The 144,179-nt window shown below is 37.3% G+C and overlaps 1 protein-coding gene and 1 pseudogene across 5 annotated transcripts; both read right to left on the bottom strand.

Moving 5' to 3' along the window:
• Window positions 1-38,127: 38,127 nt before the first annotated feature.
• Window positions 38,128-38,920, bottom strand: LOC126082195 (60S ribosomal protein L7-like; annotated as a pseudogene).
• A 2,580-nt stretch (window positions 38,921-41,500) lies between these two features.
• FAM83B (family with sequence similarity 83 member B) lies at window positions 41,501-136,264 on the bottom strand. 5 transcript variants are annotated; one of them, XM_049894504.1, is made up of 6 exons: window positions 136,023-136,095; window positions 134,080-134,109; window positions 115,004-115,507; window positions 61,387-61,551; window positions 60,377-60,501; window positions 41,501-49,069 (listed from the first exon to the last, which is right to left on the bottom strand). In XM_049894504.1, exons 3-6 carry the CDS (start codon window positions 115,457-115,459, stop codon window positions 46,774-46,776), a joined length of 3,042 nt encoding a protein of 1,013 aa, XP_049750461.1. In that variant the 5' UTR covers window positions 115,460-115,507; window positions 134,080-134,109; window positions 136,023-136,095; the 3' UTR covers window positions 41,501-46,773. The 5 variants fall into 5 exon arrangements, with proteins under 5 accessions (XP_049750461.1, XP_049750451.1, XP_049750433.1 ...); XM_049894494.1 differs by lacking the exons at window positions 134,080-134,109; window positions 136,023-136,095 and adding an exon at window positions 136,131-136,264; XM_049894476.1 differs by lacking the exon at window positions 134,080-134,109 and having other exon boundaries at window positions 136,026-136,120.
• Between the last annotated feature and the right edge of the window lie 7,915 nt (window positions 136,265-144,179).

The following is a 144,179-nucleotide window of genomic DNA, read 5'->3' as shown; positions in this document are numbered from 1 at the left end:
TGTCTCTCCCACTATACTGTAAGCTTCATGAAAACAAGGATTATGTCTGTTTTTACACACCATTTTTCTCCAGCACATAGAACATGGATTGGTACAAAGTCAGTGTTCAGTGAATTGTGAGTGAGCAAATGAAATTTACAAAAATACATTTGTTCCATTATTAGCTGAGTACAAAGGCATGATTAAGAAAGTTATGTCTGTATTGTATTTATATATGAAATTTCACTTTGTGTAAGATTTAGGCATATGCCAATTTATGATATGCAAAATATCACTACTCACATTTCTCTTTCAGACTCAGCCTCCTACCAGATCATTCTACTTATTTCTCACCATCACAAAGCATTCCTAAAACTAACTTAACACTTGCCATTTTTGTCACTGATGTGACCATTTATCAGCACCTGGATGGTGGGGGGAGAGACAAGATAAAGAGCGGGCTAGTACAGCTGAAACAATGAGCAATCTGAACATCAGGAGTGAGCACACATCAGATATTATACTTTAACATATTAATAATCTAATGATCACAACATTTATTAATCCCTTCCTGTCTCAGGCATGACACCGAATGATTTATGTATATAATTTTTTTAATTAACCTATAAAAAGCACTGCAATTTGGAATTGAAGGAAGATTAAGAAATTGTTCAAGGTTAGACAGCCAGCAAATTGCCACCTACATACATACATACATGCATACATGTTTGACTCCAACACTGTTGCTTTTAACACCTTTTTGTAGGCACCTATTAGAAAAACACATGTGATTTGAGAAATCATCAGACTTCTATTCTGAGACAAGGCTCTAAATTATTCAGATTTTTAAAAATGCTTTATGACATTACTTCACCAATACAACCAAGAGTTTCTTACTCCCTGGATCAAATCTGATCTCAGTCTAGATTAAGTCTACCCTTACCTTACCTGCTACCAATACCCTCTCCTTGCTCCAGTCATGCTCCTCCTCTCTTGACCTCCTTGCTCCTCTCTTGACCTCCTTGCTCCTCTCTTGACCTCTTTGCTCCTCTCCTGACCTCCTTGCTCCTCTCCAAATATGAGCTTGCAATGTGAATCTGTTGTGTAAATTGCTCTTCCCATCCAAAGACAAAGCCCAGGCTTCTTCAGGTTAAAATGTGACTCACTTCACTCAGGAAAAACAACTATCTGAGTAATGCTGCTCCACCATCATCTTCCCCTTCCCTTGCTTTTATTTCTCACAGTATTTCCGAAGATAATCTGTATCTCACTCTCAAGCAGGTCATTCCTTTTTATTTATTTATTTATTTATTCATTTTATGCATGCACGCACACACCCAGGCACACGCACGTGCGCACACATACATACTCATACGCTTTGGGGATGAAAAACAAGAGTTCCTATTTAACCATAATAGGTTTACGTGCCTATTAGATACCAACGTAGAGACTGAAGTAGACGGTAGAATATGTGACCTTAGAATTCAAGACAGCAGTCAAGACTAGTGATATACACTTCAGGGACATCAGTAATTGACAACATGGTACCTGACGTTAGGAAGGAATGATCCTAGTAGTGGGTCCATAAAGTAAAATCTCAATTTTCCCTTCTTTAACATTTATACTTTCAGCTAATTCCCATTACTTCAAATTCCTATGTGTGATATAGAGTGGTGCTTAATTTTGTTTCATGCATGAATATCTACTCCTCAACTACTCCATGAGTTTTTCAAGGAAAATAACTTGTACTTAATTGAACTTTTTTTTTTTTTTTTGGTATTGTCTGCTGAGCCTGGGTTTAATGAACACCTGAACTGAAGTGAATTAAAGTGAACTAAAATGAGGAGTCAATAGAATCAGAGAATTTTTGTGAGTCATTCAGTGAGAGCACTTTTCTCCTTTATTTTTAAACACAATTGAAAATAATTGGTTTTACATTACTAAGATGTCACTGCTTCTGCTCAGTATAAAATAAAACATTCCCTTGTTTTGAATAATTCTCATTTTTGTACAAGGACGTTTGCATAAAGAGTTCTATAATAAAAATCCTTTCCCGATACTGCATTTTCTTATGTGATATTATTAGGCCCACAGATATTTGGGATGAGGAAGCACGGGGGCCTGTTAGTTTGAGTTCCCCAAGAAGTAGTTTATTTGGGAGGTAGTCTCATAAAATATAGGGAAGTGAGGATGTGAGATAGGAAAGGAGAAGAGGATATTAAATGGTCTTTTATCAAGCAAATTACCATTGTGGGCAGCTAGAACTTGATTTTCTGGGAAGTTTAGGAAGCAAGTGTACAATATAGAGCCCAGGACTAAGGAAGCTGGGGAATTCCTGGGTGGTGTAAATGGTTAAGTCACTTGGCTGCTAACTGAAAGGCGGCTTGGAAGAAAGGTCTGGCATTTCTACTTTCAAAAAAATAGCCATCGAAAACCGTATGGAGCACAGTTCTACTCTGACGCTTATGGGGCCTGCATAAGTCAGGGTTGATCTGAAAGCAACTGATAAGGGAGCTGGGGTCTTAATCCACTTTTGGCAGCCATTGTTTGCTGGTTGCATCCAGAGCCATTAAGTTCACAGCACTTCACTCAGTAGTGGGCTCAGGCTAAGTGGGCTTCTGGCTTACCAGCGAAAAACATCAGATTCTAAAAGTTGGAATTTGGGCTGTCTTGGCATGAAATGGTCAGTGCGAGGGATATGTATGAGGCACTGACCACATTTGCTACAATGATATAGCATAAGGGATGACAACAATCCGGTTTAAAAAATTCTAAAGAGCCAGTTGGTTTCAGCAATGTTGGAGTTTCCTTCACAACTTTGTTTGCAAAGAGCTTCAGCCTGAGGGAGTTTTCCTTTAAAAAGAAATTGTAATGGGTTCCCATAAGTCAGGTTCTTAAATTTCTTTAAACAATTGAGAACGAGAGAAAGGAAGAGAGAGAGAATATACTGATGGTTATGGAATTTTAAGCTAAGATTTGCTTTTAAAATAAAAAAAGAAAGCAAGGCATTTTACCAACCATTTCTTCATTTCAAGATTTAGGAATGTCAGGAGGCTCATGCATAAGAAAAGGAAGACATTGAAGAAAAAGATGTAGAGGAAGGCAGAAAAATTATAGATGATTTCCATTTATTCATAAATGGGAGGGGGAAAAAAGTCCTACTCCAAGTAAATGCAAAATAAATAAATAACTCTTCCTCTCTATTCTTTCTGCCCACAATGGCCTTTTCTTCAATTTTTGGCATTCAATGGTAAAGAATAGTTAGGATAATGTGTTTTTTCTTGAGAAGGAAAGACAAAATAAATGAGATAGCATGTGCGTAAGAGTTATGCTAAGTGTTAGAATGGGCTCATCAATACTGTAAATAAGCTCTTTTCCCTTTGGGAGTCATATGTAGGAGATAGTCACTTGATGATAACTAAACAGAGTTAATTTTCTGGCCCTCCTGGAATAACATGGATCTGCCCATCTAACGGCCCATACAAAATAGCCCCTGCAAAGACCCCAGGATCATGATATATAGCCAACTGCCCCATTTATTTTAGACGTCTTGTTTAAAAAAAAAAAAAATTTTTTTTTTTTTTTTGTTTAAAATGTCTTGATGATTTTTTGAACCCTGGGTATTAGAAATCAGAAGGAATTATGTGGAAAGAACACACAATATATGTTATTTAATAGAATTTTTGTGATAATCACTTAAATATATATGTACACTGAATCGCCATGGTAGAGACATGTAGTTTTAATAACTCATTAATTCTTCCTCAGTAAAGGGCCTGCAAGCTCTTTCTTCACAGGTGTCTAGAGACAAAATCTTAGTCCTAGTGCTGGTGTATTTTTTTCTGTATCCCATTGTTTCCCTTCCTTGGGTTTCTTACAGGTTCTTGTCCACCTGATATTTTGGGCTTCTAGATTTCAGCTGTATTCTTCTTGGTCTCAGAGTTTTATACTCTTAAGAGTTGCATTTACCAAAAAATGATCTGTTACTACTGACAATACACAGCTTTCATTGCACATTATTTGTGAACTCTTTTAGGTTGCATTATCCTATGTGGATCTCAGCATTTAACGTCCTTAATTGTTTACTCTTTGCACCTGGTCCTCTGGTCCAATAATATCAATGGTCACATTTCTTTTTATTCCACAAGACCTTATTGAACCCATCTTCTATGTATTTATTTTGTTATGTTGACCAATTCAGGTACTGTGGATACAAAAATATTCCGTGCCACACCCTGATTGCTCCAGACTCATAGGATTGATTTTATCCTTTCTGTTCCAACTGACATTATTGCTACATTTATCAACAGAGAGCCACCAGCTACATTTCAATGATAAACACCCAATTTGTTCTGCTCTGCAAATCATTGGTGCTGTTGCCTTTGCAATCAAGAGACATCTATTTTTATTGCCCCTGATTTTTTTGATAGGTAGGCACAAATTTCAAGCAGCCTGGCCCTGGAAATAATAATACTCTTTTCTCCCTGAAACTTTTTTCCTTCTTTCCTCAAACTTTTGCCATATTTGCCTGACAGATTAGTTATGAGCCTTTGCAGACATACACAAAGTTTGGTCCTTTTGGGGAGAGAGGGATGGAGGGAAAAACTAACAAAAGTTTCGTTTTTAATTCTCCAACTCAGCCTTTTCACTTATCACCACACATAGGTATATTTTATTTGTTACGTTAGAATTAAAATACCTACCTCTTGACCAAAAACAGGTTTCAGGAAGAATAATATAAATGTAAGAAAAAAAAAAAGCAAGTGTTTGTAGTGCAACTGATCATGCATTTTAGTTTTACAAGTGAGTAGCCTGAAAGTTTCTTGCATGAAACTATCATCACATTATAGATTTGAATAAGCACTAACTGTACTGTAGTGTATTTGTGCCGAAGCTCTGTTTGAAGGGATTTCTTTGAACCTCTTGCTCTACTTTCTCAGTGTGAAGGAAGCCCTTAAGAAAAAGGTTAACACATAAATTAATTTTTCTTGATATATGTTATACAGCTAATAGAGGTTAAGAATTGGAATGCAGACAACTGGTAAATGATATTAATAAATATTTTAGTGCATCTTCAGTCAAAAAAAATGCATAGATAGCTTCCAAACTTTAGATTCAGAAGGCAAGTTTTTGTTTCTTTTACCTGAAGCTAAAAATAAATGCAGTGTATATGTTTGTGAAGATCTCAATTTGAAAAAGTGTAAAATATAAATGATTATGCAATCTGAGCATATATTGCTTTGAAAGTAAGCTTTTCTCTTTATACAAAAGAAATCTCTTAAAATTAAGGAAAGAAAACTATATGGTAGATCAAAAATCATCTAGGATTCTAACTTTAAACTGGCATTTAACCAATGAAGGTAATAATTCACATACACACACAACAAATTAGTTACTAAGAATTTTGAGACAACTTAGATATCTAGTGAGGACCATTTCTTAATCTTTTTTTTAGCTTAGCATTTGCTTTTGAAATTATATATAAAAAAAAAGTTCAGTCTACCTAGCCATTCTCCCAACATGTCCCAACTTTCAATGCCATTCTGCACTATCTGTCAACACTCTCCATCATCATGATACTTATTCCACTTTCTGCCCTCACAGCCTTTTAACAATTGGTTAAAAAGGATCAGAATATCTAGCAATTAATGATGCCAAATAATGGCCGCCCATGGCTCTGTGATTTTTTAAACAGAAGTTAGTAAATAAATAGTGATCTAAAGCTAGCATTTGTAATATCCCTTATATTAATTAGTCTCCAAATCTTGAATACTATTCTTTAATAGTATTGATAGCATTTTTTATTTCCACCAGCTCTGTTGTTGTTTTTGTTGTGCTGTTGAGGAGTTCCTTTAGAGTCCCATGTATTGCAGAGTTGAATTGGATGTAAGCTTCATGCAAACAGATTGTCAGGCCAGTTTCTTACAAGGAGCCGCTGGGTGAGTTCGAGCCACCAACCTTACGGTTACCAGCCAAGTGCAAATCATTTTCACTACCTAGGAAATTTAATAACATTTTTTTTTAATTTTGATTTTTTACCCCACCTTAAATCAGTGCTTGTGTATCTCTCTCTTGGATTGCTTCAACAAAAACCTAATTGATTTTCCTGGCTCGGTTATTCTTCCTTCCAATGTAGTCCATAAATCAGATCAATAAATCCTTCTAAATTTAATCTTGATATCCAGTGACATTCTTATTTGAGATTAAAGCACAATCAAGTGCTCTAAATTGATGTACACTGTGTGTCCATTAGCCCTTTATCCTTCTCCTTTCAGTGGTAATCTCAGATTCTATTAGGTTAATTTCTCATAATTTTTTTTAATATACCAGATTTATTTCTTATTCCAAATTTTTGCTTATACTGTTATCCTCCAACTTGAAATTCTCTCTCTCTTTCCCATCATATCAAACTTTATCATTCCTCACAGTTCATTAAAATGCTTTATTTTGCCACAGGTTTTGTCCAGCCACTCTAGACCTTATATATTTTCCCCATCCTGTAACTGTTTAATTGTATACTGTTAAGTTGTGTTATGCAATAATTAACTTGTACATTTTCCACTTCTACCTGAATGGATTGGTACTGAGTTCTGGGATTTGTTTTTATATGTCTAGCAACTTTCTTCGCAAAGTAAATATTTACTAAGAACACTGTGAATAAATAAAACAAAATGAAAAATAATAAAATTAATGCAAATTGATTTGTATCATGAAAACACAGCCACATTTTGTTTTCAGTTTACATTATCAATTCTGTTCATTAATTAATGAAATTGTGTACCAACTAGGGTTGGAAAGAAGAACTAATTTTGTAATGAGACACTAATACAAAGTTTAGAACTGCTAAAAGTAGAATTAATCAGTGTTAAAATCCACTAAGTTTGGATTCATACTGATTGGTATTTCAATCTTTGCTTCCTTACTTCCTGACTTATGATTGAAAGCAAATAGGTTCAGAACATTTTTATCTAAAACACAGAAAAATATGTATGTCTTTGGGTTGTTTTGAGGTGAAAATAAAATCATACATTCAAAACACACAGCACTATGCTAAGCACAGAAGGTATGTCCAATAAGTCGTTGCTATTCTCATTGCTGGAGCCCTGGTGGTACAATGGTTAAGAGTTCAGGTGTTAACCAATTGTCAGTTCAAATTCACCAACTGCTCCTTGGAAATCATATGGGACATTTTTACTCTGTCCTATTGGGTCGCTATGAGTCAGAATTGACTCAGCAGCAATGGGTTTGTTTGTTCTTTGATTCTCATTGTTGGTGGTAGTTTTTTTGGTGGTGTTATCTCCACTTTAGCTCAAAGACTATATTATTTAGGGCACAACAAACAAACTGTGGCAAATAGACCCCACAGTTCATGGTTCAAACAACATAGGCTCTCAAGTATGCAAGTTCAAAAGTAGTCAAAAGAAGGTAAATAGTTCTGCTCCATTAGGCCATTCAGGGACTCAGGTGCCTTCTAACATGTTGCTCCATCATCTTCAAGGTTGATGAAATGTATACTCAAATCTGTCTCAGTTTCACATCTACATCCCAGTTTAAGAGAAGGAAATAACTGTAGAGGGCAGACATCTACATTTTTTAAGCATTTAAAGCAGAAGTTGCACACATCACATCTATTCATATCCTATTGCCTAATCATTTAGTCACATGGCTATATTTAGTTGCAAGGGAAGCCGAGAATTGCAATGTATAGTTGAGCTACAATATGCCCAGCCCATGGGGTGGAGCAAGAAGAGCTCTATTTTAATTCTGCAGGAGAGAAAGGAATCTGGGAGATCATAGAGTTGACTTTAGGTATAAACTTCAAACAATCCTCTTTGTTGTTTGATTCTTTTCACAGATTAGGGCTCTCGGTAAACACCTATAAAATGAGGCTGCATTTTATGAGGGTGCTTCTTTTCCTGGATGCAACTGTCAAATTGCTCCTGGTTTTGAAATTTATTTACATGGATATATCTTTATACATTCATTATTTTTCACTTTACTCTCCAAGAACAACTTGTAAATTTCAGTTTATGAATCCTCATAAACAGTGGTGGTAGATGGGGATGAGGATGACTGTGAATTCAACAGTAAAACCTAAAACAGTGGCACCAAAGCCTGTGTTGGCCACAGCCACAGTAAACAAAATATTTAATTGTGACCCAAAGTATACTTACATTTATACTACGTACAAAGTAGAATTAGTTTTCCTTTCTAAAAAATAATGGTCACAGCCTTTAATATCAAGACCCATACTTTAAAAAAGGTTGACTTAATCTGTACAGGTAGAGAGATACACAGCATGGACCACTAAACTTGGGTTTGAATTCTCTTTCTTCCAATTTCTAGCAAATTGTTTAACTTATCTTTGCCTTACTTCTCATCACAAAATGATAATAATAATACCTATTTTCTGATATTTTTCTAAAAATTAAACTGTTTGAAAGGGCTTATACTGACCCAGTAAGGATTAGTAAATTTAATCCATTCAGCTGTCATATATTAAATGTCAAATATGCAGTGATCACATTTTAGGCACTAGGAATACAGCAGTTAACCAAACAGAAAAATAAAAACAAGATACAACCTTTGTAGAACTTATATTTTAATACCATCTCATTCCAACTCTAAGAGTTAGATTTCATTGTCCTCACTTTGGAAATGAGGAAACTGAGTCCAGGTTTGAGATATGATGTATCTAAGTAGCTAATCAAGTAGCCAATGATTTTGCCCATTACTGTTGAGCCAATTTTGACTCATAGTGACCATACAGAACAGGGAAGAACTGCCCCATAGGGTTTGCAAGGCTGTAATCTTTATGGAAGCAGACTGCCACATGTTTTTCCTTCTTTCTCCCACGGAGAAGCTGGTGGGTTCAAACTGCTGACCTTTCGTTTAGTCGAGGGCACTTTAACAACTGCACCACCGGGGCTCCTTTGCCAATGATTAGCAGATCAAAACCTACACACGGGTCAGTCTATCTCTGAAAATGCTAGCCAGTAACTATCATGCTATATGTACAGCAAACATTTGTTGAGTTTCTACTGTGCACCAGGCATAACGTAGGCCAAGGGCCCTGCACACACAGCCAGAGAAAGGCAAGGAATTTTCAGGCTTTGATGAGATAATTCCAGATACCTCGACTATAACCATTCTCTGACCTACCCTGTTACCATGTAAACATAGCCTCAGATCTCCACTCCTCCCTGCTCCTGACTGTGCTTCTCATTATGATGAGTATATTCGTGGCAGGGAAGAAATTAATTGAGAGGTAAATCACTTCTATCTGAAATTATTTGAATGAAGAAAAAATAATTTGCATCATAAATTGTGAAAGGAGAAAACTTTCCTCATTCATTGAAATTCAAGGGCAGAATCAATATTCTTGGTAGAATAGATTATTTCTTTTACTGTGGTATTGTGTCTAAATATAACTCTCGTTTTAATGGTTTCTTTCTACACAAGGTAACAGTGCAAGTCAGTGATTACATGGAAGAATTTTTTTTTTCTAGCTTCACTGTTTTACTACAACTCAGATACTTCTGTTTGTACATTATTTTCCTCACTTGCAAAATGACTTTAGAACTTACGTAGTATATGAAAAGATTTTCTGTGAGAATCTTTAATTTTAAGGAAAAAAGGTATTAAATATGAGAGAAAAATCCAGACTATTTAGGGAGCAGATGACCTATTTGGTGGAATATTCTGAAATATTGATAAACGTCATAAATACCATGCACAGAATAATTTGAAAAAAGATAAGTATAATAAAAATATATTTAATATTTATATATGATGAGTATAATTAAATCTTTGATAATTTAAAAGGAAATTCAGAATTGTTTAGTAACACTATAGATCATCATTACTATATCTTTTTTCATTGTACAGTCTTATATATATAATATCTAACAGATCTCCATGAATAAATAAACCCTAGAATTGTACTAAAAAGAACAGATTCTTAGTACTAACCCATCTGAAACTATTTTATTTCTTTCTCATTAGAACAAACAAAAGTAGTTGTAAAAGCATTCTGTAACTTTAGTTCTAGATAAATGGGTGTTTAATATATAATTATGAAGTGCTATTTAAAGAATAAAATAATCATAACTCAAATCCTAATAAACATAATTCATTTACTTTTATTTAAGAAATCTCTATAAATACAATTTACTCTATACAATTAGTGTAGAGCCTATAGTATGTAAACATTTTTCATAAAGGGCTTTTTAAGCTTTTGTTGTAGTATGTCACGTTATGTAAATTTTCTTTTTGTAAAACAGTGATGGCTTGCAGCATATGTATAAGAAAGCAAACCACCAGACCACCAATAATAAAAATCAACTTATACCTTGACTGTAGCCTCGTGATATCCTAAGTAAAGATCCAGCTAAGCCATGCCTGGATTCCTGACCCAAGGAAACTGTGTGATAATAAACATATGTTGTTTTAAGCTTGCTAAATCTGGGATAATTTGTTACAAAGCAATAGAAAATTAATGCACTCAATTAAGTCTTTGCAGTTCATGATATAAAACTCAGATGAATGTGCCTTAAATTATTGAAACATTTTCTACATGAACCTCAGTCCAAACTTATGATTCTTTTCTTGGTATAAATTTAAAGAAGTCTGTCTAGAGAGTGCAATGCACACGTGTAATTTTTTGCTTTCCTAAATCCGTGGCAGCTTATTTTAGTAATAGCAACTCAGTTGTCCATTGCTTACTGTCTTAGTGGAACTGTCATCCTAGGTATCCATCCCTTGCCTAACCAGAGGAGAGTCACATAACCTGGCAAGATCAATCAGATTCTGTGGGATTTGAATCTCAAGAAGAGTGACACACGAACTGAAAATCAATGGACCTGAGTCATGCTTATGGTGGCATCCTCATGAAACCCTCTGTGTTTCCCCTCTACCTACATCTCCAGGTGCTCTCATTCATATCCTTTCTTAGGCCTCCTTCTACTTTTTCTTTGATTTAGTAAGCTAACACATATTCTTCTAACAAACCTTTTTCAAAAATGTATTAATCAGTCAGTTTCTGTTGCTTACAACCATAGGAGTCCTTGGGAGGTGCGAATGGTAACGCTCTTGACTGCTAGCCAAAAAGTTGGTAGATCCAACCCACCCAAAGGTGCCTCAAAAGAAAGGCCTGGCAATACGCTTCTGAAAGGTCAAAGCCTTGAAAACCTTATCTAGGAGTTCTATTCAACACACATGGGGTCACCATGAGTTAGAATTGATTCAGTGGCAACTAACAACAACTATAGAATCCAATCAATGTACTGGATCAAGACTAAACTTTTAATCACTGAAAATAGTTTGCCAATCAGAAAGCTTATACCAACTTTCCTCAGTATATGAGGCTTCTCATTTTCCTACATCCTGAAACTTTCTAAATCTTTCCAAAAACAAAAAAAAACTTTTTTATTTACTTTGATTTAAGTTTGTCGTCAAGCAAAATTTACCTTCTTTCACTTCTTTTATGTACAGTTCTCTTTCTTTGTTGAAGTATGAGGCACTATCAATGTTTTTGAATATTCCCTGTGTTTTTTTCACATAATAATTTTTGCCGATATTTAAACTGTACTAACTTCTGTGATCTGGTTTGATTCAATATTGCTAATAGTTACTTCTTTCAGTTACATTTCTTGTTTACCATAACTTCCATTCAGATTCATTAGTGTGGTAATAAAATGCATTCCATAGAGCATTTCCTTAGTTAGGGTTTTTTGGGGTAAACATCTGAGTCCTAGCATGATTGAAAATGTTTTATTTTGGCCTCACACTTGAATAATAGTTTTGATGAGTCTAGAAAAATCCTAAGTTTGGGATCTTTTCTTTATTGGAACAAGGGGGGTGCTGACCCATTGCATGCAGAGTTGCCAGTGAGAATTCTGATACCAATGTGATTCTTAATCCTTTAGTGTCATCTACTTCTTTCCTCTTGAAGCTCATGGTACTTTTCACTTTATCCTAGGTATTCTGAAATTTTACAACAGTATGGCCAGGTATGAGATTTTGTTCTTTTTTTTTTTTCAATTTTGCTCATCACCCAGTTCAATAAATAAATAAAATAAAGCCATTGCTGTCGAGTTGATTCCTACTCATAGTGACCCTATTAAAAAAAAAAAAAAAACTAGTGCCATCGAGTGCCATCGACTATAGGACAGATTAAAACTGCCCTATAGCGTTTCCAAGGTTATAAATCTTTATGGAAGCAGACTGCCATACCTTTCTCCCATGGAGTAGCTGTTGGGTTTGAATCACAGGGCTTCGAAAAGAGAGCACTAAACATTGTATCACCAGGGCTCCTTAGCACCCAGTTAACTAGCTTAATTTATGTCTTATTAAAGTTCTTCTAGTATTTCTTATTTTCTTCTTCCTACTTTGAATATTCTATTTGTGCTGAATTGTATTTAGGCAGATGTTGGAATTTCTGTATTTATCCTCTTTCCTAACTTCTCTTTTCATAAATTTCATTTCTCTGTGCTTTTTGGTTGACTTTGGAAGAATTCCTTCTTTGGTTATATTTCATTAATTCACTCTTCATCTGAGTCCCTTCCAATATTTATTCTATCTCTTCAATTTTATTTGTTTTTTAACAAATTTTACTCTTTCAAAGTTTCTGCTTAGTTCTTTTCTTTGTGAATTAAATTCCCTTTTCATCATTTTGAGGATGATAATGATATCTATTCTAAAGTTGTATTCATTGTACTCTATTCATAGTCTTCTCTTAGGTGTTAGTTCTTCTATTCCTTGAGATTCATGTCTCTTTTTCATGGGTTGCTTTCTGCATATGACTGAAGATTTTTCCTTGTATGATCTTTTTTGCAAAGCACATTGGTGAGAGGCAGCGTGCTGTAGGGAGGAGTTTACCAGGAACTATTTTTCTGGTTACAGAGTTTTCCATTTCCTCCCGGGTGCTAGGCCATTCCTGTTTCTCTCTGGCCACATGTCCAGCCACATTGCTCTGGCCTGACCACAGAGAGTTCTACTTGGCCTAAGAAAGGAAAAAGGAGGGAATGATGCTGTGCCTTCTTGGGTAGCCACACCAAAACTCTGTCAACTTACCAGCCATTCCTTCTCCTTTAATACAAGTATCACATCCAAGCATAGAACACACCCTCACCACCACTACCAATCTTTTTTTTCAGGAGTTTTCTTGTATATAGCTTTTGAGCCATGATTTGCTCCTTTAACCTGATTCCAACACCTGCCGTCTTCCAGTGATGATCATTTCTAGTCCACTGAGGGAATGGCTTTTCTATTTTTAATTCTATTATGGGGTTTTAAAAATATACCTTTCAGCATTTGGTAAGAGAGGAGGGTTATTGAAAGCGTCTATTCAAATAGGTATCTTAAGAAAATCTTGAAATAACTTTCTAAGCTTAAAACTATCTGAGGAAATTGCAAATGAAATCATCTTTAGTTTTGGCTATATTAAAAATATAAAGCTGATCTATGTAAAAAAAATAAATAATTGAATAAAATGAAAAGAAGCACTACAGGGGATACATTTGAACATGATTAATACTCATACAAATCTATAAGAAAAACATTACAGTTCCAAGAGATAAATAGAAAAGGTTCATTAACTGGAAATTTAAATGTTGAAAATAAACATAAAAATGCAACCTCAATAGTAAATAAAATATAAATTTAAAAATTGAGAAAATATTTTACATTTGCCAAATATACATAAAAATGATCAATTTTAATAACATTCAATACTAGGCAGTTTGTTGTAAAATAAACATTCTTATACGTTGCTAGTGAGTATTGAAGCTGAATAATTTGAAAACAATTTGCCAGTGCATTTCAAATACCTTAAAATTTTCACCCATTTGACCCAAATATGTGACTAGATCCGAAAATATATTTAAATGAGGATGTTGTTTTATATATATTTATAATGAAGAAGAAAAAAACCAGTGTCTAATGAAAAAAAAGACAGCAAAGTTCCCTTTAGTTCAGTCACATTATTGAATATTATGCAGGCATTAAAACATGGTTATGAAGACTTATTTTGTGGGGAAATGTTTATAATAAGCTGTTTTAAAAGTGCAGCATAATTGTATATAGGGAGTTTCAACTTTTGAAACTTTTAAAAGCTTTCAACTTAAAAAAAAGGTACATGTAAAAAAATCACTAAAAGGAAAACATCAAGAAACATTTTCACTAGTTGATAAACTTATTTTTAATTAAAAATCTTTTTTTCTGTATTTTCTAAAGCATCTGCTATGAGGTAGTAAGTACCCTGATGAAAAATGAGAGAAGCTATTTTAAACATTAATTAATCACTGCAGAAAGTTTTACTTTATTTCTTAGCCTTTTTTTTTTTTTCTCTTTTATTTCATGTCTGGTAATTTTATCCCGTTTGCCAAATGATGATGCCCTACTTATCTCTGCCTTCAAACAGACTGTCTCTGAACCCTGAACATCTCTCTGTGCTGTTGTTGAGTGTCAATGAGTTAATTCTGGCACACGGTGACCCCATGTGACAGAGTAGAGCTGGCCCATTGGCTTTTCTTGGCTATGATCTTTGCGAGAGCAGATCACCATGTCTTTCTCCCAAAACGTTGCTGGGTGGGTTTGAACCACCAACCTTTTATCAGCAACCAAGCACTTAACTGTTACACCAGTGAGGCTCCTTGAACATCTCTCTTAAGACTTCAATTGTCAAAATGTGCCAGACTGATATGCCATCACTAAGCAATTTCTTCTCAGTTAGTTGGAAATTTCCATATAGGAAAGGACTTGATTTAGGATGGTGGTGATGCCTAGTAATGACTTCTGGGGTCAGGCAATAGTGACAGAAGGGGAGAGATCTTTCAGCACATCTCCAATCAGATCATATAGGGGAAGTGACAAACTTCTTCATCTAACACCGGAGAAGCAGAACCAAGCAGCTGTCACCACCCTGGCTCACTGGAGGCAACTAAGGAAGAAATAGTTCAGGACTATAGAAAACCAGCAGAAATATCATGTTGGATATACGTGCCTTGTGACCCTTTAAACTGCTTCTTTAATTTAATACTGTGGTATTTTACTTAGAGAAAGCTCTCACTCTCTTTGGAAGCAGTAGTAACAGTTTCAAAGCAGAAAATAACAGCTTGAAGCTAGAGCTAGTTTCCTTGCTTTCTTTTCAAAGTCTTTGTTCAAAACATAAGGAAGGATAATAAATATGGTAATTTGGGTGGCTTTGGCTATTCTCCATAAGATGCATTGAATAAGGTATCAATTAAGTCCTCAGGAGATACTAAGCATTACTTATTCACTGAATTGGTTATAGATTGACTAGTGGAAGTAAATCTTCTTTATTTAATTTTTAAGACAGTAAGTAGGAAATCTGGAAGCAATGAACTATTAATCATTTTTTGTCCCCCAAAACCTCTATTCTTTCAGCAGTCCAAAAAAAAACTCCTGTTCTTGTACGCACTGTGAATTATATTCAGAGACTTTTGATTTTAAAGCTACTTTAGATTCAGTGTCAGCATAGATTGTTTATATCTATACATTAAATTGCATAACAATTCCTTCTAGTTTATTCCCACATTTAAAATATACATGCTGCGTGGTGTTCCACATACAGGCAGACCTGCAGAAACTAATTCCAGAGGCAACCTTCTTGCAGTTTCAGCCCTAACTCATTACCTCAGCATGACTTTGTGAAACCATTTTAGGGACAGTGATTTTTTTTTGGCCTCATCCATTCAGGCTCACTACAGGAGAATGACTGACTTTGACATAGTAGAGATTTTTCAAAGCAAATTCCAAATTGCAGTCGTGTGTCCTATCTGTGCAAATATTACTACTCTTCCAAGTAGAGTGTCTATGTTTGAAATACCCGGTAACCTAATCTAAGGACTGTTATTGTATATTCAAATCCAGATTGTATCAGAACATCATTTTTTGTTGTCATTCTGCATAAAATGGAAGTTTATATTAGAAAAATCTAAGTGCAACTCAAACAAAATGGGCATCTCAAATAGTCTCTGAAATTCATATACAGACATCTGTTAAGGCTGTAAGGTCATCATTAGTGCTGTGCTACTCTCCCAAGATATTGTTTTGCTTTTCTTTTTCTTCTCTACTCCATATAGGCTTAGACTTTATGATACTTAATTCAGAGAAATATGGTGAAATTCCAGATAGATGACTTATATGCCTGGGTTCATCATGGTGTTAGAATTGTTTCTTAGCAAACCAGCCAGGCATCTGATGTTCTACAGGTCTAACTTCCTCCAAGATTATTTTTCTGGTAATTTTTATCCTACATTGACCATTCTCCTAGCTTGACTTTCTCAGCACTTGATTGTTGTTGGGGTAAATAAGAGCGCAGAACCCAGTAAAAAAAAAAAATAATAATAATGATAAGAGCGCAGAGTTTCATTTATTTTTATCCAAGAGAAAAACCATTTCAAAATTGTTGGCAATTTGGTAAAGTTATCAAGCCCTAGGTTTTGGAAGGGTCATGAATTGAATTATGTCCCCCCAAAAATGTGTGTATCAATTTGGCTGGGGTATGATTTCTAGTATTGTGTGGTTGTCCTCCATTTTGTGATTGTAATTTTACGTTAAAGAGGATTAGGGTAGGAATGTAACACTCTTGCTCAGGCCACATCCCTGATAGTAAAGGCAGTTTCCCTGGGGTGTGGTCTGCATCACCTTTTATCTTATAAGAGATAAAAAGAAAGGGAAGCAGGCAGAGCTGGGGACCTCATACCACCAAGAAAGCAGTGCCAGGAGCAGAGTGCATTCTTTGGACACGGGGTTCCTATGCAGAGAAGCTCCTAGTCCAGGGGAAGATTGACGAGAAAGACCTTCCTCCAGAGCTGACAGAGAGGGAAAGCTTTTCCCTGGAGATGACAGCCCGAAATAGGACTTCTAGCCTACTAGACTGTGAGAAAATAAATTTTCCTTCGTTAAAACCATCCACTTGTGGTATTTCTGTTATAGCAGTGCTAGATGACTAAGGCAGAAAGTTTCATCAGAATTCACTGGGTTGGGGGGGATGTGGCGGTATGTTTCATCTTGGAAAAGACCTTAGGCTTACTGGGTGATGGTATATTATTAATGAAGTGCTTCACCCACTGTACCTCTTTGAATCTTGAGATTTGTGTGGGGATCAAGGAGAAATCCAATAGGATCAGAAACGAAACATACATTCCTTCCCTTTGAAATTTGAAATCTTAGAACAGGTTTGTTGGACTGGAGGTTGCCCCCAAGAAATGTGTGGGGTAAAGAATTTAACTTTACCCAAAGTCAAGTGGTCTTTGTTCTTGGTTCCTGAGACATAACCTCCAAAACCTTGGAATTTCCTAGAGTGATTGCAATGTCTTTGATGAAGGCTCCAGACCTTACATATCTAATAGGTTATGCTAATGAGGCAATATAGATGGGGGATGACCATGTCAGAAAGACCTCCTGCATGATTATCAACTGACCTCCAGGGGTGGGGACGCATGACTCAATCAGTCGTGACTACGTAATGAAGCCCAAATACAGGCTATGGACCCAGAAGCTCCAAAGGCTTCCTGGTTGGTGATGGACATCTATGCACGTTGGAGGGTAGGGTGTCCCTTTTAGGAGCTCTCCCAGACCTTGCCGTATGCAGTACAGTTAATGTGTTGGGCAGGTATCCAAAAGGTTGGAGTTTTGAGTTTAGCCAGAGAAGCCTCAGAAGAAAGGCTTGCAGATCTACTTCTGAAAAAGAAACCTTTGAATACCCCATAGAACATAGTTCTTCTCTGACACATAGGGGGTCACCATGAGTCAGTATTTTAACACTAAAAAACAAATCAACTTGATGACTACTGGAACTGGTACAGGTGCTAGTTGCTATAATAAAGCTGTAATCATAAGTATAGCATGTTCCTCAGTTCTGTAAGTGGTTCTAGAAAATTACCACACCCAAGAGAGTAGTGGAACCTAGCAGGGTAGAAGTGAGAGGACCTTGGGCACCCCAAACTTACAGCTATTATCTGAAGTCTTGGACATACTTGGCAGTCTTAAGGACTGTGCCCTTTCGCTTGAGATCTGACCTAGCTCTGGTGGTTAGGGTCAGAGAAGGAACTCCTGCATATGCAGATGAATTGCAGCTGAATTTGCATAAATTTGAAATAAAATTGTCAATTTAGTTGGTGTCAGAGAAGTGGAGTAAATAGATTGTGTTAAGTTTATTTGATCTTTTCAAAATGAGACCAGGGTTACTGAAGAGGGAATTGCCTTGAGAGGGGAATCTGTCCAGTAGCCCAGTATTACCAGTGAGGAGGCTTAGTTCTGTGCACTGTGTGATTGTTGTCAAAGCCCCTCCTGCAGAGTCATGTATGTAGCATTGATGTTCCTTGGGATATGAGCTGTTCTGTATGTACTGGGCCTAACTTTGGAGCAAGCAGTATTTCTTCTTGGAGCTCTTGTCATTTGAATACAAAAATAATTTGTTTTCTGTCCCAATGGATAAATAAGTCTCATATTGCCCCTTTCAAGAGACAGGTGGCATATAAGGCAAGGGGTGGAATTATGTATTTGTATAGTCCCTGGAGAAGGACATCATGCTTGGCAAAGTAAAGGGTCAGTGAAAAAGAGGAAGACCCTCAACGAGACGGATTGACACAGTGACTGCAACAATGGACTGACCCAAACATAACAACGATCCTGAGGATGGTATAGGAATAGGCAGGGTTTCATTCTGTTGTACACAGGATCACTATGAGTCAGAACTGAGTCAATGAGGCCTAACAAAAACAACATAATTCCACTCTTATAATCCCCCTCTGTTTTAAAAAATCGTTTATGCTTCCTTAGTTATATTTTTATTAGAAACTAGAGAGCAACTTGCACTTCAGTGATATAAGTTAAGAGATTTATGATTGAAAGTTGCCAAAGATCTAAAAAATATGTCCAGATGAAGGGAATGGAAGAAGTCGGGATACATTTGTACTTTGGAAAGAGATTCCATTGGCCTGCTGGTCTCAACTTGCAGCCCACCGGCACAATGTCCAGTCACTCCGCTGTGTTCTCACCTCCAATTACTATGAGAACATCAAGACCCTAGGGCCCAGAATTGGCTGGACAAGTAACAAATCCCAATTCAGGGTGAAGCTGGAAGCAGTACTGGTGATAGATTCATATTGCTTAACATCATATTTAATAGGTACATTAGTTTCCTAAGGCTGCCATAACAAATGACCACAAATTGGGTGGCTTATGAGAACAGAAACTTACTGCCTCAAAGTTCCGGAGGCTAGTAGTCTGAATTCAGAGTGTTGGCAGGCTCATGTTCTGCAAAGATTCAAGAAGAGCCTCTCTTGCCTCTCAGTGTCTGGTGACCCTGGACGTTCGTTGGCCCTGCAGCATAACTCCATCACCAAATGGCTATTCTCTCCTCTGCCACTCTATGTCTCTTTGCCTCTTTTGTGACACTGCTCAGATTGGATTAGGACCCACCCTACTTTGGTATAACTTCATATTAACTGATGACGTCTTCAAAGCTTCTATTTTCAAACAAGGACTTATCGACAGCTACCGCGTGTTAGGACTACATAAATTTCGGGTGGATACAATTCAATCCATAATATTATGGAATTAAAGGACAGGATATCCATTTTGGCCAGGGTCGTGGATTGAATTATGTCCTCCCAAAGATGTGTGTATCAACTTTGTTAGACCATGATTACCTGTATCCTGTGGTTGTCCTCCTTTTCGTGATTGTAATTTTATATTAAAAGGATTAGGGTGGGATCGTAACACCACCCTTTCCCAGGTCACATCCCTGATCCAATGTAAAGGGAGTTTCCCTGGGATGTGGCCTGTACCACCTTTTATGTCTCCAGAGATAAAAAGGAAAGGGAAACAAGCAGAGAGTTAGGGACCTCATACCACCAAGAAAGCAGCACTGGGAGCAAAGCGCATCCTTTGGACTTGGACTCCCTGTGCCTGAGAAGCTCCTTGACCAGGGGAAGATTGATGACAAGGAATCTTCCTCCAGAGCCTACAGAGAGAGAAAGCCTTCCCCTGGAGCTGACACCATGAATTTTGACTTGTAACCTACTAGACTGTGAGAGAATAAATTTCTCTTTGTTAAAGCCATCCGCTTGTGGTATTTCTGTTATGGTAACACTAGATAACTAAGACAGCCAGTATAGATCTCAAATTTTCCTGAAATTGTCACCTGTTTATGCTCTTAAAGAATCAAAGAAAATTCTAGCTCAGAGAAGAAAATCATGCTTAATTTTGACAGATCCTGAAAGAGGGTTGATGTTCTGATTTGCACCAAGGGTTCTATAATCTCTGAATTATATTAAATGTCATCACTCTGTTCTTCTTTCCCTTTCCATCTTCTCTAATTCCTATGGCATTTTCCAAGACTAGATAAGAATAGTCTATACGCTCCTTAAAGAGCCCTTTGGATAAAAAGTTCTTTACACGGAAAATAAATCTTTAAGATTTTTTTCTTTTCTGATTGATTGGTAGTAATTTGCTATAAAATTAGTTAATTTGCTATAGCCATTAGTTAAGAAGTGTCGCTATGAGTCGGAATCAACTCGACGGTACTGGGTATGAGGCTATGGTAGGCTAAGAAAGAGAGAGTTTTGAGACCAGTTTGTGGTTTTTTTTTATTGACTTCAGAGAAAGAGTGAAGATGAAAGGGCCATTTATTTGCCACAATCACTGTGATAGTCTTTACAAGGTGTTAATAGTCTGCATGTTTAACTCAGGTCAACATGGCTTAGGTTTGTGGAATCTCAGTAAGATAGAAAGGCTAAGGGCTTGACCAACTCTTTTATAAGACTGACAATTGATTTGTCTTGTTTTTAATCACCTGATTTCTATATAGGGGACAGAGCACAGTCCTTGGGCAGCATCAAGTATCAGTTACATCAGGTGGTTGAGTCTATCAGGGAAATGGGGCTGTGAAGTAGCACAGAGGGAATTGTGAAATAGAAGCTGAGGTTAAAAGAAAGTTACAGAAATTGGGAAAGCCTGGCCAGGCAGGATAGAAGAAGGCTAAAGTTTAGGTGAGATTAATGAATCCCAGTTACACGAAAGATTACGTGCCCCCAAGATCAGTCCAACACCCCTTTCTACCCCGTCTTCTGCCAGCCCTCTGCCTTCTGCCTCACACCAGCTTGCATGGTTGGGGATCCTGCCTTGAGCTCCAGAAGGTTGTTCTGAGCCCACTGAGAACAGTATGTTGGCATCATTGAGAAAAGACGTGCTTTCCTGAGCTGCCAATGGAATACAACCACCACAGACCTCAAATTGGAGTGTTTGTTTTGACGAGATCCTCACTTTCAACAATGGTAGAAAAAAAAGGTTTAAAGCCAATTTTTTTCTACATATTACATGCAGCTCAGTATATCTTTCATTCATATCAATGTTATTGGCAATTATACTTACCAAAATATACATATACATATATATATTTTTTATTATTCTTTTATAGGTGTGGTTCCCAAGGGTAGAGTTCATGAACAATAGATTCGATAAAAGAAATTACCAAGTATAGCTGAATGCATTTTTGTGTGAAAGAGGGCTTTAACACATTTGTTGAAATAATTTTCAGGAATATATTTCTTAGAAGATTGTATCTTCTTTGTAATTCTTTTCCAGTACTATTAGAACAATGTCAATAAAATAAGCAGCATAACATGAGCATTAATCTATGAAGGAAAATCAGATACACTTTGCTGTCAACTAAAATATGAGAAAAAAGAAGAAGTAATGGCGGGTAACTGTTGGCTCAAATATGGCGCTTAACATAGTACAAACGAGTCTCAAGATTTAGTTGTCTGAGCATCACCTGGCGATATCTCTCTTTTGAGTCATATCACAGTTGAAGAGTTGCCTATTTATTAAATTTAGAAAATAATTGCAGGCTGAATAGTTTCCCTGATTGATTTTTAGAGACCAAATCATGAATAGTAAATGTAAACTATGTACAGGGAGAAATTAGAAAACTATTCTAAATGCACTTTACAATTTTAAAAATTAGTCCATACTCCAAAGAACCGATTATCTCTGTCTCCGGAAATTGGATTGCTTTCTGTAAAAATGAATGTGAAAATGCCCATAAGTAGAATGTTTTCAATGTACTTCAGTACTAGGATACTTACGCTATTTTGTTTGTTTTCATATGTAGATTCAGCTTTGTCATTAAAACTGTGAACACTGTGACTCAATACCTTTTTTAAATCCTGAACAAAATGTGTGGTGAAAGGTGCCACTTTTAGAAAATAAATAACTTCTAAAAGAGATGGATTTGTTAATTTGATCTACTGAAATACGTTTTTAACTACCAGTATGTACAGAAAAAAAGCGTTCAGACAAATGATACCTACATCATCACTTGTACTAAGATACTTGTTTATTTTGTATTAATGCCAATGTGGGTGTTTTATTCGACCATGTGAAAAGAATATGCTTTTGTGTGTACCATTCGCTATGAATTCAGACATATATTTGTCAACAAGACAGAATGGAATGTGACTTCCTCTGCATACAGCGGGGAGTTGGGCTTGTTCTTTTGTATTTCAGGCCTGATTTTAACAAGAGGACGGAAGTTAGTCATAGGGCTGCCTCGAATTTATAAGATAGTCTTCTTCCCAGGAGCTCAAAATTACTTGCATTTATTCTTACAAGACTCTTGTCAGACTGCCGGTCTTATGCACTAAGGCGTGCCTGGCAGAACTGATATTGACGCTTTCTGCTTTCTAATCAAGGGAGCTGAGGAGAAACAAGTTGATCTATATGAGTTGTAAGCCTGGTTTACTTACAGGCGTACTAGACGTTATACATCTTTATATGGGGTTGTTTCTGTCAAAGTAGTCACCTTCTAGTTACCTAGAAGAATGATCACTCCATGAAGTTGCCACTGTATCAAATATATTTAGTCTCTCTTTGATAAACCAGGGAGCCCTGGTGCACAGTGGCTAAGAGCTCAGCTGCTAATCAAAAGATTGGAGGTTTGAATCTACCAGGTGCTATTTGTAAACCCTATGGGGCAGTTCTACTCTGTCCTACAGAGTCACTATGAGAATTGACTCGATGGCAATGGGTTTGGGTTTTTTTTTTGGGGGGGGAGGGGTTGTAGAATAGTGGCCTTGCTTCAGAGTCAATTGATGAACCACTTTGGAGCCCCATATCAGTCACTAAGCACATTACACTTCGATCAAACGCTCCAGCTTATTTTTATTTTTTCTGTTGTTTCCATCTATCAATTACCCCCATGCTGAAAATTGTCATCAATGTATACATCCAAAAGAATGAGACATCAAAACCAGTTCCTGCTGTTTATGACGTTAATAAATATACTGTTAGATAACATTTACTGAACACTTCCCGTAAGCCTGAAACTATTCTAAGCCCTTTATTTGTACAATTCCATTTAATATTCAACATAATCATGGAGTGGTAACTATTATTATCCCCATATGATAGATCTAAAAAATGAGATGTTGAAAGATCGTTTAACTTGCCATAGCTACTGAAGTGCTCCAAAGATACAAATTCGATATTGCTGATTTCCAAGTCATTTCTGAGCAAGGTAGGAAACATGGGCAAGAGACTCAGACACACCACTAGCAATCCACAAAGTGAGAAAGAAAGATTTTTTGTGGAAAAAAATTAACAAGCAAAGAGTTTGCAATACAGTAGACATGATCACCCAAGTTCTCAGTATTTCTAAGAGAAGCAGGCTTGAATTCGGCATGCCAGAAAAGGGACCCCATGTTTGTACCCAGGGATGATTCAGGTTTTGTGGCGCCTGAAGCATATTCAATTTGAGAATCCCCTTTTAAGAAAAAGATTATAAAATTATAAATATAAAATAAGGGAGGAAAATGCATATTTAGTTAGAATGAGGAAATAAATCCCAACAAATTTTTATAAATTAAAAAAAAAAAATACAGCAATTATCACAAAATGCAGAAAAATAATATATTAGCAATACCAATTAACAATCTGATACACATAATACTTTATGTCCTACAATTTTGGGTGCATACTCTTGGGTGGCCTCTTCCTATAACAACACTTTTGTAAACAATTTTCTAAAGAGAGAAAAGAAAAGAAATTTAGTCCCTCCTCTAGAATGGTGATGGAAATGTGTGTGTAGTTTTATTATTGGCTCAAAAGTTTCTTTCTGCATTATATTTACTTAGGGATAATACTGAATCTGCTCACACAGTACTTCCTGCTAGGAGGCGAGTCCTCATAAAACAGCAGCGACAGCAGCTGGTCCAGCATGTCCAGGTCCTCCCTGGACCATGCCACCTCTGAAACGTAATGAAAACTTGGGAAATCATGTCTACTGTGTTGCAAACAATTTATTTGTTAATTTTTCCACAATAAATATTCCTTTCATTTTGTGTGTTGCCAGTGGTATGTTTGTGTTACTTGTGCATACAAGCCCTGCCTTCATCACGTCAGCCCCTATCAGCCATTGGCACACAGGGCAAAAGGTGGTCATGATGCATAGTCGTAGTAACCTCTGAATAGGAAGCAATGGAGAAGCATCCTCCTTAGGTCAAAGATGAGGTCCAGATGAATGATGAGGCCTACCAGGCAGAAATTATGGATGAGTCCTGGGCCCATCGATAGACCTAGTATCCTGTTGACCTGTCCTCAGCTCCAGGTCCACCATCAGGGAATAGGGGGTGACCCCCAGTTGGGGCGGCATACCATGCTTCTAGAACCTCCTCATATCCATTATGGAGAAGATTCGAAGTCTTGATTCATTAGCTTCCTGATAAAGCTGCCTCTGTCTTACCAAAAACTTTAAGAGAAAGAGCCAATAGGGCCACTTAGAAGAAAAACTTTCTCTCTCCTCAGTGCTATAAAAGAGAATGGGCTTTGGGTCCGGATACAGCATGTCTGGCTCTGTCACTTAGTATTTCTATAAAGTGGGAATGATACATATTTTGAACTGTTGCATGGAGAATAAAGGAGATATTATATGTACATATGACAGTGCAGTGCTGGACCTATATATGTACAGTGTTAAATCCCTACTCTGTCTCCTGAAGCAATCCAGACCAAGATTCTCCACCAGTGGAATAGGTTTTACTGCTGCAAATTTGGCAGCAAGAATGCTTTGCTGAACACCAGAAGCTCATATATGCACTAAGTTACATCTCACCTCAGTCTCTACACTCCAGATCTGATGTTGAATTTCTGAGCTTTGTATGTCAGTTCCACACTGGTTGTATCTTCGCTGTAAACCTTTGCTCACTCGAGTAGTTCTGAATGCATTCATAAGGAGGTACACCATATCAGTGAATTACCGACTCTTGATGTGTCTCCTGCTTCCTTGCTCAACCCACTAAATTGGATTTCCTACAGTATGGTTGCTGGCCTGTCTGAAACCTTAAATTACCCAAGCCCTGTGGCACCGGGGGGACGGCTACGAGCCAAGTCACTTGGTCTCACCTAGTGCATTCATGTTGCGCTTTCCCTCCTCTGGCTTATACTGCCAAGTTCACAGCAAGTAGGAGGGCTAATGCAGCTCTTAAGCCACTTCCCAAAGAAGCACACAGAACAATTCCGATAACAACATGGATAAAATATATATATTGGGTTCTAGGATGACCAGTTTAAAAGAACCACATTATTTGAATGAAAATTGTAAGAGCTAAAGTAATGCTAAGAAATTCACCTGAATTATCTCTCTAACTCTTTACCAAAAACTCCCTAAGGGAGTTAGTATTATCATGCACATTTTATAGAACAGAGTTTGGCAAACTGTGGCCCACTGGTAGGGTCTGCCACCTGTTTTTGTACAGCCCATGAACTAAGAATAGTTTTTACCTTTTTAAATGGCTGAAAAAAAATCATAGAAAAAGTAATATTTTGTGACATGTGAAAATTATGCGGAATTCAAATTTCAGCATCTAGAAACTCAGTTTTACGGAGCACAGCCTCCATTTGTTTCCCTATTGTCTATGGGTGCATTTGCTCTATGAGGCAGAGCTGAGTAGTTGGAACTGAGACCTTATGGTTCTCAAAGCCTAAAATATTAATGAGCGACTCTTTATAGAAAGAGTTTGCTGACCTCGTTTACAGATGATGAAGCTAAAACTCAGAGAATTCAATAATTTACCCAAGAGTATGCTGAAAGCAAGTGGTGAAACTAAGGTAAAATCCAGATCTGATTGATCTGAGGGATCATACTGTTTACAACTGTGCACTCTTACTATAGTTACGGTTGCTATGAAATCAATGAATCTTACCAACGTAAAGTAAGTCACATTTTTGTGACTCTGTAATTATATTTCCTATTTCAACCATTGGAGTTAGGTTTGGTAGAAGGTGACTGCTATTTCTACAAAGTGGTGTGTTCTATAAAATGGTGTGCTGCTAAATTTATAAGGAGAGCATTTGCTTTGCTGACATGTGCATGGCAGAATGAAGTTTTGGTCCTATTTCAAGTGTAATGGTTGCCAATGCTCATATTGTAAACACTTCCACTTTTAACCTAACTTCAAAAGCGCAGCACATATGCTAGGCTTTTGGAATTGGATGAAAGGTATGGGGACTATGCCCAAGAAATAATTACAAATAATTATTCCAAATTATATACTTAGTTAATTGCCAGTAAAGAGAAAAAAAAAAATCTCTTTCTGGTTTCAGAAGCCAGAAATAGTGTCAATACATTCAATCTACTAAAATGAATGAAAAAAAAAAAATTACATCATCAGAATCATTCTCTCAGAGCAACATTTTAATGTCAAGTATTCATTTCAAAATCAACTTTTAAATAAATTTGTACTATTATATTAACTTAAAATCTGTTAAGATTTTAACCAGATATAATGGTTAAATGGTTTTTGTTCTTAATGCTAGTTTTTCAAAGATACTATTCTGTAGTATGTTAGAGGATACAAATAGAGCATGAAGGATTAAGGAACATCTATTTTTGAATGTTTGCAGCGATGCATAAACTGAGGCACAGAGGCAAACTAATATTTAGTATTATGATTATACATTGACTTATGGATTAACAGATTCATAACCTGATGGAGCATGCTAACCATATTGAAAATGATATTAGGATCCTTGGACTGAGACACTTAATCTTCGTTTGTTTCATGGCTGCCCACTCTGAGAGCCTTCATCCTCCAATTACTGCTATGCTGTATCTTAGGAAATAGATTTTGGTGACTTGACAATAAAGGTGAATGGCAGAAATTAGAAGAGCATTGCTTTTATTAGACTAGCATTTAACTTAAGTAGAAAAATAAAACATACTAAGTCTTTTTTTAAACTTTGCATAAAAAGAAGGGACATATTTATTAGAATTGCAAAGGTTAAATGTTTTGCTAAAAATTAAAATAAATCAGATGCTAAATAGTCTTCTCAGTTCTTTGACTCATATTCTGGACAAAGTTTGATTTAAAATTAAACTATTTTCATATAGTAAACAAAGCATGTGACTCTTTACCTGCGTGTGTTTTCTCCTTCTTCTGAATTCTCTTAGTATTTTGTGTGCATGCTTCTTTTTGCATTTTTGATCTTTCATTGTAGTTGTTTATTTACTTAAATCTTTCTGCCTGGTCCTCTATATTGTAAACTCTTTGAAGGCCAAGTGCTGAATCTTACCAAGGTATTTTCACTTCCTGTTGTAGAAGATTAATTAACAAACATTTACTGAATTGAATAAAATATTTAATTTGGGAATGTATAATACAAAAAAAAAGTGTGCTTTTTTTTTTTGACAGACACAGGGAAACTATATATGTGCCACACAGTTTCTTGTGTTAAACTAATGTAAACATGTCCACTTATAATGTCTGATTTACTTTGATCCTTTGCAAAAACAAAGAGAAAATAAATACACAGTGTAGAGGGGAGTGGGTCTGAGGAGAAAGTAGATAAAGAGAAGGGAAAATTCAGAGACGAGAATTGGACATGAAAAGAACTTGCGCTTCCCAAGGCAGTGAAGGTGCAAGGAGTAGGCTGAGGAGCATTGGAGAGTGGCAGTTTGAACACAGCATTACCTTCCTTTCAGATCCCCTCACGGCACTCAAGCACGATCCTCTCTTTTTTTCTGTCTCTAATTAGTATTTATCAAGCATTGTTTATGTAGAGCATTGTGATTGGGATTGTATCTATATTTTATGTTCTAAATAACTCAAATTAATTTTAGTGAACTAAATAGACAAATACAATTCTCTATTGTAATTTGTGATAATACATCTACTCTGAAGAGACTTCATAGTTAAGACACCAGTAGGCACATAATGTGTTTGGAAACCATAGTCAATTAATCCAATAAAAGATGAGCCAGTTCTAAAACATGGTATGTTAGGCTTTGAAATCTAGTTGTTCAAATTCTGATTCTACAATTTACAAGCTCCTTGTAATGGAAACATTAACGAAGCTCTGTAAACTTCAGTTTACTGAAGGAGAAAATGGGAATGATAATTGGGCCTAGCCAATAAAATTACTGTGAGGAATAATTGAGATAATGCATTATAATACCTAGTACATAGTAAGCACCCAATAAATGTTAGTTATTAATATGATTATAATCAGCATTGACTTATTGTGCAGCTGCCTCTATTATGGATTTTATGCCCCATGAGGCAGACATTTTTGAATGAATGATTAATTCTGGTAAAATTTAAATTTATTCATTGGACTTTTTAATAAGCTACAGCTTATCCATGCAGACTGTTTTATGAAAAGTAAACTCTTTCAAGCTCATGAGTCCTGGAATTTTCTCTCTACTTAACAAAGCATCAAATCACCTATTCTGAGTATATTTCAAATTTTATTTTAATTATTGATGTAGCCTGAAATAGTAAGATGTATTCAAGAATATTTTATGATATAATAGTTATTTAACTTAATCTGAATAGAATATAGAAACTAGAATCTAGTTCTAGTCTGTTAACTCTTAAAAATAGTGCCAACACAATTAGTCAACATTCTTTAAATGTGATTACATGACGTTCACTGAAGAAGTGGGGGGAAAAGCTAATTTAACTGGATAAAATACTTATTGGCTCCTATTGAAACTTATTAAATTGTCAGTACTAATAAGTTTGTTAATACTGATAAAGTTAATTTATAATTAAACTTATTAAATTATTTTTGAGGTTAGGTATCTCTCATAAAGTTCAGAATTTACACGTGAAGTTCAGGGTATTTGATAATGTCTCTCTTTGTATAAGGTAGCCAGATCAAAATAATTACAGAGTTCTGGAACAATAGCAAATCAGCTACTTGTCATTGACTATAGTACACATTTAGAGAAAAAAAGATTCTCCAAGGGCAAACTAAATTTTATTTTAATAATGTAAAGTATACTTTTTAATTCAATTTTAAATATTATTTATTAAAGATAAATATACATTAGCATATAACCAAATGTACAATAGCACAAAAGCAAGTAACATGTTTCACAATAAGACAGACCAATGAAAATACCATCCCTCTCTACCTCTGATATATACATGATTACATGACCGAGTAATCAAATCCACAAATTTGGATTAGGCAGATAAATTAACTTATTTTGCACAAGTTGAGTAGGAAACTGATAAGCGGCAAACTATTTCTAAACTTGATGATGGAAGAAGCACAGACTTTTTTAATATAATCAAACTTAATCATATAGCGCTCCTAGAAAGTGTGTGTATTAGAATGTATGTATGCGAGTGTTTAAACATTTTGTAGGAGTTAGTGAAGGAGGCAAATTATTCCTAAAGAAACATGTTTTAATATTTATTTATTATAGTTAAATGTTATAATTTTACCATTACATTCTGGCAGTGCAAACTTTCCTGGAATTATTGTCTTAATTTTATTTATTTATTTATTTTAGTATCTCTCAGAAAACAAAAATCCTCACAACTGGACCAATAAGCAACATCATAAAAAAGGCAGAAAATATTGACGTTGTCAATGATTTCATTTTACTTGGATCCGCAATCAACACCCATGGAAGCAGCACATATTATATTGGGCAAAAGGCCTATTTAAAATGTTAAAAATCAAATTTGTCCCTTGGAGGACTAAGATGTGCCTGACCCAAGCCGTGATATTTTCAATCGCCTCCTATGCATGCGAAAGCTGGATAATGAATAAGGAAGACAAAAGAGGAAATGATGCCTCTGAATTATGGTGTTGGTGAAGAATATTGAATATACCATGGACTGTCAGAAGAACAAACAAGTCTGTCTTGGAAAAAGTATGGCCAGAATGCTCTTTAGGAGCAAGTATGGCGAGACTTTATCTCACGTATTTTGGACATGTTATCAGGAAGGATCAATCCCTGGAGAAGTACATCATGCTTGGTAAAGCGGAGGGTCAATGAAAAAGAGGAAGACCCTCAATGAGATGGATTAACACAATGGCTGCAACAATGGACTCAAACATAGTAATGAATTGTGACGATGGTGCAGGCCTGGGCAGTGTTTAGTTTTGTGGTACATAGAGTCGCTATGAATCAGAACCAACTGGACAGCACCTAACCACAACAACAAGAACTTTAGCAGGAGTCCCTTGATGGCACAAAGGGTTAAATGCCTGACGACTAACCCAAAGTTTGGAGGTTCAAACCCACCCAGAGGTGCCTCAGAAGACTGGTCTGGTGATCTGCTTCCAAAAGATCACAGTCTTGAAAATTCCATGAAGCAGTTCTGCTCTGCACACACAGGGTCGCCAAGAGTCACAACCAACTCCATGGCAACTAACAACAAAGAAATTTAGCATTCACTGGCTCTCAGATTGTGATCCCAAGCTAGTGGGCAGAGGATTATTGGTGAATTTACTGGAAATGAAAATTTTCAGGCCCTACCCCAGCCATACAAAAGCAGAAATTCTGAAGGTGAGATCCAGAAATCTGCTTTTAATGCCCTGTACAAGTCATCAGAATGCATCTTGAAGTTTGAGCTAAGAAATCCAGGAACAAACACAAGAAATCATAATTTAAGTAAGAGGTTTGTCACTGATGCCTTTTCCAGATATTTTTAGATGCTGCCTAGATACCTTACTCTACTGACTAAATTAGAGAACAATTTATACAGCATCATGCCTGTTCCACTTTTTCACTTCAATAAGCTCAAGCTTAATCTCATTTTGGTCTTTAATACCAATTTCTATCATGGCCAAGGATAATTCAAGTAACTCTAGGTAAGCAATTTGGGTCCCAGGACTATGACACTCATTAGCAATCTAAATAATCATACTGGTTAGTTCTATTTAGTCTAGTTAATCAAACTAAATGCCTGTTTCTGAGAAAGAGTAAAACATTTATGCCCCTCTCCTCATAAGGGTGCTCTGCTGCTAACCTAAAGGCCAGTGATTTGAACCCACCAGCCGCTCTGCTGGGGAAAGATATGTTAGTTCACTTCTGTAAGGATTTACAGCCTTGGAAACCCTAGGGACAGTTCTACTCTGTCCTGGAGGGTCTCTATGAGTCAGAATCCACTGACAGCAGCATATTGGTCAATCTTCACAATTCCACCTCTTAACTCAAAGGATAAAATGTCCATCTAAGAGCATGCCTCCAACCACCCTCTTATTTATTAGCTACTTTTCAATATTAAGCAGGTTAGTCTGAGACCGAATCATTGAATAGGCCACTTTTTACCAGTTTGCAGTAGCATGTATGTGTCTATGTGTGTCTGTGTGGAAAGAGAGAGAAATATTATGAGTCAGAGGGAGGAGTGCAGTAGGAAACATCCAACAGCCTCCCAGAGCTAAGCTCTGTCACTTCTTCTTAGCTGAGCTTTGGAGGTAGTAGGGTTTGTTTGCCAGTATATGGGGTGCTTCCTCATCAGAGGACTCCAGAAGGCAAAAAGAGTAAAGAGCAGAATTCGAAAGCTAGAAATCCACTCCCCTAAATCCTAACATCTTGATCCGGTCATTGGACCTCTCTTTTGTTTTCTGAATCCAGATTTTTGCCTAGATGCCTGCTAAACATCTCCAGTCTTAGAGGAACTGAATTGCTGTAATAAGTTCCAATGTCGACTGGAATGTGTACCTGAAACCCTGTGTCTTAATTATCTAGTGCTGCTATGACAGAAATACAACAAGCGGATGGCTTTAACAAAGAGATATTTATTTTCTTACGGTCTAGTAGGCTGTAAGTCCAAAATCAGGGTGTCAGTTCCAGGGAAGACTTTCTCTCTGTTGGCGCTGGAGAAAGGTCTTCCTTTCTGTGCAGGAACCCTGGGTCTAAAGGATGCACTCTGCTCCCAGTGCTTCTTTCTTGGTGATATGAAGTCCCCAGCCCTTTTCTTGCTTCCCTTTTCTTTTTTTCTCTTGAGAGATAAAAAGTGGTGCAGGCCACACCCCAGGGAAACTCCCTTTACGTTGGCTTAGGGATGTGACTTGGGTCAGGGTGGTGTTACGATCCCATGCTAATCCTTTTTGAACTTAAAATTACAATCACAAAATGGAAGACAACCGCACAATGCTGGAAATCATGGCCCAGCCAAATTGATACCCGCATTTTTTGTGGGGACATAATTCAATCCATGACACCCTGTCAGGAGCAGGTTCCTGTGCCCAGCCTTAACTCTTTGCCAACTGTTTTCCTGTCTATCCTCAGATAATCAAGCAGTTAATAAGCTCTAATTATCAATGTTTGAGGATCTCATCTTAGCCTTTGTTGGTACCTCCAAATGTTGAATTATTTTGGATCATCTCTTATGGTCTTTTAGTATAATTCCAATATATAAGTTCTGCCTTCCTTTCATCACCCCAATCTGAATAACTATACCTTTCCTATGGCCATCATTGTTTGCTCCATTAGAAGTGTGTCTCACTCTGGGTCTTTGATTTTTCTTTCCAAATTTGCCCATGCCTGGTCGTATTGTGAATTATGATAACTTTACTTCGCAAGTGATGTCAGGCTAGAAGAGATGATCTCTGAAAATACTGTACCTTTGAGTTTGTGTTTCCACTATGAAAGACCATGTGGTTACCTCATACTTAAGAGCCTTCAAAGATTCCTCACTGTCTTCAATGTCAAGTCTAAACTTTAGCCTGGCATGTAAGATCCTTCACAATTTGTCTCTAAAATCACTTTTCTGCCGTTTACTGTTTCTCTTTTGCACCCCCATAAACCCTAAAATCAAGCCGCACAAAACTCTCAATTGCTTAAGAAAAATACAATACATTTAATGCCTGCCATGGTGGCTCAGTGGTTAAAGCAATCGACTGCTAACTGAGAGGTAGGTAGTTTGAAACCATGAGCGACTCCATGGGAGAAAGATGTGGCAGTCTGCTTCCATGGAGATTTACAGCCTTGGAAACTCTATGGGGTTGCTGTGAGTGGAAATCGACCTGACTGCAGTGGATTTCCCTTTGCCTTGGCTACCTTCTCCACTATCTTTCTGGAGTATGGTATTTCCACTGTGACTTCTCATCTGTCATATTAATTGTTTATTTGTGACTCTTTACTTATTTGACTGTGCTGCTAGAGGGAAGGGATCATTAGTACTTCATACATATCTAGAAAATAGTAGACAACCAATTTCAGTAGATGAATAAATGAATGAATCAAAGGCAACATGTATAGTAATTATACCTATAAACACAGATCTTAGTGATGTTAAGATAAGGTTGATATAATCAGTGAGTAAAATTATTTGAGATATACATCTAAGGAAGGACTGAAAATCTGGAAAAATACCAGTGCTTCCTCTCACTCGCAGAATGAGGGAAAAGTTGATTCGTTTTTTAAAATAGCCCAGATAATTCTACTTTACATCTTCTGCCAAAAACTAATTCAGAAATTTTGTCAGAAATTCCCCACATCCAGTATCAGCTCAATTCCATATGAGTAATGTCAAGGCCATTGCTTCTTCTAAATGTATATGGTGAACATAAACCACACGAAGAAATACATTTTAGGATCCTTGATGATGCTGCGGATAATTAATAACGGTATTTTTGTGGTTACATCAGAAAATTATCCCTAAGTTTTTTTTTTTTTTTAAAGAGGAATAGTGAAACCCAGATGAAAATATGTAGCATTTGAGATTTGCTTCAAAATAATATGAAATGGTGGAGTAGATATGGATGGTGCAAGTCTATCCATGGTACAGGTTCTTATTCCATGCATTGGTTGTCTTCTTATTTAGGACAGGTGATGGATAATGGCATTTATTAAAATATTCTGTGCACCATTTTATATATTTAAAATTCTCTACAATAAAGTTAAAATAAGAACATAATTTCCATCAGGACTAATGCCTACACAATTGTGAGCTATTAGTGACATCAATACTTGTTCTTACCCTATGTGGTACACTCTGATATTTTCTCTTCTCTTCTTTCATTTTATTAAAAAAAAAAAAAAAATTGTCACTCATGAACCACTACATTGATTTCAGTTTTCAGTAAAGGGTAATGACAACCATTGTTATACATAATAGAATTATCCTTCATGTATTGTCGTCTTTCATTTGTCCAAAGCCCACTCCTTCAGAGTTGTCTGAAATCTTTTATCAATTATTTGTACCATCACAAGATTTCCAGACCTTTAAACATCTCCCTGATGCCGCTCTAAATTTGCCACGTGACTCTTGTCAGGAAATCTGCTGTAGAACAGTTTTCTAGGATTGGTCTAAACAGACGAAGATTAAGGTGGAACACAGACAAAGGTAAGGCAACCTAGGAAGGCAATAAAGGACATCATAAAAGCATCTTCCTAATTCTACATATTTGAACACAAACAATACTTTGAATAAAACGATGTAGTCCTAGGTGATTAAATTGTATCCTTTATTTAAACTTGACCCTGGTATAAGAAGAATATTTCTGAAAGTAGACACTTCCATATGTTCCATTCTTTGTACACATATCTGTACTGTCCTTGCTTTACTGGTGTTAAAAATTTCTAGTGTTACATTCTAATTACTCTTTAGCTTGTCAATCACTGAGAAAAACTTCCAGCTTTATAGATCCCCCAGGCATCCCAGGTCACTCCTAAATTTATATTTGTACAGCCTATTTTCCTGTTTTTTTTTTTTCTGTTGAATTTCATTCTCAGTTTTAAATACTTTTCTATTTACCAAGGTCATTTTCAATCTTATTTTCTATAGTTCAAGCGATGACTCCTGGGATGGTGCCATCTACAAACAGTAAACACTGTTTATAGTATAGCATTCAGCTTAGTGATAAAGTTCAGTTTTATCCAGTCCCACTCAACTGTCATGTTCAGTGTAATGCCCACATATAACTTGATTTCCAGCCTGAAAGGCACTTTAAAGGGTCAAATAAATGTACTGAGTAATGAACAATTGAGCACCACTAAGTTCCTGATGTGACCAAACTATGTAGGTATTTAAAAAGTGACAAACGCAATGATTTTTGAGTAATTTAGTAATCATCCACACTACTACATTTAAGAATTCAAAGGCTTGATAAAGATGAATGTATAAAGGTATTCATTTTGTTAGAGTCTCTCGCCTTTTGTAATTGTTCTTATGTTCTTATGTATTTTAAGATTCTTGAGGCCTTGTACTTGAGAATGAAGAAGACAGTGTTTGGTGTATGCTAGGCAATTCAATATTACGCATATTGAACTAAATACCCAACTCACCTTGTATCTTCAATTTATTATTTTCCATTGGGAGATACAGAGACAAAATAAGTGTCAAATATAGAAAAGAATTGGTCGAGCACTTGATAGAAAAAAAAGGACCTATAGTAGTCATTGATGATTTTATGTTGAGTAATAATATTTTGGGGGAAAAAGCTTGCACAAATTTGGATGAGTCAATATGGAGCCCGACATAAAAAAGTTTGTAACTAATCTAAAATCTATCATACATTATTGTTAGGAGCTACCCTTTGCACAACAGAAAGAAACACTGCCTGGTATTGCACCATCCTCACGATCCTTGTTATGCCTCAGCCCATTGTTGCAGCCACTGTGTCAGTCTATTTCCTTGAGGGTCTTCCTCTTTTTCGCTGACCCTGTACTTCACCAAGCATGATGTCCTTCTCCAGGGACTGACCCCTCCTGATAACTTGTCCAAAGTATGTGAGACAGCCTCGCCATCCTTACTTCTAAGGAGCATTCTGGTTATACTTCTTCTAAGACAGATTTGTTCGTTCTTTGGCTGTCGTCCATGGTATAGTCAGTGTTCTTCACTAGCACCACAATTCAAAGGTGTCAATTCCTCTTCGGTCTTCCTTATTCATTGTCTAGCTTTTGCATGCATATAGGGCAATTGAAAACACCAGAGCTCGGGTTAAGTGCACCCTAGTCCTAGTCCTGGGTCAGGGTGCACCTGACCCAAGCCCTCAAGGTGACAGCTTTGCTTTTCAACACTTTAAAGAGGTTTTTTTTTGTAGTAGATTTGCCCAGTGCAATGCGTCTTTTGATTTCTTGACTGCTGCTTCCATTGGTGTCTGCATGGGTGGCTTCCATGGGTGTTGATTGTGGATCCAATTAAAATTAAATCCTTGCCAACATCAGTCTTTTCTCTGTTTATCATGATGTTACTTATTGGTCCAGTTATGAGGATTTTTGTTTTCTTTATGTTGAGGTGTAATCCATACTGAAGGCTGTGGTCTTTGATCTTCATCAGTAAGTGCTTCACCTCCTCTTGTAACACTAAAAAACAAAAAAAACCAAACCCCTTCCCATGGAGTGGATTGCAACTCATAGCAACCTGTAACCCTAGGGGGATGATAATCTTACTACGCTAATGCTTACCTTGTGCCCTTCTTTCAAGAGGGTGGGGCTCAATTCACAAGGGAGATGTTTTTAATGTTTACATACTCCTATGAAGTATGGAGTCACTATGAGTCAGAATCGACTGGACGGCATCGGGTTTGGTTTCTATGAAGCAGAAAATATTATCATTTTTATTTAATATGAAGGAAACTAAGCACAAAGGAGTTCGGTGTGAAAAAACTGTCAGAAGATAGAAGTAGCATTCAGCATTTCACCTGAGCTGAGCTCTGTGCTCTTCTTTCTAGTCTTATTTTGTTTTATTTTAAAACAATGTCTTTTCTCATGACTAGAATGCAAAAATCTTTCAAAAATTTTCCTTTGGAAATCAAATGAGACCAGCATTTGTTCAGTCCCTTTTCTGTGTCAAGCTCTGTTAAAGCGCTTGATATAACGGTAAAAAAAAAAAAAAAAAAAAAAAATTGCTGTGCAGTTGATTCCAACTCGTAGTGACACTATAGGACAAAGTAGAACTGCCCCATAGAGTTTCTGAGGAGCACCTCGTGGATTCAAACTGCTGACCTTTTGGTTAGCAGACATAGCTGTTAACCACTAAGCCACAGGTTTTCCCTTGGTGTATCAGTGCTGTTTAATTTTGAATCACATGAAATATATTTCAAAAGATGCTCTTCAAAGCTAAATAAAATTTTTTTTCATATATATACAAAATATATAACAGGATCACCTCCTGTGTTTAAAAGAGCAACATTATATTCTGCTTGAGGGAGAAAAATGAGGCATCAAACTTCAAGTATTTGAGAATCTCCGTTTATGGAAACACATCCAGGTACCTTGTAGCTGAGCTGCATGGTAGATCCTTATAAACAAAAGGGTTATAAAATTTAGCAAATATTGTCATTTATTTTTAAGCAGTTATTAAAGTAAATTTTTGTAAAAAATAAAAATAAGCAAACATAAAGGTTGTCAATATCTTTATTCCTACAGCTAGGAAAAAAAAAAAAATTAAAGGCAAAATATCTCTATGTGCCCTGAGAGTTGTTTTCTAAAATAAATTCCTCAAGGCAGACATTTTTTCTACTATTTAAGCTAAACTACTGTTGAGTTTTTAAGACTTCAGGGGATATCTTTGGTTTAAGATTTGAAGATTATCTCAGAGCAGTAGTTTCAGGAGTTTATCCAGGCTCCATGGCTCCAGAAAGTCTGGAGTCAATGAGAATTTGAATTTTTGTTCTGAATTTTCTCCTTTTTGATCAGGATTCTTCTATAGAATCTTTGATCAAAACGTTCAGTAATAGTAGCTGGGCACCATCAGTTCTTCCGCTCTCATGGCCAAGGAGGCAGCTGTTCATGGAGAGAGTTAGACACACGTTCCATATTCCTCTGTTGCTCCAGGCAAATAGACACCAGTTGTCCTGCTTTTGATAGCCACTCTGCCTTGAGCATTAGGTTTTTTTTTTTTTTTTTTTCTATTTGAAAGTTACGGTTTTATTCACTGACCAGATTACAAAAATAATCACGGTAGACACCTTAGTTCATCCTTCTAATAAGCCTGTTGATCTGGTCTTCCCTGTTGCCAGCATCTCCACCTTCTACAAAATGGGTGGTCTTTTTCTTCATTCCACCTCGTGGAGAAGATAATTTGAAGGGCCACAGGAAGTTGTTTGCTTCTTTGAAGCGTTTCCCAACACTATAGATCTCATGAATCAGATCCTCCATGCAGATGATGCCATATTTACCAAGAGATCGTGCAATCAAAGTGCTATCTGTCAGGGCAATTTGCTTCTTATTGATCTTGCCATAACCACGCTTATAGATCAGTTCATTCACTGACTTCAGGTTTGGGTATCCCCACACAATATATGGTTCCACAATTCTCAGCATGTTAATTGAAGGCTTGTTGAGCTTAACAAAAGTGCTATTGAAGATCTGGCGAAGGCGAAGAAGCTGCAACACCTTTTGAACCTTTCGGCTCACACCATTGATACCTCTGATCCTGATAACAAATGCCAACTTGGGCTCTGCAGGTACATAGAAGTTGCCAGCTTTTCTTGCCATCCTAGCCATTCAAATTTCAGTCCTGTACATCTGCCTATATTCCTTGCGATAGTGCTTAGCCTTTTCATAGATAAGCTTCCTCCTTGCCTTTCAAAGCGTCTTTTGGGCAAACTTCTTTCTCAGGTGCTTGATCTTTAGTTCTGTGAAATTCCTTCTCTTTTTCTTAAGGGTTTCTGGCACATCAGGAACCTTCTTTTTCTTCTCTTCGGCACCGTCCATGGTTCCAACCAGAAAAAGAGGCATTAGGCTTTTTTCAGAACTATCTATGTGGAATCAAAGTGACAACTTGAAAGATTAGATAGGAACTTTAGGGGGCAGTGAGTTTATGTTAATGGGGGAGGAACAACTCAGAAAAGGAGGATGAGAATGGTCGCACAACCCTAAGAATGTAATCAGTGTCACTGAATTGTACATGTAGAAATTGTTGAATTGGTATATGTTTTGCTGTGTATATTCTCAACAGTAGCAACAACAAAATGTTTTTGCATTTTCATTTACCTCTTTCTAATGAAAGGGAAATAAAACCAAACCCATCGCTGTTGAGTCAATTCCAACTCATAGCAACCCTATAGGACAGAGCAGAACTTCCCTTAAGGTTCCCAAGAACAGTTGGTGGATTCGAACTGCCAACCTTTTGGTTAGGAGCTGAATGCTTAACCACTGAATGGACCACCAGGGCTCCCAATGAAAGGGAAATAGTGGAGACAATTCTGTGAAATTCACATTTTGGTGTGTTTTGTGTGTATGTTACACGTGGGACTTGCATTCTCTAGGCCATTCTAACTTGGTAAGAATAAAGGAATAATAAGTTCCCATCTATGTCAGTTCTATTGGAATTTAAGCATTCCCTTAATTCCCTACCAAATATTTTCTAAGAGTTTCCAGGGGGACTTACCCTCTCGGCTACCCCGTAGCAGCTGTTCTTTCCTGCCCTAACCCACTGTGGTAATGCTGTAAACATACTGCCAACACCCAAAGTGGCAGCCAATGTGCCTAACTGATGCCCAGCAGAGTCTGTGGTTGTTGCAGAAACATAAGCAGAGGCTGCTGCTGAAACGTGAGGCTGAGTGTCCAGATCCATCGTGAGGATGCCCATCTCTGCTGCTGGAGCTTTTAACACCTCACCTTCTCCCTGCACCATGGAGATTTTAGAGGAGCTCTTTTGCTGCAGACCTACTTTGGTTGATAATCTAAATAAGTCACACAAAATCACCGCTCCCTTCCCTCATGTGCTTATTGCTTTGACTTGAACTTGCGCAGCTCTACTTCAGGATGAATTCTTCATCAGGGGTTTCCTTTCCTTTAGACAAATATATCCTAGGAAGACCAGCCCCGCTAATCCTTTAGTGATGCTCAGGTCCCAGGGTAAACATGGCCGAAGTTTAACGTAGTCCCCCTAAAGAATTATACTACGCCTTTTACTACAAATGGTTATTGAGATATTTAAAAAGGGCATATTTTTAGTGTATGGATATTAACAGACTGCCGTATTCTAACTACAGCTAAGAAAAATGACTGTCTTCTTGCATCAAATATTTATCAGGTATTTCTTACGTGCACCCTTTGCTAGGAGCTAGGGGCATATCAAGACACAAGTTCAGAAAGACAGCCCTTAAGCAACATACAGATTTTTGCTGTCAATTTGGGTTATTCTTAAAACAGCCAAGAAAACTGGCTGGCAGCTTCTAATTAACCAGACATTCTCCTTTTCTCTTACATCAAAAGTCAATTGTAATCTACATGCTTGGGACAAATCAGGTACCCAGTATGAGTATTAAAAAAAAATGAATAAAAGAACCATATTGTTGAGAATAGATTATTATTAAGGGAGAAATGTCCAACTTAACACGTTACCATCTGTCTTTGTCAACTCAGAGGTAGTTTTCTATTTATATCTTGCTTGTTTCTCACTGCTTTTAGCTAATTCTACCTCATGTGATTTGTTTCCCCAGACAAGACACATACAGGTCCTCTTTAAGGCCCTTCCGTCCTTCTCTAGCCCAGTTACCTCAGGATGGCCTTTGACTCCTTAAATCAACTGAACCTACTATAAATTTCATTTGGGATGGCCATAAAAGTGAAGCCTTACCTATTTCCCTTACTATCCTCATTGAGCTAGATTTTTCTTAAGCCTCAGTATTTATGGTAAGTCAAAAAAAAAAAGTTCAAAATGTTTTATTATCATGCTTAACTACTTATAAATCACATTAGCTTTCTAAAGGACACTATTTTTAATCTCCAAAACAGTTTTTCAGCTATATCATAGCCTGTGGAATAATCTGTGATATAAGAAAATTTTTTTTTTCTTTAAGGAAAATGCATTTTGAGTTTTCAACAAGACTTTACTTAATTTAATGTCACTAATTGATCTAGTACAGATGTGCCCTTAGAATTTTTACTCAAACCAAAAGCTAGAAAGGTATATAAAAGTCAGTTACCACTTTTTTTTAAAGCAATAGATTTCTGTATTTTTGAAGTCAGTTTTTTAAAATTACTATATTCCAGTAGAAATAGAAATAGTGTATAAATTATTATAGAAAACATAATTGTTAATGTATAAATCTACATACACTAAATCTGTATACATTATTATATAAAATATAACTGCTAGTGAAAAGAGAACTGAATGTGTTTTAGAGATGATTTCAAAATTCATGGAAAAATATTTTAGAATATGTAAATGTCTATATTTCTGATTATAATAACTAGGTGAGAGAGTGAGCTTAAATGGAGAAACATAGGTTATGAAGATAAAAAATAAACAACTTACAACATATTGATGTTTGTACAAAATTATTTAATATTTTTTGTTGATCTAAAAACAAATGTTAATTTGGAAGATTATTTCTTTGCTAACATTACATGTATACAAAAAGTTGCCCCTTTGGTTTTATTATTTTATCCCTTTGCTTTAAATGTTCAAGAAACCAAATGATTTTGTGATAAAGATTTTTGCTTTTTTAACATGGTACACAGGTCACATGCAGTTACTGTGAGGCAATGATTTTACTTTATATTCCTTAGTCAAAGGCACGTTAAGAATCAACAGATAGTCTCAGAAGACTGAAGTCTGTAGAATAGTAGTTAAATAACCGCATAGATTGTCAGTAAGCCGAACGCAGCTAGAGTTCAACATTTTTCATTGCTTATCTGTATCACTCTAGACATCATCTCCATTAAACAAGATACTTGCTTCGCAAGTGAGACTCCCAACATATACCCACATCTCAACACACCACATCAGAGCTGTGCCTAACCCTGATCAGTACAATAGAGGAGCAGCATCAGTATGTTCAGGATACAGTCATTTAAACTTTTCTAAGGCCATCTGCCAAGAAATATTTGAAAAATTGTAAACATTTTCTTGAGTTTCTGCTTACACTACTTAAGAGTAAAAATTGCATTACCAAACGTTAATATGAAAGTACATCCAAGTGACATTGTATTTTCACCAATATTAACATGGGGAGAAAACCACGGAAAGTATATTGCCTAAAACTCTTACACTCAAGAAGTTTCGTAGTGTTAATTAAAAACTTCAAAACCTCTGAGTAGATTTTTTAAAAATCATGTACTTTTTCAGTCTTAACCCTGAGGAGTTTCCTGAGTCTAGGAACTTTGGGAAGTTATTATAAACAGATTTTGAGATACAGGTATTTTGGGAGGAATAAGAAATAGAAGGAAAACAATCAAAGAAAAAAAAAGCAGAGAATAAATCTGCTACGCTAAAGCATAACCTACCTATCAGATGCTGCTATACAAAAAGACAACAGGGTATTGCTTGTAATTAAACATGATTAAACCTCTGATCTTTATGAAATTTCAACTTTAAAGTTACATTGCTTTAAATTGCAGAGCTACCTAATGACAATTAGTCCATTATCCCCTCAACTATGGAAGATGTCTCATTTATTACTAACAAAGAATGGGCAATGGAAAAGTCAATCTAGTTTGGTTAACTGTGGGTTCAGAACTTTGGTAAGTAGGTACAGACTTATGGTGCAGAATTACAGAAATGAGTTTTGCTCAGAACAAAATGAATGATTTCTTCCATGCACTAATCCCCAATTCTAACACTTTTTAATCAACCGATAAAAAAAAAAAGACACTAAACTATAAATAGAGGGCAGTGGTGCTTCCGTATTAGAGTTCTCACCTTCCACGTGGGAAACCTGGTTCAATACCCAATCAATGCACCTCAAATGGAGCCACCACCTGTCTGTCAGTGAAGGCATGCGTGTTGCTATGATACCGAACAGGTTTTGGCAGAGCTTCCATTTTGACAGACTAGGAAGAAAAGCCTGGTGAACTACATCCAAAAAAATCAACCAATGAAAATCCTTTGGTTCACAATGGTCCAATCCCATTGTACACGGGTTGCCATAAGTCAGAGGCCAACTTGACAGCAACTAACAACCTATGAAGAACTTAACACTGCTAGTTCTAAAAACCAAAACAAGAAAAACTACTGCCATCAAGTCAATTCCGACTCATGGTGGTCCCCTGCATTAGAGTAGACCTGTTCCATAGGGTTTTCTTGGCTGTAATGTTTACAAAGGCAGACTGCCAGGCCTTTTTTCCACTGTGCAGCGGGGTGTGTTAGAACTGCAAATCTTTAGGTTAATAATTGAGCAGAAACTATTCCCACCACCCAGGAACCCTTCTAAAAAGTAATCCACTGACAATTAGAAAATTTTATCTTATTGAACTGAATTCCTTGTCTGATTATAAGAAAAGCATATTCCAAAGGTTACTTTTTAAGAAAACAAGTTTTCTATAAACATACTTGAGGGTCAATGAAAAAGAGGAAGACTGTTGATGAAATGGATTGACACAGTGACTGTACCAATGGGCTCAGACATAACAATGACTGTGAGGATGGCACAGGAACGGGCAGTGCTTTGTTCTGTTTTACATAGGGTCTCTGTAACTCGGAACCGACTTGACGGCACCTAATAACAACGATAATATAAATATACTTGGCTACCTTACCTGGGATGAATGGCTGCTCTCAGAGCTTTATTTTCAATGCTATTAATTTATTAGGAAGTATGCAAAATTTCCCGTCTATTTCACTCAACTTTCCAAGACAATAAAATTTCATGCCGCAGTACTTGGGATGTTCATTTGTTATAAACATCCCAAGTCTTAAAACCCACTTTTACGAATGATATAAAACTGAGTATTATATTCCAAATTAGTGTTTATAAAATGCTGATCCTATATTCACCAAACACAAACAAAATCCACTGCTGTCAAGTTGATTCTGGCTCATAATGACACTACAGGACAGAGTAGAACTGCCCCACAGAGTTTCTAAGGCTGTAAATACTTACAGAAGCAGACTGCCACATCTTTCTCCAGTGGAATGGTTGGTGGGTTCAAACCACCAACCTTTTTTTGGTTGGTAGCAGAGCACTTTAACCACTGCACCGCCAGTTACTGGTTATATATACAGTTACTGGTATATTTCTCCAAGTTTTAAAGAGAGAATGAGTGAAAGAGACAAGTACTTTCAAGATTTCTCAAAGAATAGTGGAGTAGAAGCCAGCAAGGTATGGTGTGGTTGCTGTTGTTAGGTGCCATCGAGTCTTTTCCAACTCATAGCAACCCCATGTAACAGAGCAGGACTGCACCACAGGATTTTCTTGGCTGTAATCTTTATGGAAGCAGATTGCCAGGTCTTTCTCCCAAGGGGCTGCTGAGTGGGTATAGTATAAACAAATATATAGGCGTTAGTGGTCAAACCCCAGTTCTGCCAATTCAGAGCTGTGTAACTCTTGGAAAATCACTTAACTACTCTGAGACTCAGTTTTCCCGTTTGCAGAGAGTAGGTGCTTACCTCACAGAGTTACTGTGAATATTCAATGGCATAATATACTTAACGATGAGGTCATTTTCCCTCTACCTAGTTTCCTGACCTAACAGACTCCTTTCTCTGTCACACAAGCCCAGAAAGCAGATTACAACTCAATTCTGTTTCTCTTTCCCTTCCTCTCATTGTAACAGGTCAACAGCAAGGAGGTCAAAATGGCTGCCTAGCGATTAAAACTAACTCTCCTAGTTACATTCTGAAATTAATTTCACTTTAATTCCCTAATCTCATCTACTAAAATTAATGTAAGCCTTTGTGCCTCCTTATTGTCTGGTGAAATTCAACTAAATCTTTTTTGTCTAATTGCTGTTGAGTCAGGAAACAAACATTTTCTCGCTTAATCCTCACCAGATTGGGTGAGGCAGGCATTGAACCCATTTGGGAGGTAAGGTGATGAGACAGAATATTACATACACTTTCGAATCAATACTTATTTGTTATGTGATCTGGGATATTACCTCTCTGAGTATCACTTATCAACTCAATTACTACCTACAGAGAGGACAATGATACAAAATAGTGTGGGTATATTTTTTAGCTCACTACCTGGTCTACCATAAATGTTCAATAAATGCCAGGTTTGCTTTTCCCTACTGTCATGTTTTCTCCTGTCATGTTTCTTCTTATATACTGTGGAAAACTATCTTAATGACATAGATATCATTTTAATGCTATTATTTTAATGACATAGATATTAATATTTGACTGAATCATGACTTTTTAAAAGAATAATGTTCTGCCCTATATAGCAGCTTTGTTATTGTTGCTGTCCAGTCAATTTTGGTTCACAGTAACCCCATGTGACAGGGTAGAACTGTTCCACAGGGTGTTCTTGGTTGTAATCTTTACAGGAGCAGTTTGCTAGGTCTTTCTCCTGCAGAGCCACTGGGTGGATTCAGTCAACCTTCCAGTTAGTAGCCAACCACTTAACTACTGCACCACCAGACTTAGAAAGTGTTAAAAAATATATTTAAAGTATTGTAGAAATCACATTTCTCAAATGATACATTGTTTCTTAAATTCTGTTCTTTGTGAATGAAGCAAATCCAAGTTAAAATCTTTGTAATGGATATGGAAATTTTATTTTATTACTCTAAGAAAGGCAAAAGGTATCTTACAGTCTGAATATAATCAGCAAATTAAGATGCCCTTTGCTGTTTTTAGAAGGATTTAAATCCTTCTACCTGGATCCACAGTAATGGAGGAACTAGGCCAGGTACCACTTCTCATTTTCAGTCCTGTACTCTTATGAAAACACAGTGCAGTCATAACCATATTTGGCACAGCTTGGAAAAGAACAAAGAACTTTGCAAGCAAAACACCTAAGCACTGCCATGTTAATCTAAGACAAACATTTATGCAGGAATTTATATTTCCAAATATATCTACGTTAGAGATAAAACATGTTATATATCAGGTTTTCCAAATTCCTGCTGACTTGCTATACATTTGGAGCAAGGAAATACTGTAAAAGTTTGGCAGCCGACAGGTAAGTGGAGTACAGGCTAGCTGGGTTTAGAGTGGAAAGAATCATGTCCAGGATGATTTTAAAAGGAATCAGGTAAATAAATTCCAGTGATGTACTACCTGAGGCTGATACTTTGCAAACACTTTAGGCAAAAAAAAAAGTGCTGAGCTATGTAATTTAAATTGCACCTCTGGTACCAAACCAGTTGCATGTGCTCCATGGGAATATTCATATGTTAATGATACATAACAAGTTTTCCAGTAGAATTTAATTAAAAACAAAAAAGACTTCTTCCCACTTTCTTGTACTTTCGAAGATATTAAAAACACCATAAAGACATAAAAGGCCACTGATACTGTTATGGATCCTTTTTTAAAAGAAAAGAACTTGGGAATGAATGGTTAAAACCCATATCCTCTCCACTAAAATTCCTTTTTAAGACTTAAAAAGGTCTTCAGTTTGAAGAAAACATTACTTTCTTTTTTTTTACTGTTACCATTTAAAAATCATGTTACTTTGAGAGAAGCTCCATTTGTAGTGTAATTACATACCACTAACTTATCACACAGTACTGTACATTAATACACTCCTGAACATATACATCATATCTAATTTCTGCCATTACAGAAACCTATTGGCACATTACAAAAACTGTCCAGAGTGCTCTTTGGATAAATATTTACAACATATTCATTTTGTATTTTAATAATCATTTAAAATTATGGTTTTTCATTTATTTTTGTGTATGAAGTTTCCAAACTTTTGCATAAATCCTCGAAACTTCTTTTCATTTGGCTGATATGAGCGATAAACGCCACTGTTGTAATTAAGCAATGGGCTGGACCTGCCATAATTGTTGCTCATAGTAGAGGATTTTATTTCTGGGCAGTGTATATTGGTATTTGACAAGTTGCGTGTTGGCTGAATAGAGCTCTCAATCTTACAAAAAGGCTCAAAACGACTGTAAACTCGCCGATCCATTGAATGAGTTCTTAGAAGCTCACTGGGATTCGACCTTGGGAAAGATGATCTTTCAGGAGCAGCAGCTGCGTTAATCTCCCTTGAGTCTCGGTATTGGATCTGTTCAGTGTTAAATCTTGGGGCAGAGGCATCCCCTGCCCTTTCCAAGAACTTGCTTTCAGCTGGAGCTGGAGAATGTATTATTTTATTACTTTCATCTGATGGAGAATTTATCCCCTGAGATGAGCTAATTGTTACATCTTCCTTACTCTTGTTGAGGCTCCCTTGAGAGTTTGATGAGGAAGAATGTTTCCTTCTAGGAGATGAATCAACTTTTGTCTCTGATTTTTTGGGTTTTTGATTCTCTTCACCTTCAGAAACTAAAGTATCAGAACTACTACACATTCTATAAAAGGCAGGTGCTTTATTTTTGGATAGATTTTCCTTCTTTTCTGGGGTAAGGCTAAGTAATGACCTTAACTTCTGAGATCCCTTTTTCAAAAAATTTGGAGAACCCTTAACCTCCTTCTTTGAAGTGAGTTCTTTGTTGGACTCCTCTTTATTCACATCAAGCAAAGCAGCAACGGAAACTGACTTGGGAGTAGTGCTACTCGGAGGGTCTCTCTTGACAACTTCATCATCATCCTCCATGTTACGGGTCACATTGTGCATGCTTTTACAACTTATCAGTAAATCCTCCTTGGGTTTTTCTGGTTGTCTAACTTGATTCCTTGTAAGTGTACTATATACATAGTGCTTACTATTTCCATGATCCAAATTGCCTTTTGTGTGGTCAAAGAATGGGAAACTTCGCCTTTTAAGCAGATTCTCATTTTGTTGGTTCTTCAGATTTTCTGTTTGCTTATTTGCACCCAAGGTTGTATATATATAGTTGTCGGACTCTGAATGACCATTTGTAGTATGGTTTAAGACTGGTGAGTGGTTTTCGGGAACTTGTAAGGTATGCATTTTTGGTACCTCTGAGTGCAATGGGAGCATGGGGACTGAGTCTGACACGGCTTTGTCTGCCAAATGCTCTACAATTGTGGGGGTGTCTGGGACCTCGTTAGATGCATTACTTCCCTGAGAACCAATGATTGTTGAATTTGAGGATTCAGTTGTACAACTGTTAACTTCTTGCTGCTCAGGTAAAGTTGGTTTAAACACAAATGATGAACGAAGCCGAGAATGAGTATAAAGGGCATTGGCTTTCAAATTCTCAGAACCATCATAGCCCTCAAAATGGTCACCCAGAGCTGACCCATTTGAATCAGGTGCAGCCTCTGAATGATCATTTAAGTAGGATTCAATTCTCCAGTTACGCAGGAATGACTTTGTGGTATGTTCAAGGGTTGGCATTCGTTGTTGCAAAAAGCGAACATGATTATCTGTTCCATTAAAAGACCTCCGCACATTGGAATTTCTTTCTGCAAGATTTGTTGTTTTTCTCTGGGCAAGCCGATCAGCAAAACTCTGGGCAGGTGTGTTACGGTGGCTTGTGTAGCCTCCCCGTGATGATGATGCCACACTGAGACTATCTGAAGGCCTTTTCCAATTACTGGGTGGATTATTGGTTCGATTCAGAGCCCTGTTAAGCAACAGGTATGGCACTGTTTCTGGTTGTTCCCCAGCATAACTATGTCTTTTCCAGTTTTCATTTAACTGACTGGGTTGATGCTGACGCATTGTATTTGGACCGTTAAAATTTGGAACAAAATGAGGTTTGTATCTAAGATTCCTTATGTTATACTTGTCATGGTCATTTAGAGTATATATCCCTCTGTTTTTGAAGTAACTGGAATCTAGTTTGTGAATATTGTCTTGTCTACCAAAAAGATTTCTTTGGCTGGAAACGGAAGCTAGTGAAGACACTGCATGCTGGTAAATGCCATTCTCCCAGAGGGCTTTGCCATGTTTCACCCTTACAGATTCTTCCTGAGCAAATGAACTGGGCACACAGGATCTGGCATAGAGGGTTCTAAATTCTTCATCAAAGGATTCAACGAGTTGTCCTGTGATAATCTGAACCATGCTGAGGTGAGCTTTTTCAAATGACCACATGTAGCTGAAGAAAAAAAAAAAAAGGAAAATTTTAATATTGCTAAGTTAAAAGGTAGATGATGATACATAATTTGCCTTAAAAAAGTCTCATTTAATGTCAACAAGAGAGTACATTTGTTTTCTCTGGCTAATACAATTTAGAACCACTTCAATCATTTGGTTACATGTGTCTCTTCACCTCAATATTCATATTTTAAATACATATCCATATTTCAAATAACAAAACAACTATATTCGAGCTTGAATCCACCCATACTTTCTTATATTCCAAAGAACCCCTAAGAAAAGCTTGATGTGCCTTTTGCGTTTCTGCCTACCATGTTTTTATGGAATACAAAATGATACTATATTTCACAGATGGCATCCTGGAGGGGTGTAGAAAAGCCAGTATCGGAGGAAAAGTGGAAAGACCTGGCTTCTGCTGAGCTACGCGGCCACATGAGCTCAGGCTTCAGTTTCCTCTTTTCCAGAATGAGGACACGGACAGCAAAATAGCTACAATTACTTCTAATTCTAACATGATATAATGCTAAATACGTCTCTGCTATTTCATGCATTTTAAGAATGCTGACGCCTTCAAAATGTTATCTCTGTGGCTTAATAAACGTAATTTAGGGTGCCAGGAGCTATAAACAGAGAGATGACTTGTGGGCACCAGCCTCAGGCACTAAAGGGCAGAGTTCACTCTATTCAGTGTACACAGGATTGTAAATTTAGTCCCCACAAACTACACCAGTCATAATGCCAATCACAGTCTTTTAATATAATAACACAATGTCTAGAAAATTAAAGTTTGTAATTACCATACAGTACTTTATGTAACTTCCAGTCCCTTTCCTAGAAGTTAGAGTTCATTGCTATTTTGAAATATCATATCAAATTTAAATCTAAGCTTTGAAAACCTAGTATAATGTAATACACAAAGTCACTGAGCTGTAAAGAAATGAATTTGTAGTATGCTATATGTCAAGTAATATAATGGCACAAAAGAAAAGATGGGAGACATTCTCTACAATGAAGAACCTTACTGTTTATACAGAGATGACAATAATGCAGGCAGATAAAATTTAAAGAGTTTAAAGAGTAATAATTTATAATTCATAAAATACCATAAGCAACAGTGTGCATTTTAAAAATCTTGTTATTCTTACATGCTTAATTTTATCTAGTATGCCTACTGAATGCATGGTATGAGAAGAATATTTACTAGATGTTCTTTATGTGCACATGTGTGGGCCAGCAGGCTGTTATCAAAATAAATGGTAAAAAAGTGATCACTAAAGGAATTTTCAGTTCAACTGAAGATAGGTCTCTAATGTATATAAATACAAAATATGTGGGAAACATTAGGAAAAGGAATGAATAGTTACCAAGTATGAGAAAATCCCTAGGAGTTTAGCTGTGTTCTGAAAGAGACTAAATGCCCAGAAGTTTGGAAAAGAAAGGTGTAGGAGGGTCAATTTGTACTGAAGAAGAAACATATGGAATAGGCAAAGAAGTAATAATGGCTGTTTTGTCTGAATATAGAAAACGGATTATATGTGGTTGGAGTAAAGAAGCTATAAAAAAAAGACTGATGAATTAGTGGGAAAAATCTTGCAAGCAAAGCTGAGAGTTTGTGTAGGATTTGTTTCCAAATTTAATGAATTATAATGAAAACAGGAGCCCCTGGGTGGCAAAAACAGTTAAGCGCTTGACTACTAGTCAAAAGGTTGGCAGTTTGAACCCACCCAGAGGCACCTCTGAAGACAGGCCTGGCAGTGTGCTTCCAAAAGGTCTCAACCCTGAAAACCCTATTGAGTAGTTCTACTCTGCACACATGGGGTCAACATGAGTTGTAATCAACTTGATGGCAACTAATAACAACAACATAATGAAAAGACATGTTTAAGGAATTTATTTATTTTTCTAGTAAATAAATAAATTTATTACAAATAGCTACATAAGGAGTCCTGGTGGCACAGTAGTTAAGTGTTTGGCTGCTAACCAAAGTGCTTGGCCGCTAACCAAAAAGTTAGCAAATCAAACCCACCTGCACCTCCATGGAAGAACGACACAATAGTCTGCTTCTGTAAACTTTGTTGTCGGTAGGTGCCATCCAGTTGATTCCAACTCAGAGTGACCCTACGTTCATTACTGCGTCATCCTCACAATCATTTTTATGCTTGAGTCCATTATTACAGCCACTGTGTCAATCCAACTCATTCAGGGTCTTTCTTCTTTTTCGCTGACCCTCTACTTTACACCACGCATGATGTCCTTCTCCATGGACTGATCCCTCCTGATAACGTGGCCAAAGTATGTGCATTCTTGCTTCTAAGGGGCATTTTGGCTATCCTTCTTCCAAGACAGATTTGTTCGTTCTTTTGGCAGTTCATGGTATATTCAATATTCTTCGCTAACACCAAAATGCAAAGGCATCAATTCTTCTTCAGTCTTCCTTATTCATTGTCCAGCTTTCCCATGCACATGAGCAGACTGAAAACACCATGGCCTAAGTCAGGCCCACCTTAGTCTTCGAGGTGACATCTCTGTCTTTTAACACTTTAAAGCAGTCTTTTGCAGCAGATGTGCCCAGAGAAACGCATCGTTTGACTTCTTGACGGCTGCTTGCATGGGTGTTGATTGTTGATCCAAGTAAAATGAAATTCTTGACAACTTCAATCTTTTCTCCGTTTATCATGATGTTGCTTATTGGTCCATTTGTGAGGATTTTTGTTTTCTTTACGTTGAGGTGTAATCCATACTGAAGGCTGTAGTCTTTGATCATCATCAGTAAGTGCTTCAAGTTCTCTTCACTTTCAGCAAGCAAGGTCATGTCATCTTTGCAATGCAGGTTGTTAATGAGTCTTCCTCCAATCTTGATGCCTTGCTCTTCTTCATAGAGTACAGCTTCTCTGATTCTTTGCTCAGCATACAGACTGAATAAGGATGGTGAAAGGATACAACCCTGACACACACCTTTCCTGACTTTAAACCATGCAGTATTTCCTTGTTCTGTTTGAATGAATGACTATCGCTTAATCTATGTACAGGTTCCTCATGAGCACAATTAAGTGTTCTGGAATTCCCATTCTTCACAATGTTATCCATGGTTCGTTATGATCCACACAGTCAAATTCCTTCCCATAGTCAATAAAACACAGATAAACGTCTTTCTGGTATTCTCTGCTTTCAGCCAGGATCCATCTGACATCAGCAATGATATCCCCTGTTTCATGTCCTCTTCTGAATCCGGCTTGAATTTCTGGCAGTTCCCTGTAAATATACTGCTGCAGCCACTTTTGAATGATCTTTAGCAAAATTTTACTTGGGTGTGATATTAATGATACTGTTCAGTAATTTCTGTATTCGATTGGCTCACCCTTCTTTGGAATAGGCATAAATATGGATCTCTTCCAGTCGGTTGGTCAGGAAGCTGTCTTCTAATTTCTTGGCATAGACAAATGAGCACTTTCAGCCCTGCATATGTTTGTTGAAATATCGCAATTGGTATTACATCAGTTCCCAGAGCCTGGTTTTTTTGTCAATGCCTTCAGTGCAGCTTCCAGCTCTTCCTTCAGTACTATCAGGTCCTGATCATACGCTACCTCCTGAAATGGTTGAACGTTGACCAATTCTTTTTGGTATAATGACTCTGTGTATTTCTTCCACTTTCTTTTGATGCTTCCTGCGTCATTTAATATTTTCCCCGTAGAATCCTTAAATATTGCAATTTGAGGGTTGAATTTTTCTTCAGTTCTTTCAGCTTGAGAAATGTCGAGTGTGTTCTTCCCTTTTGGTTCCCTAACTCCAGGTCTTTGCACATGTTATTATAATACTTTACTTTATCTTCTGGAGCTGCCCTTTGGTATTTTCTGTTCAGCTCTTTTACTTCATCATTTCTTCCATTTGCTTTTGCTGCTCAGCATTCAAGAGCAAGTTTCAGAGTCTCTTCTGACATCCATTTTGGTCTTTTCTTATTTTCCTGTCTTTTTAATGACCTCTTGCTTTCTTCATGTATGATGCCCTTTAAGTTATTCCACAACTTGTCTGGTCTTCAGTCATTAGTGTTCAAGTGTCAAATCTATTCTTGAGATGGTCTCTAAATTCAGGTGGGATGCACTCAAGGTCGTACTTTGGCTCTCGTGGACTTGTAATTTTCTTCAGCTTCAACTTGAACTTGCATATGAGCAACTGATGGTCTGTTCCGCAGCCGACCCCTGGCCTTGTTCTGACTGATGATATTGATTTTTTCCATCATCTCTTTCCACAGATGTAGTCGATTTCATTTCTGCATATTCCATCTGTGAGGTTACCGTTTACAGTATATAATCACCGTTTATGTTGGTGAAAAAAGGTATTCATAATGAAGAAATCAATGGTTTTGCAAAATTCTATCATGCGATCTCCGGCATCGTTTCTACTACCAAGGCCACATTTTCCAACTACTGCTCCTCCTTCTTTGTTTCCAACTTTCGCATTCCAATCACCAGTAATTATGAATGCAACCTGATTACGTGTTCTATCAATTTCAGATGGCAGAAGTTGGTAAAAATATTCTATTTCTTCATCTTTGGCCTTAGTGGTTGGTGCATAAATTTGAATAACAGTCGTATTAACTGGTCTTCCTTGTAGGCATATGGATATTATCCTGTCACTGACAGCATTGTACTTCAGGATCTGTCAAACAGACAGATCTATCTGTAAACATTATAGCCTTGGAAACCCTATGGGATAGTTCTACTCTGTCCTATAGAGTTGCTATGAGTCAGAATTGACTTGATGGCAATGGGTTTGTTTGTAATATACTCTTGAAAGATGAGAGATTAAATTTACTATGAAGAGTAATGTGACTGGAATAAAGTGCTAAGAGCCCAAACCAGAATTGAAATTGGATAATAAGGAAAAATGTTGAGCCAAACAAGAAGAAAGAATCTCATAATTGACGGCTATACCAAGAAAAAGCAAACCCTCTGCCATTGAGTCGATTTCGACTTATAGCGACCCTATAGGATAAAGAGTGTAATGGCTGCATATGATTTCCAAGGAGTGCCTGCCTGGTGGATTCGAACCGCTGGCCTTTTGGTTAGCAGCCACAGCTCTTAATGACTACGCTGCCAGGGTTTTCAAATGATATCTATAACAACCAAACTCATTGCCACTGAGTTGATTCCGACTCATAGTGACCATACAGGCCCTACAGGACAGAGCAGAACTGCCCCATAGGGTTTCGAAAGAGTGCCTCGTGGATTCAAACTGCTGACCTTTTGGTTAGTAGCCATAGCTCTTAACCACTATGCCACCAGTGTTTCCAATGATGTCTATTGGTACGAAATAAAAATAAACCCCAAGTATTGAGCTTAAGAAACTGAAAAGATAAGGATATGTTATGTGTGAATGTGTGGCAGTTGGAAAAGGTACCTTGCTTTAGTCAGTCAGAAAATAATATTATTGTGGTATAATTTCAGGTAACAAGAAGACAGCTGATTGGATATTTTCAATAAGTAAATCTGAGAAACTGGACATATGCTTCAGGGTTTGGGGATGAATACTCATGTTTCTCTGTCTCCCTAGCTGATCTATATCATCTATATGCTGGAAACGCTAGCGGTGCAGTGGTTAAGTGCTACAGCTGCTAACCCAAAGGCTGGCAGTTCAAATCCACCAGGTGCTCCTTGGAAACTCCATGGAGCAGTTCTACTCTGTCCTATAGGGTCGCTATGAGTCAGAACTGACTCTACAGCAACGGGTTTGGTTTTTTTGGTCTTATATGCTGGTAACCTCTAAATCTGTATTTACAGTGCTGATCACTTCCTTATCTCTAAAATCAATGCCCAATCTCTACTTGCAATTTTAACGGGCATTTCAAACCTATTATGATCAGTTCCTAAGCCTTCATCCACTGCTCCCTCTTCCCCATCCTGTTTTTCCCACTCTTACTTAGTCGTAGCTCCACCACCTTCCCAACTGATGAAGACAAAAAACAAGGAGTTGTCTTTGAATGTTCTCTTTCCCAGGACTAATTGGAGTCAATAGGTCCTGTTGACTCTAATTCTAAAACCTACCACAAATCTCTACTGTCCTGCAATCATCCTAGTCTGAAGCACAATCATTTAAAAGGGTTTCTGGCTTCCTCATTTGTCCATTTTTCAATTGATGCAGCAGCGGAGTGATCTTTTCAAAATATAAATTGGACCATATCATACTCTTAACAAAGAATTCTCCATTTTGTTTAAAATAAAATTCAAACTCCTTACTTGGCCTAAAAGAATAACTTCCTGTGTACTTTTAAGTTCCACCCAGGCTAACTCTCCCCTTGCCCAGTGTGCCAAACTGGACTTCCCTCAGTCTCTCAGATACTGTCTTAAGGCCTTTGCGCTAGCTGTTCCCTCTGCAATGCTTTTCTTTCCTCTGATAGTTCCTGGCTAGCTTCCTTTTGCCAGTCAGGTTTCAATATAGTTGCTACCTCCTTAGAGAGGATGTTTGTGACCACTCAACTCCAAATGTGTACCTAATCATGCCTTATCATATTTCCCTGCTCTAATTCCTTCAGTCTCACTTATTACTATCTGATATTCTCTTCTTTCTGTATTGATTCCTTTGTTAATCATTGGTATCCACTGCCCACTAAAGCTCCCTTGGCTCAAGGCTCTTGTCTTCTTTGTTTGGGCTGTATCTCCAGGGAGCTGGAACAGTGCTTGGCATATTTTGGCACTTAAAAATATTTGCTGTGATTAAAGAAATGAGCATATAAATGAACTTTTACTATGAAAGACAAAGAAGAATAAAAGGCAGAGATGTTTATGTTGGTTATTATTATACCTGCTGCTATTGAGTCGATTGAGACTCATAGGAGAGGGTAGAATTGCCTCATAGGGCTTTCAAGGAGCAGGTGGTGGATTTGAACTGCCAACCTTTTGGTTAGCAGCCGTAGCTATTAACCACTGTGCCACCAGGGCTCCAAATGACTTATAAAAACCAAAAACAAAACCTGTTGCCATCGAGTCGATTCTGACTCATAGTGAGCCTATAGGAAAGAGTAGAACTCCCTCATAGAGTTTCCAAGGAGCACTTGGTGGATTCCAACTGCCGACCCTTTGGTCAGCAGCTGTAGCGCTTAACTACTACACCACCAGGGTTTCCAAATGGCTTATGAGAATAGAAATTTATGTTGGTAGAAAGTATAAAAGATTTTCATTAAATCTGGATTACCATGCATTTTCTTCCCTATACCCCACTAAAAAGATAGAAAGGGACAATAAAGGCAGCAGCGTAGGACATATTTCTCCTCAACTACCATACGTCTAAGAGATAATGTCTAAAATTGACATGGCAGTATAATCATATTATTTAGCAGAGTGGAGTAAATACCGAAAGAACTAGTTAAGAGAATTTGATTAATTGTACCTGGAGGCTAGGAACTAGGGGTGGATAAAGATGGATAACAAGAACTACTATTCTGTATGGCATATCTTTCAGTCATTTTTAGAAATATATGCAGATATTTATGTGGATTTAAAAAAAAAAAAACTTATTCCTCCTAAACCAAACCAAATACACACACTACACAGTCACATATTAGACATGGAATTGGGAGTGTGGCTATAAATTCTCATATAAAGAGACAGGCCAAATACTCTGAATTCCCAGCTGGGGGTTACAAAAGTGAAGCGCATAAAGTGAAAGTGGTAATGGAGATGCGGAAGGGCCAGCATACTGGCTGCAGCATGGATCTCTAAATGTGATGATCCTCTAGTTCTACCTTAGAGCCACTAGGTTTACTGAAATCCATCTTTTGAAGGTAACCTTCATGGAGCTCATAAACTACCCCCCCCCAAAAAAAGTATATAAAATGCTGTCAATCAAATTTGTGAAAAATGCTTTACTAAATATCTCAGATTTGCATGGGGCAATGTCAAATGAGGGTATCGAATTATTTGTATACACACTGATTAAAAGTATGTAAATGGCAATGGTTTTTTTTTTTTTTTCTAAACAGTGTTTTATCTTATCACTGTTAGTATTATGTGATGGCAAAACTCCTGTTATATTCTCCTGGTGAGACTGTCACCATATGGGTGAGCTGTCACACAATGTCACTGTGGCAGGTACAGATTCCAGGCCTTTCCATAAACACTGGGAGGTTATAACACAATTAATCCTATAGCAAAGAATTTTGAATGAAAAAAGAGGGCAATTTGAATTTGCCTTTGAGGGGGAAAAAAAAAAGGCAATACTAGAATGTGAGGGACTTAGGTGGTTTTTAACCCAAAGGAAGTAAAATTTTAACTACTTTTGATGGAAATTCGTTCATAATTGTTCCACTAGATCCTGTTAGAATTTTGTTAGCAATAGGAGAGGTCTATCACCATTAATCAGGAAAAACACATGACAACAGTTGACAACCATTAATTTCCTAAAGAAGTATTTTAAATGAACTTAAATTAATAAAGAAGATAGAGTTGTTAGGTAAGAGTTTTGATAGATTTTTATAAGTTGTGGTCCTAGCATTCCATAAAGACTTCCATAAGCAGTCACTTAAATCCTGTGGCTTGTGAGTGAGTGAGTGAGTGAGTGAGTGAGTGAGTGAGTGGAGTGAGTGAGTGAGTGAGTGAGTGAGTGCGTGCGTGAGTGAGGAAGTAAGAAAGAAAGAAAGAAAGAGAAATTGTGTTGTTTGCTTGTTTTCCAAAGTAACTCAATTACGGTCATCTCAACACATAAACACAAAAAACAAACTTGTTGCTGTCCAGTTGATTCTGACTCATAGTGACCCTATGGGACACAGTAGAACTGCCCCATGGGGTTTCCAAGGCTGTAATCTTTACAGAAGCAACCTGCCCATCTTTCTCCCATAAAGCAGCTGGTGGGTTCCAACTGCTGACCGTCTGTTTAGCAGTCCGGTGCTTAACCACTGCACCCCTTGGGTGAGCCTAACTAAAGCACACTTCTCAACATATACCCCATTGCCATCGAGTCAATTCCGACTCATAGCGACCCTACAGAACAGAGCAGAACTGCCCCATAGGACTTCCAAGGAGCGCCTAGTGGATCTGAACAGCTGATCATTTGGTTAGCAGCCGTAGCTCTTAACCACTACGCCACCAGGGTTCCCTCTCAACATACAGAACCTATAAATATCTAGTGGTAGCAAAACAAAGGTGAGGTAAATTTACTGGTGAAAATAATCTTAAAAGTAAAGAATAAGAATAGAAAATATTGGTAATGATGTCCTTAAATAATAAAACACCATTCTATAAGTCAAATGAAATCTCAATTTTAATTAAAATTTCAATTAAAGACTCTCTAAAACCAAGTAAGCCTGAACATATACAAATATAATAAGTCTTTAGACCAAAACCAAATCGCTGCCATTAAGTCAACTGCAACTGACAGCGACCCTATGGGACACAGTTCAACTGTCTCGTAGGGTTTCCAAGACTGTTATCTTTTAAGGAAGCAGACTTCCACATCTTCCGCCTGAGGAGTGGCTGGTGGGTTCGAACCACCGACCTTTGAGTCAGCAGCTGACTGCTTTAACCACTGTGCAACCCGGGGTTTGAGTCTTTAAGTGGACTCATTAATTTCAAGCACTAGCTATAATTTTCGCCCTTAACAACCTTATATTTGGAACACCAAAAGGCACTTTCATAAGAGGGTCCCTGAGCTTAAAGTTAGCAGATAGTAACAGTTAAAACAAGGCCTAAGATAATAGCTAACATTAGGGGCTTTGGATGCATTAACTCATTTAATCCTCACAACATGAGGTAGGTTCTATGACTATTCTTATTTTACAGTTGAGCAAAGTAAATTCAACCAAGTTAAGTACCTTGCCCAAGACCATTTATTTCAACACGGTCCCTCCTTCTCGTGGACTTTTTTCCTTACGAAGACAAGAGACAAGTGTCTTCCCTCATACACACCTCTCCTGGCTTGTTCACTCAGTCTTTAATAATGAGTCTACCCTGCCCACATGACCTAGCAGTTCCCATGTTTGTCTGGTGTTTTTATCTGCCTGTTAATGTATCCTCTGTGTGCATCCCATTCAGGGGTGATATGTGGGATTCATAGCGAGGATTACATCAGAGCCTGTATTCTGGAGACAGTCTGACCTGGACTGGAAAGCTGGCCCTTAGCTGTGAGGTTTTAGGCAAGTCCCTTAACCATCTGAACTTCAATTTTCTCCTTTATAATATGGGGGTAAAAACAACTGCCTTGGAGATAACTTGTAAGGACTAGGGAAGAAATATGTAAAAGAGCCAAGCCAAAAGAGTTAAACATTCCACCAGTGATAGCTGTGAAAGATGCCAGAGAACACAATCTGATGCTGAGTAAATTTATCTAGTGTCTGGGCACTTTTATCATCTTATGTGTTTTTTTCTTTCTTTGGTGGTATAGTGGTTAAATGCTATGGCTGCTAATCAAAAGGTTGGCTGTTCAAATCCACCAGCTGCTCCTTGGAAACTCTATGGGGTAGTTCTACTTTGTCTGATAGGGTCCCTGTGAGTCAGAGTTGACTCGACAGCAATTGGGCATTTTGGTTTGGTTTTTATAGTGAGGAGCTGTGATGGCGCAGTGGTTAAGTGTTCAGTTGCTAACTAAAAGGTTGGCTGTTCAAACTCACCAAACACTCTGTGGGAGAAAGATGTGGCGATCTGCTTCGGTAAAGATTATAGCCTTGGAAACTCTATGGGAGAAATCTTCTCTGTTTTACAGGGTTGCTATAAGTCGGAATTGACTCAACAGCAATAGTTTTTTTTTTTTTAAGAGTGACTACATGATAACTGGGGCCCTGATGGTGCAGCGGTTAAGAGCCTGGCTGGTAACCAAAAGGTCGACAGTTCGAATTTACTAGTCGCACCTTGGAGAAACCCTATGGGGCAGTTCTACTACGTCCTGTAGGGTCACTATGAGTCGGAATGGACTTGACGGCAACAGATTTTTTTTTTTTTTTAACATGATAATTATCAGATTCTTAATAATACTAAAATGAAGGAAAACCATTCCACTGGTTCTTCAAAGTGGTAAAAGAGCTATTTTTATGAACATTTATTATTAAATGCATACTATTTTTTATTTACTGTTTTCACAAGGAAAGTTTTACTATAGAGCTGTAGGGAACCTTAGATATTAATCAATCCCTTTATTTTTGAATGAAGAAACTGAAGCTCAAGAAATTTTTATGATTTGCCTAAGGTCTCATCATTCTTTAGAGGCAAAGCCAGAACTCAAACTCCGGTCTCAGAGCTTCTTAAGAAAGAATTAAACAGATTATATTAACATTTGATATTAAGACAAATTATTTAAATGACTGATAACAAAATGATCTTACCTGTAAGAACCATACATAACTTTCTGGCAGTCAACTAACAAAAATTTCTGCTGCAATTTTCCATGGAATTTTGCTCCCGTTTTTGAAAGATAATCTTGGCCTTTTACTGTCCGTACTCGAATATTCTAAAATTATATATAACAAGTAAAATTATGGCTAGAAAGGGGATATTTTTTAAGAAGTAAAATATACGTCAGTATAAAGCCTTAATACCAAAATATGTATAGTTGAAATAAATTTTGTAAATAACACAAAAAACATAGTGAAAAGAAAATTCTAAAACATCTCTCAAAAATAAAATATTCAAGGAAAACAGTCACTTAAAATAGATATTTTAACATAACTTAAATAGGAGATATTACTATACAGTTGCACAGAATGGTTTCATAAATCACTGAGGTTCCTTCTGCAAGAAATCCTTTAGGCAGTAGTAATGGTGGCACTACATAATGAACATAATCAGTGCCACTAAAATACATGCAAAAAATGCTAAAATGGCAAATGTCTTATTATATGTATTTTTACCATAATTAAGCAAAAACAGAAAGAAATCCTCAGAGTTATAGTAGCATGATGCTAACATAACTGAACAATAAAATCCATTCTCATTTTGAAAAGTCAAAAGTGAAAACACCATGTCAAATGATTTTGATAAGCAACACCTGCTGAATCAAACAATCATTTGAGTCAGTAACTTAAGGTTGTGCATGCAAACCTGAAGCATTAATTATAATTGGTACCAAAGTCTCAGAGGCTTAACTTGCCGCCATCAAGAAAAACACAATGGAAAACCCTCATGAAGTTGTGTTTTTTCAGTCATATTCTGAAAAATATGAGACCCTTCTGTAATCACTCATTATGCAACCTTAAATACTTTTTCCCCCGATTTTTACTTTTGCAGTAATATACCTTAACATACCTCACATTTGACTGAGATGACAAAGGTATACAGTAAACTTGTGAGAAAAAAAACAAAAACAGGCAAAAAAAAAAAAACATGGAATTCTTACCCTGAGACGTTGAACTTGACAACCCTGTTTTTCAGTCATATTTAGAAAATGATTAAAATTTGACTCATCGAGCAAAATGTATACAGATATCCCTCGAGCTGATGCTTCAACTATTTCCTTGAAAATGTCCACATCTGTAAATATATCCATTACTAAAGCAATGACCTGTTAAAGATAAGAATGAGAAACAATTTTAGATACCTAACAGAGAGTTGGAAACCCTGTTGGCGTAGTGGTTAAGTGCTACGGCTGCTAACCAAAGGGTTGGCAGTTCAAATCCGCCAAGCATTCCTTGGAAACTCTATGGGGCAGTGCTACCCTGTCCTATAGGGTCTCTACGAGTTGGCATCGACTCAACGGCACTGAGTTTGGTTTTGCTTTTGAACAGAGAGTTATAAATTGCTTTGCCTTTTTTTTTTTTACTAAAAGTTAGATAAAATAGAAAATAATTAAACACCTACAAATACATAAATATATACACAAATATTTGTGCAGTTTTCTAAAATAGAAGTGAAAAGATAACATATTTAATAAAACTATTAAAAATAAACATATGCCAATAAAATATATTTTTTTATAACACTAAGTAATTTTCACATAAGGTTTAAGTCAAAGTAAGTCTGCATTTCAACAGTATGTTGAGTAAAGGGTGAATCAGGGATTGCAAGGTTGCCTGTAGGGTAGTGTCATGGACTGAAGAGTATCCCCCAAAAATATGTGTTATCAATCTGGCTAGGCCATGATTCCCAGTATTGTGTGACAGTCCACCATTTTGTCATCTGATATGATTTTCCTATGTGTTGTAAATCCTACCTCTATGATGTTAATGAGGCAAACCTCAATCTACAAGACTGGTTTGTGTCTTGAGCCGAGAGAAGCGAGCAGAAAGACAGAGGGATCTTATGCTACCAAGAAAGCAGTACAGGGAGCACAGAGCGTCCTTTGGACACTGCTTGGAGAAGCTGAGTGGAGAAGCTCCTAGTCCAAGAGAAGACTGATGAGAAGGACCTTCCTCCAGAGCCAACAAAGAGAGAAAACCTTCCCCTGGAGCTGACAGCCTGAATTTGGACTTCTAGCCTACTAAACTGTGAGAAAATAAACTTCTCTTTGTTAAAGCCATCCATTTGTGGTATTTCTGTTATAGCAGCACTAGATGACTAAGAAAGGTAGACAGAATGGACACGGTAGAAACCAATGACGGAATTTTTCTTGGGGGACATTTCCAGGAAAAAGCAGGATTTCTGGAACTAGTGTTTAAAAATAAAGGTCACAGGGAACTGGGACTGCAAAAAAGTCTTCCAGAAATAGAGCTAAGAAAAGATGAAGAATGAGTATAAGAGGACCTCAAGACCAGAATATTAAATACATGTGCCTAGAATTAGCTTGGAAACCCTGGTGGCATAGTGGTTAAGTGCTACGGCTGCTAACCAAGAGGTGAGCAGTTCAAATCTGCCAGGCGCTCCTTGGAAACTCTATGGGGCAATTCTACTCTGTCCTCCTATAGGGTCGCTATGAGTCGGAATCGACTCGATGGCAGTGGGGACAGTGGGTAGAATTAGCTTAGCCTACGAAACAAGCAAAAGAAGAAAACGAAAAGAGAAGGGGGACCGAGAAAGTAACACGATTAAGAAGGTAAATGCAGAGGGACAAATGCTAAAACACAGGACCCTAAAACAGGGAGACTGTGCATTAACTGTTAGAAACAGAACCATTAACTCTGAAAATGAATGAAAGTAAAGTAATGCTGGAAGAAAGAAAAAAACGATTTACTCAAAAAGAAAAAAACATATGCCAGACAAAAAGACATTTCCTGCCCTGTGGAGCTTACATTCTAATGTGGGAAGACTGAATAAGAAATAAAAATAATAAATAAGTTACACAGTGAGTTATAAAATGATAAATTTATTGGGGGAAAAAATAAAGCAGAATAAGCAGGGATTATTAGTGCCTGGAGATTGAGAAGGAGAGGCTTAGGGAACTTCAGTGCAGGTATCTTAAAAAAAATTTTTTTCTTTTTTTTATCCACAAAGGTGCTCTTTGAGCAAAGGTTTGAAAGAAGTTAAAAATGTTATCAAAGTGGTTATCTTGAGTGAGAGTTTCTCAAGCAGGGGGAATCAACAGTGCAAAGACCCTAAGGCAGGTGGATATCTGATATTTTCAAGAGACAAGTGGAACACTATGGCTGGAATGAAAGGAAGGACATGATTACAATGCCTTGAAGGCATTATAAAGCCTTTGGTGTTTTCTCTGAATAAGGATTTAAGTATGTATCATACTTGAGGTAATGATATGTTCTGATTTATGCTTTAAAAGGATTATTCTGGCTGCAAACAAACCTTAAGGCTGGGGGCAAGGGTAGGAACACAGAGACCAGTTACAACTATTAGAGCAATTCAGGTGGGAGGTAATGGTGGCTAGGAAAGTAGCAGCAGCAATGGAGAGAAAGGTCAGACACTGAACATCTTTGAGCCAAATGGACTTCCAGATGGATTGAATGTGGAATGTGAGAGAAAAAACAGGAAAACAGGGCAAAACTCTAAAGTTTTCAGCCTCAACAAACTGAAGGACAGACCCATCCACTGAGATAGGGAAGGGTGAGGTACAGTAAATCTTAGGTCGAAGATGAAAAAAGGACAAATTAAATTGAGGTGCCTAGAGAGATCTGGACCAGGGATATAAATCTGGATCTTGATGGTATAGAAGTGGTATTTAAATCCAAGACATCAAGGGGAGAGGATAAATATAGAAGTCCAATTACTGTACCCAGGGATGCTCCAAAGTTAAGAGGTCTAATGGAAGAGTAGTACCAGCAAAGGAGAATGAAGAAACCAAAAGAAGGTGGCATCCTGGAAGCCAAGTAACAAAAGTGGTACCAAAAGAAGAGGGTAAGATTAACAGTGTCAAATCGTACGATTAGGCCAAGTAAAATGAGGACTAAGATTCACTGGATTTAGTAATATATAGGTTATTGATGACTTCCACAAGACTAATTTCACCTGAGTGGTGAAAGCAAAATTCTTCTTGGAAGGGGTGTGAGGTAGAACAGTGTTATGGACTGAATTGTGACCCCCCAAAAATACGTGTTGTAAATCCAAACACCTATACCTGTAGTTATAACCATTTGGGAATGGGTTTTCTTTGTTATGTTAATGATGCAGTATTAGTGTAGGGTGTGTCTCAGTCAATCTCTTAAGATATAAAAAGGGGAAACAGGCAGAGATTGGGGAAGATAGATGTCATACCACAAGAAGATCACCAAGGAACTGAGGAATAGAAACTGAAAAGGCACAAGGACCCCCTGCTCCAAGTGAACAGAGAGAGAGCTTCCCCCTAGAGCTGGCATCCTGAATTCAGACTTCTACCCTCCTCAATATGAGAAAAGAAATTTCTGTTTGTTAAAGGCACCCACTTGTGGTTATTTCTATTATAGTAGCACTAGACAACCAAGACAAACGTATACAGACATCAGGTGTAGGCAACTTTTATTGAATAATTTGGCTGCAATAGGAAGCAAAGAATTGGAGCAGTATCTATGGTTAAAACTGGGTCAAGGGAAGTTATATTTTTGTTTTCTGTCGTTTTAAGCTGGGAGAAATAAAAGCATAGTTGTATTCTGATCAGAATGATTCAGTAAAGAGTCAAACTTAATGATGCCAGAGATGTTGGGATGGGGAGGAGAAGGAAGAATTTCTGGAGCAATGTCTTTGAGTAGGCAATAAGAGATAGCATCTAGTAGAAAAGAAAGGGGATTAGAGCACAGGGAGTCAAGGATAGTAAAAGACAACCTTTAACATGCCAGAAGGCCAAATACAAGGGTTCAGATCCTGGAGGGAGGGTAGATGAGGTAGTGCCATTGTGGAAGTTGTCTTCTGACTGCTTCCATTTTCTCTGTGAAGTGAATGCAAGGTCTTCGAGTAAATGAGGATATATGAAGGTATGTTAAAGGTCTGAGGAAAGAAGGATACAAAATAATCATCTAGAAAGGTAGGAGAGGGAATAGACAATGAAGATAAGGTATGATTGCTGGGCAGCATTAAGGACCCACCAGTTATAAATTTAAAATGGGACCAGTCAACAAGGTTGTAAGTTTTTTCCAACCACGTTCAGCTGCAGGAGTGCTCCAGACACCCTTACAGCTCACTAATAAAGTCACTCCTGAGGCTCACCCTTCAGCCAATACTTAGACAGACCCATAAGACAAAACGAGACTATATGGACACACCGGCCCAGGGGCAAGGATAAGAAGAAAGAAGGGGCAGGAAAGCTGGTAATAAGGAACCCAAGGTCGAGAAGGGGGGAGTGTTGACATGTCATGGGGTTGGCAACCAATGTCACAAAACAATTCGTGTATTAATTGTTTAACGAGAAGCTAGTTTGCTCTGTAAACTTTCATCTAAAGTACAATAAAAAAATAGAAAAAAAAGTTATTAAAATTCCAAAAAAAAAAAAACATTATTATATAACATGGAGTTCATTAAGAAAGAAATTAATCAAGAGTGTTTAAAGAATTTATTTTTGATTTTCCTGATAGTCTCATGTAACAAATTAGATTTTGGAAATGAACAAAAACACCTTATGAGGATAAATAAGGGCTTTTGTTTGTAAAAAGTAATTTAAGTCACTCAGCTTTGTACAAGTCTAGCACAGCAAAGTTAGAACAAATGGCAATGTTTCTTGCATGACAGATAGTACACTGGAGCAGATTCCAAGAGACTAGATTACACATCTTTGACAAGCATATCTGATGGCAACAGAGTCAGGTAGCTCATCAGGGCTTCTGCTGCTCTGAACCTCACTTGGATGTGTTGGAAAATTAGATAAAGTCTGCAGAAAATCTCAGCTGTGCCAAAAAAGGCAAAATAAAACGTAACTCGTATTTAAGATGGGGAACAATAGTAAGAAATGACGTATGTCAAACCTGATCTGAAAATATTCCATTCTCAATTAGCTAACTCAATGGCACCGCTCTGTAGAAATGACCACAAATACGCAATTAGAAGATAGCTTTTTAAATGGTATGTCAGTTGATTATATTAGTCAAAACAGAAACCAGTTATATTAAGTGGTATTCAGTGAGCTACCACACGTTATATACTGCTTAAAATTTTTCTCCCCTTCATTACTTCTTGTTTTATTCTTGCTGTAAAAATTTAAGTCCCTGGGTGGTACAAACAGCGAAAATGCTTGGCTGCTAACAGAAAGGTTGGAATTTCAAGGCACCTTGAAAGAAAGACCTGGCAACTGACTTTCAGAAAATTAGCCACTGAAAACCCAAATGAGCACAGTTCTACGCTGACACACATGGGGTTACCGTGGGTCAGAATTGACACAACAGCTTTTCTTTTTTTTTTTTTTTTGGTGTAAATTAAAAAAAAAAAAATGTATTCATTGGGAACATAAGACTTAGAGAATTTTTAGAAAGATATACAGGGACATTTTTAAGATCTCAGGGAAATTTCAAATCTTTTAGTAATTTCAGAGAATCGAACTCAAGGACATTTGTTTTTGCTTATCTTTCCCACAGTAAATTTTCCTGAAGTGACCGAAACACTGAAGATCATGCTAAAGCAAAATAATATAGACACTATTGATGAATTTATAAGTTCATATGCATGACACAATTTAAAGCCTTTTAGGAAGGCACACAATCAGACATCAGGTAACATGCCGCACAGTGGTTCAGAGAAAGAAAAAAATCACGTTGTGTACGTGGATGTTAGGGGCAGGTACACACACAGACTAAGAGGCCTTCATGAATAAGCCTAACATAATACATAACGATTATTTTTAGCCTTCGAGGCTGGAAGACTGGCATTGCAAAGACACAGAGACAGAGAATAGAATAAAGATGATAGTAATATTTTAATAAATGCTTATTGAATTAACCTAAAGTTACACACAAAGATCAGTATGCTTAGGAGTGTGGAATACATTTAGTCAGACAGGATTTAAACGGATTATGAAGGATGATCGTGAAAGTCTGACACAGGTTTAGACTTGATCTGAAGAGCAATATAAATCCTAAAAAAAAGAACATCTGGTCAAAAGTGTGTTTTGGGAAATTTTGTCTGATAGTAATATTCATATTGAAGCCAAGGGGAAAATATCTAAGTGTTACTGAGCCATACTGACTGAAGAAGACTGTGTATTCTTCTTCATGATTTTTATTGCAGTGTTCATAAACACACTGAAATACCCACCCCCCCCCCCCAAAAGGTGTCGTAAAAGCCAGGGATAAGATGAAAAGATGTGAAAATCGATGACAGATTGAATTGAAAATGTTTATCACAATGTTAACATTGAATTCTTGCACTTACTTAAGAATACAGAAATATGCTTTACTATCTTCAGCATTTTATTTTGAACCTATATCTATTAGGATACAAAGGTATTAGCAATATACTTTTACATGGCCTAGATTTTTAATGACATGTAAGCATACCCTGGGTTAACGTTCTATAGTCACGGAACTGTCATTATCACCCTCAAACTGGGTAATATATCTTTTATGTGGTTACAGGTTGAAAGCTATGCTTCAAAACACTAAGCACCATTTGAACGGATTCAGACTTCATTGGTAATCACCTGAATAGAGACAGGAGAATTTCCTTTTTCCAATGGAAGAAAAACTAATGGAGAGTTCCAATTTAAAAAAATAATAATAATAATGGAGATCTATAATAATTATATTTATAATAAAATTCAACACAACTGTAAAATTTTAAAAATTAAGTAACAGAAAGAGAAATGACCACCTGGGGGGGTTTATAATTCTAAATCTGCAAAACGCCTCAAAAGCAATGTGCCTAATGGACTTTGGAGGAAAAAAAAAAAGGCTAATATTAAGAATAAGTATCTTTGACCCTAATCTTTCTGCAGCCTAAGTAGTACTGTCCATTTTGTATGAAATTTTAAATGTAATATATTGTACACACTACAGTATTGTTTAGTGTTACAGTTTTACATCATGAATACTTTAATAATTTTTGCAGATATTTAAGTACCTCTACTCATAGCTGTATCTATATACCAACTAGTTTGCTCTGTGATAAATTAAGTCATCTTGAGGAAGTCACTGAAACAACTTTGAGTCTCACTGACTTCTATTATATAATAAACAAATTAAGCCAGAGATAATCTTGGGTTTACCAAGTTTTAAAATTTTATGATTCAATAACCATTCATTCCCAAACACGATGGCCAAAAAATATAAATAGACATAGATTCAAGCTTTATCATAAAAAATGTGTTAGAGATTTTCTTTCCTATATCTTAAAACATGGGGACTGAGTCACCCTAGACATCTTGAGAACTTATTATGCAAAATCAATGTACGCATTAATAGATTACAGCCTAGAAAACCCTTTGGGGCAGTTCTGTTCTCTCACATGGGGTTGCTATCAGCTGGGATCAACCCGAGGGCGCCAAACAACAAAGAGTGCTGTGGAGAGTTATACAGTCTGAGAAGTTGGTAGGACAGGAAAAGCACCAAAGTCAATTTGATTCTGTTCCATCCAGCATTTTACAGCACCCCTACTTAGTGTGTAACCCCTACTTTAGGTGTGTCAGAGGGAAGCTCTCTAAAGAACAGAGCTGTGCTGCATCGTCACAGCATTAGAGATGCTAGCTTTTTCTGAATTGTTGCAATTGAAGAATCAGGGCTATGTTTAAGTCAAATTCTGGCAACACTTGGAAAAAGCAGAAGGAGAAAGTATATATATTAAATCAAAAATAACACTAGATTTTACTAAGAAACTGTAGCATTCTTAAGTATCAAAATGTAATATTTACGTAGGACTTTTTTTTACTTAATTCTTGACTTTTTATTATTAAAACTGTTACACATACAGAAAATACAATAAGTGCACAACCCATCATCAATATTTAAAATATGGTAACATTTTGTCACATTTGCTTTAATTTTAAATATACAAATGAAGAGATTTAGGATCAAAATTAATAGTAAAAATTGATGTAAATTTTGATCATGGTTATAATAATCAATCAGGATTGGGGCAAATACCTAAGGCAAGTTGTAAAAATAGAAGATTGTTTTAAGAGATCAAGAGACATTGGTTAACATTAATAGTGATTTCTCTACTTAATTTCTTAATAGCTTGTTATCAACTTCTCAATTTTGCACTAAAATTCTGTATGTAATTGGCTATTTTCACTGATGCTATTTAAAAAAAACTTATTATGGAGATAATGAGCTTATTATAATAATTTTTATTTTCAATTATTAATTTGAACCAAGCAAAACTACTCAAAATTCTGATCAAGGAGGTAAAAATATAGGAAAGGGTAGGTCAAGATTACATTTTTTATTTTCTCTAGAATTTTAATTTGCACTAATATTAAGTATACCTATTTTTTATGGTATGGTATTATAGGGTCGCGAGGAGTCAGAATTGACTTGACGGCACTGGGTGGGTTAATGGTATTAAAATGAGAAATCACTAAAAAATTAGATTAAATATAAGAAGAAGCCATCAGGAAAGAAATACATGGAAGTGGAAAATTTTTTTTAAAAATTAGTTTTGTGAAAACTTTAGTTTTTTTTTTAAAACTTTAGTTTTAATTAAATTTTCTGTATTAGACTAAAATATATTTGATTTTTCTGAATATGTGTTTTATATGCATTGGGTTAGTTAGATTTTTTCCATCATTAACTCCATGTAACTGGAATTCATCTACTTTTTTACACATCTTTTTTTATCTCCAGCTTCTAAGGTAGGTATATCTGACATACACCAGGTATTTAATAATTTTTTCTTAGGATGAAGTGGCTGCATGGTGCCTGTTTTCAAAGGATCACATGGTTTTGTGAGATATTCATGCATAAAACTAGCTATAAATCAGTGTGACACTTGTCTTAATGAAATTTTGATCAATCTACTGTAAGCCCTGGTGGTGTAGTGGTCAAGTGCTATGGCTGCTAACCACCAGGCGCTCCTTGGAAACTCTTTGGGGCAGTTCTACTCTGTCCTATAGGGTCGCTATGAGTCGGAATCGACTCGACGGCAGTGGGTTTTGTTTTTCTTGGTACTGTAAGCAAACAGTTGCTTCTGACTAAGAAGTACAGGTCATCAGTTTTCAGAGCCAACAGTGAGTGAGGTACCCCCTTAAAGCCCAAAACCCAAACTCATTGCCACCGTGTCGATTCTGACTCATAGCAACCTTATAGGACAGAGTAGAACCGCCCCATAGGGTTTCTGAGGAGCAGCTGGTGGATTTGAACTGCCAACCTTTTGGTTAGCAGCCATAGCTCCTAACCACAGTACCACCAGGGCTCCAGGCATTCATTTAAATCTTGTTAATAATGGAAATGAGAATGGCTTCTAAGAATTAAACTTGGATCAAAGCACTGGTACACAAAGTCCCTTAGTAGAGAGAGTAAGGTCTACAAGATGTCGCTATAACCAAATGAATGACATTAATATATACCAGGAGTCCTGGGTGGTACAAACTATTAACATGCTCAGCTGCTAAACAAAAGTTTGAAGATTCAAGTCTACCCAAAGGTACCTCAGAAGAAAAGCCTGGCAAGCTATTTCCAAAAAATTAGCCATAGAAAACCGTAAGAAGCATATTTCTACTCTGACACGCATGAGGTTGCCATGAGTTGGAATCAACTTGGCAGCAATTGGCTTTTTTTAAAATATATATACACAAAAGTAGATGTTTCAGTAGAAGAGCATGGCAGTTGGTTTGCAATCCATGGAAATAATGTAAAGTCACAGAGACAAACACTACCCCTGTTCATCTAATTTCTCTCCAGAAGGGAGGTGGGTGCCTAAAGGCATGAATTTAATTTTTCTGATCATTTTGGCCAAGCATGTTTAGTTGAGTAACGGCATAAAAGCTAAGTGTACTTTAAACGTCATCTAACGAGTCCCTCTGAAAACCCTGGTGGTGTAGTGGTTAAGAACTATGGCTGCTAACCAAAAGGTCAGCAGTTTGAATCCACCAGGTGCTCCTCGGAAACTCTATGCGGACAGTTCTACTCTGTCGTATAGGGTCGCTATGAGTTGGAATCCACTCGACAGGAACGGGTTTGGTTTGGTTTAATGAGTCCCGCTCGTTCTGATTTCATGGACTTAAATTATATTTGGGCTTACTATGTAAGTTGCTACAGGGAGAGAATAAGCCAGCTGGGTAACTTAAATCTTTTAGAACACTGAGCCCTTAAAACTGGCACTGTAAAATGACTTGCTGGTGTTAGAAATCAGTCTCCCAAGCTTTACCAATATAAATTTACCCTACAGAAACAGATCCACCAGTACCACAGGTAATAAATCAGATTTTTGATCCTTAAGTCTAAGGTCCAGAATCTGGTCCTTGGCAAGCTGGCTAAATTTTTTATTTCCCCCTGGGACCTCTTGGGAGGTGGTCTTTTCTGGGTAACATAAGTATCTGTGACCCTGGGACGACTATTATATACTATTATCTTATTTGAACATATGCAACATAAACAGTGTATCTACTGTGAAGAAAGGAGTGAAGGGCATTGCAGGCAAAAAGAAAAAGAGGGAGACAAAAAGTAAGAATCCAGGGATTAGGAAAATAATAGAATAGTGCATAAAGAGGAGGAGGGGGCTAGGTAAAAGCAGGAGTTGAAGCATCAGGAGGACTTACAGGCATGAGTTCACTGCAGCAGATATAGCTAGTGGATCAATTTTGCTGGGGTATCAAATTCTGTTGAAAAGTGGTGAGCAAGAAAGCTAGAAAGATTAGAACAATAAATTTGGACTAGATTATAGGGTGAAGTCCTTGGATGCAATGCTAAGACTCCATGAGACACAATGAAGAAATTTATAGCTTTTTGTCAAAGTACTGTGATTAAAACAATGCTTGTGAAGATCCATGTGTTACTACTATGTGGGATAGATTAGAAATGGTAACATCTACCAGCTGGTAAAGTAGGTAGGGGTTTTCAGTGCTAATCTAAGCATAAAAAGATAAGACATGAATGTGAATGGTGGTAGCAAGAATAAAGGAAAGGGATGGAGGTAAAATTATACAGGATGATTTGACATGACTCAATGGCTGACTACATGTAGAGGACAATAGAGAAGGGCAAGTCAAGGATCACTAGGGTTTAGAAACCCAAATTACAAGAAATATTGTACCATTATGAGAAAATTTAAAATTCAAAAGTAGTAATTCGTTTTTGTAAAAAAAGAAAGCTATCAGACTAGGTTAAATACAACATGACAAAACGTTGTGTTTTGTTCCATTCATCCATCTATGCTTTTTTATTTTTATTGATGGACACATAAACATGTTCTAGGCATATAGGAAAAGATGGTGGACACCAAAGAATAAAATGGGAAAAGGTGATACAGCTAATGGTGTAAGATCTCACTGGTATCAGAATGGGATTGGGTACCTCATTAAGAAAGAATTTGCCTTAGAAGTAGGTAAGATAGTATGCTAAGACTAAATGGATAAAGAGCATAGGTGAGTGGTGGTGAGTAGGGTATGGTGAGGAGAGAAGGGAAGCAGGTTAAGGGACTTCCAACTGACACCTTTAATACATGCTTCATGGCTGGATATAAATTTTCTCTCTGGGTGGTGAGGGTTCAGAGTACAGGCTTGTCTGGGAATGAAAAAGATTGAGAATAGCTGCTCTGAGGAATACTGTAAGAGGATAAAAGGAAATCAAGAAGAGTTCTGTAAAGTAACAGTGAGAGCCCAACTGAGGTTTAAAAAAGGAAATGAAGCTGACATTTAAAATTTTTTGAGACATTTTCTAGCAATGCTCAACAAGCCTGGAGTGGAAGGATAAGGAGCAGATGGTAGGGTCGACCTGGGATTAAAGATTCTTCAAGTTGATAGAGAGGTTGGTTCTGACATAAATGGCCAAGCAATCCTCAAAGAGACTAAGAGTTTGATTAAAGGAACATGAAGAGACCAGAAATCAGCATGAGGGCGAAAAATCAAGTTCATTCTGTTTGATGACAAGTGAGCTTTAGGGGTGAGATATTCAAATATGAATAAACAGGTTTAAAAAAAAAAATTTTTTTTTTTTTTTGTAGGTAATAGAACTTGGACTTTCTAATATGTAGAATAAATTTAAGGTTTCATTCTTTCCAGTGGCAATGTTATATGACACATAACTTATAAATAAATTCAAAATTTTACAGTATTTTGCTAACATTAACAGGAACACATCATTTGGTTTCTTCTGTTTTAAAAGACACCTAGAAAGCATGCAAGGAGAAATAAAATTCAGTTCGGTAGTTTTGCTGAAAGAAATAGTCAATGGGATAGGAATGAAAATCTTAGGTAATAATTTTTTTTTTTTTTAAGTTAAATAAAAATTTAAGTGCTTTCACTTTGGTAAAGGGTAAGACAGTATACAACACCAGAGAAGCCAGCACAACTTGCCTGAGGCAAGGTCATGGAAGCTCCACAGATACATCCAAACCCCCCAAGGGGCTGAATTACTGGGCTGAGGACTGTGGGGACCATGGTCTCAGGAACATCTAGCTCAATTGGCATAACATAGTTCATAATGAAAATCTTCTACACTCTACTTTGGTGAGTAGCATTTGAGGTCTTAAAAGGCTGTGAGCAGCCATCTAAGACACTACACTGGTCTCACCCACCTGGAGCAAGGGAGAATGAAGAAAACCAAAGACACAAGAGAAAGATTAGTAAGGACTAATGGACCACAAGTACCACAGCCTCCACCAGACTGAGTCCAGCACAACTTGACGGTGCCTGGCTACTCCACCATCGACTGCTCTGACAGGGATCACAATAGAGGGTCCCCGACAGAGCTAGAGAAAAAGGTAGAACAAAATTCTAACTTACAAAAAAAAAAAAAAAACCAGACTTACTGGTCTGACTAAGACTAGAGAAATCCTGAGACTATAGCCCCCAGACATCCTTTCAGCTCAGTAATGAAGTCACTCCTGAGGCTCACCTTTAGCCAAAGATTAGACAGACCCATAAAACAAAACGAGACTAAAGGGGCACACCAGCCCAGGGACAAGGACAAGAAGGCAGGAGAGGACAGGAAAGCTGTAATGGAAAACCCAAGATCGAGACATATCGTGGGGTTGGCAACCAATTTCACAAAACAATATGTGTTAATGAGAAGCTAGTTTGCTCTGCAAACCTTCATCTAAAGTAGAATTTAAAAAAATAAAAATAAATAAGTACTTTCATTACTTGAATTCAGAACACCTAGAAGGAAAACGGCCTTTGAAGACCGAAAACAGAGTGTGCTTAACCAAACTGCTCTTTTATAATTAAATATCCTTAAATATTTTAATTTAAACCCTGAATCAAATGGCCTCCTAGGAAATATAAATCAATACATGACCAAATTAAGTCTCCTTTTTTTTTTAATTAGTCAAATGACAACTTCATTATTTTTGGCTTTGCATCTCATATACAGTAGGTTCCCAAAAAATGTTTGTTGAAGAACACACTGTTTAGAACCATAGTGTTTTTGAAATCCTTTCACATACTTAACTCATATGCTCCTCACGATAACCTTGCAAAGGCAGACAAAGCAGGAAATAGCTCCCCTGTTTTATGCATGAGGAACAGCTCACAGATGCTGTGAACCTTGTCAAAGGCCAGAAAGTGAACTTCCCACTACAATCTCTAGTTCCCAAGGTCCAAAAACTTTCCATGTGGTAATTCTCTTATTTTCACTTTATATACTATAAGATGTTTTAGAAAACAGTTACTTCTCTTCATTGGCTTTGGGCTTAGCTTTCTAAAAAAAAATCATGATCTTAAGGAACCTCTTATTAAATTTATTTATTATCTTTTTTGACTGGATTCTGTTATGTGGGACCAGTTATTTTGCCTTCCTCCTGCTTCCGTGGGGTAGAACCTCAGTCCTTTCTAGCTCTCGTGAGTCTAGAAGAATAAACTGGGCATGTTCAGATCAGCCTCTTCCTCATCTTTTTGAGACCTGCCTTTCTTAGAAAGCATGTAGTTCCGCTCTGCTTCCCTACACCACCAAACCTACAGCCTTCTGATTCCTGTACGAGACTGATCTGCAGTTAGCCTACATAATTGTGTTCTCCCAACTATAGGGTGAGGTATTAGCAAGCCCATTTTGGCTGAAAGACCAGAGCCAGGAGGCATGACAGGAATAAAGGCGATACCTTGTTCTTCATCTGCCCACCTCCTGTGTCCATGTCTTAGGTGATTTTAAACTCTAGCTATCTAAAATATTTTTATGTTCCCTTAATTTGTATTTACCATAATTAAGGTTCAACCAGAATTAAAACTAAAACATGTCTTAGAAGGAAAAATTTATAAAAAGGGTTAGAATGAATGTGATAAAGTATAATTTCAAATGCAATTTTTATATACCACGAAATTAGTAGTCTCTACACTTTCAAAGAGCAAAGATAAATTCTTTAAGCATCATGTTACCTAATATATTAATCAACATGACAAAGAGTGCAAAAAGCAGATTTCTAAAATCAAAATCAGTCTTTTACATGGATGTAAAACATTTAGAATTCCATAGGGAGAAAAAAAATATTTTAAATTAAAAATAAATTCCATTATAGGGAGGTATCTTCTAAATTTCTGGGAAATTCATCAGCATTTCAAAGATATAATTAAAATTGATAACTACACTAAAATTTCCAAGAGGTCAAGGACCATACCACATTCATATCTGAATCCACTGCTCATCAATAAGTCTCGATAAATACATGGTGTATGAATGAATTGACTCCAGTGTTCATAACTCAAGTGAGTAGCAGATTAATGAAAGAACAATTTATCTCTGCTACATTACTCACTTCAGAATTCACTGAGCTACCTAATAAGTAGTCATGCCTAAATCTGATCAAATCTCTTAATCTAAATTCTAGTTTACAGGCACAAAAAAAAAAAAAAAAACAAGGAATCCAGAATATGAGAATTCTTCAGGACAAATAACTTGGCTTATTCCATAAATACATGTTCCTTCCCCACCCCTCTACCCCAACCCCCCAAAAAAGTAAAAATAAAAAAGAAGAGAGGGAACATTACATGTTAAAAGGCACTTAAGGGACCTCTCAACCAAATGCAATGTTTGCTTCTTGACTTCAACAAAGATATTTATGTAACAATCAAAGAAATTTCAATAGCAATTGGATTCTGAATGATGATAATGAATTATTTTTCTGTTTTTTAGGTTGGATAATTATATGTGGGCTATTTTTTTAAAGCCCTTATGTTTTAGAGAATCATACTGAAACAATTATAGATGGAATGATCTGATGCATGAGATTTGCTTTCACATAATTGAGCAGGGGTGGGAAACATGGAGAAAATAAGACTGACCACAAGTTTGTAATTGTTGAAACTGGGTGAGAAGCACATTGGGGTTCATTATACTATTCTCTCTTCTTTTATATATGTCTGAAAACTTCCATAAGAAAATTGGAAGTTTTCAATGATCTAAACTTTTATTCCATTCATCTTCTTCCTTTTCTTGTCCTCCTTCATATATCTTTATCTTTTTTCCTCATATATCATCATTGCTAAATTTTCACCCTTTATTTTCGTTCTCATTCTTCCTAAGCCATCTTTGGTGTTTTTTTTTTTTTTTTTTTCCTCATTTCCTCCACAAATGCCCTGTTTCTACCTATCTATTTGTATCTGAGATCTGCCACTTTGTAGCTGGGTGAGCTGAGAAAAGCAAAATAACCTCTTTGAGTCTCAATATCTTCATCTATAAAATCAAGTAAATAAGTCCTAGCCTGTAGGAATGTTGTAAAAATTAATTGAGATGATGTATGTCAAGTTATTAGTATAGCGTCTAGCACACACAAGGCAAGGCATTATTAAATAAGTGCTATTATTAATAAAAATATTGGTCCTATTACAGCTTGAAGAATAACTATTTTTGTTATACTTGAACAGAATTATACAGTCCCTTAAAAGATATGTGCAGTGTTTTATATTTCTCAAATCACTTGTTTTTAAATTTATAATGTTGGCCTTAACTGAATCTTCTCCTGACAGTTAAAACAACAAACAAAATAAAACTTTCTGCTTTAAGAGGCTGTATTCTTTACTTGGGCAATAATTGTTCCACTATATATGTCAACTATAAACAAGTTTTTATTTTCCATTTATTCTATGTTTCTTCAGCAATCACACACACAAAAAAGAATTTAGATGACTAATTAATCTAACATAAAAAATCTAACATACTACATACCAAAATTACTATAAGCATTAATTATTCACTACTAATTTCTATTTCAATAAGAAGCTTAAATGTAAAGAAGCTGCATGAAGGTCATCAATATTAAAGCAGCAGTCTATATTGAACACAAAGCATTCTTGTATCAGTACTCTATAGTTAAGTTATATGTATTTAACCTCCTGTTTATTTCACTCTACTTGGATAATTTTTACACTTTCAGCTTTTGTAAATTATGTATTATTTTTCACTTTGATGACTGAAACTTGACAGATGGCATAACTTTGGTGGTAGGGACCAGTCATTCTAAAAGCTAAGAGATATGGGAAATAGCTTTCAGGGGATTGTAAAGGTAAACTGAAAAACTTCAGCCACCGCACTTAGAATATTAACTGAGTATTCATCTACCCTTCTCCGCCACTTGGAGTGTCTTAAGTATTTTGAACCCCTAATGGTAGTCATTCTAGATGGATAAATAATACATACGCACAGTAAACACAGTAAATGCTTTTGAATTGGGCTGTAGTAATAAGAAGCAGAATTTATATTCTATTAGCTGCTATTCTATTTTTAAGTCTTCAATAAGATGATTAAAATCTTACAGTTGAAATCTTCATTTTTTTTCTGCTGGGCAAATTATGTCCTATAATGCATTTACTTTCCTGAAGCAGAGTCCTCAAAAGGAACTTGTCAGTGTGCTGTTGGAAGGCTGTTTCTGTTTATTAGACATTTTACATCTGGAAACTGAGGTTTTATCAAAAACTGAGGCTGCCTTTACCAAAAAGCTGAAATAACCATCGTTTATTCTGACTACTTCCATTAGATTAAATCAAATTGTTTTACCTTAAAATCAAGGAAGTTTCACATTCTTATGTATCACCCTTGATTGGTATTCCACATAAATGTTATTTGAAAAGTAAACTAATATATATATATATACATATATATATATATATATTCTGAAGGAGCCAATTAAACTTTAAATGTAGAGAAAATGGGAGCTAATGATTAAAGAAGAAACAGAAGGAGGAGGAGGAAGAGGAAAAAGAGGAATACATTAAATTTGGTTACTGTACCAAAAGATAAAATGATATTTTAAAACTTGTATAAACTCTAAGAATTTTCAAAGACCAAATTCTTCATCTGTCATATCACAAGGATACAAATAATATTATAAAGGTATTTTCATTTTTACATACAAAATTTTTGTTGGAATTTCAATCTGAGCAAGTAAAATACTTCTGAAACACTTTCAACATGGCTATAATTTAGGTTTCTTGAGACTTCATTTTTAGAAACAGATCAATCAAATGGAAAAAAAAAAAAAATTACACCAGATAGGTATTAAAGCAGTTGGATAATCAGAGCGGAGGAAAAGATTACCTAAATGACTAAAATATGACGCAGTTTAATAAGAAATCTACCCTTAAGCTTTAGTTGTTGAGTTGATCAAGTGCAACAATAAGCATGGCATCTGATAAGGAGTCCAAAATAATCTGTCCTCTGACAGGAGGGAAGAAAGAGTTATGAAAATGCTTGCATGAATTTAAATACTTCGAAGGATGTAACATTTGCAGTAATATATTTAGTTTTAAATTAAATTAAATTACAATTCATGAGCACCTAAAAAAAAGACTCCCAACTCCAGTCTTCAATAGGCTCATCACTAATTATATACAGTTAAAAGTTCATCTCACTCTTAGACTTAATGCTAGTTTGGCCTTTTGTACATGGAACTCAAGCTTCCTAATTAATATTTTGGGATATTTCTTTCAATTCTGCCATCTTGATTAAAAAGAAAACAAACAAACAAGAAAACTGACTGGCAATATTATGGTGACATGTAAAAATTTATCAAGCATTTTTCTATTTTTAAACAAACACACACACACACAGCTAGTGCCTTTCTCTCTCCTTCTCTTGTTCTCTCATCCCCTTTCTGTTTCTCCCTCCCTTCTCCCTCCCTTCCCTCCTAGAGGAAAAATTAAACAAATGCAGACAACAAAAGAAAACTAGCAATAATTTCACAACAAAGCATAATGGTATTTTCCTCTCATCTTGGTATCTGCAAATTTTTACAAAGCTGAAATCATCCTATTTATGTAATGTTGTATCCTGTATATTTATCATTATGGCATAAATATCTTCCTGTTATTATAAACTGTCATAACATCACATGTTTGAAAAAGATAGTTCTCCAAAGCATGTATTGTTCTTCTCCAAAGAATGTATTGTTGTTGTTAGGTGCATTCAAGTCCGTTTCGACTCATAGTGACCCTACGTACAACAGAAGGAAACACTGCTCAGTCCTGCACCTTCCTCATAATGGTTGCTATGTTTGAGCCCACTGCTGTAGCCACTGTGTCAATCCATCTCATTGGACCTTCCTCTTCTTCCCTGAGCCTCTACCTTACCAACCATGATGTCCTCCAAGAACATACTGGAGGGAGACAAGTCTGGACAAGGAAAGACTAGTTAGAAAGCTGCTGCATAAATCTAGAAACAAGTGCCTAACCTTACTGGCAAAGGGGATTATACCATGCAGGGTTCTGGCAGGAAACTGAATTTCCCTGAGTTTTCAACACTGCGCTATTTATGAATAGACTATATAAAGAAGTGTGGGTAGGGTTAAGGTGACCAGAAAAAGAGACAGAATCCTGTCACTTAAGCGGGAGGGAGTAAGAGAAAAAACAAACAAGGAAATAGAAAACGAACTTCTCTCCTGCCTATCTTCCGGTCTCCTGCTACAGCTTTCCATTGTGCAATCCCTTCTCCTCCCAGAAAGGCATCTGGCAAGGAAACCCAAGTGATGCAGTCTATGGCATCAGGCTCTGAAGGCCAAACAAGGACAGAGAAGAGAGCACAGATCTGGTGAGGGTGGGGACAGAGAATAACCTGCTTAGGGATACAGAACAGAGGACAGATTCAGAGATACTTAGGAACTACATAAAAGCCCCTGGGTGATTGTTATGGATTGAACTGTGTCCCCCAGAAATATGTGTTATAAATCTTCACCTCTATGCCGGTAGTTACAATCCCATTTGGGAATGAGGTGTCTTTGTCATGTTAATGGAACAGGATTAGTGTAGAGTGTATTTTGAGTCCATCTCTTTTGAGGTATAAAAGAGATTAAACCCAAACAAGCAAGCAGAGATGGGGAAGAAAGATGCCAAACCGCATAAAGATTGTTCAGGAGCAGAAACTCAGAGACAAAGACCTTCCCTCAGAGCTGACAGAGAGAGAACGCCTTCCCCTAGAGTTGGCACCCTGGTTTGACTTATAGCCTCCTAAAACTTTGAGAGGAAACCCCGGTGGCATAGTGGTTAAGAGCTACAGCTACTAACCAAAAGGTCGGCAGTTCGAATTGGCCAGGCGCTCCTTGGAAACCCTATGGGGCAGTTCTACTCTGTCCTACAGGGTCGCTATGAGTTGGAATCGACTTGATGGCAATGGACTGGGTAAACCGTGAGAAAATAAACTTGTTTGTTAAAGCCATCCACTGTCGTATTTCTCTTACAGCAGCACTAGATAACTAATACAGTACTGTAAAACGTTAAGTACTTGGCTACTAGTTTGGTTACTAACTGAAAGGTTGGTGGTTTAAGTCCACGCAGAGTACCTCTGAAGAAAGGCCTAGTATAATCTACTTTCAAAATATCAACCATAGAAAACACTATGGAACAGTTTTACTCTGACACACGCGAAGTCATCAAGAGTGGAGATCAACTTGACTGCAGGTTTTTTTTGTTTGTGTTTTTTTAGGAACTACATGGCAAAAATGAAACTTGACCATCAGCTGTATGACAGGGTACATGAGGAGGAAGAGTCAGGATAATCCACATTTTTGGATTGGGTGACTGAGTGACTGGTGTTGTCAATGACAAGCATAGGTAAATGAAGATTGGAAAGGATGATTCTGGCTTTGTACCTGTTGAGTTTCAGCTATCTAAGGTACAGTTAGCTGGTTATCAGGGTCTAGGACTCGGGAGAAAGCTCCTGGCCTCCAGTTTCTCAGCTTTCCAATCTATCTTTCAGACAAAATGTTTTAAAAAGCCATTTACAGAATAAAAGGTAAATTCTTTACAATGGCATTCAGTGTCCATGACAACCTGACTAACTTTCCTTCTTAGCTTCATATCCCAGTATACATTCCACGCACCCCATTCTGATGGCCCTGTCTTTTCACAATACCGTGCTTGTGTGGCTCCTTTAGTCTAAAATCCCTATCTTTGCTTTCCACATGAACATCTATCTTTAAAGGTTCAGCTACATGAAGATCCCTTCACAAAACCTTTGCCAATTCCCCAAGCCTAAATTAATTGCATCCTAATTTATGCTCCAGTTAGAGTTTATCTATACTTTTAGTGCAGCATTTATTTCATTTAGCCTCATTGTTGACTTACTACTCTCACTGAAGTCATTAGCTAAGGGTAGAGAAAGTAACTCAAGTCATTTCAGTTTTCCCATTCAACTTAGCAATATAACTCAATAAAATTTATTAAATTATTCATTGTTGTTTCTCCAAAGTGTTAAGTATAGTTCTTTTCAGATAGTATAAAAGCAAATATTTGTTTAATAAATGAGTATTTGCATTCCTCCTTTTGAATGCCTCAAAATTCTCGTGATTTTTCTACATATAGCACTGTCTCTGAAATCCTGTGTGGACGTGCTTTCACTGCTTTACTGTGGTAAAGATATATATAACACAACATTTGCCAATTCAACATTTTTTTTACATGTATGACTCTGTGACACTGATTATGGACATCCTGTTTTGCAACCATTACCTCCATCCATTTCTAAATTATTCTACCGCCATTAACAGAAACTCAGCGACCCCTAAGTAAAGGCTTTCCTTTTCCCTCTCCTCTCACTGAATTCTCACAGGAACTTTTCATTTGAAACCTACAGAGTTCTGGGACGGAGGCAAGTTGAAGCACACAGACTAGAATGAAGTTATTACTTTACCGGTCTTCTGGTTGTAAGCAATACTTTAAGCATGAAATAAAATATTTTATGGATGAAATGGAAACACTGATGGCATAGTGGTTAAGAGCTATGAGTGCTAACCAAAAGGTTCACAGTTCAAATCCACCAGGTGTTCCTTGGAAACTCTACAAGGCAGTTCTACTCTGTCCTATAGGGTCGCTATGAGTCAGAATTGACTCAATGGCAGTGGGTTTGGTTTTGGTTTTATGCATGAAATAGCTAGGAGATTCCGAAAGGTCATTTTCTTGCTATTCAAATTAAGTACAGCCTGAAATAGATTCTAAATGCCATAGGTAATAAATGTAGAAAACAGAGGCCCTAGTAAGTTGGGAATAATGACACTTACATTGTAGGTGTTGTAAAAATCAAATTTCTCAAAACAGCCATGCGAGCTGGACAAGTATTATTATCTCTATTTATTAATAAAAAAAACAAACACAAAAATGGCATCAGCAACAAAAAACTAAAGATCATGAAAACTAAGATTTATATAAGATCACACAGCAAGTGATAAAGCTATGCCTAGACTTAGTTTTCTTCTAGATCAGCACTCTATACTGTATCCTGTAACCCCAGCCTCCTGCCTGAACCAGGAGAAAATGAGTGCACCTAAGAAGATTCTAGAACATTTTTGGCATCTCTTTTGGCAGGATCCAACTTGCTTCCAGATGTGTGGTTACTACATCATTTGTAATGGGAGACAAAGAACAATTCAAGCAGGGTTCCATTCCTGAAACATGCCTGGAGCCCTTATTCTGCATCTTGTCTCAAAGGTCTGCCAACCTCCATGATATGGTCATTGGGCTATAAACCAAAACCAAACATGTTGCCACTGAGTTGATTTTGACTCATTACGACCCTATAGGACAGAGCAGAACTGCTCCACAGGGTTTCCAAGGAGCAGCTGATGGATTCAAACTACTGACCTTTTGGTTAGCAGTCAAGCTCTCAACTACTGCGCTACCAGTATCACACCTTTATTCTTTTCTTCCTCTAAATTTTGACCATGGAGAGCCTTAAATAAGTAATGGTATTTTTTTAATTCTTTGGGTGAATTTCCTTTCCTAACAGGGTCCTATAGCATTCTTTTGGTAAAAATCATATGGCGGCTTACTCAAGCTGAATATGTTATCATAATATTTCTGACATCAGGTCTCTTATCAAGCTAGTATTAAAAATATATATATCAGCATGTAAAATCAAGGCTCCTTCAAATCTTAGTACATTCTCTGCAGTTTGGTCAACACTACAGCATTTAACTGGAACCCTGCTTGGAATAGAATAAATTTATATGCTGAGCAAAGACATAAATTAGATCAACTCTGACCTCTGAAGTGCCTCCAAAGTCTGATATTCTATGGTTCTGTTTTAAAAAAATCTTCATAAAACATTCCCTATGAAAATATTACCACGACCTCTCTTCCACTTCTTTAGCCTCATGCCGCCAGAAGGGTCCTTAAGTTGCAAGCTAATGAGATGTTAGGTATAGAAACTGAAAGTAAAGATCAAACGAAAACAAAGAGAATACGAAACTGAGAAGATACAGTGGTAGGCTTAATGGCTGCCATAATAACTGAAAAAAGTTAAGCATACTGAAATTTTCTGCTTTTCTATTTCAGCAAGATTTAACAATGCTTTGGCTTTGTCTGTTTTCCTTGAAAACATTCCCAAACCACTGACATGAGTAAATAATGCCATACTAAGAAAAATAACAAATTCATTAATGGCATTTGATTAAATAAAACAATGATAGAATCTTAAATTTAATTAAAAAAATAAAAATAATCCCCATAATGGTTTTATTATACTAAAAACAACAACAACAAAGGCTGAAATATATTTCTGACTTTACTTTTTAACAGTCTCATCAGTCATAAGCTGACATGCAAGAAAATGCACAGGCTAGGAAAATAGATGCATTAAAGAAACAACCAAACCCACTGCCATCAAGCTGATTCTGACTCATAGCCACCTTATAGGACAAAGTAGAACCGCCCCATAGACTTTCCAAGGAGTGCCTGGTGGATTTGAACTGCCGGTCTTTTGGTTAACAGCTGTAGCACTTAACCACTACACCACCAGGGTTTCCAATGGATGCATAGAACATATTAAAAAGTAGGCTTTCTCAGTATAATGGCAATGAGGCTTAAATTTGATGGTATTGTTTATCCTAAACACATTACAATAAGAATAAAACAGAAATGGGTACTTCATAAACTAGAATGAATTTTAATATAATCTGGGAAGAATGTCTAACCAAAAAGGTTAATATATATCGGATAAAAGAGATTGTATAAAATTTGCTGTGCCTGTGAATGGAAACATCAGTACGTTGTTATTTAGTCGTAATATTTTACCAGAATTTAAACATCATTGTTAGCAACATTCTCTATGTATCTGTGGGGTTTAAGATTAACTTTACCCAAAGAATTTGGTCTTTGTCCTTGGTTTCTGAGAGATAACCTCTAAAACCTTGGGATTTCTCCAGTGATTGAAGTGTCTTTGATGAGGGCTCCAGGCTACACTTCAGGGTTTATGCTAGTAATGTACCTTTTAAGTGGTGGGTAGGTCTAATAAAAAAATACATGCAGCCAAAAACCATGTAAGATGTTTAAGATCTCAGTGGCAGACAAAGAAATGCAAGTTAAAATCACTGAGTATCATGTTATTATCTATCATTTTGTCAAAAAATTTTCAGAGACTGATAACACTCAATGTTGGCAGGGAGTGAGAGAAAATACACTTTTGCATTAAATCTTACAGGTAGTGTAAACTCAGGGTGTTTTCCTGGATGGCAACATGGCAATGCTGTTTACAGTTAATAACTGACCACACTACACCCTTTGACCACACTAGTCCTGTTCTATGAACTTATCCTAAAAGAAAAGCATTTCTCAAATGTATAGAGCTATATGTATGTGCATGTTCAACACTGTTCTTTCTCTCTGAAATTACATACATTTATAAGCAACCGAAATGTCCAATAACAGGGCATTACAACTGTGGTATATCCATGTAGTAAAAGATGGGGGAAAATGAACCAGGTTCAAAACAGCACATAAAATACATACCAACTTATTAAAATATACACAAATATGTACACAGAAAAAAATCTATAACTATAATCACCAAAATTATATCAGGTTATTTTTATTATCTTCTCTCTATGTTTTTGTGCTGTCTGAATATTATTATAAGAAACAGGAGTAGTTCTATTTTTTTGTTTATCAAAATGTATTTACATAAAATATTTATGAAACGAATATATAAATTTCACTTTATGCGTTGGGGCTTTAGTTATTCTGATCAAGTCATTTTGTTTTATTCAGAAAGACTGAAGTTCAGGAACCCCTCAAGATTCTTGTGCACAGAAAGAAAATTCAGTAATCAGCACTCCTCAGAGAATTCTGTCTTAAAGGGACTTATTTCTACCTGAGTGAGCTATAGGTCACATTATATAAAATGTTGGTCATCACTAGTAGAATACTAGAAGTAAAATAAAACAATCTAAATTTTGTACAAAATAAGCGGAGTGTTTGCCTGGAATAGTCTGGTCATTTTATCTTAGGACAAACAAAACTATGAAAAAATGTCAGAAGCAAGATAACTATAACGATCAAAAAACCATACGCAGCCACCCCAATAACCAAGACAAAATGATTAGAATTCTCAGAAAGACTATGACACAACGTAGCTTAAGACTGAAATCATGACAGACCTGGACAATTCCCAATAATATAAACCCCAGATAAGAAGAAATGCTATGTAGTAGGTACTGAAACTAAGAAATTTTTACCTCTAGAAGTTGGTAGAGTCAAAACGATGCAAATTTGATACAGAATGATTACAATAAATTCATAATTTTTAGATTTGCAAATGCCTCTGAAATGGAATTGAAATGATTCTGGACCCAGCCTTACATTTTCAGACAACGTGGTGGAATGCAATTAATTTGTTATCTCACAACATACAGCTTGATGTCAAATGTCAGAAACAAAACACTGAGACATCAAGAACAATGATTCTACTCAATAAGGCAATTCCTTTGCCATGACTTAGGTGAAATAAGAAATAACTGTGCTGAAAGTGATCCAGGCAAATGGTAGCAAATTCACATATTGAGTGAAAATAAGGTCAACCTTATCATCCCTAAATGAGAAACAACCCAAGCTGGAAAGATAGCTGACCTCCAAAAGCTTGAAAAGGAAAGTCTCCTAAAAAGAAGTGTAGTCTGTCAAATTAGCTGCTTGTCATACAAATGACACACCTGTCACTAAACAACATCAACTTGTCAGAGCGAAAGTACTTAATTACCTTAAATTGCTTCTCTATAAGTCTGGTTAATGAAAAAGATCTGAATGTAAAGTACTGATTTCTCTTCAAGGTAATGCCAAGGCTAGAATTTGGTACCTCTACAGCATAACTTCAGTCAGCAACTGTTGTTTCCTTTATGCTTCAATATTAAAGGAATGAACGTTACTTTTAATAAGAACCTATCATATCATTACACAGATAACACGCACCTTCTACTTTTGTTTGCCAGCCGTGCTCGCCCCCATCGAGGTATTTCCGCAAGCACACTATGCTAATTTCTTTACAGCAACATGTAAAAAAAATTGGCATAGCGGCGCTTTAAGAAAATACCTTGTCAGGGGAGGGAGCAGTTGGCAAACATAGAAGGCACACGTTATTTGCATAAAAATACAGTATATCATAGCAAAGCTGTGTCAACAGAAGATTTTTTAAAGCTCTTCTTTCAGTTAAGAATAGGATGTGCTACTGTATTTTTACGAAAACGATGTGCACTTTCTGTATTTGCCAGCTGTGCCCTCCACCATCAAGGTATTTTCGTAAGTACGCTATGCCATTATTACTTTTTTTTACAGTAACATGTGGAAGGGGATTGGTATGGCAATGCTTGTAAGGGCGCCTTGCAGGGGGAGGGCGCGGCCAGCAAACTGCAAAAGGCTCACGCTATTTGTGAAAAATATGATACATAAGTTATTTTTATTAAACTAATATTTGTTCCTCAATACCACAGGAAATTCTTTAACATTGTGTTTTCAGGGGATAAGACTATCATCTCTTTTTGGATTATTATTTAACAGGTTTTACCACATTTGTTTCGAGAGGGTAACAATATTTAATTTTTAAAAACGGTAACATTTTTAAACCTGGTGGAATGTTACTGACATTTTATATTAAGCTAGGTGTTTAGTGAATTCCCCTATCCCACTGGTGTTTATAGTCTAGGAAAACGTGGCAGATGTATTAAGAGGAAGACAACAATACTCAAGGAAAACAGCCCGAAAAGTGGGATCAATATAAATTGTATTCTGAGACATTAGCCATCTGTAACCTTCAGGTTTTTTGTTTTTAGACTACTCAAATTCATGGCTTGACGAGATAGATTTCCCAGTTCTTTGTTCATGTATGTCAACAATAGCTTTTGCCATCAGTAAATCAGCAAAGTTGACCAGTGTCAAAAAGCAGTCATATCCTATTGAAAAAATTTAAATTTTGACTTATGTTTACCCTTTAATGTTTAAATACACAATCAGAGTTGCTTTGAATGTTGAGGCCAGATGTTACTTACTGGGACACATGTGGATATAATGCTTATGGTTCTACACCCACATTTCCCAGCCTGTTTTTTTTTGCTAAGTAGAATGGGGTGCTTTATCATGTTTATCAGTTTTGGCATTTTTATTTATTTTTTTCTTAATTTATTTGAGGCATGCCACCATTTGACTACAAGCTATACAGTCAATTTTGCTTCACAAGTCAATGACTGAATTTGCTGTGTGTATTTGGTGTGTGTAGGTTGACACTGACATACACTTATACCTATACCCGGCTTCCCTTTTTCTCCATCGGTCATAAACATTTACATGGTTAACAGCCTAGACAGCATCTGTAGCACCTAAATTATTTTTTTTATACAGGTTTCATTTTCACCGTTTAAGAATGTAAGTCATCTGATTATTGATAGTTTTGCAATATCAGATAGAAACCAGACCAACCAGATCTGAAAAATGACTACAGCACGCTGACTTCTCTCAGCACAGAGTACTCCACCTTTTTTTTTTTTTTTTTTTCCTTGCCTTAATACTCTTCAGGAATAGTACACCCTTATCAAGTAAATGGAGGCCTGGTGGGGCAGTGGTTAAGCGTGTGGCTGCTAACCAAAAGGTTAGCAGTTCAAATCCACTAGCCGCTCCTTGGAAACTCTATGGGGCAGTTCTACTCTGTCCTATAGGGTCACTATGGGTCGAAACCGACTCAATGGCAACAGGTTTTGGTATAAAGTAACAAGAGCCGTGATGGTGCAATGGTTAAGAGCTCTGCAGCTAACAAAAAGGTCAGCGGTCTGAATCCACCAGCTGGTACTTGGAAACCCTACAGCGCAGTTCTAGTCTGTCCGATAGGTTGCTACAAGTTGGAATCTACTCAAGGGCAAAGGGTATCAAGGAACAGCTATCATTCATTACCCATGGTGATTCCTACTGGAGATAGAGAGTAGGAAAAGGCCTCCCAGAGATTCTGTTATGCTAACATTGGGTGGGCTGAGGGTGGAAGTGCCCCTCTCTCTCCTGTCATCACCCCATGCCACTGAAAGGCAATGATCTAAAGATAGATAGGCTTTCTGTCCTTGCTTTCATATTATATTTCTTATTTACATAAAGGTACCAAAGGCTGGAAAGCCCCACGTTTAAAGCACTGGGCTAATAACCAAAAGGATGGTAGTTTGAACCTATCAGCTGATCTGAGGGAGAAAGATGTGGTAGGTAGTCTACTTCCATAAAGATTTCAGCCTTGGAAGCCCTAGGGGGCAGCTCTACTCTGTCATATAGGGTCACTGTGAGTTGGAATGGACTCAACAACAATGGATTTTTTATTTTGGGGGTTAAGCTATAATAATGTTTACATTAATAACTTTACATAATTATATTTTGCACATAAAATGTTGTACATGTTGACAGTATGCTAACAATTTAAACATGATATGTCTTTTGTAATCACCCATAAACTACATATAATGGGAGAAACTATTTTAACCTGTTTCAGATGTCATTTTTTGGTTTGTTTTAACGGGAATTTCTCATTGTGCTATGTGTCATTTCATCCTGGGAGCTCAACTTAATTTCAGTCACCAACATCTGAGAATGAACATTTGAACAGCACTCAGTTTGGCCATTTCCACTAGCTATTTAACAGAGCACTGACAGAACTAAGTTGAAGAGAGCACTGAAATTATTAGGTATGCCAAAAGAAAAAATGTGTATTTTGATTGAAGCACAGAGCTGAATCATAAAATCTCAATGCAAAATTACCCTTGCTTGTGATTTTTAAAATGCTTAAAAGAGAAATGCTTGGAAGAACCTTGAATCTATTCTCTCATTCACAAAAATGGTGTATGTGAATATCAGTTAAAAAAAATAATATAGCCTTCCTAACTTCTACTTCATCAATTTATATCATTAACTTTGGATTTCCCAATGAATAAAACCCACCTTTTCTATTTCTCATTCCTATTTAAGAAATATGCTGGGCATTTACTATCTGCTTGTTGGTGCTGTTGTTCAGTGCTCTCTAGTCAATTCTGACTCAGAGTGATCCCAAGCGACAGAGTAGAACTGCCTCATAGGGTTTCCTACGTGTCACCTTTAAGGAAGCAGAATTGCTAGATATTTCTGAGATGGAGACCCTGGTGGCATAGTGGTGAAATGCTACGGCTGCTAACCAAAGGGTCAGTAGTTCGAATCCCCCAGGTGCTCCTTGGAAACTCTATGGGGCAGTTCTACTCTATCCTATAGGATCGCTACGAGTGGGAATCGACTCGACGGCACTGGGTTTGGTTTTTTTGTTTGTTTGTTTTCTCTGAGGGAGAGAGAGAAGTTAAAAACATGACTTCAAGGTTACTAGTTTGAATACATACTTAAATGGTGACACCATTGGCCTAGTCAGAAAATATAAGTGGACTATCAGGTTTGGAAGTTGGGTAGAGATAAGAAGTTCAGCTGAGGAAGTACTGAGTATATGGGACACTCAGGTGGATCCAGAAGAAGACAGTAATTGTGAGTCAGTGATAAGAGCATTTTTTTTTTTTTTCTGGTAATAGTTTCCAATGTCAACAAGTAACAAACCAAACCAACTAGGTGTTGTCAAGTTGATTCCAACTAACGGCTACCCAGTATGTGTCAGAGTAGAACTGTGCTCCATACGGTTTTCAATGACTGCTTTTTTGGAAGTAGATTGCCAGGCCTTTCTTCTGATGTGCCCCTGGGTGTATCTGAACCTCCAACCTTTCAGTTAGTAGCCAAGCTTGTTAACCATCTGCACCACCCAGGGACTTCAAGTAACAAATGGATCTACAAAAACCAGCTAACTTCATTTCTGAGTCCTACAAGTGTTGAGAACACCCAACCCTGCTTCACACTTGAACAGAGCTACTGATGAGTCTCCCAAGGAATCTTCTTACTCCTACACAGCTGTTGAGCTGGCAGTGAGTTCTTTTCTGAGCTAAAAAGAGCTTGGGAGAAGAGCATCAGAAAGCAACAAGGGGCAGGTTCCAAGTAAGCCTGAAGCTCCTTGTCTACCTCAGGCATTAATTCCTAGAGGAAAAATAGAGAAGCCAATGCTGGATCTTAAGAAACCCTATTTAGGCCAGAATTTTAGGTTCATCACCCAAAAAGGGGAGGAGAAATACGACATTAGGGGCTCCAAGTAAGACCAACCTGAGTAGAGGAAGGAAAGAAGAAAAGTGTTAGATACATACAACCAAGGAGTAAGGTGATATGATTTTTTCAAATTTCTGATTATGCTAGGTAAAAATGCATAATAATTCACTTATTTTCTTCATTCATTTAGGTCTTCTCTTTGGCCCATGCAATTGATTGTTTTACTTGTTTATGCTGTAATCATACCTCAAACCAAAAACCAAAACCAAACCCGCTGTCGTCGAGTAGATTCCGACCCATAGCGACCGTATAGGACAGAGTAGAACTGCCCCATAGAGTTTCCAAGGAGCGCCTGGCAGATTCAAGCTGCCAACCTTTTGGTTAGCAGCCATAGCACTTAACCACTACGGGACCAGGGTTTCCAGTCATACCTCAGAACTCCTTAAATCTTACGGTTACTGATTAGGAAAATATCACAGGCACTATTTCTATTTTTTATTGTTGTTGTTAGTTGCTGTCCAGTCAATTCAGGCTCATGGTAACCTCACATGTGCAGAGTAGAACTGCTTCATGGGATTTCCAAGATTGTGACCTTTTGGACAGTTGCCAGGCCTGTTTTCCAAGGTGCCTCTAGGTGGGTTCAAATGCCAACATTTTGGCTTGTAGTTGAGTGCTTAACTATTCTGAGCCACCCAGGGACTCCTATTTCTATTTTATGCTTGTCTAAACTCGACGGCAGTGGGTTAATCCCAACCTGCCGGCCAAAAGCAATACTGCTGTGACCTGTTTAATTCTTCTTCTGTGAGATATCTCGGTGTTACTTACATCTCTTTTTTACTGTCACATTATCCTTCTGGTCCAGATGAAAAAAGAAAAAAAAAAAAAAAAACAGTGACTAAAAAATTCCAGAATATAAATCTGCCAAACAGAGGCTTAAAGACTTTGACCCGAATTTGACAGCTAACTTAATAGTCAGGTTTTTTGTGTTATTTTGCCTTTTTCCAGGCATCTGCAGAATTTTCCAGATGAAAATTATTATTAAGAATTCTGTCCAAAGTTGTAAGAAAATTTTCAGTGCCCTCTATTCCTATCTTCAGAGAATAAAACAATATACAAATATTTTCACAGAGTTTTAGCTTCATTTAATGGTTTTCCTATTTATAACATTCAACCTACTCAGAGTACATAACAATGCAATCAAGGCTTTTGTTATCAGCAATAAGATTATCAATATTGTTTCAGACTAATCATGGTACCCATGGCTGTTTCCCATCTGTGGTTTCCCTACCAACCAGATGGTATATGTATATTTTTTCTATTAGGTTACATTGTGGGTTACTGCCACACCAGTCTAGCAGCTTTAATAGCTGGCAACGATGTCCTCAGGGCTGTTAGAAGGTAGCACATAAGCCTAAAGCCTCAGAGAACATGGGAGGGAATGTAGCAATGTTGAATATGACAATAACAATGATAACAATAACAATAGTGAAGACTCTAGTAACTTAAATACAGAGGCAACTTTTAGCTAAATACTAACAGTCTGAATGGTTTCTCATGTTTTTCATACTATTTTGTATTCTCACTGTTTTTGGATTATCTTTAAGAGTCTAGAGTTGACTACAGTATTCAATTCTGTTTAATTTTTAGCAAACAATTTATTTTAATTAATGAAGATCCTTCCAAGGATTTTGGCTCACATATATAGACTCAAACCAGGTGTTTTCCTGAAGTTGTAGAATTGTGACCTTAAGTACTGAAGTATTTTTGTTGTTCTTAAACAGGAAATGCTCTTTCCTGCCTTCTCAAAGCATATTGAACATAATTTAAATCTGTTGTTATTTAAACGTGCTTCAACACAATGAGGACCTTCCAGGCTGTTGACAGTGTCAGTCACTGTATTTTAGGGCCCTCTGTTGCTGTGGTATGGTATTCTTTAGGATACCTTTTACAGTTTTTCTCTTGCTATCATGCTGTCAAGCTAATACTTCCTTCTCTTGTCAGTGTGACTGGCTTTTCCTGTGTTTTAATTTAATACTTGTAATCTGATCTAGGTTTGGAAAGATCAGGAACTTATTCTAATTGTGCGTAAAATAAGGGGAAATAGGTTTTGGGACAGGACATGCAGGCATATTCCACCAGTAAGTTTTATTTTATTTTATTTTTGGTCATATTTATTTTGGCCACAGCAGGGCTGATTTGTTTACCTCTCAGTTCTCTGTGTCATTCTAGATGGATGCTATAACCCAGGCACCCTAATCTAGAAAAGTAATATGTAATGATTATGCTTTTTGTTTAAACCACTGATAAAGTGTTTGGACCAATGATATTTCATCTATGCCGTGTTCTTAGTTTCAGAGCTCATTCTCCCGTAATTCAGTTGAAACCCCTCTCAACAGAAACAACCATTATACACAACATACAGAAAGTAAAAAATATAAACATGAACTTCGCATGTTTATTTTCAAAATATATGGTGCCAAGATATGTTAGTGTATGTTAAGACTCTCTAATGCAACAATGGTATGTGAACACATACTATTTTTGAAAGTAAAATCAGAACCACAAATTGGTACATGTACTCAAGGATATAAAGATAGCCACGTGTCATGAAAAAAATGTACAAGTCTCAAGGGAACATAAGGAAGTAACAGCAAAATTTTAGTTAAGGCTAACATGACGAAGCCTGAAGAAACCTTGAAGAGGTGTGGAATCTAACCCCCTACCTTCCCAAAAACATGGCTGTTCAAAAACTTTGCCTCTCCAGGCTCAATAGTGATAGTTACTTCAATATCTCTTTGCAAGTCTTTTTTTTTTGACCACTCAGACATGTTTAATAATTGTAAAAATCCAAAAGAACCTAAGCATCAAATCTAGAATTTGTGAACTGACGTCTGTGAGTTGGCTTAACTAAAAAAAAAAAAAATTTTTTTTTTTTTTTTTAAGCTGGGTGTAAAACAACCTTCCTCTCACCCACTTAGCTGCCTCACCAAGCGAAGGAACAGGGTTATGATAATTATGCTGACTTTTGTATTATCTTAATCATATGTGTTTAGTTTCAATAAAGCATTTGTACCAATGGCTATGGAGCTTGGAGAAAGACTAAAGGAATGTGTAGTGATTCTCGTAAGGCATAGGCCTATGCAGCAGAGCAATCCTTGTGGGAGAAAACAATAGTCGGTTCTTCGAGTATTGGGAGTGTCCTGGGCAGCAGTCTCGTTCTAGTGGGCCCCTAGGGCTAAGAAGCTGGACCCTGCCTTCTCCGTCTGTGAACTGTGACAGGGTCTTGCTCTCTCTGGGAGAGACAAGTAGTTTGTAGTCATGAATTTCCAGTGAATGAGCACCGTAACATGGTCATTTCTAATCCCTCCATCCAGCTATTATGAAAAAGATGACGCAAAAGAGATCACAGAGCAAGAAAATGCTTAATCTGGCAGACAAGAGGCTGGTCAGTCCTGCCCTTGTTTGTGCTACTCATTACAGTAATGTCCCACTTTTAAGCTCCATGATGCCACTTGTTTTCCTTCATTGAGTAGGTGTAGTTATAGGTCTAGAATCAGACAATTCTAAATCTCAGTCCCTGTGAAGCAGAGTTTTCAGGCTGCATCTGAGATATTTAGTCAGACCAACTACTATTAGAGATGTCACAAACGATGTAGCTTTGCAAGGACCAGTCTCCTTGCTTATTGGCAATCAGGGAGTTAATGCTCTAAAATTCCCGTTTTATGGAAGTTCTCTCTCCCCCCACATCCCTTCTGGGTTACAGAGTCTACAATAATATACTATTTTTAAAGGTCCTAGCAACATATGAGTAAAGAAAAACCCACACTTTGGAGTCACAGACTTAGGTTCCAGTACCTACATATTAGCTGCTGACCCTGGTCAAATTTTTTAACCTCTTGAGATCTCAGTTTCTTTTTCTGAAAAATGGGAATGATAATACCTACCCTACAATGTTTTTAAGGATCAAATGGAATACTCTTTGAGGTACTTTGCATCGTACCTAACTCATAGTAAAGCTAAGTGGTAGAGCTGAGATTCAAAACCAGGCCATCTCTATCCAGAGCTCATGCTCATAACCACTACTTAACACTATCTCATACATGTACCTTCTGCAGTTTCTTTCCTAAAGGTACAATACTATATGTGCCCCTGCTTCTTGCTAATAATCTTCTAACCAAACAAAGCCATTCTGAATTTGAATGCTAAACTGCAAGGGCCTGTTACCCTTTCCAATACGTCACCTACTGAACAGAAAACTTAAGGCGCAGGCTTTGTATTCTATTCCAATCCAAAACAAAAATATTGTATTAAACACCAGATGGCTGAAGACAAACCCCTGCAGAGTTGTTTCTCAGGTTCCCTAAGATGACACATATTCTTAGTTAAAATCTCTTCAAGTATATTCTCTCAATCGTAAGACACCTGTATAAACTAGATTGTATTTGTACATCTTGTTTGGCATGTTTGTGCACTTTTTTGGCAGACACCACTACATACATGTTAAGTTACACGAAGTAGATCACATTTTCCCAATTTATCTATGAGGCTTTCATCCTAAACAAAATTCAGAGATTCATCAGAACCCAGAAAGACCACATATACCATCTGATCACTATTCTACCAGGAAAAAAAAAAAGGTCCTCTAGGACTTCAACGTTACAAATTCTTGGCAGGTCCACTGCTTCCTGAAATCAGATATGGTCATTTGGGAGAGCCACTTAAGTCAATGGACACCCTGGTCAGTGAGGGCCATCAGGTACATATACTGCAGCTTTCATGTGATTAAAACAAAAATAGACATACTATTAAATACAAGTGCTGAAAGAACTCTTTTCCCTCACCCTTAAGTTAACCCTCCGCAGATAAATATAAAGTCTAAATGGAAAAGAACATGATATCCTTCATGGAATAATTAAATAGTAGTATTCTCTGACCACCATAAAAGGTATTAATTCAGGTTAAAACAAGGCAAAAAGAACCAAGTATCTTTTAATACTTAAGCACTTAAAGTGATTAAAATGTCAAATCACTTCCAAAATGGAGAGAAATAGCATGGCAAGATTAATAAATATTGAAACTTCATATATTCACACATGTGTGTACTTTAAAGTGTTCTTGGGAGGCCCTTATATTCCTCTGTGTATAAATATTATCAAACGAGAATCCTTAGTACTAAACTTTAGTACGTTCTTATAAAACAGGATCACTCTGTCCATATGTCACTTTGTTCAAGTACAGGACCTTAAGATTAACTGAGAAACTGGCCCTGTAGATAACGTGATCTAGTAGAATCATAGTGCTTTAACTGGTTCATGTATGTTGGACATATACATAATGACAATTAGAAAGGTAAATTTAAGGTGTTGAGAATTCTTTTAAGAACACCAAACCCATTGCTGTCGAATCGATTCCTACTCATAGCAACCCTACAAGGCAGAGAAGAACTGACCCATAGGTTTTCCAAAGAGCACCTGGTGGATTTGAACTGCCAACGTTTTGGTTAGCAGCCTGCGCTCTTAACCACTATGCCACCAGGGTTTCCTTAAGAACACCAGGGGATGGTAAACATTCATATTTTGAACTCTCCCAAGATATAAAGTGTTAAATTACTTTACAATAGTACTTTACAATATTATAATACTAATAGACAGTGACAAGGGACATGCCAATAGCATAAATCAGGAATAATCTCAGCTCACTAGTAGAGATCAGGGGAAGCTTCCTAGAAAATATATTGTATTAGTTATCTATTCCAAAACCAAACCTGTTGCCATCGAGTCGATTCCAACTCACAGCACCCCTATAGAACAGAGTAGAACTGCCCCCTAGGGTTTCCAAGGAGTGGCTGGGGGATTCAAACTCTCCAATATTCTTATTGGTGCATAACAAACTGCCCCCAACACTTAGTGGCTTAAAATAACAAACGTATTATTTCCCAGTTTCTGTGGGTGAGGAATTTGAGAGTAGCTTGGCTGGATACTTCTAACTCAGGGTCTCCTACAAAGTTTCAGTCACGATTTTCACCCAGAGCTTCAGTCACCTGAAGCTGGCTGGAAAAGGGGATCTGGTCATCTGGTTTAAGATGGCTCACTCAAATGGCTGCTGGTAGGAGGCCTCAGTTCTTCACCACTTTATATAAACTGCTTGAATGACCTTAAGACACAGCAGCTAGCTTCCCCAGAGTGGGTGATCCAAAAGAGAACGAGGAAGAAGCATAATAACTTTTATAATCTAGTCCCACCATCACTTCTGCCATGTTCTATTCATTGGAAGTGACTCACTTAGTCCAGTTCACACTCAAACCGGCTGCCTTTGAGTTGACCCTGACTCATGGTGACTCTGCGTTTGTCAGAACAGAACAGTGCTCCATACAGTTTTCAATGACTGATTTTTCAGAAGTAGAGCACCAGACCTTCCCAGGCACCTCTGTGTGGACTAAAACCTCCAAGCTTTTGGTTAGCAGGTGGTTTTGTTAACCATTTCACCACCTAGAGACTCTCTCTGACCACATGCAAGGCAAAGGGAATTAAGCTCCACCTTTGGAGGGAGGGCTGTTGGAGAATTATGAACATTTTTTTAATTGCTACAAGTAACATTTAAATTTGGTGTTCAAAAATACATGCAATATAATAGGTAGATATGGAGAAAAGTATTTCTGAAAGAGGGAAAGGCAAAAGCAAAGATTCAGAGTTAGAAAAAAGTAGCATGTCAAATCTAGGAAGGCAGATGTTGGATGAGGGCAGTATTTCCACGGCGCTTCTAAAATACAAAGATTCAGAGTTCATGATCAGAAAAGGATGATGTAATCAGTGATCCATTTGGAAAATGGATGTAGAAATACTGGAGAAAGCAGTTGTTACGTAGCAAGATGAGCTAAGGAGACTGTTCCAATTAACCATGAAAAGTAGAGGCCAGAATGTGGATGGTAGCAGTGGACAGCATTAAGAGGAGGTGGACAAAGCAGACATGGCAGAAATCCAAAACCTAGTATCTGATGACAAAACTGAAAGTATGAGAGAGGAATGAATCTTCTGTAACTCCAGGGTATTTTGACCTGAGCATCTAAGAAAGTGATGATGGCTTTAACAGAGACAGAGGAGATGGGGAAAAAAATGTAGCGAGCTTCATAAACTTCTACGTCCTATTTTGGACATGTTGCATTTGAGACGACACTGGGCCATCTAGGTAAAAATGTCATACTGTCAGCTATTACAGGCTAATGTTTAGAGAACACTGACTACACTAGGGTTGTAAATAGCAGTCGTAGTTGAAGGTGTGGGAAAAGAAAATGACATTAAACAATAACATATGGATAGAAAATAGACCTAAGAATTAAAAACTTTAAAAAATTGAAATATTCACTTTCAGGAGGTAGAAAGAAAATTAGTAAAGAAGATTACAAAATAATAGTTGCAGAGAGTGGAAAGGAAGTGTAAGAAACAAATATCATAGCAAGCAGTGGTATGATAATTAAAGGCAGATGCTACCTACAGAGAGGAGTCCCTGGGTGACACTTAACACACTTGGCTGCTAACTAACAGGTTGGAAGTTCAAGTCCATACAGAGGCACCTTGGAAGAAAGGCCTGGCAATCTACTTCAAAAAATAAACCACTGAAAATCCTACGGCACACAGTTCTACTCTCAAAAACATGGGATCGCCATGACTTGGACGATTCAACCGCAACTGGTGATGGTACTTAAAGAGAATCGGTCTTAACCATGTGGACAACACTGGTCTATGAGGAACCCAGTTAGGAAACGGATGAAAATGAAATCTAGATTGCACTGCTGGGAGGAAAAGACACATAAGAAAGTAGAGACACTTGATGAAGGCTGATTATTAAAGAAGTATAATGGTTAAAAATTAAGAAATAACGATAAGAGATGATCACAGGATGGAGGGAAATAACTCACTCTAGAGGAGTATGATCAGGTTGGGGAAAAAAAAAACAAATAAACCAAACTCGTTGCTGTCGAGTAGATGTCAACTCATAGCAACCCTACAGGACAGACTAGAACTGCCCCATAGGGGTTTCCAGGGAGTGTCTGGTAGATTCAAACTGCTGACCTTTTGGTTAGCAGCCACAGCTTAACCACTATGCCACCAGGGTTTCCCATCAGGTCGGAAAGCAGAGAGGCAGTGTCTTAGTTATCAAGCACTGCTAAAATAGACATACCACAAGTGGATGGCTTTAACAAACAGAAATTTATTCTCTCACAGTTTAGGAGGCTAGAAGTCTGAATTCAGGGCGCCATCTCTAGGGGAAGGCTTTCTCTCTGTTGGCTCACAGTTTAGGAAGAAAGCCTTTGTCTCCTTTCAGCATCTGTGGGCCTGGCATTCCTTGGAGATCTCCATGTGTCTTGGCATCAATCTTTCCCTGGCTCTAGAAGGGACCCCGGGTCCAAAGGATGCACTCCGCTTTTCATTCTTGGTGGCTTGAGGTCCCTCTCTCTCTGCTTGTTTCTCTCTCCTTTTATCTTTTATAAGATAAAAGGTGATACAGACCACACCCCAGGGAAAATCCCTTTACATTGGTTCAGGGCTGTGACCTGAGTAAGGGTGTTGCATCCCACCCTAATTCTCATTACATGACCTAATCCTGACTCATTAATATAACAGACAGCTCACTCCCAAATGGGACCATAACCACAGGCATAGAGGCTGGGATTTACAACCCATCACAAAATGGATGATAAACAGATCATGAAATGGAGGTCAATTACACAATACTGGGAATCATGGCCTAGACAAGTTGACATATATTTTGGGGGGACAAAATTCAATCCACAATAGGAAAAATAGGAAGCAGGCATAAATACAAATCAAAGGTATATATAAAAACGAAAATTACAGTAATAGAAGAATGGTGGTTAGGGGAATACAAGATCATGGACTTTTTTTTTTTCCTCCTAAGACACAGACTAGAAGGGAGGGTAGCTGAAATCAGGCTTTTGTAGAAATTTAAAGGAATTCACCCTGAATGCCACAATGATGAAAGAAGCATCAGGAGCTTAGCAAGGGAAGTGGCCCTTGAAGTTGGAGGGGAATAAAGCTGTTCAGTCCTGTTTTAAATGTTGAGCCCCATGAATAACGTGTGTTATTTTAAAAATTACTCATATTGTTCCTTCTCATTAATATAACTTGAGTGGAATGTATTGGCACATAGCATTATACAGCAATCTGTAGCAGTTTCTTCGGCAGTAGCCAGGTGGGGAGTAAAAAAATAGACTTTTTCTACTTCTGGGGTTTAGGGAAAAAAAGTCACATGTATAACTGATGAGTGAATTCTCTGGTCATATTTCCTGCAGTGTTATTTTTCAACAACTGTTTGGGCTCTCAAGTTCTTTGATCTCACCCTTAAAAGTGTGGACACACATGTTAAGGTGAAACTAAACCCTGGGAAATCTGTGACTTTGGGGTCCGGGGATTTTGCTACTGTGAAAACTATGTAAATACATCCTAAAAGCTCTGTTGATGGAAGGAAAATCGGTCTACTTTTACAAAATTATAAAAAGGCAGCTGACAAGGTAATCTTTTATTTTGGGGAGAAGCTGCATGATTTTTTAAGTTGGGTTGTTAACAATCGAAGGGAACTATTTGAAAATGTAACTTTGAAAAAGGTTAGTTACTTGGCTCAATAGAAACATACATTGTTTTATGGTGGCAAACGTTTACATAAAAGATTAAATGAACATGTACTGGAAAAAAATTATTATTATTACACTTTCCCAAATCTATGTGTTCTAGAATATAATTGTGAAGAATATAATGCTATAAAATTATTGTACTTGGTTTCATTGCAGGTTGCTCATTTTCACTGTCATGATTTAAAGAGATTAAAATACAAAATATAAAAGTTAGATAAAAAATTATTACTACTAAATTATACAAAACTTCATGATGTTTATAATGCCATTGAAAAAATACACATGGAGTTAATTTTATAAGGCCTTAATACCAGGAACCCTTAAACATTATTAAAATCTCCATAGAGTTAAACTTTTGTAAACGATTATCAAGGATTTAGAGGTCTCTAAGATTTTATTTTTTTAAGATTTTAAGATTTTAATAATAAGAAACTGAAAAGTCTATGCAAATATACTCATATGCATATGTGAATGAATATCTACCTGTATTTGTATAGGATATCTATACTTACTCCTTACCTAGGCTGCAATGGTTAAGCGCTGAGAAGGTTGGTGGTTCAAACCAACCAGCCACGCTGCCTTCTGCTTCCCTAAAGATTTACAGTCTTGGAAACCCTAGGGGGCAGTTCTACTCTGTCCTATAGAGTCACTATGAGTCTGAATCCACTCGATGGCAATGGGTATACTTACATATATCCTTATGTGAATGCTATTTTTAAGTACAGGCAGTCCCTGGGTTATAAACTTCCAACTTATGGGTGACGTGTACTTGCCCTTTAATGTTAGTCAGTGTTCCCTCACCTTGAAATGACTGAACCAACCACTACTCCACAACAAATTCTTCATCACAATCACCTTCACTTGCCGCACATGCAGCTTTTAAATCATTAAAAAAGGCTCTTCTTGCACCAAAGCAAGGCTAAATAAGAACTGTATGCGCCGGTTCTGACTTACCTACGGTGGCACAGTGGTTAAGAGCTCAGCTGCTAACCAAATGGTCAGCAGTTCGAATCCACTAGCTGCTCCTTGGAAACCCCACAGGGCAGTTCTATTCTGTCCTATAGGGTCGCTATGAGTTGAAATCAACTTGATAGCAATGGGTTTTAGGAATGAATCTCGTTTATAACTCAGGGACTGCCTGTAGTGTTATTTACCACACATAGCTTTTATAAACAAAACTTCATTGAGATTATGGTTGAAATAATGAGTTTTATGATATCTACTGCAGGGAAAAATACTGGAAAAGACAGACATGGGAAAAAAAAGAAAATACAGGATGGTTTCCATCCATAAATATGTTAGAAGAACTCAAGATAAAAGTGAAATTAAAATAGTGCTTAATTGATTCACTAAATAATCAACATCTATATTTTAGTACAGAGCCCTGGTGGTGCAGTGGTTAAGAGCTCGGCTGCTAACCAAAAAATGGGCAGTTCAAATCTACCAGCTAGTCTTTGGAAACCCTATGGGGTACTTCTACTCTGTCCCATAGGGTCGCTATGAGTCAGAATCAACTCGATGACAGTGGGGTTTATACTTTAGTACATAAAATTAATTTTCAGAAAAATTTTTTTTTCTGAAGTTCCTATGGGATACAAAGGATTAGGAACAGTCAAGGCAACAGTGAAGAAGAGTAAAGCTGGAGGACTTACACTAACAGATATAAAGATACTATGAACCTGTAATAATACACCGTGGGAACACAATAGAGGCCAGAAACATACCCATATATAAGCGGTGACTTGGGGTATAAGTGGTGACAGTAGCACTGCCATGAACTGGGGAAGGGATGATCTTTTCAATAAGAGGTGCTGGGGCAACTGGGTATCCGTAAGAAAAAGAAAAAAACAGACGCTGACCTCACACCATACACATAAATGAATACCAGATGGATTTCTAGATCCAAATATGAAAAACAAAACAAAACTTCTAGAAGCTAATAAAAGAGAATGTCTTCTTGATCTTGGGGTCAGGCAAAGACGTCTTACATAAGTAGTTTAAACCTTAAACTTAAGTTTAAACCTTCAAAAAAAAGATTGATAAATTGGGCTACATTAAAATCAAGAACTTTTTATTCATCAATAAATACCATTAAAAGAGTGAAATAGTAAGCCATAGAAGATATTTGCAATACATGTAACTGATGAAAGATTCAAATACAGTGTAAAGAATCCTTACAAATCAATAACAAAAAGACAAACAACCCAGTAAAAAAAAGAGCACTTCACCAAAGAAAACGTCCGGCAAGGAATCACGGGTATTCTGACAGAATGGAGAACATATGACATATACTCCGTCTAAAAATCAGATGATGCAGGGGATCAGTATAAAGGTAACAGTAACACTGAGGGTGGCTAATCAAAGTGTAGCAAGGCAACTTATCAAAGTTTTCCCAAATAAAGTATAATTTAACATGAGTTTTAAAAGATGAATGAGAGACACAAAAGATGGGGAAAGGTGCTCGAAGTAGAGAAATGATAATGAACAAAGAAAGGCATGTTATACTACCATGGAAGGCCCCAAATTGGGAAATTTAGTAGCACTGAAGTGTAAGGTGAGTGAAAGGAGGTGCAAGGAGATAAAGCACAAAAATAAGGGCTCTCAGCATGAACAGACTCATTTATGCCATGCTTATGAGTTGGTTTTCATCTTGTAGATAACCGGAAAGCAAATGTAATAATACCCACACTAAAGAGTTGTTGTGAGAATTCAGGTGGTCTGCACAGTGCCTGCATGGAGTGGTCTATCAGAGGTAACACACTGCAATGGATAAAAGCCAGGCTCTGTCTGAGCCCACTGCCTAGGCTCAAGTACCAGCTGTAACACTTCCTATTGCTAAACACTAGGGCAAATTACTTAATCTCTTCATTCTTCACTTCTAGTGAAGAATGGGTTATAATGGTTCCAATTTTAGAGGCTTGCTCTGAAGATAAATATGTTAATAAAGTACCTAGATCAATGCCTGGCACAAAAGCTTAGTAAACGTTAGCTATTATTGTCATTAATAAATGTAGTTCTCCTTCCCAGTAGAGAAGCAACAAGATATAAAAGAATCTTGGAATGGAAGTCAAGAGGTCTGAATACTATCAGTCCTCACGGTTACTAACCAGTAGAGTGACTTTGAACACGTCTGCTCACCTTTCTCAATCTCGCTCTGCCCATTTGTGAAGAGGCTACATGGCCACAAATCTCAGATTCTTGTTTTCAGTAACTGTTCTAGAATATCAGCAGGCTCAAATATGACACTATGACTCACATACTGATTTATTTTCATCATTATGGATTCTCCAACAGCATATATTGGATGGATATTTAGCCAAAGGGCAGTTTCTTTGCCTCTCGGTTATTTACTTGTTTAAAATGCTTCCAGTGTTTGAATTTGTGGCAGAGAAACTGAAATGTGATTATTTATAAGAAATTAATACAGCCAAAGGAAAGTTTTGGTGGATGGAAAAAAAAGCTAACATAATTGATTTTTCTGCATTTAAAGCTTCAAGAATTAACTAACTGTGGAGTTGCTAATGATTACACAAAAACAGCTAAGAAGTTTTCTTCATTTCTAAAGGAATAAGACTCTCATCATATCAGCACTGGTGTACCAAGGGGTTGGGATGAATAGGGAGTAGGTAGAGGCAATGGTGGGGAGGAGGAGGTTATCACTAATACCGTTTACAATTGCCAGCACACAGTGTAATAAAAAGCAGACCAACTTTTAGTCAGTCTTATTATTGTTTTTAAATTCCCTACAAACAATGAACCTCCTTATTACCTGCTCCCAGGGCAGGTAGCTCTCACTGTCCCCTGCTTTATTACACCACTGTGTAGCAGTACAAGAAATCCATTATTTTATTATGGGGAAAAATTCTAAATGAAAAAACAAAAACAAAATAGGAGGCAAATGTTTATACATAATATGATCTCAGTTATAATACATATAAATATTCTGTTCCAAAGATCTATATTAGGTATTGGGTGCTGTGGAGTAGATTTCATCTCATAGTGATCCCATGTCACACAGTAGAACTCCCCCATAGGGCTTTCTAGGTTGTAATCTTTACGGGAGCAGATCACCAGGGGTAGCTATGAGTTGAAATCGCGTTTACAGCACTGACCAACAACATATTAGGTATTAAAATACATACACACACACTCGCATGCACATGCAACTCTCTATCCATCTATTTGTCTAACCTGTTGCCGTTGCCATCAAGTTGATTCCAGCTCATAGCAACCCTAGAGGACAGGGGAGAACTGCCTCCATAGGGTTTCCAAGGTTGTAAGCTTTATTAACCTGCTATTGAATGCTATTCTAACATAAGTTACAAACCTGTTTTATTTTTTCCTCCATGTTTTAACCAATCCAAACAAATCTGATGTTAGACTGTCCGAGACCAGATTTGATGACATTACTGTCCTACTCAAAAACATTTCATGACTTCCCCACTGTTTATATCCACAAAGCTTGATTAAAAGACCTTCACAATATGGCCTCAATTTACCTTTCTTGACAATCCTGCCTTTCCTTTTTCCACTCCACTCTAGTTTTCCCACATCCCCTGTCCTTTGAAAACACTAAGATCTCCACCATAAATCTCCTACTTCTCAAAATGTATTCACTCAAAATGGCCCATAAAAAAGGGGACCTCCTATGTGACACCTTCCCATTTTCTTACTCTATATCTTTCACTCTCCTGACCTAACATATAAGAGTTGCTTAATAACTACCGGTGAAATTTGTTTGAAAAGACAAGCATTGGGAGGTTCCATTTCTCAGCATGGTACATAATGAGCTCCTGTTTTTGTAGGTACTGGGTCAGTATCCAGTCAGTCTTGTTCATAACTCATACTCCCTATTAACTAACTCCTTTTCATTTTAATGTTCTCCAAGTAAGATTCAAACTCTGTCCCTTACCTAGGCCCTCAATGTGAGGACTGATTAAGTCCAGTCACTATGTGTCTGTGTGCTAACATGAACCATAATTTCTATGTCAGATATGAAGCCTAGGTGTTCATGGCTCCGGTTATATGGCTCATCTATTTTAAGGCTGCAGTAAAAGTGGTAATTTGAAGGACTTGTAACCCAGTCAGTCTCTCTGTGCCTGCTTCCTTATCACAATCCTCTGATGTCTCTGGTGCCAACGCCAAATGAAGCCATCACTCCAATTGCTCAGGTCAAATTTTGTAGTCGTCTTTTATTCCTCAACTTACTTCACAGCCCACATTTCACTATTTTCAAAATACAACTGAAATCTAACCAATACACCTATCATTCTAATCTCGGTCACCATCATCTTTCACTTGAATTATTTTAATAGTCACTTATATGCCCATTCTTATACTCCTAGAGCCAATTTTCAATACTGCTGCCAAATGTATCCTTTTTTGTTGTTGTTTGTTGTTGTGAGTCAGTTTTGACTCATAGCTACCCCATGTGACATAGAAGAACTGCCTCACAGAATTTTCTAGGCTGTAATCTTTATGAGAACAGATTGTGAGGTCTTTCTCTTGCAGAGCCCCTGGGTGGCTTGGAACTACCAACCTTTCTGTTAACAGCATAGCATATTTAAAACTGATGTCTCTTTTGCTTAAAATTCTCTAGTTACTCCCCATTTTACACAGACCATAAGCCATGATCCTTACATTGGCCCATGATGACCTCTACAATCTGGTCTCCATGTAACCTCTCTGAAGTCACTTATCTCTGCTTTGCTCTTCTGGGTCCAGCAACTGCCCTCCATGCTATTATTCCTTTAACAAACCAGAAGCCACATTCCTGCCCTAAAGCACTTCTTCTTTCTAGTCTGCTCTGCCCAACAATATCTGCATTGCTCATCCCCTCTTTTCCTAAGTCTTTGCTCAACAGTCATTTAAAAACTGCACGCTCCCAATTTCTCTTACACAACCACATTTATGTTTTTCCTCATAGCACTTCTCATTTATTATGCTTATTTTTATCTATCTCACTCCCTTTGTATGTAAGTGCCATTCAATGGCAGAGTTTCTCTGGTACTTTATTCTTACATACCCTCAGAACTCACAACAGTATCTGACACACACTAAAAAACACTAGGCACTCAATAAACGTGTGCTGCATGAATGAATGGGCTGCCAAAAATTTAACTCATATGGCTGGCCAAAGGCTGAATGATCTCCCCAGTAGTAAAACCCAGTAGAGGCCAAAGAGCAACTTCAATACCTGACTATTCTTTTACTCCGTCTGAATTCCCACTACACCTGAACTCAGAGAATCCATTTCCTGGTCTGTATTCTAGGTGGAATACCTAACCTACTTATAACCTTCTTGTCAATGCTAGGTGAGTTACTTCTGACTTTTAATAACAACCCCATGATGGTCTTATATCTGGCCTACTGAAAAATCAGTACTTCTACATCCCTACCAATTGATCTGAATCCTAGACTCTTGGAGCCAGATCTTATAATAACTCCATTTAGGAGTGTGCAGTTATTACTATTTCCCATTATGACCACTATGGTTTCACTCTGCTCCATTACCACTGACTAGAGTCATACCTATCCCAAGAAAGCAGTAAAACAAGGCTGATAAAAATATATATTTCATAGGGTTGTTGTGAAGGTTAATTTAATGTAATATATGCACAAGGCCTAGACAGTGCCTGACACATAAGGGCTAAATACATATTACCTGCTCCTGTTACTAAATAACATACATCCATTACTCGTCAGATGCCAGTTTAATCCCTGATGATAAAAGCTAACCAGTTTTTTCAAAATAATTTGAAGAGTGACACATAAAAAAATATGTACTACATAATGAATCTGTGGCAATGATAGAAACGCAGATAGAATCCTTTAAATACAAAATTTAAGACTGGAGATGCAGTCTTCATCATCTCAAAAAGGCCCTCATGGCAAAAAAAATGAGTAAATATAAATGGTCATAAAAATAAGCATGCTACTTCAGAGGTCCCGGAATATACAGAGCTGAAGTTGGTGCTATGGATTGAATTATGTCCTCCAAAATGTGTGTCAACTTGGCTAGGCCATGATTTCTAGTTTTGTGTAACTGTCCACCATTTTGCCAACTGATAAGATTTTCCTATGTGTTGTAAATCCTACCTCTATGATGTTAATAAGGCAGTATTAGAGGTAGTTATGTTAATAAGGTAGGACTCAAACTACAAGATTAGGTTGTATCTTAAGTCAATCTCTTTTGAGATATAGCAGAGAGACAGGGGGAACTCATACCACCAAGAAAGTAGTGTCAGCAGCACAATGCATCCTTTGGACCTAGAGTCCCTGCGCTGAGAAGGTCCTAGGCCTGGGGAAGATTGATGAGGAGGACCTTCCTCCAGAGCTGACAGACAGAGAAAGCCTTCCCCCCAGAGCTGGTGCCCTGAATTCGGACATCTAGCCTACTAGACTGTGAGAGAATAAATTCCTGTTTTTAAAAGCCATCCACTTGTGGTATTACTGTTATGCCACCACTAGATAACTAAGACTTTTCGTAATGCAGTCAATAACAGTTCCTCAAAGTTCAATAGAAAGAATGCACACACCACATGCAGTTCCTACAGAAATTATCTCAAATAGCTTATTTTGAAAACACAGAATTTAGGAGTATCAAGAGTGAAGAAAATGGTCTTAAGAACTTCTCCCTTAATCAGATAAATCATATGCACTTCAAAAAAACTCAAATTTTAAATAGTGACTTTCCAGCTATCAGTACAGATGCAAGTTAATATTAGAGAAAGGCAAATCTTTTGATAAACTTATTGGCAACTATAAGCAGCTCTAACTTTTCTTTTTAAACCCTTTTCCACGTTGTATATGTTCAAATGAAATTCTGTTAAAAATAAAAGTCATGGATGATCCTCAAGTTTAATTGACAACACATTGCCTGTAAAATATCTGAAACTCTTAAGTTACTGATAACTTTGGTGTGTAACCAAGTTGGAGATCTTATATAACAATTTTTTTCATACATGCTAGATTTTTTGCTTTAACAAAGAATAAAATAGCACCTCTATTATTAAAAGCACAATTTTTAAGTTTGAGGACTAAGTACAACATGCCTTAAATAATATTCTTTATCACCTTCATAGATAATACCTGCACTATTAAGTAAAAATACTTTATAAACTAAGAGTTACATGAACCAAATTTCAACACCAAGATCTATATATTTAACACCTTTCATCTACAATAGAAATAAACTTCCAAAATTTACAAAATTTTATTAGCCCTTTTCATCAATACAAATCACTGGTATAATGTCTTTTAAAATCCAATAAAATTATCTTTTTTAGATTCTAAATGGACTGAAATGATTAATTTTTTCAGCTGTTCTGTACAACAGGCCCCCTTGCTTAGTTTTTCACTGGGACCTCTGGTATCTCTTCAGACCTTCAAATCTTTAGGCAAGAAAGTATATTTCAGAATTTTTTTCTGCCATACTTTAACAGCATTTTACAAAGGACGATACCTTTTTTTGCAAATTCTGAAATATACAATACATGTATCTAAACTTTTCACAGCAGGTCTTATTTTCAAATATATTTATGTTGAGTAAATATTCACCCAGTTCAAAGTTCTACTCCAGAAAATTTGGGAAATGCTGTGCAACTAATGCAGCATACATAATCATTATGACATTTCAGATATATGCTTAAATCTTTTTAGGAATAGTCATTTCGCAAAGTTAATGATCCTACCTGGCATTCCTAGCGAGAGGCTATCTTGTCAGACACTAAACTTGGTCAGAGGTTGCTCTCACTTTAAAGGAACAACTTTCAAATCATGCAAAAACATAGACTGATACATTTTTGACAAAATAAAGTTCTGGAATAAAATAGGAAGAGGAGGAGGAAATAGGAGGAGGAAGAAGAGGAGGCACTGCAATACCACACATTAGGTGCCAACTGTATGACAGGTGACATGCTAGGTATGTCAGCTATTTCATTCATTTAATTCTCTTAAGGACCCTATGGAGTATTAGCATCTCCATTTTACAAATGGAAAAAATAAAGCTCAGACAGGTTATATTTGTTATGTCCAATAAGAACAGCTGGTTGAGCTGGGATTCAACCCAGCCCGGACTGACTCCAAGATTCTGAGGCTTCACACCATACCACGACATCTCTTTTAAAAAGAGCATTATTTGAATTTGGGCAATAAAAATAATAATACAGATTTTTGCCCTTAAAAGTTATCAAGTCAATCAAAGAAGCTAGAAACTCTATCTCATCACAAGGTTAGAATCCCTCTTTCTTCTTCCTTAAGTAACATATACTGAATATCGTCAGGGTTATTGGTAGTAGCAGGTGGATGAATTACCTGAGAGATATGTGTTACCTCAGAAGTTTGGCATAGAAAAGTACTACCCTTCAGACACAGCAAAAGCTAACATTTAACAAGATTATCTCTTTCCTTCCATTCTTCCCTCCCTCTCCCTCCCTCCCTCTTTTCCTGCCTTCCATTCTTTCTTCTCTTCCCCCCCTCACATATGTATAAACATAAATACATATTAACATATAGTGCATATTACTCAGAGAAAGAAGTGTTCAACTTAATGTCACAAGGCAGTAATGTCATTAATCTGACCAAGCAAAAGATAATTCCTAGAAGAAACTAATTTTGGCTTGAATTCAAAGAATGAAAGAATTCACACTCAGAGTCAGACAGCGCAAAGAGGAAATTCGTAATAAAAATTGGAAACATGAGAAGGGAGACGATTCTAGCCTAAAATAAAAAAAAGAAAAAAACTCTTTTTTTTTCTTTTTTTAGGAACTGATAAATACGTACATGTTGCTGAACTAGACAGGACATGGTTGTAAAGTGATGCAGACTGCAGTGATACACTGTAACACAAAGTTTTTTATTTTGTGGATGAATTCAGTAAGGAGTGTGACATATTAATTCTGAGTTGGTAAGCACTAAGCCAACTGGATAGAGACATTAGATTTAAAAAACGCTAAAAGGTTTTTGCTTCTTTCACTATATAGATGAGAATACCTAACGAGGTGAAATGACTTATTCAATGCCCTAACTAGTGGTAGAGCCCTGGTCACCAAGTCTCTAGTCTAGTGTAGCTGGCTCCCAGAAAGAAGCCCCATCCCCCCATCATCTGTTCACCTTTCCCTTTGTGGCTGTGGGGAATTCTTCTCTATGTTACTAATAACTCCCAACGCCATAACAGACACACCCAGGAACAGTGACTCAGGGAGGAACCAAGGCCTGAATTCGATAGTGTAGTGCAAGCACCTCAGGAATCACTCTGCCCTAATTCTCACTAGACTTTTGCTCATGTATCTTCTGGATTTCCATATTTCACAAGAGTAAGATTCACATCTCTCCAGGAAGCTAGCCTAGGATTATGTAACAGACGCAAATGGCCTTCTGGTTAAGCATGTGCACGCTCAATATCTTCAGAAGTTTCAACTCTGTGGATACCTACCACTGAGTAGCCGGAAGAAAAAGTACTTTAATGAAAGATGAATTTTTAAAGTAATTAGCGAGAATGTTTTCATAAGAGGAGTTCACAGTAATTAGGAAAAAAAAAAAATATATATATATATATATATATGTCATCTTGGGAACACTTCTTGATAGACAAATAATTACCTGGGAAAAGTCTTGCTAGACACTATCAGACTTTATAAAGTTGACCCAAATGTAATTGTCAACTACACAGTGAAAGCTAGCAAAAGAGACACTACATAAAAATATGGCCCTGTTACAGCACAAATAAGATGTTATCTGTACTTGGATTTCCCCAAAGGAAAATTTTCAAAGAAAACAAGCAGACATTTAAAACAATAAAAAATGAAAACCTTTAAACAATTCTAAGTGACTATCAGCAAAAATAAAATGAATAAAAACAAATCTATAAATTTCTGAAATACTATAAAGATCATATTCTGCTTTAAAAAACAGAATGTTTCAAAGATTACCTTACTGAAGCTAGAAATAAGAGCATAGGCATTCATGGTATTTGAATAGAAAATATTTCCAGAAAGATTGATTAGATAAATACTATCATTTTAATTCCTATCTCAAGGGACTAAAAGGTTTACTTTGTGGTTATGATCAGATTGCATCTGCTTGGATTTCTAAGCAGATTGATTTTGGTTTCTTTTCATTATTTTAAGATTTTTCCATAGTATGGCACTTACGAGTCAGAATCGACTCCATGGCAATGGGTTTTATGTCATTTATTTTCCTAAGTGCCTTATCTCAATTGCAAACAGAACAGTGAAAATGGATTTAAATTCTTTTCTGAGATCTCCTCTTAGGTTCTGCTTTGCTGGTTCCTAGCCCCACTCGTTTGGATTCATACCTCCCTTGAATTTTACACTGTTGGTTACCAAAAGAATCTCCCTGAGAAATTTGGAGGCAAGAACTTTATTCTAACCGTTAAAACATGAAAAAAGGATCACCCCTTTATAACGTCATGACAATCCATTGAGAATTACCAATCAAGAGAATCTGTCGTCTGAAAATAATTCAAAAACAGACAATCTATCATGACGACGAACTGGCTTTTCTGTATTCTAAAAGGTAATAAGAATCTGACTTATCTGATGAATTAATGAAAGCCACATTTAATCTTTTAAAATCAATGTATTCTGATAAGATTTTCTTCATAATAATATTTGGTCTTCTCATTCAAAAAAAAAAAAAAAATTCTCACATGACCTGGTCCAGTTTTGGACTAAGTAATCTTACTGATAAAAACTGGGGTCAATAGCTTTTTCCCAGACAACACAATCCTTCAAAAATCTTTCAACTGATACAGTGGCATGGAAGAAATTTCCAAAACACTTGAGAAATATGCATTACATAATATATAGATATTTTGGCTTCAATATTTATTGTATCCGGGTAGAAACTAGAACATTTCCAGTGCTTTTGTTAAAAAAAAAAAAACTAAAATTAAATTATCTGTTATGATTTATATTCCACTGTAATATACTCAAATTAGAAGTTCCAGACAATTCTCTTGCTTTAAATTCAGCTTGGATACGTGTATACAAACTAAATAAAAGTAAAATAAGGTAAAATTCTCTTTCCTATCTTTGATTTTGTGGAAGAGAAGCTGAGCATTATGTTATCATTTTATAATATGGACATCAATTTCCTCATTTTGCTAATACAAGTGGGAGTCACCAGCAGACAATGGCCACAAAACGGATATTACTTTCAGAGGCTCATAAATATATAGCAGCCACATAAGAAAAAAAAAAAAAGTTCATGACCAATGTTAAGCTTTCAAGATATCCCCTGATATATTTTGTGTCACAGAAATGCAGTGCCTCAAAGTAAACTAACTATGGTCTAGGCTACTTCATTAACTACTAAGTTTGCCATAAAAATATTCTTAATTGACACTGGTATATTTTTCAATTTTCAGTTAACACTGTGGTTCAAAAGCGTATTTTCTGTACAAACAGAAATTAACAATGTTAGCCCCCTTGATATTTATTATCTTTTACAGGGACTCATATATTCTTACTTTTGTTCCTGAATTCTGCTATTTTACAAAAAACAGCAACATAATTTATTCACAGAACACCAGATACCAAAACCCACTGCCGTCGAGTTGATTCTGACTCATAGCAACCCTATAGGACAGAGTAGAACTGCCCCCACAGAGTTTCCAAGGAGTGCCTGGTGGATTTGAACTGTCAACCTCTTGGTTAGCAGCCATAGCTCTTAACCACTACACCACCAGGATTTCCAAACACAGGATAGTAGTTTTAAAAAAACTCCTAGTTCAATTCAGAAAACAACTGACGGTTAAATTCATTCAATAAAGTTTGAACACCTACCTTCTGCCTGGTCCTACAGCTCATTTTTAACAATTGTAATCGATTAGTACTTTCTTTAATATAATCCTGCTAAAGGAGTCAACATGGCTAAAATGTCAGAGTATTTAAGCTGAGAAGGTTAGGGGGAAAATCACCTTATTTTTGCAAAGCCTACATTTGCAAGGCTAGGCTTCTAGGTGCCTGTCTTGAGAAGTTACAGTATCACAGCAGATTTCGAGAGTCTTATATTTCTGTACTTCATAAAAGCATGCTTTTTCAAGCATTTCTATGTCTTGTTGACATGCAAGAAAGCAATGCCATGTATGTGTGCATCCTTCTGAGGTCCTTTAAGATCTAAATTTCTACGTCCTATAGTATCTGCCCTGATGGCATAGTGGCTAAGAGCTTGTCTGCTAACCAAAATGTTGGCAGTTTGAATCTACCAAGCACTCCTTGGAAACTCTATGGGGCAGTTCTACTCTGTCCTATAGGGTCGCTATGAGTTGGAATTGACTAGACGGCAATGGGTTGGGTTTTTTTTTTTTTATAGTACCTTCAACGCACATTACAGTTTAAAAAGTCAAAACTTTCTGTCCATAATTTTAAAACTCTAGGTTGAACTCAATAAACTGCTTGGGAAGTTTTGTTGTACTCTCTACAGTGCCTAGCACAGTTCTGAGTACACAGAAAACTTCCCATGACTTTCAGTAGTTTATTAAAAGAAAATTTCTGCAGCTTTATCTGAGTTCTAAAACAGAATTTCTGAGGTTTATAAGCCCAAAATAAATATCTGATAAAGAGCACTGAGGCCTTAAAATGCTAAGTACCTCAAGGCCTTACTTTAGAATTTTACATTATTATACCTCAATTTATAATGTTTCCATATAACATAAGAACTAGATAAGTAATCATATAGTTCATTTAAAAGCATAAATCAGATCCAGACTAGGAATTAGGACTCAGTCCTATTGAGAAGAATTTTACCAGATCCAACAAAAAGATATCTCCTTTTACAGATTAAGAAAAATTTAAGTAGTCAGACTTATGACTGCGTGAAATCATCTTATTTCCAGTCCACACACACCTAAGTCTTTGGGAGGAGGAGGTCTCTTGGGGGTATGTACATTATCAAGAGAAAATTCCCATCTTTAGCAGGGACCTAATGCCACTGTCTCAGATATATGCAAGATATAGCAAAGTGTAACCTTCCTATGGATAAAGTATATTTACTGAAAATAGGTATGGTTCATATACAGAGATTTTCTGATCAGCATATATATCTATTATAGTACTCCCCAGACTTTTCTACATGTCAAAATAAAAATATTACCTTTCTTGCTTCTTTTATCATCTTCCGAACAGTTTCCTTTATTGTAAGTAGTTGTGCTCTTGGTGGATTAAAAAGGAGCTCTATATGGGTGCCCCCTAAGAGTCCAGGCATCACATATGGCCAGCCCAAGTCGAGGTTTGGCGCTTCAACGTCAGACTCAATGGGCCAGTATGTCCCAGAAGATGAGGTATCATCACAGGAATTATCAGTACCATGTATTGTACTTTGTGCAACTTTCTGGACATTTTTTAGAATATAATCAATTTCTTCCTCAGCTAGAAATTCTGAAACTCGTTCGTTGGCAAGAAATTCTTGGTAGGCTTCTAACCCGTGTTCAATCAGCGTATCAACAGCTACCCGATACCATTCCTTGTAGTGAGGCTCAATGTAGTTGTCTGATTTACATTCATCATTCAATGAAGAAAGCATTGATGAGGTCTCCATGCTTGCAAGCATTTGACAAGTGCACGTTCAAATGTCCATTCATGCAGTGACAAGACGTATCTGGTTGTTCGAAAAGAAGGAAACCAGGTCAGTTAGCATTCTGCAATCATATACTTTACGATACATGTCAACTACTTATTTTTACATTTACTTATTTCTATTATCATCAGTTCAAAATAATATACATGTCATAATGACAGTAATAGCACCACAATTCACAGATCTATCACAAAAAGGCTAAAACAGATTTCCTTTTAGAGACTGCTGGCTGATTTTCCTTTCCCGGGTCACTCTACTTTGAGTTTTTCACCTAAGGCCTCTTGCTTCTCTGACATCCAGAAAGCCCATCTTTCTTCACTTTAACATGGGATCAAGCATGGTGGTATCCACTTCTAGAAACCTTTTTGGTCTTAAATAATTTAAACAGAACTAAAATGTAATCAAAGCCTGGCCAGCCATTCATACAAGTCTTTACTGAGTACTTATACTGAACATAATATGCCAGATGAAATATGAAAGCACAAATCACCTACCCTCTAAGAATTTATTAATTAGTTGGAGAGGCAAAACACACACACAAAACAGTTAGCACATTGAACAAAGCACTATACTGCTAAGGACCAAGATGAGTAATGTCTTTATTCAGTGCTTTAAGAATAAAAGCAAGTAAAGATCATTATGGAATAAATGAGTTACAGACAGCTCAGCAGAGGGTGTGGGCCTCAGATGAACTTGCGGCAATGAGTAAGAATGTGACCATCAGGTCAATACACCAAAGTCAATTGCTTTTCTGTACACCAGCAATGATCAGGCGGAAAGAATGAACACTGGCATCCCACACAAGAGTGTTTTACGAGCAAAAGCACAGAATAGCAATGAGTTTGGTACATTCAGGAGTCACCAGAAAACTTGATCTGCTGGACAGCAGGTTCCTTTTACTAAGAGTAAAACCAAAAAACCAAACCCAGTGCCATCGAGTCAATTTCGACTCATAGCAACCCTATAGGACAGAGTAGAACTGCCCCATAGAGTTTCCAAGGCGTGTCTGGGGGATTCGAACTGCTGACCCTTTAGTTAGCAGCTGTAGCACTTAACCACTATGCCACCAGGATTTCCCTTACTAAGACTAGGAGATAAAATTAAATAAACAAGATGGAATCAGGTATGAAGGGACACTAGATATTTTTGTGATGCAGCAAAAGGTACGTATAAAGCGATTAGTCTCACAGCAGCAGAGGGCTGGAGGAGGGTCTTTGCGTGTTCAAAAACCCAATGAAGGAATGAAGGGAATATGCTAAAGACGGTTCAGAGAAAGAACTCCTAAGATTTGGGGACATCACAGCATACAGGTGATGAAGCAATTTAAGACTTCAAAGATAAATAAATTTCTGGTAGAAATTAAAATCTGCCTATCCAAGCTCACCCTCAGTCCCTCATGATGTCCACAAAGTGTTATTCACTCAATCATTCACTCACTCAACCACTGTGTGAGATACTCTACTAGACTTTATCTGTATCAGATAGAAAACAGTCCACTCTTTTGAAGTCATGATCTCCATTGTGTGAATTCGAACAAATTATAACTCTAAGATGTGCTATACAAAACCCAAACCCATTGCTGTCAAGTTGATTCCGACTCATAGTGACCTTACAGCACTGGTAAAATGCTGATTTGATCAAAATAATCTAAAAAATCTTTGCCAGGTACCCTGCCCAATTGTTAAAAATTTTCCACTTAAGTCAGTCTTTCAGGTCTTGGGGTTTGTGATTCAAAATTCAAGTATGATTTGGGAGAGAAACCCAGGAAGCCATTACCATTTATTGACTCCTTAGCCCAAAGTATGTAATGAGAGTCACCAGATAATCATAAAGAGTACCAAGACTTAAAGGAATGGATGATAGGACCAGTAAGTTTTGCTGGGGGGCAAGGAGTCAAAAAGATCCAGCATATACTAGGGCAGAGCTAAGGGGCATAGAAAACAAACGGCATCTCACTTCACTGGAGACAAACCTATCTCCGGGCTTAGAATTGTTACAGAGAAAGTCCCAGGATAGAGAAAGGCTAAAGATTCAACCTAAGAACAAAAACAAAACATGCTCTTTTCTGTCTCCTGAGTCATAACTTGATCCAAGCCTGGGCAACAAGAACTGTCCATGGATACTAGTCCCCACTTTGCTTCACTTGAGTCCTGGAGTAGGAAGCCAATGTGTCTATCTCAAATGTTATTTTGGTGGAGCTTTGCAGAAACATACTCTCACTCTTCCTTGGGCAGAAGGAAGAATGCCAAATTGGTCTGCTAGTGTAAAAGCTATGACACAGAGAGAGAAAAACAATTTTTTTTATTATTATCTAATAACACAAACTTAATCTTTTGACATGCATAGGGATACATGCTGAAATTTTCATAAATCTCTCAATCATTGTATAAGTCCCCATCACCTTCATGCTAATCACATTTAATTTCATTTCAATGGATCTCAACAGAGGTGATTTGCCCCCCTCAGGGGATATTTGGCAATGTCTGGAGATAATTTTCATTGTCATGACAGGTGAGGAGCTATGCTTGTTGCCATTGCTGTTAGTTGCCTTCAAGCCAATATCTAATGTGTAGAGGCCAGAGATGCTGCTAAACATTTTACATTGCACAGGAAAGGCCCCACAACAAAGAATCATCTGACCCACACAGCAGTAGGGCTGAGGTTGAAAAATCTTCAAGGTGCTCACTTCATGTGGCTGATTAACAATCTTTTCAATACTCATGTAAGTTCTGTCTTGCACATAGTACTCATTTTTAACAATGAAATAAAGTTCTTATTTATGTGATCAAAATCAATCCACATGCTTAAATTATACTTTCCTAAGGTTCAGTGAGGTGTAATTTTCATTTGATAATTCCAGCCCATGAAGGTACAAGCACCCAGGGACAACATGAAAACTGTACCTATCATTTGTAATTATTAAAAATGATAGGTAACTACTGGTGTTCATAAAAATTTGAAGTTTTCTGTTTTAAATTTAGCCATTCATTTCCTATAACATGTGATGCTAAAAGCCTGTTACATAATTGGAACTTAACACACAATGTACTTAAAAAATTGTATTAATTTCTGAGCTTTAGCTATGCAAATAATACTCTGCGACTGTAAAAAATTCATTTTGGAACTATGTCTAAACTGAGAAATCATAAAGGGGACAACAAAAGGACTATGAAAGGAAAATGAAACCACAAGGACAGAGATGGAAAGTTAATGAGGAAGAAAAAGAAGTGAAAATGAGAAAAAAGGGAAAACTATAGGACTAATCAAATAGCAAAGCAAGATACAATGCAAAAACCTACAGTACAGAAAAATGCAACAACCATGAGCACTGCAGTGCAGATATTATAAAAAAGAGTTAAGAAATAAGTGCACTTGATAATGCCCTGCTGAAAAAGCTATAGTCTATCCACTGTCTGGAGATGCTCACTTATATAAATAAGAGTTGTTTAAAAGGGATACTTGCGAAGGTACCATCTATAAATAAATTTTAAAAGAGAATAACAAGGTAATGGTGCTTACATCAATGGTATTGTATAAAATAACCAAAAAACCCATTGCTATCAAGTCAATTTCAACTCATAGACAACTGTACAGAACAGAGTAGAAATGCCCCATAGGATTTTCAAGCAGGGGCTGGTGGATTCAAACTGCCAGCCTTCTGGTTAGCAACTGAACTCTTTAAGCACTGTGCCACCAGGGCTTAGTTACAGATTTAATATAGCACTCTCAAGAGCTGAATCACTGAACATTTGAAGGGCTTTATTTGAAGACAAAATTGAATGCATTGACTTTAAATATACGAAAAATGCATTATTTTATTAATGATCATTAACATTTCCTAGAAAGTATATTATTTTCGGAAACTCTGGTGACGTAGTGGTTAAGTGCTACAGTTGCTAACCAAAAGGTTGGCAGTTCGAATCCACCAGGTGCTCCTTGGAAAGTCTACGGGGCAGTTCTACTCTGTCCTATAGGGTCACTCTGAGTCGAAATCGACTCAACAGGAGTGGGTTTTTTTGGTTTTACATTCTTTTCATATACCAGGCAGAGTTGATGAGGAAAACCAAACCCTGCCAAGATGTATAAGCTGGGCAGGCCACTAGGTTCATCCACTATTTAGTGACATATTCCAGAAAAATAGCCTTACAAAGTACGTAATTCCAATTCACATCTCAAAAACATTATAAATTGCATTCAAGATTGAATCTTCAGTATCGTTTGCGGAAAACGGAAATTCCTAATCTTAAATATGTAAATAAAAAGGATATAATAGTAGGCATAAAAGTAGATTTCAATTCATGGGCTACTCTGGAAGACAGCGGGGCCATTTCTTACAAAACTAAATCTGGATTACTATATGATGCAGCCATTGCACTCTTGGGATTTATTCCAGAGAAATGAAAACATGTTCACACAAAAACCCACACATGCATGTTTCATAGCAGCTTTACCTGCAATAGCCCCAAGCTAGAAACAACCCATAGGTCCTTCAACAGATGAATATTAAATAAACAGTGCTGTATCCATACTATGTTGCTGTCAAGTCAATTCTGACTCATGGCGACCCCATGTATGCAGAGTAGAACTGTTTCACAGGATTTTCAAGGCTGTGACTTTTTGGAAGCAGATTGCCAGACCTGTCTTTTAAGGCACCTCTGTGTGGGTTCAAACCGCCAACCTTTCGGCTAGTAGTTAAGCGCGTAACAGTGTGTGCTACCCAGGGACTCTTACATAGCAATAAAACAAACTACTCATACATGCAACTACCTGGATAAATTTCCAGAGAATTTTACTGAGTGGAAAAAAAAAAAAAAATCCCCAAATCCCCATAATTCCATTTATATAACACTCTTGAAATAACAAAATTCCAGCAATGGGAAATAGATTAGTAGTTGCCAGGGTTAGGAATGGTGTGGAGACAGGAAGGATGTGGCTACTGCTATAAAAAGGTAACAAAAGAGATCCCTGTGGTGATGGAAATGGCCTGTATCTTAATTGCATCAATTCCAGTATACAGGTTGTGATAGTGTATTATACTTTTACGAGATACTACATTGGAAGAAACTGTGTAAAGGGTACAAGAAATATCTCTGTATTATTTCTTCCAGCTACAATTACCTCAAAATAAGTAGTTTAATTAAAAAATCATATTGGTAACAATGTCACATGCCTTGGAGAGAAAAAAAGAAATGCATGGCATAGACAATGAGATGGTCTCTAGATTGCGAATGCCAGAGTTCAAACCCTTGTTCCCCAAATATTATGAAGATCTTGGACTAGTAACCTAGTGTCCACACACCTCAGTTTCATCATGTATGGAAAGGATCACAAAAGTATTCACCTCACCAGTCTACTTTAAGGAATAAATGAGGTAATGCACATAACGTGCTTAGCTCTTCACATTATTTGTTGTTGTTGTCATTGTTAGGTGCACCCATATGGTTTTGACTCATAGCGACCGTATATACAATAGAACAAAACACTGCCCAGTCCTGCACTTTCCTCACAGTTGTTTCTATGTTTGAGCCTATTTTTTCAGTCACTGGTCAAACCATCTTCTTGAGAGTCTTCCTCTTTTTCACAGACCCTCTACTTTACCAAGCATGATGTCCTTCTCCTGGAACTGGCCCCTCCTAATAACATGTCCAAAGTATATAAGCTGAGGCGAGAGTCATCATTTTCACACCAACATAATTCCAAGGGGTGCTTGTAGTGACTGTTACTCAATATATTTGCCATCTTGGTCTACACTATAGGAATTTCAGATATCAGATAATAAAAAGGTCCCAAATACATGTTAATGATATTAAACATTCACTATCATTCGGAAATATTTATTAATTCCTATAGAGAAATTCATAAGGAAAACAATAAACAAATTGTTTCCTGAGAGAGCTCATACTCAACAGTCAAATTCCAGAGGAGTACTCTGTGTGTGGTATAAAATGAAGTGAAATTGAGACATACTCATCTTTCACCAACAACTGAATTAGTCCTCAACTGCATTCTGTCATGATATCAGTAGTCCAGATGCTCTGATAAATACAACGGGATCATCCTGATAGAGTTATACGTTATGCCATGCTAAAGTACTCCATTTTGGGCCTGGTCCTCATCAATATGTGTAACAATCATTTGAATGAATCAATAACCATTGAAACAATTTACAGAACTGAATAACAGCATCTGTTAGATCCCCGAATCAATAGTCAAAATGGTCTTAAAGTGGGGAAATAAACCAACATCCACAAGAATAAATACAATTACAATAAATTTAAATATCCGAATTTAGATTAAAAATGAACTACACCAGTATAGGATTGGGCAGGGTTTGGGGCAGACTACACCATGAATAGAAGGCAAATGGGAAAGGTTTGCCCAAAGAGAATACTAAGATACATAAGAATGGTTTTCTTTTATATGAAAACTTGCCATGGGGAAGTGGAAGCATCTTAAGGGCCAAATGACAAGATGCAGGTTCCCCTAGTGGCATAGTGGGTCAGAGCCCTGCTCTAGTATCAGATCACCCAGGATTTGAATTCTGACTCTGACAACTTGTCGTTTCTAAGACCTTGGTAAAGTTTCATGGGTCTAAGCTTCATGTTCCTCACCAGGAAAATGGTTAAAATAAGAGTACTGGCTATAAAGCATTTCTGTAGAAGTTAATATAAAAGCCCTCAACACTATCTGCCACAGAAAGTACTAAAAACTTGTTAGGTAGTAATAATAAGGGAGGAATCACATTGAACATTAAGGTTGTGTAAAGTAGCAACAGAACTTCCTCTTTGTTATTTTCTTATCGAGTTCCCTGTTTCTGTATGTAATCAAGTAGAAGACCTATTTTCGGAAAGATTGCTATAATATGTAACAATCTGGGTTCTTGGGCCCTCTTTACTTCAAAATTCTAAAATGGATATGTATTTTGCCTTCTGAAAAGATCTGTGATACTCACAAACTTGCTAACTTTGCTCGGAGATGGGAGGCGCCTAGAGAAGTGTTTCAAAATTAACTGGTGTGACAGGGAATTGCCTACTAGCCTTCTTCCCAGTTTCTCCAGAGTCAGCCTTCACAGCTCAGCTTTAATTCTTTGAAGTTAAATAAAACACATTAGGCATGCCGTGCTCAAATGCAAAAACAAGAATGTCAAAAGCTGCCTCTAGAGGTTTTAACAACACATGAAAATGCTTATGTTACTATGCTGTGCGGATACAAAGCAGGCTGCAAAATTATATAAGAGCAAAATTATAATGACAGAAAATTCATTGAAACACAAAGGGAAACAACACCAAAGTAAATAAATAAATAACAAAAAATAATAATTATGAAAGGTTGTCTTTGAGGGGTGGTTTCATGGGCGATTTTTTTTTTTTTTTAAGGCTACTTTTCTGTTTCCACCAAATGCTCATCAATGAATATGTATCATTTTGTCATGGTGAAGCATCTAGATAATTATTTTTGATGTCAGAATACCTATCTTACTTCTCATTCATACACTAAATTGACTGTAGTGAGTAATTCGAAACCCTGCACATAAAACAATTTAATACTTCTTACAGAAAGACACACAGGAACAAGTTCAGAATATCTAAAAACTACAGCTATATAGGTACAGGGGCCATAAAGGAAAAAAAAATAAAAATACCTAGATGAGTTTAATTAGGATTTGGTGAGTAGCTCACCGATATACAGTGCCATCTCTACTCTCCCGAGCTAGTATGAGAGGCCCTGCTGAGGGGCTCCCACAGCAACCCCCTAATGTGCTCTCACTTAACACACTTCATTTAAACGAATCATTCTCTGCCCTCTCCACAAGAATATGAGCTCTAAGAAGGCAGAGATTGTGCCTGATTAGCACAATTCTGGATGTTCAGTTAAATAGTAAGTTGGCTTATATTAGTAAGCTAATTTATAATAATAACTTCAGTATGCTTGTTAAATAATAAGCTAATGATATACTGCCAATGACTCAAGAAAATGGAATGACAGTTGATTAATGTATGATAGTCCAGAAAATGCTGATGCGTAAAATAATAATAATAATCATAGTAATACCCATGCAGAATTTTTTAAGATTTAAGCATATATTTATGTTAACTGGAAGTTACTTTTTTGGTCAATATAAAATACTACCTATTTGTAAAGTGCTTTGGAAAAAATACTTGGAAGAGTAATTAGGTACACCCACAGATCTATACGAAAAAAAAAACCACAAACTAATTTCAAATGAGCATTTTGCAAGATGAATGGAGATGTTATCAGGTGTCTTTTGGGGATTCGCCTTAAAATGTGTATTTGGTGGTGTTTATGTTAAAGTCATTCTGCAGGGAATTTCTGAGCATTTAAATTAATCTTAACGAAATGAAATTCTAAGTCTTATACTTTTCAACATAAGTAGTGATATAAGTTAAATGGAAAGCATAACTCATTTTTCTTCTATTTCTACCATCAGCTTTATTATTATATGACCTTATTTCAGAAGGATGAAAGGATTCTTTGGGTGTTTAAATGAATTTTGACTATAGACACTTAACGTAAAATTGGAATAAACTATATATTACAGAGCAAGTTCTCAGAAGTTGAAAAGTCTATATTTTACATTTTGATAAAACAGAGCAATTTGAGGCTTAAATTTATCCAATAAATCCTCCAGATTTGATCCCAGGTTCTGATTTCAAGAATGTATATCTATCTTTCTACTTCACTCAGCTAAGCTCGGCCAGCAGGGCATGAGACTGTTACACTGTTTTAATAAACCAATTTAGGGCAGGAAAACTTGCAACAGGATCTGCTTTTCTTGAGAACTTCAGATCGCTAGGGGAGATCACTTTTAGTACTGGCAGTGGTTAAGAGCTTAGCTGGTAACCAAAAGGTCTGCAGTTTGAATCCTCCAGCTGCTCTTTGGAAGCCCTATGGGGCAGTTCTACTCTGTCCTATAGGGTTGCTTTGAGTAGAAATTGACTCGACAGCAATGGGTTTGGTTTGGTTTTAATGTTAGCGTCAATGGTGTCAGAAAAATCACTGCTGAGATATTCTGAATGCTGGGTTCCAGAAGAACAAATAAAATGCTGTGTAATACTGGAGGCTAAGAATTTTTCTCAAATGCTATCAAAGCTACTTACTTTCCACACATCAGGACTCAGATCTGGGAGCTTAGCTCATCTCTATCTTCACTCTGCTCTTCTCTCTGTCAGTACTATCTCCCCAGGACAATCTCATCTAGTCTTATAGCTGTAAATATCATATAAGCACTGATGGCTCACAAATGCCATCTCCATATTCTACCTCTCCCCTAAGTTCTAGAGGCATATCCAATTGGACATGCCTTCCTTTCTGGACACCTTCCCTCAATGCTTAACATATTGTTTTCTTTACATTAAATCTGCCAAGTGAGTTCCAACATTAGGGTCTTTGCACTAGATATTTCATCTGCCTAGAAGGTCCTTAGGGGCTTGTGTGTTGCTGTGATGCTGGAAGCTTTGCCACTGGTATTCAGATACCAGCAGGGTCACCCATGGAGGAAAGGTTTCAGCTTAACTTCTAGACTAAGACAGACTGGGAAAAAGGACCCAGCTTTCTAGTTCTGAAAAGAATTAGCCAGTAAAAACCCTATGAATAGCAGCAGAACATTGCCTGATACAGTGCTAGAAGATGCGCCCCCCAGGGTTGGAAGGCACTCAAAAGTCAACTGGGGAAGAGCTGCCTCCTCAAAGTAGAGTCGACCTTAATGACATGGATGGCATAAAGCTCTCAGGGCCTTCATTTGCTGATGTAGCACGACTCAAGATGCGAGGAAACAGCTGCAAACATCCACTAATAATTGGAACTAGAATGTACGAAGTATGAATCTAGGAAAATTGGAAATCTTCAAAAATGAAATGGAACGCATAAACATCGATATCCTAAGAATTAGTGAGCTCAAATGGTCTGGTATTGGCCATTTTGAATCAGACAATCGTATAGTCTACCATGTCGGGAATGATGATTTGAAGAGGAATGGTGTTGCATTCATCAACAAAAAAAAAATTTCGAGATCTATCCTGAAGTACAACACTGTCGGTGATAAGATAATATTAAAAAGCCTACAAGGAAGAACAGTTAATACGACTATTATTCAAATTTATGCACCAAACACTAAGGCCAAAGATGAAGAAATTGAAGATTTTATCAGCTTCTGCAGTCTGAAATTGATTGAACATGCAATCAGAATGTATTGATAATTACTGATGATTGGAATGTGAAAGCTGGAAATAAGGATTAGCAGTTGGAAAATATGGCCTTGGTGACAGAAACAATGCCAGAGATCTCACGATAGAATTTTGCAAGGCCAATGACGTCTTCACTGCAAATACCTTTTTTCAGCAACACAAATGGCAACTATACACATGGACCTTGCCAGATGCAATACACAGGAGTCAAATTGACTATATCTATGGAAAACGACGGTGGAAAAGCTCGATACCATCAGTCAGAGCAAGGCCAGGGGTTGGCTGCAGAACAGACAATCAATTGCTCAAATGCAAACTCAAGCGGAAACTGGAGAAAATCAGACCAAGTCCACAAGAGCCAAAATATGACCTTGAGTATATCGCACCTGAATTTAGAGACCATCTCAAGAATAGATTTGAAGCGTTGAACACTAATGACCGAAGATCAGATGAGTTGTGAATGACATCATGGACATCATACAGGAAGAAAGCAAGAGGTCACTGGAAAGACAGGGAAGAAAGAAAAGACCAAGATGGATGTCAGAGGAGACTCTGAAACTTGCTCTCAAATATCGAGCAGCAAAAGCAAAAGGAAGAAATGATGAAGTAAGAGAACTGAACAGAAGATTTCAAAGGGCAGCTAAAGGAGACAAAGTATTAAAATGGCATGTGCAAAGAGCTGGTGATAGGAAACTAAAAGGGAAAAACACACTTGGCATTTCTCAAACTGAAAGAACTGAAGAATAAATTCAAGCATCAAGTTGCAATAGTGAAGGATTCTATAGGGAAAATATTAAACAACGCTGGAAGCATCAAAACAAGATGGAAGAAATGCACAGAGTCATTACACCAAACAGAATTAGTTGACATTCAACCATTTCAGGAGGTAACATATGATCAGGAATCGATGGTACTGAAGGAAGATGTCCAAGCTGCACTGAAGGCACTGGCGAAAAACAAACCCAAAAACCCATTGCCATCGAATCAATTCTGACTCATAGCGACCCTAAAGGACAGAAAAAAACAAGGCTCTAGAAATTGATGGAATATCAATTGAGGTGTTTCAACAAATGGATGCAGTGCTGAAGTGCTCACGCATCAATGCCAAGATATTTGGAAGACAGCTACCTGCCAACTAACTGGAAGAGATCCATATTTATGCCTATTCCCAAGAAAGGCGACCCAACCAAATGCAGAAATTATCAAACAATATCATTAATATCACACACAAGCAAAATTTTGCCGAAGATCATTCAAAAGTGGCTGCAGTAGTATAATGACAGGAAACTGCTAGAAATGCAGGCTGGATTCAGAAGAGAACGTGGTACCAGCAATATCATTGCTAACGTCAGATGGATCCTGGCTGAAAGCAGAGACTACCAGAAGGATGTTTACCTATTTTATTGACTATGCGAAGGCCTTCGTCTGTGTGGATCATTAACAAATTATGGGTAACACTGCAAAGAATGGGAATTCCAGAATACTTAATTGTGCTCATTAGCAACCTGTACATGGATCAAAAGGCAGTTGTTCAAACAGAACAAAGGGATACTGAGTGGTTTAAAGTCAGGAAAGGTGTGCATCAGGGTTGTATTATTTCACCATACCTATTCAGTCTGTATTCTGAGCAAATACTCTGAGAAACTGGACATATGAAGAAGAAAAGGGCATCAGGATTGACGCAAGACTCATTAACAACCTGTGTCACGCAGATGACACAACCTTGCTTGCTGAAAGTGAAGACGACTTGAAGCACTTACTAATGAAGATCAAAGACCACAGCCTTCAGTATGGATTACGCCTCAACATAAAGAAAACAAAAATCCTCACAACTGGACCAATAAACCACATCATGATAAACAGAGAAAAGATGGAAGTTGTCAAGGATTTCATTTTACTTGGATCCACAACCAACACCCATGGAAGCAGCAGCCAAGAAATCAAAAGATGCACTGCATTGGGCAAATCTACTGCAAAGAAACTCTTTAAAGTATTGAAAAGCAAAGACGTCACCTTGAAGACTAAGGTGCGCCCGACCCAAGCCATGGTATTTTCAGTCACATCATATGCATGTGAAAGCTGGACAGTAAATAAGGGTGACCAAAGAAGAACTGACACTTTGAGTTGTGGTGTTGGCGAAGAATACTGAATATACCATAGGCTGCCAAAAGAAGGAACGAATCTGTCTTGGAAGAAGTACAACCAGCATGGCGAGACTTCATCTTACATACTTAAGACGTGTTGTCAGGAGGGATCAGTTCCTGGATAAGGACATCATGCTTGGTAAAGTACAGGGTCAGCGGAAAAGAGGAAGACCCTCAATGAGATGGATTGACACAGTGGCTGCAAAAATGGGCTCAAGCATAACAACAATTGTAAGGATGGCACAAGACCAGGCAGAGTTTCATTCTGTGGTACATATGGTCACTATGAGTTGGAACCGACTCAACAGCACCTCACAACAATGGAATGTTCTTTCTTTTCATTCTTATCTTACTCATATACCACCTCCTTATAGAAGTCTTCCCGACTACCCTTTCTAGAAAGCCCACCCTTTCTGCCACACTTAATTGCATCACCTGGCTTTATTTAACACAGCACTTACCCTTATGTGAAATAACCATGGTTTTTATCTAATTACTTGCTATTGCCTGTATCTCCCTCACTAGAAAGTAAGCTCCACAAAGGCCACTAAGCTGGTGTATTCTAATTTATCAGTGCCCCGTCATATTGGTTGTTAGATATTTTGAGTATCACTGCTGCTTTGGATAAGGTCACCAGCAGCCAGAATTGACCCCAGGGCAACTGGTATTTGTTTGTTTTCTTACATACCAAGTCTTTTGGACCTATGCTCAGTTTTGCCCTGTCTATTCATAAAAGAGAAATAACTAGGGATCTCTCTAACCCCTCGTTTGTTTGCCTTGCCTCTCTTTCTCCTCACTTCTCAAACTCCTGAATACCACAAAAAGTAGAGTCCAGGAGATTGCAACTTTATTTTCAGAATGCTAGTTTAATTTATAACAAAGAAATGATAAATTCAGAAGAGAACACTGCAGGCAGCAAGGGCCCAATGAAGTAAAATGTTGAGTATGTGTCATGTGCACTCTTGTCCTACCTCTTGAGCCTATTTAACACAATAAAGTCACTTTTCTACATGTTGACATTTACAGAAGGACAGGTGTCACAGGAAAACACAAAAAATATGTGCTCCAGCATGAACTATTAAAGTTGTTTCTCAAATATATCTGACAATAGCACTGTTCTTCACCTGTGAAAAACACGGAAGTCTGCAAATAAAATATCTCAAGAAAATGTATCTTGCTTAGGTATGCTGGGAACAGCTAGTAAAGGTAAAAGTATGTTATATATTAGAGGCAAGAAAAACAATCCTGAACCATTAAAAAGTAGAAGTTTAAATACAAGAATAATTTTCTGGAAATTATGTACATTAACACAAGTTTATTTAGTTCAAACGTTTAAAAAAATACAAACTAAATATCAATTTTTTATTTAGCCTGGAAACGCTTTAGTTTCAATTTGGGTAACCAAACCTAACCAAGCTTGTTGCTGTCGATTCAATTCTGACTCAGGGTGACCCTAAAGGACAGAGTAGAACTGTTCCATAGGGTTTCCAAGGCTGTAATCGTCACAGAAGCAGACTGCACATCTTTGTCTCATGGAGGAGCTGGTGGGTTCGAACCGCTGACCTTTCGGTTAGCAGCCCAGTGCTTTAACCACTGTACCACCAGAGCTCCTAATTTGGGTAAAGAGCCATATGAATAATCAGAAAATCTAAAACAATCCCTATGTCCAGCAATTATTTCTTAGTCATTTGCCTTGGGATTCACTTTTAATCAAGCCTGTTTAGATAGCTATATCACAACAGAAATAAGTGTTTCATTTTTTAATTTTTCCCCAGAAATTCCCAACAAAGTCTGACTGGAAAACTCATCCACATTAGTTCATACCTTTTATTCTCTCCTAAAAAGCTTCTTTCTTAGTTCCTCTCGCTTGTTTATAGAACACTTATGCACAGGGATGTTAATAAGTGACAAAGAAAGAATTATTTTTAAATGTGCAAAACGCTATCTGGATTTCCATCAATGGAGTTCCAGGGCTTGTGGATTACATATTAACAGTAACCTAGGTTCCCTGATTTTTATCTTCACAATTTGGCTTAATTTCTCTGATAGTGGGACTAAACTGGGAGATTAATATTAACTGAGACAAAGCTGATGTTTTGAAAGCTCTAGTCATGGGTGCCTAAACCAGACCTGAACAAGAAAACACACCTGGCAGCTCCTTTGTTTCACTTTCATGTGTTCTTAAGGCCTGTGCCTGTGTAAGACTGATTTCAAAGACAGGGCTCCTCTCTCAATCTCTAATTTACGCTTTCCCAAAAGAGATGTGGCTAATATTTTAGGAATTCCTACAGTATATATTCTTAAGTAGAAAGCCTTGGCATTCTTTCCATGATGCTATCATTGATTACGTTATCTAAAATGATTTGTCTTCTCTTTGCTTCAATTTTAATCATCTGCTATACAAATCAAGAAAATTGCTCACACAAAACAAACTGAATTGTTTAGGGGACAATGGCATCACTATGTTGTTATACTGAAAGCATATACTAATTCATTTTTTAACTCGGATAATTAATTACCTAGTCATTTACTAGACACATTCAAACATCTGCTTAGGATGTTCAAAGTCCCCTTCCTCAACTCTCTGGGGAATCATATTTTGGATCTGATGACCTGGGGGAAGTTTACTCCTTTTTCCTTTAAAAGTTCTTGCTCTTCTATATGTAAGACTTCACCTGCTAAATGAGAATAAATCTCCTCTATAAGCAAAATACTGAATTTGAATTAGCTTTAAAACTATATATAAATAACAGGATTCTGAATCTTGGCTTTGAGTAAGCACAGAGGTAACTGATTTCTCAGAGAATAACTCTGAACCTGAATGTACATGAATTGGTCTAGTATTGCACAATTGCTTTTGTAATAAAGCACTTTCTATATTTTCTATGAACTAATGCTTTTTTGCAAGACATTAATAGATACAAAAATTATTGATGCTTGTGTTAATTTTAATTTTCTTTAGTACTATTTTTCTGAGATGTTTTTCATTAAAAGCTCAATTATATATACAAGTGGTCCTCTTAATTCTTCTGACCTTGAAAAGCCTGAATTTTTTTACCTGAGACACTGACACTAAATGCATCATTCCTATGATAAGCCCAGTATTTAATCCATCAATTCACAAATGTTTCAAGTGACTACACAGTGAGGATGTAAGGCTGTCCATAAACCAGTTTCAATAACATTGTTAATCTTCTTACCAGGTTATTTGTACAATTATTTAAATATTTCATTACAGCTCGAGCTTGTTTTATAATTTTTTTGAAAATGGAAACATGAAAGTCCTAATAGAATCAATTCAATGGCAACAAGTTTAGTTTTTTGGTTTAATATTAGTGATAAGATGTATATCTCATAAATTAAATATAATTGAGGCAATACAATATAACATGTAAATCATTGCAGATGTCAAAAGAGGCAAACCTTTAATTTTAATCGAGTGATCAGTGGACATGTGTTTAACTGTGAATGAAAAGAACAAAATTAATCAAAATCTATAAAATGCTAGTATATTTAATATTCAAAGTATAACTGAAAAGTTTATATTTTAGCTATCAGAGAACAGAATTTCCCTCGTGACATATGTTTATTATTTGACTTTCATACAATTGACTTTTATAGATTAAAAAAAAAAAAAAACTATGTACCAAAGTAGAGGACTACACTGACAGAAACGACAGCTAGAAGGAAAAACAAGTAATACTGAAAAACAAACAGAAGAATGGGACAGAAGAAAGAGAGGGGGATAAAAAGAGAAAGGTTGAAAAGGAATAAAAAAAGAGAAAGAAGGGAACTAAAAAGAAGGAAAAGAAGAGTATGAACGGGAAGAGAATATAAAGAAAGAACAGTAGGAAAGGAAGAGAGGGACAAGAAGAGACATAAGGGGGCCAGAGGGAATGAGAAGGGATGAGAAAAATGAAAGGAGGACAAGATGAAAAAGGAAGAGAAGTATTGAGACTGAAATAAGAATCATGGGAGAAAATCTGTCAAAGGTTCCTTCCTCTAAAAACAGCTTTATTTCATCCTTCTCCAGCAAATAATTCAGAAGTTACATGTATTTGAGAAAAATAAAATTTTTTAAAAACATCAGGAAACAGCTGTTGAATGAGTCAAATGAGACTACGTATTTGGAGCGAGGTGCTATTGAGAAATAAAGCTGCCATTGGTGCCTGTATATGTATATTAATGACATCCCACGCAAACTTCCCATGTTGAATGACTGTGTTACAGCCACCGAGGCAGATGATCCCAGTCTTTAGTGCTCTGAAAACTGCCTTGTCTTCCCAAGTAATGCTACAATCAGAGAAGCAACCTGATGTTTAAAAGAGAACTAAAACCTTTCGAAACGAAAACTTGACAAAAATGAGCTTCCTAGTGATACTTTGGGGAGATCTTAGTTAATATTATTTTACAGCACCCTCAGTAAAAAGTGACCATATGGGTACCGTAAAATAATGTTAACTAAGATCTCCCCAGAAGTTTTTGGAAACCCTGGTGGTGTAGTGGTTAAGAGTTAGACTGCTAACCAAGAGGTCGGCAGTTTGAATCCACCAAGTGCTCTTTGGAAACCCTATGGGGCAGTTCTGTTATGCCCTATAGGAACACTATGAGTCAGAATCCACTCAACGGCAACATGTTTGGTCTTGGTTTGGTAGAGAATTTCAGAATTTCACATTAACCCTTCATATTACCAATGAAAAACCTGTAAGGTCAACAGGATTTAAGTACTTGATCCAAAATAATGACAAACCCAGGTCTATCAATATTCACTTTCACAAATGGGTAATGAGTAAGATCTGCTGAGACTTTCAGAGAATACAAAGGAAAATGCTAAGTTGATGGATCTGGTCCATTCATTTCTATATGTATTTATACTTATCATTAGGTCCTTAAACCGTGAGCTTCCTGAGATCTAGAACAATACTGTGTTTCTCTCAGATCCCTAGAGAAGCGCACCCTGCTTGGTATGTAATAGATAGGCAATGAAAATATCCTTAATGAATGGATAGAGTAAAAGAACAGAAAGTTATAACCCTTAGACGTCATCACTGTTTAACTTTTTAAAAAAAACTCCTGCCAGTAACACAAAGATTACATCTGACTCTGTGCCAGTATTCAAGAGAGGTTGACTATTACTACTTCAGCTTCCCCAGACATGAGTAGTCTACAAATTACACAGCTCAACAGATAAATGCCATGCACCTTTAGGGGACATCTGGCCCTACTCCTGAGGACAGTGTGAAAATAAAACTGCGTAGTAATTAGATGTCCCCTGAGGAAAGGTTTCGTATCATTTACGATCATGCAATTCAAGCATTTCCCAACAAGACATGCATAACCAATGGATATCCCTTATATTTGGATCATCTCTCCAACCCAAGGTTCGTCTTCCTCACAGCAGCAGAAAACATCTTTGCTTCCCTACCCCCACAATTTATATATGTTAGGTCCCTAACTCCTGTATATACCTTCCGCCCCAATACCAGGGCCAACTTACCCCCAGTCCATTTCTGCTGCACACATATCCTTTCCACTGGAGCCCACCATTTCCCCAGCTCCTGTCCCAACAGCCACAGCACTCAGCCTGCCAATATCTGCTACTGCAATTCCCCTGGGAAGCCTACTCTACCCTTATTAACTGGCATACTCTACACAGTGCCCACGCCTACTGGCCGGCCTCTACTGGAAGGTTTCGTTTCCCATAATTTCAACCTGAAGGCTCAACACATTTTCTCAGAGAAATATTGGTGGCTTTGATGCTTCGTGGAATTTAGGTGATATCTGCATAAAATTTAACCCACAGAATCCTTAAAGCTGGTCTGTGAAAATAATCATCACTTAGAACTCTGTTTCCATAGGAGGTGGAGAGTAGGGAATATATTCTGATTTTCAAATGATATAGAGGTACCAACAAAACTGTAAAACACATCCCACTTCCAGGTTAGAAACAATTAAATGAACTAGAGTACCTTCAAAATTAACAGTAACATTTTAACACTCTATGAATTGTGAAATACGCTTGGGACACTCACATTTTGCAAGTTACAAAGGGACAGACATGCAAACTTACCTAACTAGATAAACAAGGACAACTTGTAATTGTACAAATAGTTAAATCAAGCTAAGTGGGGCCTTTTCGAAAGGTCTCCTGAACCTGACTTATGTTTTAGAAGAGGCTGGCCTAACAGGAGTCACATTTTCACCACAGGATTCTGCACATGTACAGTACAATCATGTTACTTACATCTTAGAAACTCAGATGTTGTAGAATGTACTGAAATGAGAAACAGGTAGGTGAGATGCTGTAGGGTGAGTAAGTCTTGGTCAAGAAAATACTCAATGAATGAACCTTCACCGTAAGCTATAAGAAGATATGGTAGCAGGAGAGGATATAATAGAACAATAAAAGTATTCAACCTATCTCAAAAGAGTTTGGTCACCTACAGTTAAAGTAATAAACTCAAGACAGCAATCACAGAAGACATCACTGAGTCAGCAACAAAGGTGTGGTTTGTCTCCATCTACGCAATCCCTTTCAGCAATTGTCCAACTGGCAATACTTCCCACAATAAATTCTGAACATCTGCAGTCAACAGCCTGCCACCTTCACAGGCAGGATCTACCCAGCCCTTCAGGCAGGCTCTGCAGGGTGCAGCTTGCACCCTAAATAGGTGTGTACACCATGCGTGCTCCGTGCCCAGGAGCAAGTAGGTGGGATTTGGAATTGGTGTGGGCATGTCTATCTTTCTGGGAACTCTAAGGAGAATGGGAAAAAGGCAAACAGAACAAAGACTCCCTGCTCCATCCTGGTTCACACGATTCTCATTCTTTAGTTATTCTGAATAACCAAAAGGCCCATCTTTCTCTTCCTCCTCCTTTTCATCACTGCTCCCTTCCTGTTGCTAGTCAGCACTGCTTTAGTCACAGCCCTGGGTTTCCCTGGGGCTCTTGTACTGGTTGGGGATGGGAAAAGGGAAGAAGGGAGGTGCCTGCCAGTAACCCAGCTGGATGTCTAGCAAGTGGGGATTTGAAAATGAGCTTTTGGGCATTATGATCTAGCCCTGATTGTGTGCCACCAGCATGCCTTTTTCTCAGTGTTCTGGCCCTCTTAGTTCTCACCCCCAACTTGTATGTCAGAGACCCTATAGCCTCTTCACTCCATACATAGCCAAGATTACTTCCTGTGTTCCTATAACTTCCCAACCTCCTCCCTACAAAGCACTATTGTCTTTTTACAGACTCATGATTCCAGCAAGGGACACATGCATAGTCACTGCCCCCTCATCCACCTGATCCAAGCAAAAATTCTCCTAGCAGGGCACACAGAATAGGCCTAAAGTCTCCGAACACCTTTTTGGGTGCAATTTCCTCTACTACCACTCTCTTCTTAAGGCCACCACAACCTAGACCAGTGGTTTTCAAACTTTGGTGTGTACCTGAGTCACCTGAAAAGCTGACCAACAACAGGAACCCGGGGTGAGGCCGACCCAAGTTTGAAAAGCATGGGTCTCGACCAACTGGGGTCAGAAATGAGATCGTATACAAATTTTAAAAAAGGGGACTTCATGGAGAAAAACTTTGTCTCATTTTAAATTCTACTCCGCACTCAAAATCTCAAGAACCCCCATGACCCTCCGCAGGCTAAGCTCCCCTACACTTTCGCCGTACAACACCCCTCTCGCGCGAGTGCGCGCACGTGCGCGGGCGCACGCACACCCACCCACCCACCCAGCCCCACACAAACACACAAACTACCCGCGCGCGGAAACACACACTTGCCGCGCGCGCAAACACACACACACACCCCTCCTTTCCCACCCTTTACTTCTTCTTCCCAGACCCTCTCCACCCAGTTCCTCTCCCGGGGTCCTTGGCGGACTCGTAGGGAGAGGAAAGTAAATCCAACTTCCTATCCCTCCGGGAACCCGGACCCATCCCGCCCGAGACTTAACCTTCCCAACTCCCAACTTCTCTCCCCTACACGATGATGAAAGAAAGAAAGAGCACAGAACTCAGCACCCCGGCGAATTTCCGATCCCGAGTGCGCTCCCAAGGAAGAGTCCCCTCTCCTCCCCTCCGTCCCGCGCGCCGAAGGTGGGTGCAGCCCGGGGCCCTGTAGCACGCGCCCCCGCGCCTGCCAGCCTCCCGCCCGCCGAGGCCCAGGAGGCGAGCCGGAGCCCCACTTACGACCTGGAGCGTCCCGAGCAGCGGGCTACCTCGCCTGTCGCACCGCGCCCGCCGCCGAAGTTTGCCTCCCAGGAAGCGTCGGGGACGAGGGAGGGGTGGGGGAGTTACCTGCCCAGCGTCAGGTCGGTGGAGGAAACCTCCTTCCCGCCCCGACCGCGCCTCCCTGGGACTAGGGGCAGAGCTTAGTGAGGGCGGGTGTAGAGACCAGTTGAAACAAGTCCGAAATCGTGCTACACCAAACTCCACGCAGCCAAAAAGCGCCTTGGAACCTGCCTGAGCTCAAAAACCCAACCCTCTTCTAGCAAAGTACTGTATATCAAAAAGCTTTTCTTTTCTGCTTGCCCTCGGGGCTACGGGGCAGTTACAAGTACCAGCTTCTAGGCTGGGGCAAGCAGAAACCCGGGAGGACCGCGGTGCTTACCTAGGTTGAAGGGGGTTGACCTCTCGGAACCAAGCTGCGGTCCCATCCCCGACCTTCCCTTAGCTCCAGAAGGCCAAGGGGGCCTCAAGGTGAGAGGAAGGGTTGTACTACCCTGGAGAGTGTAGGGCGAATTCAGTCGACAGTAGATGATTCTAATAGGCAACCAACACGGCAGACCCCTACCTAAGCTTGGAAAGGACCAGGAAGTGAAAGGTGGAAGATAAAAAGTGGTTGTGCATTTATATTCTCACATAAAAGAAGAATTTCAAATATCAAAGATTTGGCGTCGACATTTGACTTTCCTATAGGGTTGAAAAGCTGGTACTTGGTGGGCTACTGTGGAGCAATGCCATGGAAGAGCCATTGTAATTTGGTTTTAACATAAAATAATTACAGCAATTAATAAAATTCATTTTTATTTCCTTGTCTACATCTCAGTAAACCTGTGATGAGTATAATATCTTCTGTAGCCATGTCCTATATGTTCGCTATGAGTCAGAATAGACTCAACGGCAACGGTTTGGTTTTGGGTATTCTGTAGCCACGTAGCCTTCAAAGTTTAGCCACTTACAGCAAATGTTGAAAATGCAGCCTAGTACAGGAAGAAAGAAATTTAGGATAATAATAGGCATATTTTAAGCATTGGGCATGAGATGTATATAATCACAAAATAGAATTGATCCTTAAAAATGACTTTTATGGCTGTTTTGCCCTGTATAGAACACTGAGAAAACTGTTGGGAGTTGAGTTGGACCCTCATTGATGAGATTAAAAGTGATGTATTAGATGCTGAAACAGCATAAAGGTCAAAGGTGCAAAAATAGAAGGAAGCTCCAGGACAGTACAAACTTAGCTTGTAAACCACCCCTGTAACATTTAGTTTCTTTTCTTCAAAAGTATGTAGGGAAGTGTCTTGTTTTACATATGTAACTTCTTCCTTTGGTTCCTGTAATTTCCAAGTCACACATTTTAGCAATTCTGGTCTTCATTTTTGACATGTAGCAGTCTAGCTTAATTCATGTTCTTGGCGTGGTGCTGTTGCCGGCGCCTCTACTCCTGTAATTAATAAGTTTCTTGCCTCTCACTGGTCAAGAATGAACAGGTAAGGCATGGAGAATTTTCCACACAAGCAAAGCTTTATTAAAAGAAGCTTGTAAGTGGAGACGAGGAGGGCCTAGGCAATGTTTACCCTGTCTCCCAGAACAAAGGATTTCCATGTGTTCTGAGGTGGGAAAAGATTTACGTTTATTCATAGTTATAGGCGGGGTCTTCTGAGAGGTGGCCCATCTGGGCGGAGATATGTTAACTATAGTGCACATGCAGAAGCTTTCTAAGATGGCTTCAAGGTGGTTCCTATCCTGGAGGGCTCTGGGATTCATAGCAGGACTTATTATGGGGTGTCACACCTGTACAGTCACCTGTTGCCTGAGCTCGATTCCTCAGCTGTGGCTGCAGCCCCTCACTGCCCCTGGTGGAAGGTCACACAGTGGTCACAGATGGATGTTCTGTGCATGTCCCTGGGGCTGGTTACATCCAGCTGCTTCTGAAAGACAACTTTAAGGAAGTTTCTGGGCTGTTTTCTGATACCCTGCCCCATTGTTCTGGGAAATGGCTTTGTTTCTGCACCCTGGCTCATTTCCTATTACTTTGTTACTTTAATTTGTTTATGTGAATTGCAGATTTGGGGGCCTTTCTGTTCCCTGTCTTAGTGCTTCACTTACCAGTATGTTTCTACAGTTTATGAAAAATAATTCTATGTGTCTCTTAAAGGAGAAGTATTATTTGTGAATATAACTTATTGTGTTAAAAAAAGCAAGTGTATTTAGACAAATTGTATTTTAAAAAAAAAAGCAAGTATTTTTTGACAAAACAAATTAAAACTGGCCCATGAGAAAGTCAAATTGTATTAAAGTATGTACTCATGTATAAATCAAATGAAATCACCAAAAAAGCAGGAAATTTAGTATTAAAAGCAAATAAAAAAGATGAAAATGTAAGTGGAGAGGGAGAAATTATTAACAGTACTTTACTAAGGGCTTTCTATCCTTAGTGTGATGGGAAAATATATAAAATTGACCTCAGCCCTTAAGGAGCCTACAAGCCAGGTGAGGAGAGAAGACATATAACAAAGAAAGGTAACTACTAGTACAAGGCATTGTAAGGTGGAAAAGCCCCATGTGCTTCAAGAGCTAAGAGAAGGGAAAGATGATTAGCTGCTTAGATTATTGGAAAATGCTGACAGAACTTCAAAGAACTGTTGGAATTTGAGTTTGGTCGTAACTGATGAAAAGATTTGACAGAAGAATAAAACTGACATATAACTAGATGTTGAAACAGCAGAGCAAAAGAGGTAAGAAAGTAAAAGCAAGTTCCAGGACAATACAAGTGCCAGATTTGCCCCAGGGCATGATTGTGGTAGAAGGTAAACTGAGAAAAAAAGTTTGGAGTAATTTTCTTATCTTCAGAATGATGGGAATATTTACAATCTCGGATTGCTGTGAGAATTATGAATTAGAAATAAACTCACTAAAAAACCCAATAGTTTATGTAAAACACTTATGGTAGCATTCCACACATGGTCAGCCCTTAATAATTGGTGGCAATTATTATACTAGGGGTCAGATTGTGAAGAACCATGATTACAAGCTGGAGAATACACAGTTGTGTCTATTAAGGGGTGATATGAAGACTAATCTAGCAGTTGGTGCCCTTCCATATGAATTCTAGGCAGTTAGAAAAAGTAGGAAGGCCCAGCTGTGGTGAAAAAAGGGTGACCATGGTGGGAGTAGAGAAAAAGGAAAGAAGGAAATCAATTTGAGATCCAATGAGACTGAAAATCAAGAGGATTTGGAGTCAGATTGGATGTGGAAGGGAACTAAATAAGAAATAACTGGGTTTTGAAGCAATAGAAGTCATCAGTGGAGGGGAGGAAAGAAACATATGGCTAAGTATCCAAAAAGTAGTAAAAGACAGGAACAGAGTCAAGTGAAAGGTGGTTTTCCAGATATTGGACCACTCCAGAAAAAAGACCAACCCACTACTGTCGAGTTGATTCCGACTCATAGTGACCCTATTGGACAGAGTACGACTACCTCATAGGATTTCCCAGGAGCTGCTGGTGGATTTGAATTGCTGATCTTTTGGTTATCAGCCAAACACTTAACCACTGTGCCACCAGGGAAGGAAGCAGCAGAGGCTGGAAAGAATAGGTGGATAAGAAGAAAGGTCTAGAGGGGATGCGAAGAGAGATATAGTACCACAACTTTCAATCTGAAATCTGTGCCTAATACATTCCCAACTCTGTTCTTTTAAACAGATTATATTGAAGAAAGGAACTAAAACTAGAATTTTAAAATTAATAGTCAAAAAGTAATAACAGGAAGAGTGAAAAGATTGCGCTCATGATTAAGAAGCTCCCAAGATGGAAGTTTTTGCTTAGGGCACATTGAGTTTATGTTAATTGTGGAATGATTTGGAAAAGGACAGCAAAAATGTTTGCACAACTTGAAGAATGTAATCAATGTTACTGAACTGTACATGTAGAAATCGCTGCTATGGTGTATGTTTTGTTATATATTTTTTACTACGATAAATTTTTTTTTTAAATCCCTTAAATGAAAAAAAAAAAAGTCCCAACATAATATTTATTGATATAACAAACCAATCTGCATTATATCTTTACCTATAGTACAGAGTTTAGGCTAAAGTCTAAAAAAAGCCTAGTGGAAATATTAAATTACATTCAGCGTATCTTTATTGAACTCCCACATTTATTTCAAGTGCAGAAAGGGATTCAAAAGCAGTCATCATGTGTTCTTTCCCCTGTTTTCAAAGTACTTAAATTCTAATTGAGAAGAAAAATATTTAAATATGAAATAGGACAATACAGATTATAATGAAAGATAAGCACAAAAATAGTGATTAAAATAAAAGAGATACAGAAATTATAGGAAAGGGAAAGCAACTAAAACTTATTAGAAAAGAAATTAATTTATATGCTGGGTGATTATTTTTTTAGTTGTCTGTTTTGTTTTAATAAAAAACAGAAGTGTTCCTTCAAAAATTCTTATAAATGATACTCCACTGGTCTCACCCCTTCGGGAGCGAGGAACAATAAAGAAAACTAAAGATATAAGGGAAAGATTAGTCCAAAGGACTAACAGACCACATCTACACAGCCTCTACCAGTACAACTAGATGGTGCCCAGATACTACCACCGGCTGCTCTGACAGGGATCATAATAGAGGATCCCGGACAGAGCTGGAGAAAAACGTAGAAAAAAATTCTAACTCAAAAAGAAAGATGAGACTTGCTGGCCTGATGGAGACTGGAGAAACCCTGAGAGTACAGCCCCCAGACACCCTCACAACTCAGTAATGAAATCACTCCTGAGGTTCACCCTTCAGCCAAAGATTGGACAGGCCCATAAAACAAAATGAGACTAAAGGGGCAAAACAGCCCAGGGTCAAGGACTAGAGTTCAGGAGGGGACAGGAAAGCTGGTAACAGGGAACCCAAGGTTGAGAAGGGAGAGTGTTGACATACCGTGGGGTTGGCAACCAAGGTCATAAAACAATATGTGTACTATTTAATGAAAAACTAGTTCTGTAAACCTTCATCGAAAGTACAATTAAAAAAAAAATTCCTAGAAATGTGGTAAGTAGCTACTCCAATTGTTTACCAGTCTCAGCCATTATTTGAAGACGAAAAGAACACTGAGCTTCTAACTTTAGAATACCTACAAACAAAAAAACAAACCCCAGTGCCGTTGAGTCAATTCCGACTCATAGCGACCCTATAGGTCAGAGTAGAACTGCCCCATAGAGTTTCCAAGGAGCGCCTGGCGGATTCAAACTGCCAACCCTTTGATTAGCAGCCATAGCACTTAACCACTAAGCCACCAGGGTTTCCTAACTTTAGAATAAAAAAATAGATGTATTTTAATACATTATAAGGCAATGGCTTTCAAGCAGATAAAGCTATTAACAGAATATTATGTCCAAAAATTTAAAAATCAGATATGCCTATCAAAACCATTTTTCCTCAAGTATTTTGGGGAAGTTAAAAAGTAGAATTGCTACTGGTGTTGGCAAAACCTTCTGCTGCATGAATCATTATATTAGCTTAACAGGCAAATGACAGTCCATGTAAGACTACTGTGAAAATTATTGAAATGAACTTCATAATCATTTCATATATCTGCCACATTTAAATTGTTACATAAATTATTATGTGCCATTAATTCAACAAATGTTTATTGAGAGTTTATTACGGGAAAGACATCGTGCCAGGCATTGACTGGGGCAGTAGATGCAAATAGCAATAAGGCGAGGTAGATAAATTAACTGGGGCTCCTCTCTGTTTAGCTAAATCCTTGACTTGCGTGTGTATGTGAATGTTCACATGTGTGTAAAGATGAAATAACTTAATACCAAAGTAATGGTATAAGCATTTGCGAAAAGAGGTGTGGAAACAAATATAATTAAATAGCAGTAGGTAAGTATGTAGATTAAGATTTTTTTTTCCGGGTGTTAGTAACTCACTAAGTTACTTTAGAAGGAAAAGACAAACACATTATGGTACTTTACTCTTCCTCCATTCTCAAAATTATGGTGCAGTTATTTTTTTTAATCTGCAAATATCTGTAAGAGATCTATTAATTGTAACAAATTATATTAGGGATTGGGGTAAAGGAAATAAAAAGCCTAAATTAGAACAGCAGAAAAATCAGTTTGTTTAAGTAAAAAAAAAAAAAAACCTCATTAGGTCCTATCCTCCCATGGATGCTTTTCCTCTTTTCTATCTCTTGGATTCTTCACAATAGGCATAAGTAACTTTAAAAGTCTTGCTGGTATGTACTGATAAAATGCATAATCATGCAGTTAGGTGGAAAGGATAGAACATACATACAGTGACACCAATAAAAGGTATTTAATTATATGCTGATTATTTTAGTTATTGAATTAAAAATATCTTTTCAAATATTTAACCTGACTTCTGAAAAGTCATTAGCTATTTATCATTGTTATGAATAAACTAAAATAGCTATCCTCAAAGATATTTTATAATAATAATATGTAATAGTCATTATCACCAATATTATAAACAAAATCACAAATATCCATTGCTATCCCTGCCTGTGAACTTGTTGTATGAACCATGTAAAATTACGTAGTAATCATTCCCAGTATCCTTAGAGTCACTCAACCTGGACTGAAATTCACAGAGGTCGGCCAAGGTTGGGAAGCAACTGGTATATTTGGTAAATAAAAAAGAAAGCAGGAAATAAAGAGGAGCAGTAAATAGCCAATTCCCGACATTTCTAGAAGGCCTAATTTGGGAGTGTTGTACAATTCTGTATTGCTGTCTCCCAGATATATAGTGTTTAGTGTCACCTTCTGCCTTTTTTTACCTCTGCTTAGTGGATAGTAGTCCCTGGGTGGCAAAAATGGTTAAGCCTTGGACTACTACCTGAAAGGTTGGTGGTTCAAACACAACCAGAGGCACCTCAAAGGACGAGCCTGGTGATCTGCTTCCAAGAGGTCGCAGCCTTGAAAACCCTATGGAGAGCAGCTCTACTCTGCATATATGGGGTCACTATTTTTTTAGTTTTTATGAGTTAGACAAAAACACCAGCTCAGTGGATCACCCAGCTGTGATGCCCCCTAGCTCCTTTCTGAAGAATAGTTGTCAGTCAAGGCACATCTCCAGTTCCACATTGTCTAATTCCAGCTTTGACTAGTATGGACTCCTTCTTAAAATGCATAGGCCTCAATCCCTTAACCACTTTTCTGCCAAAAATATGTGACCTTATGACAGCGATTCTGTTGTTTATGTGAGCTGTTATTAAAGCCTTCTGGTTTAATTTAACCTCCCCAGTGTCCTGTCTTCCAATCAGATCAGTGGTTCTCAGTGAAAGTGGTGCCAGTCCATACGGGGTATTTGGAAAATGTTTCTATGATCACTGGCTGTATTGGCATCTTGTGGGCAGTGCCTGGGATGACATATGTCCTGTGATATATCTTACAAAATGGAAAATTATTCCATGTCTTGTGCAAATATCAACAGTCTTGTCAGACATAATGAATGTGAAATATCCATTTACAATTACCTGAGACTAGAACTTCTCTCTATTTTATACACAAATTTAAGATATTTTTGTCTAGTTTTAACTGCACTGAATTCCAGGAATCCAATTACATCATGTTCGATAGAGTAGTCAATGAAAAAGAGGAAGACCTTCAATGAGACGGATTGACATGGTGGCTGCAACGATGGGCTCAAGCATAACAACGATTGTGAGGATGGTGCAGGACCATACAGTGTTTTGTTCTGTTGTACATTGGGTTGCCATGAGTTGGAACTGACCAATGGCACTTAACAGCGACAATCTATTTTGCTTAGTTTAGACATTTGCTAATAATTATTCACCGTTTTGTAAAGCATAGCACTGCTGTGGAGTTACCAGTGAATACACTGGTCTCCATGTGCACTGCAAAGTGCAAGCATCTGATGACTTCTTCATGTCTTCTGGTATAGGCGTGCATTAATATTTATAGACTAAAACACAGTATTTTTATATGCATTGCTTTTGCTATTATTCCAATTAGGGCATGACATTAATTTTTAAAACTATATGTGTAGGTTAAGTTATATTATCAATAAATTTCATTTGGTTTCAGTTTAATAAGTGACATTATAAAATATTTGATAAAAACAAGGAAGAGATATAACAC

This window comes from Elephas maximus, chromosome 1 (assembly GCF_024166365.1).
Source record: "Elephas maximus indicus isolate mEleMax1 chromosome 1, mEleMax1 primary haplotype, whole genome shotgun sequence".
NCBI classification, from domain to species: Eukaryota; Metazoa; Chordata; class Mammalia; order Proboscidea; family Elephantidae; genus Elephas; species Elephas maximus.
The sequence above is the reverse complement of the archived record's forward strand: the minus strand, read 5'-3'. Positions and strand labels throughout refer to the sequence as shown.

What these genes read in the sequence shown, in the direction of transcription:
- FAM83B (XM_049894494.1), bottom strand. Translation starts at nt 115,459, where the DNA reads ATGCTTGCAAGCATGGAGACCTCATCAATGCTTTCTTCATTGAATGAT. An exon ending in TGATAAAAGAAGCAAGAAAG is followed by an intron (nt 61,552 to 115,003) that starts GTAATATTTTTA and finishes TATCTTTAACAG; the next exon opens with GTCATTGCTTTAGTAATGGA. An exon ending in GTTATGTATGGTTCTTACAG is followed by an intron (nt 49,070 to 60,376) that starts GTAAGATCATTT and finishes TTTTTTCTTCAG; the next exon opens with CTACATGTGGTCATTTGAAA.